The 144,179-nt window shown below is 47.8% G+C and overlaps 1 protein-coding gene and 3 non-coding genes across 5 annotated transcripts; 2 read left to right on the top strand and 2 right to left on the bottom strand.

The window, feature by feature from the left end:
* Positions 1–5,639: 5,639 nt before the first annotated feature.
* Positions 5,640–69,472, bottom strand: LOC100073840 (Krueppel-like factor 5). 2 transcript variants are annotated; one of them, XM_007669893.4, is made up of 5 exons: positions 69,276–69,472; positions 21,084–21,128; positions 16,465–17,374; positions 12,708–12,767; positions 5,640–6,180 (listed from the first exon to the last, which is right to left on the bottom strand). In XM_007669893.4, the coding sequence occupies exons 1-5, from the start codon at positions 69,441–69,443 to the stop codon at positions 6,002–6,004; spliced, it is 1,362 nt and encodes a 453-aa protein (XP_007668083.2). In that variant the 5' UTR covers positions 69,444–69,472; the 3' UTR covers positions 5,640–6,001. The 2 variants fall into 2 exon arrangements, with proteins under 2 accessions (XP_007668083.2, XP_007668084.1); XM_007669894.4 differs by lacking the exon at positions 69,276–69,472 and adding an exon at positions 28,943–29,068.
* Positions 37,542–37,645, top strand: LOC114813100. The gene has a single exon (XR_003760711.1). It is a non-coding gene; the product is annotated as a U6 spliceosomal RNA (small nuclear RNA).
* Positions 40,941–41,078, top strand: LOC114812995. Its single transcript, XR_003760608.1, has one exon. It is a non-coding gene; the product is annotated as a small nucleolar RNA SNORA7 (small nucleolar RNA).
* A 68,555-nt stretch (positions 69,473–138,027) lies between the features above and the next one.
* On the bottom strand, positions 138,028–138,164 carry LOC114813098. Its single transcript, XR_003760709.1, has one exon. It is a non-coding gene; the product is annotated as a small nucleolar RNA SNORA7 (small nucleolar RNA).
* Between the last annotated feature and the right edge of the window lie 6,015 nt (positions 138,165–144,179).

Consider the following 144,179-nt stretch of genomic DNA (forward strand, 5'->3'; position numbering starts at 1 on the left):
TTCTTACAGAACAGGGGAGAGAGTTGGGATGAACAATTGCCTTAGCCGGGAATGGTAAACCACAGTCACAATAATAGTATTTGTGAAGCTTATTATGCGTTGTTCTAAGCACAGGGGCAGGTGAAAGGGGTATTTAATCTCCAATTTCCAGATGAGTAAAATGAGGCATAGAAAAGTTAAGCGACTTACCCAAGTTCACACAGTAGGTGTATAGTCCATTTCTATCTCAGAAGTACTGGTTCTCTCCTTAAAGGAGCTACAGATATCCAGAACAGGTTCCCTTTGAATCTCAACTCTTGTAGTTGAGTAGACTACCGTAGGCTAGTCTCTAAAAAAAGCTCTCACCATCTGTATCTTGCAGTGAATTCTACCTCCTCCCAAAACTGGGGGGGGGGGGGGGTGGATAAGCTAATTTCCACATAAGCCTCCATCTCAGTGCCCGATAACTGCATAATATGATGCCCGGATCTTATTAGCACAAACCATTAAAGAGGTGTCAATCCTACAGGGCTCCTAGTTCACCCACCCAAAACCGTGCTGAAAAAAAAACACCACCACCCGGAAATTGCATATAAACATTTGTTTATTTAATCCCTTTTGTAAAAAAAAAGTATATTTTTAGTATAACAACCACAAGAGATTCAAATATACATCCAGTGGAGAAATTTAACACTTTTTTCCTCTCACTCTCTCCTTTCCTCACACTCACTCCCATTTCTTTATTATTCTTTTTTGGCATAAGGGAAGGGTAGTCATCTTCAATTCTCCTCCACCCCACTCCCTCCTCTCACGCCCCGACAAAATCAGCTACATCCAACTAACTGAGAGATTTGGACAACTTATATACCCACAGAGTCTACCTGGGGCTGCAGGAGAGGGTGGTAGTGGATTTCCCAAAGAGTAGCTATACTTAACTCAAGAAATAGACCAATGAGATGTAATGATGTTTTCAGGGGGGCGTTGAGAAGAATGACACAAGGAAGCATTTTGAATTTCCCAGGGACGGGCAAGTCTGACTTAAAGCGTATTGGATTGTCACTGGGCTAGAGAATGCTCCAATGTAGGGATACAGAATACACAACTTTGAGCGAATGAATATTTTGGTCTTGCAATCACCTAATTTTTCAGTGGAACTAATTAAGGAAAATGAAAAGCTGGCCTGTTTGTCAAGTGTTGAACTACAGAAGCACAGACCCTTCCCATTAAAATCCTTCCCCCGTGTTCCTCTTTTCCCACTGCAGCCTTATGGCACCAGCTTTTGTCCCTGTCTTTCTCATTTAGATTGCCCCCTCTCCCACAGTTTGGAATAGGATTCGAGATTGATGGACCAATCATAACCAAGACCCTGGAAATGATGACCTTTTGGGGAGCCATGGACTTCCAGAACACGCTCTCACACACACACATACGAACCCAAGACAATCAAGGATAAATCAGAAAAGTCAAGATTGCCTGGTCAAAACATGGGGACAGCATTATCCTGAGAGCCCATTCTTGAGCCCGGTGACCATCTCCCTCCTCAGAAGTGTTGTATTATAAAACTCCAGATGCACAAAAATGAAACATAAACATAAACATAAATCCAAAAAGTAAAAACTATCACCCAACTGTTGTTGTTTTCGGTCTCAAATGATTCTTGTTCATAAAGTAAACATAGCTTTGAGTCCTCATCCAGGCATATTTACATCGTCAATTTTATATACAATACATGTTCTACTTGCAGTCCTTTCTGGGCTACATTTCTAACAGAACGCCCCATATCTCAAGATTTCCTTCGTGCCACTCTTTTAACAGGAGCTCAAGAGAAGGGAAGCAGAAGTGCTATTCCCAAAAGATCCCAGAGCTTTAAGTCTATAAGACTTGCCGGAGTCCTTCAGTTGTCTATACTCCTCCCTGAAATAACAATCCCCAAACAGTCTGGGCTTGTGAGAATCTAATGATCAGTGCCAGGGATGGCTCCTCTAGGGCCTCCTAACAGTGCAGGGGAGCAAAGGTAGAGGGAAAAGCAAGTAGCCCATCCCCCCCAAAGGCAGCGGATCCAAACGTGAGCTTCTAGACAAAGTGGATGGGGAATTTCTAAGTAGCTACAATTTCAGAGGTTCCCTAGAATGGAGCACCTTATTTCACCTTTCTTTTGTTATCTAGGGGCAACACTCCCTGACACAGATTTTCTCGGGCAACTCAAGTTCTGCAATAAGGAGCTCACCAGCTTTAACAGCTAACGTCATAAGTTTGAAAGAGCAATGAAATCCAAAATGGTGGCAGCCGGACCGGTGATCTCGCTCCCATTCTAGGGGCCTCCCTTGCCCCCCGTTCCATCACTGCCCACGTGACAGAATGGGGAAGCTAAAGATGGTGGCCTGGTGCATTTATAAACTTTTCATAGTGCATGGATGGGGCCCACCTCCTCAGTGAATAAGCCTGGTTCTCCTCTGCAAACCAGAGTGCCTATATGTCTTCCTTCTGGGGTCCATATATGGCTCTACTAGTTTTTCCCTTTTTGCCCAGCTCTGACCTCCTGGATCCTACCCATCAGAGGGAAGAGAGGCAGAGGGAGGGTGAACAACTCAAGTAATTCACTGCCTCTTAGTGGCCTCTCTTCCCAGTCTTGGAAACAGCTACCAGTGGGGAAAGCTGGGACCGAGCATGAATTCTCTGAATAACGGCAAGGCGGGTAGGCCTAGAAAGAAGGAGTTTAGTAGCCAGGTTTCCTGCAGCTCTCCAGATCCCCAAGGCAACTCAAAGGTTGAGAGGATGGGAAGAGCGAGAGGGCTTCTCTCCAAACTCAAATGCGTGGTCAAGACTTCCCGTGGGCAAGCGAATTTAGTCTCCATCTCTGAACGGGACCAACCACTTCACTGTTCTCCTTCCATCCCTCGACTCAGCACTTGGAGATTCCGGGAGACTGTGGAATGACCACATTAATAGCCGTTATCCTCCCGATCCCTGGCATCCGTGATGACTCAAAATAAGCCCCCCAAACAAGGACAGCTTTGAGCCGAGCCAAAACCACACCACTGCTCTGGCTTCGTTCTTTCCGGGAAAACTGAACTCCTAATCCACTGAGGAGAGAGAGGAGCTTTTGGGTGCTGCAGCAAGTGGTCCATGAGTACTGTGAACTTGGTTCGGTGAGCATCGTTCCTGCTGACTCAAGCTGCTCATATCTCCTTGACGTTAACTGGGGGCTTTAGAATAGTGCTCGTTCTCCCTCTCCCAGTCTCTCTCAAAGAAGTTCCTCCACGGGCCATATGGCAATCACTCTGCCTGTCAACGAGCTGACCATGAACCTGACCATCTGCCCTGAAAGCTCTCAACTCGGTGGGCTGAATGAAGTTGGGTTAATCCCAACCTTCCCTCCACCTAAATTTACAGTTTACGAAGGGCCCGCTTGCGTTCTGCGAATAATACTCTTAACCTCCACAGGAAAAGTTCCTGGACACCTCAATATGAGAACGAGGAAGATGATGCAAAAATGTGTGTGCTCATTCGAAGCGATGGGTCGATCGACACTCTGGCCTGCTAGGACTCCAAAAAGAGCCTACTTTTTAGGTCTGCGAGAACAAGAAGCAAATCCCCCCCAGTCCCTTCTGGGACTGTTCCTTGGAGAATCAGCAGCATCTCCTCACTGCAGGGCGTCAATTCCCACCGGCATTCGAGTCAACCAAGAGGACTTTCTGTTCCAGTCATTTAGTGTGTATCTAGGCACCGAGAGGCATTCACATCCAACACATTTGAAAAGACGCACGGATGGCATCTAAATGTTAGCCAAACCTAGAGGGATAACCTGGCCCTAGCGATTGCTCCATATCCTTTGTGTTTTCCTCCCAGGCCCCTGTGAAGTCTGAGCCATGGAACCTGGTGGCAGAAGCCACGGCACTGAAAATTTAGAAACAGACACAAAAGCATCCGGTACTGTCTAGGAACTGGACAGGGCACCACCCCTCTTCCCAGTCTCGATCCCGTCGAGATGAATATTGATGGCACTGAGTCATCTGAGTTGGAAAGTGTTCACGGCCTACACTTCTGCTTTCTCCCTATCCTCCCGCCTTGCCTCACCCACCTCATCGGCGGGACAGGTGAGTTGGGGTGCTACTGATACAAGTGCTTCAATGCGGGTCACCCAAACACCGCTGAAGGGAAGACCGTGCCTCGTCCACCCGTTCGCTTGACCCTCCAACCGGTAGCGCGTGCCCCTTTGTCTCGAAGAGTACCCGGGGCCGTCATCTTCACCGGTCAACGATGGCATCCAGTGTTTTAAGCCTCTAAAAGATCTGTTGTCCTAGCGCCTTGCTTTTCCAGAGTCCTTTGGAATTATATCACATATGTACATTACTTACACTGTTCGCCGGGGACATCCACATTGCCGTCACTCTACGGAAAACTGGCTAGATCGTTTACTGTGTCCCAGATGCGAACAGAACATAATTACACCTTGTTGGGGTTTTTTTACACAATAGCTGCTTAAGAAAGGATAACCTTTACTTGTCCTGGGGGTGGTTAACCCTTTATAGGCATCAGAAGAACAGCTAGGAGTACACTGAATGTTTCGCTGTTCTAAGGAAGACGAGACAGCTCCTAAAAGCCTTAAGGAATCAACCGGTGAGGTAGGTTTTGGGATTGCTAATTTGACATCTTAGACTACCATGACTGAGATACTGTGTCCGAAGCTGCTTTCATAAAAGGAAAAAGACAGCCGGGTCTTTGCGGGGGTTTGCCTAACTGGAGGAAGAATGGGGCTTCTGGGAAAACAAGTCTTTTCCTTTAAAGATGCCCCCCGCCATCCGATCCCTTGAAGCCCCTCAGAGAGTCACCTGGTTCTGATGGAATCCGGGGTGGTACACATTGTGGTCTCGCCATCTTAGCAAGAGAACCTCCATCTGCACCCCAGAAATGTGTGCCAAGAGAAACTGCAATCCATCCCCCCCAATCAATTCCAAGGAGCTTGATGTCACCAGCCACTTCCCCCATCCCTTTCCCACCAAAATCAAGAGAAGAGTCTCTGCTGGACTTTCTCCAGGTGGTCAGCTTGGGGGCGGGGGGGAGGGGGAGGGACCCTGCCAGTGTTGTCCTCTGGAATCAGTAGCAGCTTGGCCCGGCGCTGACTTTATCCAGTGGATTCCATCTGGGAAAAGGCTCGTGCTGTGACATCTTCTAGGCCCCTGGCCCTCCTAACCCACCCCAGATTTGCTTCTTCCCAAACTGGCAACTCGAGAGAAGCGGAAAAACCATTGGGGAGAGTCTCTAAGGGAGGAGGAGAGGAGGAGGATGAAAAAGCAGCCCGAACGGGAATTAATCACCTATCCCACGAGTGCAGAATCCTCCCCCTCCGGGGGGGGGGGGGCAGAGTAGCTCGAATCGGCCCAGCCAACGAGCCGTGGCAGAGGCAACCACGTCTCGGCTCCAACTTGGGGGCCGAGCCACGTCCCGAGTCCTGTGCCCGCTGCTTGGGCCGGGAGCCGGGACACAGCCGACGCCACACTGACAAGCCCCTCGCGTCGCCCCCAGATCACCGGTCTGCCCCTTCCCACCTTTCGACCAGTTCAGGGGCAGGGCAGTGGGTGGGTAGAGGCCAGAGACCTCTCTCCGGCCGCTTGCTTGACGACAACCCAAAAGTCGACCCGAGCGACAATAAATACCAGTTACTTGAAAACCAAGTGTTTTATAGTCCAAAGAAGGCCTCCCTCTGCGTGGACCCGGTCTTTGCTGCTAGATATTTCTTTTTTGTCTTGATTAGGGCATATGTCTAAGGAGGAAAATAAAAGGTGGGAGGAATTCAGGCTGGTCCAGTGGGTGTAAGTCAGCCTCTTCCCCTGTGTGTGGGAACAGGCGTTATTAGGTGGGCACACACGACCTGTGCTGTCGCATTTGGTCCCGGTTCACAGCTCAGCGAAGGTTTTGGGGTCTGAGAGGAGTTGTCCGCCGGCAGGGGAGGAAGGAAGGGGTCCCCCTCATGGGCTGGGGTCGGGACCGGGGCCGGGGGAGGTGGCCGGGGGCGTGACGTTTAGTTCTGATGCCTCTTCATGTGGAGGGCCAGGTGGTCGGAGCGGGAGAAGCAGCGCCCGCAAGCGGCGCACTTGAAGGGCTTGGCCCCCGTGTGCTTGCGGTAGTGCCGGGTGAGCTCGTCGGACCGGGCGAAGCGCCAGTCGCAGCCTTCCCAGGTGCATTTGTACGGCTTCTCTCCTGTGGGGAAATAGCGACAGAGTGAGTTTCGGGCTGAGAAAAAACCAGCCAACCCAACCCGGTGGCTACCCCTCCTCCACCCGACCCCCACCTAACGCCCAAGTCCTGGAGGCCTGTGGCTTTCTGAACTCTTTGGGGTGGAAGCTCCTTGGAGGGCAGGGATGGTGTCTACCAACTCTCCCAAGCGCTCAGTACAGTGCTCTGCACACGGTAAGGACTCAGTAAATAACGGCGTTTGAGAAGCATCATGGAGTAGCAGATAGAGCACGGGCCTGGGGGTCCGAAGATCACGGGTTCGAATCCCAGCTCCGTCACTTTGCTCCGAGACCTTGGCAAGTCACCTAATTTCTCTGGGCCTCGGTTACCTCATCTGTAAAAGGGGATTAAGAGAGTGAGCCCCGTTTGGGACAAGGTCTGTGTCCAACCTGATTAGGTTGTACCTACCCCGGCGCTTAGAACAGTGCTTGACACATAGTAAGCGCTTAACAAATACCATCATTACTTTGTCTGCTGTGTGACCTTGGGCAAGTCACTTAACTTCTCTGGGCCTCAGTTCCCTCATCTGAAAAATGGGGATTAAGACTGTGAGCCCCACGTGGGATAACCTGATTATCTCGTATACCCCACTGCTTAGAACAGTGCTTGGTACATAGCAAGTGCTTAACAAATACCTTCATTCTAATTATTATTATTATTGACTTACTGATTGATTTTGTGGAAGCCTGGAACAGGAGGGCACAGACAGAGTGAGTGGAGAAGGTAGGGAGCGTGTGCCTTTATTCTGCTGTACTCGGAGAAGCGCTCAGTCCAGTGTTCTACACACAGCGCTCAATAAATACCCTCCCCTCAGCCCCGCTCTGAGGGAGAGCAGGTTTTCAAAGGAAGGGGTGGGAAAAGAAGGGCTGCACTTAGGTCAGAGCCTCAGTCGCTCTGCCTAGTAGAAAGAGCACAGGCCTGGGAGTCAGAAAATCTAGATTCTAATCCCTCTCTGCCACTCGTCCGTTGTGTGACCATGGGCAAAGTCACCTAACTTCTCTGTACCTTTATTACCACGTGCATAAAAATGGGGATAAAATTCCTGTCCTCCCTTTCCCCTAGACGTACGTAGGGCAAGGACTGTGTTCGATCGACTTGTGAGCCCTACGTAGGGCAGGGACGGTGTCCGATCGACTTGCGTTGTAACTAACCTAGTGCTTAGTACGGTGCTTGGCACATAGTGAGTGCTTAAGACATGCCACAGTTAATAGTAGTAGCGGGAAAGTAGCAGGAGAGGTGGGGCTGCCAGGAAAGAGATGGTAAAAATAAAAATAAATTGTGGTATTTCTTAAGCGCTTACTATGTGCAAAGCACCGTTCCAAGCGCTGGGGGATACAAGGCGATCAGGTTGTCCCACGTGGGGCTCACGGTTTTAATCCCCATTTGACAGATGAGGTAACTGAGGCACAGAGAAGTGAAGTGACTCGCCCAAGGTCACACAGCTGACCGGCGGCAGAGCCGGGATTAGAACCCGTGACCTCTGACTCCCAAGCCCGCGCTCTTCCCACTGAGCCACGCTGCTTCTCCCGGTAGGAGACGGGAGCTGGGGCTGGGTGTCCCAGCCAGCCCCACCACCCGGCAACATCTGCCTTGAAACTCTTCCTTATTCCGAGCAGACCTCAGGCCCACCTCCAGCTTCCTTCCAGCACCGGTCCCAGATCAACCCGAGGGCAGGCCGCGTTTCACGCCAGCTTTCTCTCGCTGCCAAGATGGCTAAGAAACTAGAAGCGCTTAACTCGAGCCCTCTCTCCTCCCCGTCAGCGGCACTCAGAGAGAAAGAACCTTCCTGCCTGGGTTACGGAGAATATGTGCCCTCTGGCCATCGACCTGTACAATCGACCTGCGTCCGGGACTCCGGGGTTGTCCGGGGTGTAGACGAACTCCAGGCTGACCGGGTGGATCGGTCCAAACCTCTACCGAGGAATCTTCCCGAGGTGCAGAGGCTAAGCCCGTTGGATAGGAACAGGAGCCAGGAGAGAACTGAGAGGCTTTGATTCCGTCCCATCTGCCCCGGGGAAACCGAGCTGAACTCTGCACTACAAGCAGCGGCCCTTGCCGGAGTTGGGTGGGGCTCCCTCAAATATTAGCCCTCGCCGTTTAATAGCCTGAACAACCAGACAGAGTTCAGGGAATCTGCTGACTTTCCTGACCTCAAATATTTAACATTTCATAGGACAATTACAGGCAACTGAAAAAAAAAAAAAAAACCAACTCCGATGCACGTACACGCCAAGCATGTGTGCGCTGAAACACAAACACATGCGCTCAAGTGTCCCGGGCCGTGCACGCAAACATGCAGACACACGTTCACAGAAGGTATGTGCTTGTGCCCGCCGCCACGGCACCCCCTCCCCCGGCCTATAAGACGTGCGCACCGACAGCCGCGTTCCCCCGCCAGCGGATCCACACGGAAACACGGGGAGACCGGGGAGGACGCATGCCGGGGCCGAAAACCCAACCCCAGCCAACTGGGTGCAGTCAAAACACATGTGTGGGCAGGGATTTGGCTCACACATGTGCCAAACAACCTCCCCGGGCAACACGGGATACACGCGTGCAAACATACGATCTGCTCGGGGCTGCTTTTGGCCTCCGACCACCTGCGGGATGGCAACGCGTCAGAGGAGAATCGGTCAGAGAGGATGACGGGTCGGACAGAAACCAGAAGCACCATCACAACTCTAGGCATTTCTTGGGTGAACAACGGGATGGGGTTGGCGGCCAGGAGGCGAGGAAGGAATGGCATCTAGAGGCAGCTTCGCTTTCGCTCTCTAAAGCAAATCACCAAGGCCGGCTTCTACCCCTTTCGGCCGGAACCATTGTCTCCAGGAGGTCAGCCTCCGCTAGGTCAGCCCCCACCAGGGGAGGCCTCCAGTTCTCAGACAATAAAGGGCCGATCGGCCACATCTGAAAATAAAAACGTTTTCCATTGTCCCGGGAACTGGCTCTTTTTCCCGGGGACACCACGGCAGGGCAGCTTCAAACAATGGGGTTGACTGGCATCCTGCTCCCCGGGAGGTGGGCCAGTGGGGGTCTCGGTTAGATATTTAATCTCACAATGGTGCCCACGCGGCGGTTGGCGTCTATGGGCAACCTCGCCTCCTCCCCGTCCCCAGCCTCAAGGGGTCCTGGGCCAACAGACCAATCGCAAGGGATCGATTACAGAAGGCTGGAGCTCTACACCACTTTGCTCTGATCTAGGGATGATTGGCAAATGCCTATCTTAACCCCTCAAGCCCCGGGGAGAAAGCTCACCATTAGTCTTACAGATGGGCTAGGATATTATGGAGCTTGATAAATAATTTCCAGCTGGCTACTAGGGACCAAAAGAGATGCTATTAGCCCGGGGCCTTTCATTTTGAAAGGGTTGATGGCAAAGCGATGAGTTGTTGTTTGGGGGGGGGGGCGGGCCGGGAGAGGACTCAACGCCTGGTTTATACCAATTTGGGAAGCATCAGTAGAGCACTGGAGGAGGGCAAGGGGAGCAGAGTCAGAAACTGTCTCTGTTCTATTAGGATCCCAGGCTTCTGTGTTGAGCAACTTAAGTTTGGCAGGGGAATTCAATCAGTGGTGCATTTTTTGTGTTGCATGGCCTTCATTTTCAACTCTCTCTACAATGAATGAAGACATCATGTTTAGCCTGCTGAAACTGCCAGTTTCATCACCCATCCCTTTGCCTTGGTTTTCAGAGTTAGGTGGGCTGGAGAAGGAGAAGGAATAGTTAGAGAGCAGGAGGAGGAAGGAGGAAAGAAGAAGAGGAGAAGGAGGAAGAGGAGAAGGAGGAGAAGGAGGAGGAGAAGAAAAAGGAGAAGAAGCGGAGGTAGAGGAGGAGAAGGAGGAGGAGAAGAAAAAGGAGAAGAAGCGGAGGTAGAGGAGGAGAAGGAGAAGGAAAAGGAGGAGGAGGAGAAGAGGAGGAAGAGGACGAGGAGGAGAAAGGAGAGGAGAAGTGAGAGGACAATGAGAAAGAGAAGTAAAAAAAGGAGGAGGAGGAGAAAGAAGAGGAGAGCAGAAAGAGGAGGAGGAAGAGGAGAGGAGAAAGAGGAGGAGAAGTAAAAAGAGGAGGAGGAAAAGGAGAAATAAGAGGAAGAAGTGGGGAGAAGGAAGAGGAGAAGTGAGAGGAGAGGAACAAGAGTAGAGGAGGAGGAAGAAGAGGAGGAATATCTCCAGTTGTATTACAACCTAGAACCTAACACACAAGCACACACACACACACATGCATACACAAACACACACACTCTGCCTGGAACCTAACACACAAGCACACACACACACGCATACACACACAAACACACACACATTCTCTCTCTGCCTGGGCAATGCATCACCAGGAACAATAACACCACCTGAGCCGAAGAAAGCTCTTGCCAAAATCAATTCTCTTTTCTTTCTCCAGTGCAACGTCCATTGTGAAAAAGGGGAGCGGGAACCGACTGCCAGAAACCTACCCCTTCTGCTCCCTTCATTTCTCTGGAGTCGCGTTTCCATAGAGTCCTGCCAGAGAGCCAGGCCGCCTCTCTCTGAGCAGTCGGACAAAGTCAGTGACCGCTCGGGAAGGTGAGTCAGGGTCCCGTCCTCCCCTGCAGCTGCTTCAGCAACCCCATCTCTGCGTCCCTCTGGCTTAGGTTTCCAGACAGAGTTGGAAGACAAAGTCTTTCACGAGTTCTTGGAAACACCTGGGATTACGAAGAGGGCTCGGGCGGCCTTGGGGCCACTGGGCTCGGTGCCAAGAATGGCCACCGGCCAGTAGCCTTTGGCTCTCCTCAGCCTCAGTTTGGGCCATCTGTTGTAGAAAACCGCACTTTGGAATCTGGGGTTAAAACCTCACAGAGAGCACCGCTCCTGTGGCCATTATAATAAGAATAGTAATTGTGGTTTTTGTTAAGTGCTTATTAGGTGCTAAGCACTGTACTAAGCGCTGGGGTAGATACAAGGAAATCAGGTTGGACACAGTCCCACATAGGGCTCACAGTCTTAATCCCTCAGATGAGGTTGACTGAGGCACAGAGAAGTGAAGTGACTTGTCCAAGGAGACTGGGCCTGCCAGGAGACCAACTGCAGGAAGGGAAAGACAGGTTGATCTTCCTTTACCCTGGTGTGGGAGCTACCTAGAGGGAGGATCAGCATAGAGCTTCCAAACCGTATTCTCGTGTACCTCGGGGTCCCTGCTGCAACCCGGGACTGCCCTCGGCCTCTCCCCACTCCCCCTGGCACACCGTGAGGGGCAGAAATGCCCCCCGCCCTTCCCTCCCCACCCCAAATGACAGAGGGGTTGCGGCTAAGGGGGAATGGTTCACATTCTCAACTTTGGAAAATAATAATGACTTTGATTGCCTTTCAAAGGAACTGATAAGGTGTGATACCAGCAAGGCCAAGTGTGGAGAATATTCCCAGTCAGGATTCCAGTTAGTGGTCTTTCACTGCTATTAAAAAAGGGCAAGTGGAGCCAGGGATGTCTTAATTGCAGGCACTAAAGATCAACACTTCCATAAACAGGCTTTACCCAGGGAACAGTGAGTTCTATATAGGAGGGAGAGCTGATAAGCTCTCACAATTGATTCAAAGGGCTCTAGAGGCACATTTCTGCCTGGGTTGGGAATGTACGATATAGATATTTATAAGCCGGGGGATCTGGAACCCAGTTTGTGCTCTCCATTCATTCTTTGTCCCAGAAGTGAGCTGCCCTCTGGAATCAAGGGAAGCAGGGAACGGGAATTCCCCGCAATAGGAGAAGCAGCATGGCCTAGTGAAAAGAGCCCTGGCCTGGGTTCTCATCCCAGCTCCGCCACTTACGGCTGTGTGACCTTGGGACGGCAAATGGACTTCTCTGTGCCTCAATTCTCTCGTCTGCAAAGTGGGGATTCGACACCTGTCCTCCCACCCGATTATCTTGTGTCTATCCCAGCGCTTGGAATAGAGTAAGTGCTTAACAAAGACCGAAATTATTATAGTTGTTTTCACTGTTCCCTTCTGATGCCTTCCAGCAGAGAGTAGCTTCCCGGTAGCCGTAATGACTTCAAGGTCCAACCCGCTTTTAGGCCTTACAGGACTCTTTCTCAGCACTTTGTACGGTGCTTTGTACACAGGAAGAGCTCAATAATTATTACTCTTACCACTTCAACTAAGCTTAGATAGGGACTTCCAAATCTGGTCAGTACCACGCAGACCAGTGTATCTGATAACTTTTCACAGTTTGGAAATATATTATATTATTATATTTCACAGTTTGGAAATTATATATTAGTAATAGTAGTCACGGTAGTTTTGAGCACCTTCTAAGGGTAATGCATTAGTCTGGGCACTTAAAAGAAACAAGGGAAGCACAGACGCATTCCCTGCCCACAATGAGCTTACACATTTGGGAAGCCCCTCTTCCTGCAAGAGAACACTAAAGCCCAGACACATTCCCAGCCCACGAGGAACTTGCACTCTTGATATGAGCAATTTTTCACCCAATCTCCCAGAAACCACTCGTCCTGCAAGGGAACACTTACCTGTGTGGGTTCTCTGATGGGCTTTCAGGTGAGAGCTCTTGGTGTAAACTTTTGTACAACCTGCAAAAGAAAAGAAGGGTTACTTTCTTACACCTCTATTTTGAGAGAACCCCAGCCATTTATTTTTAATGGCATCTGTTAAGGGGTTTATGCCACTTGGCTGCGTGACCTTGGGCAAGTCACCTAACTTCTCTGCACCTCAGTTCCCTCATCTGCAAAATGAGGATTCAATGCCTGTTCTCTCCCCTACTTAGACTGTGAGCCTTATGTGGGATCTATCTTGTACCTACCCCAGGGCTTAATACAGTGCTTAGCACATAGTCAGCACTTAACAAATACCGCAATTAAAATTATTATGTGCAAGGCACTGTATTAAGACCTGGAGTAGATACGAGCTAATCAGGTTGGACCCAGTCCCTGTCTCCCATAGACCTCACAGTCTTGACCTCCATTTTACAGATTAGGTAACTGAGGCCCAGAGAATTGAAGTGACTTGCCCAAGGTCACACAGCGCACAAGTGACGGAGCTGGGATTAAAACCCAGATCCTTTTGACTCACAGGCCTCTGCTCTTTCCAATAGGCCACACTGCTTTTTCGATTCACTGCCCTGGAACGGGAATGAGTTTGACTGAGAAGCTAACCAGAGATAAGGGGAAGAGAGCTTCAGCCACCAACAGATGAAGCCATTGCCAAATCTGACTTCTCTGACAATAATTAATGATAATTACGGTATTTATTAAGCACTTACCCCGTGTCAAGCACTGTTCTAAGCACTGAGGTAGATATGGGTTAATCAGATTGATTACAGTCCCTGTCCCACATGGGGCTCACACGCTAAATAGGAGGGAGAAGTGGTATTTAATCCCCATTCTATAGATGAGGAAACTAAGGTATAGAGAGAATAAGGGACTTGCTCAAGGTCACTCAAGAGGTAAGAGGCAGAGTCGGTACTTGAACCCAACTCTTCTGACTCCCGGGCCCGTGTTCTTTCCACCGAGATATGCTGCTTCTCAACACTCCCACCCGTACAATTCAGAGTTCTCCTTCTGGTGGCAAAGGAGAAGCAGCATTTCCTCGTTGACTGTTTTTAAGGCCTTAACACACCTTAAGACCTTGAGGCCTTAAGACCAATCATCAAAAAGTTGACAAAACTCATAAACCTCAGAGCAAACCTAATCCTGAATGTGGAGTTGAGGGAGGATTCCCCAAAGTGGCAGGCTTCTGTCCGATCCAATTACCACATTTATCAGACTATAGGCTCCTCCTGGCTGTAAGACTGACATATTTTGAATGGAACCATCTAGGCATAAAGGTTTTTCCAATTTTTCCATTCAAAGGCCAGGCAAGGCTCCCAGATCTGAGTTCCTTCTCCTTACTAACACTCGCCTTGTTAAAAGTGTTCTTTCTCCTTGTGTCTCTTTAACGGTTTTTTCTCCTGTCTCAGTCAATCAATCAATCGCATTTATTGAGTGTTCACTACATGCAGAGCACTGTACTAAGTGCTTGGGAGAGTACAACACAACAGAATTAGCGGACACGTGCCCTGCCCTCCCTTAAGAGGAGCTTATAGCCTCCTCTTTTTCAATTCTCTGGAGCAGCAACCTAAATGGTAGCTGTTAACCACAGATTTTCCAACATTTTCTTCTCCTGAGGAATGCACTTTAGAGCCCAATAAAATGATTTTAAAAATAATAAATTCCACTGATTTCTCAGGCCCTAGTCAACTTTCTCTTCTCCTTCTTTAATGGTATTTGAAATTATTGGAGAAGCAGCGTGGCTTAGTGGACAGAACACGGGCCTGGGAGTCAGAAGGTCATGGGTTCTAATCCCGGCTCCACTACTTGTCTGCTGGGTGACCTTGGGCAAATCACTTTACTTGTCTAGGTCTCAATTATCTCATCTGTATAATGGGGATTAAGAGTGTGAGCCCTACGTGGGACAGGGACTGTGTCCAGTCTGACTATTGTGTATCTACCTCAGCACTTAGAACAGTGCATGGTACATAGTAAGCGCTTAAGCGAGCCCGTTGTTGGGTAGGGATTATGTCTGTTGCCGAATTGTACTTTCCAAGTGCTTAGTACAGCGTTCTGCACACAGTAAGTGTTCAATAAATACGATCGAATGAATAAACAAGTACCATAATCATTGTTATCATGTATTTTTTAAAGTGAAATATGCCCTTCATTGATCGACCTGAAGAGATGTTTGAACGGAACTCTGGCACCCGCAGCCCAACTTGGATCATTGGATCCCCCATGGGTGCACATTGGCCTTGGGCAAGTGTGTGGCAGATTGCCTCCATGGGCTCCCATTGCAATTTCCTGGGTTACACTCATTGGTAGAGAGACATGGGCTCTTGAAATAAAAAAAAATAAGAGGGGTCATCCCTTGTGCCTGGGCCTCTGGATTGAAAGTTCAATACGGTCAGTAGAGTCTGTTAACTCTACTGCGTTGTACTCCAAACGCTTAGTACAGTGCTCTCCACAAAGTAAGCACTTGATTGATTGATCTGTCACTACTGTGGTAAACTTGAATCTTGATTTCTTATAAAGAACACACACACACACACATACACACACATCTATTCTAGAAAACATTTAACCATAATATGTTTTAGGTTGAGAAGTAGTGTGACCTAATGGAAAGAGCATGGTGCTGGGAGTCCGAAGACCTGGGTTCTAATACTGGGCCAAAGGTTTGCTATGTGAACTGGTCCAAGGTAATCTTGGGCAATCAATCACATTTATTGAACATTTATTATGTGCAGAACACTATATTAAATACTTGGGAGAGGACAATAGAGTAGGAAGACATATTCCCTGCCCACAGTGAGTTTACGGTCTAGAGCGGGGGTTACTGATCGCTCACCTTCTCTTTGCCTCATTTTCCTCAACTGTAAAATGGGGATTCGATCCTACTTCCTCCTATTTGGACTGGGAAACTCCAGTGGGACAGGGACTGGGTTCAACCCGATTAACCTCTATCTACCCCAGCCCTAAGAAGAGTGTTTGAAACATAGTAAGCACTTCATAAATATACTAAAAATATCAGAAGATGTTCCATTTGGACCTAAGATGATTCTCATGGATATCAAAGGTGAAACTGGGAACCCATCCGCCTCCCTGTCTCACATAATCAATATTAGGAAGCATCATGGTCTAGCAGAAAGACCGTGGACCTGGGAGTCAGAGGAGCTGGGTTCTAATCCTGGCTCTGCCTGCTGTGTGATCTTGGGCCAGTCACTTAAATTCTCTGGGCCTCAGTTTCTTCTTCTGCAAAATGGGGATTAAATCCTACTCCCTTCTATTTAAACTGTGAGCCCCATCTGGACATCGCCCAACTGTTGAACTGCATCCAACCTGATTAACTTGTATCTACCCCAGCACTTAGTTACCTCGTCTGTAAAATGGGGATTGAGACCATGACCCCCACGTAGGACAGGGACTGTGTCCGATCTAATTAAGCACCTAATGCTCTTTCCACAAGGCAACACTGCTTATCATCCTAAAGCACGTTATGATTAAATGTTTTCTAGACTAAGCGTGTGCGTGTGTCCGCGTGTGATCTTTATAAAAAGACACAGATCAGTCTAACTTGTATCTACCCCAGCACTTAGTACAGGCCCATACTCAGCACTTAACATGTACCGTGACTGTTCATTCTTTATTACGGATTGCTTTAGAGGGAAAACTGGACACTGGACAGAACAATCTTGGGGATTCCAACTGTCCAACGTGAGGTGGGCCCGTGAGTTACCTGGATAATCACAGTGGTGAATCCTCCTCTTCTCGAGCTCGGGATTGTTCCGCCGGTTGAATTTCGGGGCCTGCATGATCACGTGACCCGGCGGGAGGGTCCCCAGGCCGTTGGGGATGGGGTGGATCTGGGCCGACTGCACGAGCTTCAGTCCGAAAGTGGCTTCGTAGGAGGGCGGAGGCGACAGGGTGTTGATGAGCTCGGGCTGATTCTCCGGGCTGCCGGGCTGGGAGTTTGGGGGCGAGGGGGGCAGAGAGACCCCCGGGGTGGGGTAGTACTGCCCAGAGAGCCCAAAGCTCCCCTGCCCCTGGGGGAGATGCTGAAAAGGCTTCACCGGCCCGCTGGGCCGGGGAGGTCGGTGGAGGGAGGCCCCGCTGCTCCCTGCTGTCATGGCGATGCCGTTGAGACTGTTAATGGCGGAAGTGCCCCCTGGGGAAGGCCCAGCCATGGCCACGTCCCCCGCCCCCAGGCCTCCCCCGCCCATGGGCAGCGGATAGAGCGGGGTGGGCTGGGGGCCGCCGGACAGGGCCATCTCCCCCGCCATCTCCTGCTTGATGAAGATGTTGTTCACCGCCACCGACTGCGGCATGCTGAAGACGCTGGTGAAGTCCGGCAGGGTCTGGGTGACGGAGGCCGCCGAGGGGCAGGGCTGGGCGAAGCCGGTGCCGGGCTCCGTCTTGATCTGCGGGAAGGCCGGGAGGGGCTTCGGGGGCCGGTAGAGGCCCGTGCGCAGGTGGGTGGTGTCCGGCAGGATCACGTTGATGTTGACGCTGTACGGCGTGGAGGGGCCCTTGTCCGTGGAGAAGAACTCGTCCACCACCGAGGCGCTCTCCCGGCGGTATTTCTTGTCGGCGAGCAACGACTCGGGGGGCAGCGGGCCAGACAGGTATTTGTCCATTTCGGCCTGGGCCTGGGAAGAGGACGGAGGGTTGGCGGGGAGAGGAGGGACGGCAACAAAAACACAACCTGAAACACCCTTGAGTTCGGCAGTTGGCGAGGGAGGCGTGACATGGGGTAAAGAACAATATCATGCCCACAACCACCAACCCCTCCCTCAGGAGAAGATCGACAAGAGGGTCAAGCCCCTTCCCTTTCCCACGTCCTGGGTCCTAATCCTGGCTCCGAAAACTGTCTACCGTGTGACCTTGGGCAAATCATTTCACTTCTCTGGGCCTCAGTTGCCTTATCTGGAAAACGGGGATTGAGAGTGGGAGCCCCACGTGGTACAGGGACTGTGTCCAAACCAATCTGTTTGTAATAATAATAATAATAATGTTGGTATTTGTTAAGCGCTTACTATGTGCAGAGCACTGTTCTAAGCGCTGGGGTAGACACAGGGGAATCAGGTTGTCCCATGTGGGGCTCACAGTCTTAATCCCCATTTTACAGATGAGGGAACTGAGGCCCAGAGAAGTGAAGTGACTTGCCCACAGTCACACAGCTGACAAGTGGCAGAGCTGGGATTCGAACTCATGACCTCTGACTCCAAAGCCCGTGCTCTTTCCATCGAGCCACGCTGCTTCTCTTTGTATCCACCCAAGCGCTTAGTACAGTGCCTGGCACATAGTAAGCAATTAACAAATACCTTATTAATAATAATAATAGCAATTATTATCATTCTCCAAGGGAACCTCCCAGCTTCTCCCACAGAACCAGGGTCATCAAGGGGGAGGTCCCTGCCTGGTCCTTGGCGATGCCCAGGCGGCTGGTGGATAGTCACTTCATGATCAGCCAGATTATCCCCATGTGAAAAGTACCTCCTTGAGTATGGTTAAGCTCTTTGGAAGCTTTAGAGATTACAAGCAGCACGGTGTAGTCGATAGAGTATGGGCCTGGCAATCAGAAGATCATGGGTTCTAATCCCACCTCCGCCCCCTGTCTGCTGGGTGACCTTGGGCAAGTCACTACACTTCTCTGTGCCTCAATTACCTCATCTGTAAAATGGCGATTGAGACTGTGAGTCCTAGGTGGGACAGGGACTGTGTCCAACCCGATTAAATCTTATCTACCTCAGTGCTTAGAACAGTGCTTGGTACATAGTAACAAAGTACTATTATCATCATTAGTAGTATTATTAGTATTATAAAACGGTCTTGAATCAGGGGCAGAGCCAGGGCTGGAATTCAAGAGCCTGTCATTTTTCAAGTCGCTACAAAAGGGGCAGGGGTGGAGAGGAGAGGAAGAACCCGTTTTAGATTCATAACGGCATGGTCTAGTGGAAAGTGCACCAGGCTGGGAGTCAGAGCACTGGGTTCTAATCCCGGCTCTGGCACTTGCCTGCTGTATGACCTCGGGAAGGTCAGTTAACTGCTCTGTGCCTCAGTTTTCTCATCTGTAAAATGGGGATTCAAGCCCTGTCCTCCCTCCTACTTAGACTATTAGTCTCAGGTGGGGCAGGGACCGCACCTAACATGATTATCTTGTATCTACCCCAGCACTTAGAACACATAGTTCTTGCCACATAGCAAACCCTTAACAAACACCACGATTATTATTATTATTTCCTTCCTTTCCTCCTAAGGAACAACGTGCCCGAGAAACTCCCAACAACTCTATGTTTATCGAGAGCTAAGTGAACAGAAGATCTTTGGACCCACTTAGCCATTTCCTGGTCTCCTCTAGGTTCCACGTAGATGGTATTTTTCGATTTGGGAATCAGGCTGTACCAGGGCTCTCCCCCTAACACTCCAAATTCCTCAAATAATTCAGCAGTGAAATGACCCATTCTCTGGACAAAGCAAAGAGCTGGAATGGGTCTAGTTTTCTGTGGGGTTTTTTGGTGGTGGGCCGGAGCGGGGGAAGAGGGGAAACTTCCCATCCCCTATCTAAACTCTTCTTAATCCTAGAAACTGGTTTTTTATCTTTGCTGCAGAGCAAAGGGATGACACTATTTCCTTTGGGCAATTGCTCCAAACAAAAGCAATTAGGCAGGACTTGTGGATTTTTCTCCACCTTCCTTTCCTTTCCCTTCTTCCCTGTTCCTCCACCTAATTTAACCGAACGATGACTGGAACTTCGATAACCCTCTGGCATCTCACACTTCAAGCCTCCAAATGACGCTTAGCCCAATCCATCAGTAGATCAGTCACTGAGCGCTTCCTGTGTGTGTGTGGATCACTGATCTAAGCACTTGGGAGAGTACAATATGACAATATTACAGAGTTGGTAGACACATGCCCTGTCCACAGCGAGCTTGGAGTCTAGAGGAGCATTCAGGAAAAGACAAGGAATTTAGCATTTAGTATGAATAGGTGGAGGAATGGAGGTGCAAAATAAATTCCTCCCATGACAACATGGATTTGTTCCTGGAGAAGACTGTGTTTCGGATAAAACCATCTTCTGAATTCGAGAAGACACGGCCATGGAGATGCCGGTCAATGGGAAGTAGAGGTGGTTTGATTCTTGAGGCCTTAGAGTTTCCGTATATTTAAAAACAACAGTTGGGATAGGTTTTTAAGGGCAGTACTTTGAATGAATTGGGGAGAGGATGGATTAGACACAGTCTTCCATCTTCTCTGCTTATCTCACTCTCCTTCTCCCGCTTCCCTCACCCTGTGATATCCATTTTTTCCCACAGTCTTTTCGCTGACGTGGAAGCCCCGGCAGCCCCGGCTTGCCCTTCCGTCAATCAGTCATATTTATCCAACACTTGCTGTGTACAGAACACTGTACTAAGCGCTTGGGAGAGTACTACATAACAATATACAGACACGTTCCCTGCCCACAGTGGGTTTACAGTCTAGAGATTGAGAGAGACATCGATATAAATAAATTCCTAGGAACGCTGATTTTAGGATGACCTGAATTTGGAGCTGCTTGAGAACTGCACTGCCCAGGACTCCAGCCAGGGGCCGAATCAATCAATCAGTGATATTTATTGAGAGCTTACTGTGTGCAGAGCTCTGTACTAAGCGCTTGGAAGAATACAAGGGGATTTTTGTTTACTGGGGCTAAGGGAAAGAGCTAGCAGTACAATTCCTTGAGTCTAGATGTAGTAAGTAGAGCATGGGCCTGGGAGTCAGAAGGTCATGGTTTCTAATCCCAGCTCTGTCACTTGTCTTCTGTGTGACCTTGGGCAAGTCACTTCAGTTTTCTGGGCCTCAGTTCCCTCATCTCTAAAATGGGGATTAAGACTCTGAGCCCTCTGTGGGACTGTGTCCAACCCTATTATCGTGTATCTACCCCAGAATTTAGCACAGCTTCTGGCACATATTCATTCCATCATATTTACTGAGCACATACTGTGTGTAAAGCACTGTATTAAACACTTAACAAATACCATTATTATTATTATTATTATTAAGCTCTTTATGGGCAAGGATTGGGACTGCTAATTCTGTTGTATTGTACTCTCTCAAGCGCTTAGTACAGTGTTCAGCACATAGTAGCTGCTCAATAAATGCCATTAATTGATTGATTGATTAGTGGGAAAGTCCATTTCCCAATCAGACCCAGAAAAAAACAAGACCGTTGCATCCAGGTCCTATCAATTCTTCCAAAATGCAGATAATTACATACAGTAATCCGTAATAAATTACATACAGTAATAATTACGGTAATAATCATTACATACAGTAAATAAATCATAATTTTTAAAAATATACATATATATATTTTACCTCCATAGCAAGCTGCAGCCGATGATCCATCCTTACTGGATCAAGCTGTGGAAGAAAGAGATTCTGTTACTAAGCAGTTAGGGGAATTGGTTAGACAACTAGGACATTTCCATCTGTAAAATGGGGATTAAGACTGTGAGCCCCATGTGGGTACGGGACTGTGTACCCATAGAAGCAGCGTGGCTCAGTGGAAAGAGCACGGGCTTTGGAGTCAGAGGTGATGGGTTCGAATCCCCGCTCCGCCACTTGTCAGCTGTGTGACTGTGGGCAAGTCACTTCACTTCTCTGTGCCTCAGTTACCTCATCTGTAAAACAGCGTGGCTCAGTGGAAAGAGCACGGGCTTTGGAGTCAGGGCTCATGAGTTCGAATCCCAGCTCTGCCACTTGTCGGCTGTGTGACTGTGGGCAAGTCACTTAACTTCTCTGTGCCTCAGTTCCCTCATCTGTAAAATGGGGATTAAGACTGTGAGCCCCACGTGGGACAACCTGATTCCCCTGTGTCTACCCCAGCGCTTAGAACAGTGCTCGGCACATAGTAAGCGCTTAATAAATACCAACATTAAAACGGGGATTAAGACTGTGAGCCCCACGTGGGACAACCTGATTCCCTTGTGTCTACCCCAGCGCTTAGAACAGTGCTCTGCACATAGTAAGCGCTTAACGAATACCAACATTATTATTAACCTCATTTGCTTGTATTCACCCCAGCGCTTAGTACAGTGCCTGGCACACAGTAAGCGCTTAACAAATACCACACTATTTCCATGGCTGTCTTCTCCATTCAGAGCAAAGTAATGGTGGTTTGCACTGGGGCTCGATGGCCTTCTTTGATACCATAAATCTGTAATAATAATAATTGTGGTATCTGTTAGTGTGTAGTATGTGACAAGCACCGCACTAAGCATTGGGGTTGATACAAGATCATCAAGTCGGATGTAATCTGGCACACCGCCGGATCATGGCATCTCCCAAGTCCTATAGGAAGTGACATGGACCCCAGAATTCAAGGGCCTATTGTTCGCCACGGCAATTTCCTGCTCCTTTTTTTAAGACTCCATCTTGTAACTTCCATGGTGCTTGGGGGGAATGTAATTCTGTCACAGGCCCCGGGAGGACTTGGAGAGATTAAAAATGACAAATAGCTAATTCTAAAGAAAGCAGGCCAGAAGACGGATGATTTTTCTGAGCTCAAGGATCTATAAAGGAACTCACTTTTACAGAAACCCAGGCATTCAGACTTTTCTAAACTTGTGATGTGCATCCTCCCAAATGAAGGGAGGAAAGGTAGTGTTGGACTCGTACTCTTGGGATACTTTCAGAGGGGTTAACATTGGCTTCTAGCTCCTTCTGCGTGACTGTGGGCAAGTCACTTCACTTCTCTGTGCCTCAGTTACCTCATCTGTAAAATGGGGATTAACTGTGAGCCTCACGTGGGGACAACCTGATTACCCTGTATCTCCCCCAGCGCTTAGAACAGTGCTCTGCACATAGTAAGCGCTTAACAAATACCAACATTATTATTATTCTGCGGGATGCTAAACTCCTCCCACTTGATTGTAAGCTTCTCCCATTTGGTTGTAAGCTCCTCCCACAGATGGTAAAGTCTTCCCCTGCCAGACTGTAACCTCCTTGAGCGCAGAGATCATGTCCACCAGCTCCACCACATTGTACTCTCCCATGAGCTTAGTATAGGTCTCAGCACATGGTAAGCACTCAATAAATACTACTGATCGATTGATTCTGAAGATGCCAGGCATTTGGGGCAATCCTTGACTGAATGACATTAACTAATATGCAACACACACACACCTCGACCAACCACTGAATCTTAAAAAAGAAGACCTCCTGGTCACATGTCCAGGACAAACAACTAAACCTAAACCTATTTTTCATGAGAAGAAGCAGCGTGGCCTAGTGGATAGAGCACGGGCCTGGGAGTCGGAAAAATCTGGACTCTAATCCCGGCGCTGCCACTTGTCGGCTGTGTGGCCTCGGGCAAGTCATTTCACTTCCTCTGTGACTCATTTCCCTCATTGATTGAGGTTGTGAGTCTCAGGGGAGACAGGGACTGTGTCCAACCTGATTACCTTATAGCTACCCCAGTACGTAGAACAGTGCTTGGCACAGAGTACGCACTTAACAAATACCATCATCGTTATTATTAGATGTAACACTGACATTCTCCAGACACCTTGGCACAATAAAGAGGTATTTGGTGGTGAGTTGGCACTGAATGCGGTGCATTCATTTTTGGCATTAAAAATAAAGGAGCCAAAGCTTATTAGGAAAAACCTCTCTAGTGGTTATTTTGTTTATTTTCTAACCACTCAACAACCTATTACATTAAACAAAAGGCATTTGTAAAGAGCATTTACCGTCTGTTCCTTAAAGAGTTACAAAATCACCTCTCGAGGAATACTAAATTACAGCACTTTTTTTCCCTGAACATTAGCAATATTCAAAAAAGCTGTTTTTCAAAGGAGCGTGTGGATTTCACTGGTTCAACTCAAAGGATGATGCCTCCTATTTCTGGCAGCACACCTCTGGCTTTTTTATGGTATTTGTTAAAACACTTGCTCTGTTTGCAGAGCACTGTACTAAGCGCTTGGGAATGTATAACGCAACAGAGTTGGTAGACAAGAGTCTTGCCCTCGAGGAGCTTACGTGCTAATTCTTTCTTAAAGTTATCCTGCTTGGATCCTTGTGGGTATGAATCAGTCCTTGAAATGGCTACATGACTCCCATTTTACCCTCAAGGAAGCTAAGTCACTGGGAAGAGAAGCTCACACTAATTGGTGACAAATCTGCGGAGAGGAGTCAGATCTGTGATCTCCAGATACTGACAGACTGTCAGCTCATTGTGGGCAGGGAACGTGTCTGTTTATTGTTACAGTGTACTCTCCCAAACGCTCAGTACAGTGCTCTGCGCACAGCGAGCCCTCAATAAATACGATGAACCGACAGACACTGTTGCCGTCCCAGCAGCCTCCTAGAACTAATGTTTATTTTCCTGATCTACCAGCTTCAGCACTCTTCTTTCTTTTCCATTTAATAACTGAAGAATCAGCCAACCAGTCTGACCAGTTAATGCACTCCCCTTCTGTTTGCATAACAGATCTCTGGTTTACTGCCTTTCCATGGTTTTATCCTTCCCTAGTAAGAGAAGAGGAGAGGAGAAAGGAGGAGGAAAGAGGAAAGGAAGAGGGGGAGGGAAAGGGAAACCAGAATTCCCTAGTCTCTGCCTTGTTTTGCCACCTGCAAAGACATTCCTTAAAGGTGGAGAAATCTAGGAGAAGCAGGCTGGTGGAAAAAGCAGGGGCCTGGGAGTCTGAAGACCTGAGTTCTAATCCCAGTTCCACCACTTATCTGTTGTGTGACCCTGGGCAAGTCATTTCACTTCTCTGGGCCTCAGTTACCTCATCTGCAAAATGGGGATTAAGACCGTGAGCCCCACGTGGGACAGGAACTGTGTGCAACCTGATTAGCCAGTGCTTGGCACATAGAAACACTAAACAAATGCCATCGGAAAAAAAAAATTTCTTTGGAAGTGGATTTCTTGACCTTTCTTTAACCAAAACAAATACAATTCTGTTTAAGGGAAAATGAATGGATGAGGGTTCCTAGAAGACCCTGAATAAAGGGGAAGAGATAAGGAGCATACGCCAGTCTATCTATAGATGTGAAAATAAGAAGAATAATGGCAATATTTACTTATTAAAAGATTTTGAACCAAATGCTAAGCTAGGTAAAAGATAATCAGACCAGACACAGTCCCTGGAGAACTGGTATTTTTTTTCCCTATTTTGCAGATGAGGAAGCTGAGGCCTAAGGAAGTGAAGTGACTTGCCCAAGGTCACACCACAGACAAGTGGAAGAGCTGGGACTAGAACCCTGGGTTTTCTGACATCCTGTCCCCTCTCTTTTCACTAGACCTTGCTGCCTCCCCAGCAAATCTCTCCTCAGCACTCTTCATCCACTATCTCTGCTATGTAATAATAATATCTGCGATATTTGCTAAGTATTTATTAGGGGCCAAGCCCTGTACTAACCACTGGGATAGATACAAGATAACTTAGTCAGACATGGAATCTATCCCATATGGGCCTAATAATGTAAGGAGAGGGGAGAACAGGTATCGAATCCCCATTCTACCGATACAGAGATGAGGCACAGAGAAGTTAGGTGACTTGCCCACGGTCACACTCCCGGCAAGTGGTGGATCTGGGATTAGAACCCAGGTTTTCTGACTCCCAGGCCCTGGTTCTTTCCACTAGACATCGCTTTTTGGGCTCCTTGACTGGTTTCCCAAAAGGGGGTTCTTGGCAAAGGAAACAAGGGGATAAGTCCCCGACCTCATGATGGTGTTCTAGTGACCAGTTAGGTCCATAATTAGACCGTGAGCCCATCATTGGGCAGGGATTGTCTCTATCTGTTGCCGAATTGTAGATTCCAAGCGCTTAGTACAGTGCTCTGCACATAGTGAGCGCTCAATAAATACTACATAAATGAATGAATGAATGAATTGATTAATAAATAAATATACATACTATTGACTGAATGAAAATAATTTCATCAGGCCAAATAAGCAGGACTCATCCACTGTGTCTCTTGTGTTGCAAAGCCTCCTAGGAACCAGGAGAACCCACAATTCCTTCTTGGCTCCTAAATTCATTATGGACAGGGAACGTCTGCTAATTCTGTTGTGTCGTCTCCCAAGAACTTAGTATGGTGCTCCGCCCAAGGTAAGTGTTCAATAAATACTATTGATTGACTGGCTTCTCCTTTATACTCCAGAAGAAAAATGACCTACCATCTCCGAACTACGAGGTATAGGCCTGCCTCCGTTTCATCATAAACCTCGGACAGGGAAGACCGCCAAGCCTCGAACCTTATGCCCTAGCTCTAAACATGAGTTCTCAGAAAGCCTCTCGAATAATCTTCCCAGCTCTTGGCTTCCAAATGACTCCTCAGACCCCCTCCCTCCCTTTCTCCGTGTTAGGCTACCCGTCGACAAGGAGCCCATCGTCAAAAGCACACTTTGGAAAACTCCTAGGTTTTCCTTGAATTGGAGCGAATGAGCTGTCTTCCGAGCGCAAAGAGAAACAGGGAGTTGGCAGTTAACCGGAAAATCGAGAATGGAGAGACAGCCACAATCAGACAAATTTTGGTGTCGTATCGTACGGTTCTATCAATCAGGGAGGCAGCACGGTGCAGTGGATAGAGCACGGGCCTGGGAGTCACAAGGTCAGGGGTTCTAATTCCGGTTCTGCCACTTGTCTGCCGTGTGGTCTTGGGCAAATCACTTCTTTATGCCTCAGTTATCTCATCTGTAAAATGGGGATTAAGACTGTGAGCTCCATGCGGGACAGGGACCGTGTCCCGCCCGGTTTGCTTGTATCCACCCCGGTGCTTAGTACAGTGCCTGGTATAGTAAACACTTGTTTCACTGGCAACCCAGCTTATGTCCTGCAGCTAATACCAACACCCCCTTAACTCTGTGCCATGTAGACTGGAAGCACACTGTGGGCAGGGAGCGTGTATATCAACTCTATTGTAAGCTTGTTGTGGGCAAGGAATGAATCTGTCTCCCAGATGCTTAGTGCTCTGCACACAGTAAACACTCAATAAATAGGACTGGCTGAATGAATGAATATTGTACTGTATTCTCCCAAGTCCTTAGTACAGTGTAAGCTCATCCTGTTAGACTGTAAGCTCATTGTGGGCAGGGAAAAAATAATGCTAATAACTATCATTATTATGGTATCTGTTAAGTCCTTACTACGTGCCGAGCACCGTTCTAAGTACTGGGGTAGATACGAGGTAATCAGGTTGTCCCACGTGGGGTTCACGGTCTTAATCCCCATTTTACAGATGAGGTAACTGAGGCACAGAGAAATTAAGTGGCTTCCCCAACTAACAAGTGGAAGAGCTGGGATTCGAACCCTTGACCTCTGACTCCCAAGCCCATGCTCTTTCCACTAAGATATTGTACTCTCCCAAGCTCTTAATACAGTGCTCTGCTCACAGCAAGCACTCAAAAGATACAATCGATCGACTGATTGCTCTGCACGCATTAAGCTCTCAATAAACACCACTGATCGATGGATTGGCGATGGAGACCGTATGTCAACGTGCCGGGGCCAAAACACATAAAACAACAGCAACTCTGGTTAACGTGGGAAAATAGTCCGTGACACACAAATCACACTGATCCCACTAACCACCTGCAACCCTCATTGTGCAACCCCAGTGTCATGTTAGTCTCCCAAACCACAGGCGATTTTAATTGCACAACCCCTGGAGAAGACCAAAATTAATCTCACAGCTCCCTCCCAACCCAGTCGATACGAATTCCACGGCCTGAATGCCCTCTCTATAGCAATAATGATAATAATAAGAATAATCATCCCCACGCTATACTCCCAGGAGCCCAGACACCAAATCCTGTCAGCAAAGGGGGAAGTCCTTGCCGTCAAAGGTCCAGACCCAGGCGGCCAATCTCTTGGTACTTGAGAGTCTGTCCGAGTTCTCCACTCCCGCTTCCTCTCCGTGGGTCAAAGGCCCTGGGAGCCTTTGGCCGAAAGAAAAAGAGAAAAAACCACCACCCCGTCTGCTGCTAATGAGTTCAGTGCTCCAACCTGACAGCTAGTAAAATGACTGAAGAGGTGCCTCCGGTCAACCTTCATCATCTCTCTTCTGAGCTCCCTTTGACTCCCTGAACTTCGGAGAAGCAGCGCGGCTTAGCGGAAAGAGCCCGGGCTTGGGGGTCAGAGGTCATGGGTTCCAATCCTGACTCCGCCACTCGTCGGCTGTGTGACTGGGCCAAGTCACTTCACTTCTCTGTGCTTCAGTTCCCTCATCTGTAAAATGGTGGATGAAGACTGTGAGCCCCACGTGGGACAACCTGATCACCTTGTATCTACCCCAGCGCTTAGAACAGTGCCTTAAGCACTTAACAAATACCATCATTGTTATTATTATTCAATTTCAGACTTAATAGTATCCGTGTTTACCGATGATTGAAGTAAAACTGAGGCTTGGCCTAAGATGTCTCCTGGCTCCTGATCAATCCATCATATTTACTGAGCGGTTACCCCATGCAGAGCACTGTACTAAGCGCCTGGGACAGTACACTGCAACAGACATATTCCCGGCCCACAAGGAGCTTATAGTCTAAAGGGGGAGGCAGACATTACTATAAATTAATAAATTATGGATAGGAACATAATAATAATGCTGGTATTTGTTAAGCGCTCACTACGTGCCGAGCACTGTTCTAAGCGCTGGGGTAGATACAGGGTCATCAGGTCGTCCCACGTGAGGCTCACGGTTAATCCCCATTTTACAGATGAGGTAACTGAGGCACAGAGAAGTGAAGTGACTCGCCCACCGTCACACAGCTGACAAGTGGCAGAGCCGGGAGTCGAACCCATGACCTCTGACTCCGAAGCCCAGGCTCTTTCCACTGAGCCACGCTGCTTCTCCGATAACAATAATAATGACGGGATTTGTTAAGCGCTTACTAGGTACGAAGCGCTATTCTAAATGCCGTCATGGTGCCGTGGCGCTGACGGAGGGGTTAATAAAGGATGCGAATCCAAGCGCAAGGATGACGGTGAAAAGAGTAGGAGAAAAGGAAATGTTAGCTGTAGGACGGGATGGTAACCCCAGAAATGAAACCCCCGCCCCAAACGGATCCAAGAGCATAGGGGTTTGACTCTCCTGTTCATTTCCATGAAATTGGGAGAACGAGTCCCAGATGGATTTCTAAGTTTCTCTTGAAGAGGAAAAGAGTGCCGAGAAGCTGAATTGGAAGGGTATCAGATAGGATCTTCTCCCCATTGCCCCCTTTATCTCACCCCAGATAAAACCCCGTTCAGAACCTTCTTTCTCCATTTTTCTATTCATCCCACTACGAGGGAGCCGCCGCTACGACGGACCACTCCATGGAATCTCCTGCCTTTCTCTAGCGACGAGAGGGGTCCGATGACGGTGAGAACTCGCGCCGTTATGACATCACTATCCTCCCTTGGCAACGGATTTTGCTGTGATGAAAGGCACAGGGTTTTTTCCCCATCTTTTCGGTGAGAAACTGGAGGTTGCACGGAGGAATTGCACAACGTAGGGTGAATGGGATTAGACGGATTAGGTGTGAAGTCAAAGAGCAGCCGTGAAAGGTTTACTTTGGCTCCCAACCCGCCAACCTTACCCACGCCAAACTCTCGCTGAAGTTAAAGCAGAGTCAGGTGGGTATATAGGCTGCATGGAGGACTAGATCTTTTACTACTCCCCAGCGAAGAAATGGCTTTTGGCAAAACGACGGTAGGAGAGAAGTATTGCGGCTGAGTGGAAAGAGCATCGCCTGGGAGTCAGACGACCTGGATTCTCATCTCAAGCCCGCCGTATACCTCCTGTGTGACCCAGGACAAGTCACCTAACTTTGTGCTTCAGTTCTCCAGTCTGCAAATCGGGGATTCAAAACCCGGCCTCCTCCTATTTAGATCGTCAGACCCGTGCGGGATCCGATTATCTTGTACCTAAACCAGTGCCCAGTACAGTGCTTGGCACAAATACAATGCTTAACAGATGTCATTATCATTAGGTATCCTGGCACCAGTTTGCCCCTTTCATTTCTCCCCACCACTTCAATCGGAAGCAGTGCGGTCTAGTGGATGGACCACGGCTTGGGAGTTAGAAGGACCTTAGTTCTAATCCCGGTTCGGCACTCGCCTGCTGTCTGACCTTGGGCAAGCCGCTTCACTTCTCCGTGCCTCAGTTGCCCCATCTCTAAAATGGGAATTAAGACTGGGAGCCCCACGTGGGACCGGGACTATGTCCAACCTGCTTTCCTTGAATCTACCCAGCACTTAGTACAGCACGTGACACGGAGCACTGAACAAATATCACTAAAAAAAAAAAATCAGAGGTTTATTGTACAATCAATTCCTAGTCTTTTTTACCCAATAGCACTTAAAAGAGCCTTGCGAAAGTCTATCGGTATTCAGAAAAGGAATGAATGGGAAGTGAGTGTATTGGACTGATCATCTTGCCCTGGGCGGGGAATAAAGAAAATGGCTTGAAAGGAAGTCAAGCTATTTTGCATTAGTTAATATTTACTGAGTGTCTCATATGGGCAAGGCTCCGTATGAGGTCTTCGGAAAAGATAAGACATTGGCATGAACATATGTAGAACAACATGGGTTTAACAAGTTGACTCGGGTACACTGTGGTCAAAAGCCAACACTTAGATTTGGCAATATTTCCAGTTAATGGGCAAGTGGAATAATAATAATAATAATTATGGGATTTCTGAAGTGCTTTCTGCGTGCCAGGCACTTTAATAATAATGTCGGTATCTGTTAAGTGCTCCCTACGTGCAGAGCACCGTTCTAAGCGCGGGGGTAGATAAAGGGCAATCAGGTTGCCCCACGTGAGGCTCACAGTCTTAATCCCCATTTTACAGATGAGGTCACTGAGGCACAGAGAAGTTCAATGATTGCCCACAGTCACACAGCTGACAAGTGGCAGAGCGGGGATTCGAACTCATGACCTCTGACTGCCAAGCCCGGGTTCTCTCCACTGAGCCACGCTGCTTCAAGCTGCTTCAAGTGCTTCAAGCTACTAAGCGCTGGAGTGGATACAAGGTAAAAGGGTTGGACACAGTCCCTGTCCCACATGGAGCTTACAGTCTCTATTCCTATTTAACAGATGAGGTAACTGCGTCACAGAGAAATTAAGTAACTTGCCCAAGGTCACACAGCAGACAAGGGGCAGAGGCAGGATTAAAACTCATGACCTTCTGACTGCCAGTGGAGCAGTTAAGAGGTGGGAAGTGTTCTGTTGAGTAACTGCTTTTCCGTATTAAAATAGAAACGGCTCCCCCAGTTTTCTTCACAATACAGTTTTGTGCCGGGGGTCTTTAATAATGATAATAATTGTGGTATTTGTTAAAGTGCTGTGTGCCAAGCACTGAACTAAGCACCGGGGTAGATGCAAAGATCATCAGGTGAGACACAGTCTGTCCCTCCCGGGGCTCGGGAGGAGACGGAACCATCACTGAATCCCCGGTTTGCAAATGACGGGACTGAAGCACAGAGAAGTTTAAGTGACTTTCCCAGGTCACACAGCAGGAGCTAGGATTAGAACCCAGGATCTCTGACTCCCTGGCATGCGCTCTTTCCAATAAGCCACACTGCCTCTCTCTGAAGGGGGAACTATCCTCAGGAGGAAGGGCTTGGGTAAATGGATAAATAGAGCGACACCTTGCAGGACTCAGCCGGTGACCCACTGGGAGAAAGTTCAACCTCCTGTAAGATTGGTGTAAACTCACTTTCACATCCCTCCATATTACAATAATAATAATAATAATTGTGGTATATATTAAGTGCTTACTATGTGCCAAGCACTGTACTAAGAGAGGACATAGACCCAAGCAAATCATATGTATATATTTGTACACATGCATATGAATATACATATATATGTATATATCCGTTATAATAATAATGTTGGCCTTTGTTAAGCGCTTACTATGTGCAGAGCACTGTTCTAAGCGCTGGGGTAGACACAGGCGAATCAGGTTGTCCCAAGTGGGGCTCACAGTCTTCATCCCCATTTTACAGATGAGGGAACTGAGGCACAGAGAAGCGAAGTGACTCGCCCACAGTCACACAGCCGACAAGTGGCAGAGCCGGGATTCGAACCCCTGACCTCTGACTCCAAAGCCCGTGCTCTTTCCACTGAGCCACGCTTATTAATGTCCCTCTCCCCTAATAGACTGTGAGCTCGCTGTGGGCGAGAATGTGTCTGTCGTTATATTGTACTCTCCCAAGCACTTAGTACAGTTCTTTGCACACGGTAAGCACTCAAAAACTACAATTGAGTGAAGGAATGAATGAAAATCGGGTTGGAACGCCGTCCCTGTTCCACATGGGCGCTCAGTCTTAATCTCCATTTTCCAGATGAGACCCAGAGAAGTGAAGTGACTTGCCCAAGGTCACCCATCGGACAAGCAGTGGAGCCGGGATTAGAACTCGGGTCCTCTGACTCCCGGGCCTGTGCTCTGTCCACTAGGCAGTCTGCCTTCGGTACTTACTTTTTACACTTAACCTTCTATTGGTTGAAGAACAATTCCTATCATCAAAGGTCCACGGTCCCCAGTTATAGTAATAATAATTGCGGTATTTGTGAAGCGCTTACTATGTGCCAGGCACTGTACTAAGTGCTGGGGTGGATACAGACAAATCGGGTTGACACATTCCTTGTCCCACATGGTGCTCACAGTCTTAATCCCCATTTTACCGATAAGGTAAAAGAGGCTCAGAGGAGTTAAGGGACTTTCCCCAGGTCACACAGCGGACAGGTGGCGGAGTCGGGATTAGAACCCAGGTCCTTCTGACTCCCAGGCCCGTGCCCTATCCACCGAGCCACGCTGTTTCTACTCGAGCTGGGCTGCGCTTGTTCTCCACTCCCTTTTCCCATCTTTTTTAACACTTGCCTGCTGAATTGAACATGGAGGGCAACAAAGTGTGGGGGGGTGGGGAGGACATTCCGAGCTCTCAGTACAGTGCTCTGCCCATAGTAAGCGCTCAATAAATACGACTGAATGAATGACACAGTCCACGGCTCCCAAGTTGGGCTGCACTATTATCCTCCACTCCCTTTTTATCATCTCCTGCTTGGGCTTGTTCATTCCAAGCGCTTAGTCCAGTGCTCTGCACCTAGTCAGCGCTCAATAAATACTATTGAATGAATGAATGAATGAATGGGCTCTATTTGACGTAGTGATCTCAGCAATAAAATTCTCTGTGACTTAGTCATAATTCCCCTTTGGCTTACTGCCTTACTCCAAACCTTAACTCATATGAAGGGAGGAAAAAGGAGTTGCTCCAGAAGATATCTACCCAAAGAAACAATCAGTCGCCCCGTGGTATTTACTGAACGATCACTATGTGCCGAGCACTGTATTAAGCGCTTGGGAGAGTACAGTAAAACAGAATTGGCAGGCACTTTCCCTGCCCATAATGACTTACAGTCTAGGTGGGGAGACAGACATTAATGCAAATACAAAAGCAATTTATTATAATTTAAATAATGTTGGCATTTGCTAAGCGCTTACTATGTGCAGAGCACTGTTCTAAGCGCTGGGGGAGATACAGGGTCATCAGGTCGTCCCACGTGAGGCTCACGGTTAATCCCCATTTTACAGACGAGGTAACTGAGGCACAGAGAAGTGAAGGGACTTGCCCACAGCCACACAGCTGACAAACGGCAGAGCCGGCATTCGAACCCATGACGTCAGACTCCCAAGCCCGGGCTCTTTCCACTGCGCCACGCTGCTTCCCACTGAGCCACGCTGGAGATGTACGTAAGTACCGTGGGGTTGGGGGTGGGGAGAATATCAAACGTCCAAAGGTCACGGATCCAACAGATGACGCAGAAGGGAGAGGGAGCCGGGGAAAAGAGGATTTAATCAGGGAAGGCGTCTTGGAGGAGACGTGTCCTTAATAATGCTTCGCAGGGGAGAGAGTGGTGATCCAGCATATAATAATGATGGTATTTGTTAAGCGTCTACTATGAACCAAGCACCGTTCTGAGCGCTGGGGTAGATACAAGGCAATCGGGTCGTCCCACGTGGGGCTCACGGTCTTAATCCCCATTTAACAAATGGGTAAGTGAGGCACAGAGAAGTGAAGTCGTTGCCCAAGGTCACACAGCGGACAAGTGGCGGAGCCGGGATTAGAACCCAGGGCCTTCGGACTCTCAGGCCCGGGCTCTAGCCACTGAGCCACGCTGCTTCTCTGAGGGACTTCCAGGCTAGATCCAGTGTTAGAAGCGTCACCAGTGGCCAATGTCTCATTCATTCATCCATTCAATAGTATTTATTGAGGGCTCACTATGCGCAGAGCACTGTACTAAGCGCTTGGAATGGACAAATGGGCAACAGATAGAGACGGACCCTGCCCGTTGATGGGCTTACGGTCTCCTATAGGACAACAGAGGAGATTTCGGGGCACTCGTCTCCCGGAACGACTTTTAGATGGAAAGGGAGGCATCCAGCAGTTGCCAGGGCAAACCAACTGGTCCTCCTCCTGCCAATCTCTTTCACCGTGGTCCCAGGAATCATGGAAGTCACCCCGCATCCACCGGACAACTCGATAAATACTCGCTGAACGTAGTACAGTGCTTTGCACGCTGTGAGCGCTCAGTAAATACCACTGAATGAATGAACTTTCCGAACAGAACTCAGCCGAATTGAGGTCCACGAGGCTCGTCGTCACACTCATCCCCTCGAGACCGGAAGTTCTTTGGGGGCAGGGAACACATAATAATGTCGGTATTTGTTAAGCGCTTACTATGTGCAGAGCACCCTTCTAAGCCCTGGGGGAGATACAGGGGAATCAGGTTGTCCCACGTGAGGCTCACAGTCTTAATCCCCATTTTCCAGAGGAGGGAACTGAGGCCCAGAGAAGTGAAGTGACTTGCCCACAGTCACACAGCTGCCAAGTGGCAGAGTCGGGATTCGAACCCATGACCTCCGACTCCCAAGCCCGGGCTCGTTCCACTGAGCCACGCTGCTTCACACCTGCTTACTCTGTTGTACTACCCTACACATAGTAAGCACTCAGTCACTATCATTAGGAAAGCAGCGTGGCTCAGTGGAAAGAGCCCGGGCTTGGGAGTCAGAAGTCATGAGTTCGAGTCCCGGCTCTGCCACTTGGCAGCTGTGTGATTGTGGGCAAGTCACTTCACTTCTCTGTGCCTCAGTTACCTCCTCTGTAAAATGGGGATTAACTGTGAGCGTCATGTGGGACAACCTGATGACCCTGTATCTATCCCAGCGCTTAGAACAGTGCTCTGCACATAGTAAGCGCTTAACAAATACCAACATTATTATTACCATTGATTGAATGACTGATCTAACTTTCTGAACAGAATTCAACTAAAATGGCATCCAAGAGGCTAGCCGTCGTACGGATCCGCTATAGACTGCGAGCTCGTCGTGGGCAGGGAACCCGTCTGCCCACTCTGTTGTGTCGTAAACCTCCCGAGAGCTTAGTACAGTATTCTGCACCCAGTAAGCGCTCAATAAATACGATTGATGGTGAGAATGATGATAATAATAATAATAATAATAACGTTGGTATTTGTTAAGCGCTTACTATGTGCCGAGCACCGTTCTAAGCGCTGGGGTAGACACAGGGGAATCAGGTTGTCCCCCGTGGGGCTCACGGTCTTAATTCCCATTTTACAGATGAGGGAACTGAGGCACCGAGAAGTTAAGTGACTTGCCCAAAGTCGCACAGCTGCCAAGTGGCCGAGCGGGGATTCGAACCCATGACCTCTGACTCCAAAGCCCGTGCTCTTTCCACTGAGCCACGCCGCTTCTCCGCGTGATCCTCCAAGGGTCCTCCGGTGCCACTGTGTGACCAAGGGATTCTGGGTCGAATGGAATGTCGATCTGAACCAGGATTGGGATTTGGTCATCCGGGGTTGACTGTACTGACATTCTGAACCGAACTGAATAATAACGTTGGTATTTGTTAAGCGCTCACTATGTGCCGAGCACTGTTCTAAGCGCGGGGGGAGATACAGGGTAATTAGGTTGTCCCACATGAGGCTCACAGTCTTAATCCCCCTTTTACAGATGAGGGAACCGAGAAGTGAAGTGACTTGCCCGAAGTCACACAGCTGACAAGTGGCGGAGCGGGGATTAGAACCCATGACCTCTGACTCCTAAGCCCGGGTTCTTTCCACTAAGCCACGCGAACTGACCTTGAGTTGAACCGACTAGACCTGGACTCCTGCTGGATTTCCAAATTGGAGTTGAGGAATTAAGAGCTCCGAAGGCCCGCTCACTCACTGCATTCTCCTCACTTCAGTTTAAGCCGCGTAAGGAAGCAGCGTGGCCCAGTGGAAAGAGCGCAGAACTGGGAGCCAGGAGAACTGGGTCCTAATCCCAGCTCTGTCACTTCATAATAATAATTATGGTATTTGTTAAGCGCTTAGTATGTGCCGGGCACTGTACTAAGCACTGGCGTGGATAGAAGCCGCGTAGCTCAGTGGAAAGAGCACGGGCTTGGGAGTCAGAGGTCAGGGGTTCGAATCCCCGCTCGGCCACTTGGCAGCTGTGTGACTTTGGGCAAGTCACTTAACTTCTCGGTGCCTCAGTGACCTCATCTGTAAAATGGGGATTAAGACTGTGAGCCCCAAGTGGGACAACCTGATTCCCCCGTGTCTACCCCAGCGCTTAGAACGGTGCTCGGCACATAGTGAGCGCTTAACAAATACCAACATTATTATTATTATTATTACGAGCAAATCGGGTTGGACATAGTAATAATTATGTTGGTATTTGTTAAGCGCTTACTATGTGCCGAGCACCGTTCTAAGCGCTGGGGGAGATACAGGGTCATCAGGTTGTCCCACGTGAGGCTCACGGTTAATCCCCATTTTACAGATGAGGGAACTGAGGCCCAGAGAAGTGAAGTGACTTGCCCACAGTCACACAGCTGACAGGTGGCAGAGCCGGGATTCGAACCCGTGACCTCTGACTCCCAAGCCCGTGCTCTTTCCACTGAGCCGCGCTGCTTACCCGTCCCACATACGGCTCATGGTCTCAAGCCTCATTTGACAGATGAGGTAACTGAGGCACAGGGAAGTGAAGTGACTTGCCCAGCTCTGTCACTTAATACTAATAATTACGGTATTTGTTCAGCGCTTAGTATGTGCCAGGCACTGTACTAAGCACTGACGTGGATACGAGCAAATCGGGTTGGACGTAGTACCCGTCCCACGTACGGCTCATGGTCTCAATCCTCATTTGACAGATGAGGTAACTGAGTCACAGAGAAGTGAAGTGCTCTGCCCAAGGCCACACAGCAGACAAGTGGCAGAGTCAGGATTAAAACTCATGACCTTCTCTAATGCAGATGGTGAAGCTGAGGCCCCGAAAAGGGACAGCACTGAAGCAGCGTGGCTCAGTGGAAAGTGCTCTGCACATAGTAAGCGCTCAATAAATACTAATGAATGAATGAATGAAAGAGCCCAGGCTTGGGAGTCAGAGGTCATGTGTTCTAATCCCGGCTCCGCCGCTTGCCAGCTGTGTGACTTTGGGCAAGTCACTTCACTTCTCTGTGCCTCAGTTACCTCATCTGTAAAATGGGGATTAAAACTACGAGCCCCACGTGGGACAACCTGATCATCGTGTATCCCCCCCAGCGCTTAGAACAGTGCTTTGCACATAGTAAGCGCTTAACAAATACCACTATTATTATTAATAGTGGATAAATAATAAATAATAATAATCGTCAAGCACTTACTATGTATCAAGCACTATTCTATGCTCTGGGGTTAGACTCCTCCAGCAGATGCAGAGGTCTACTGACCAATCAGTCGATTGATCAGTGGTATTTATTGATCAGGTACTAAGAGCTTGGGAGAGTACAGTCAATGCGCTTGTTTCGGCAGCAAATATACGAAAATCGCAACAATAAAGACAAGGTTAGCATGGCCACTGAGTAAGGATGACAAGGCAAGTTTGGGAATTGTTCCGTATTTTTCTACTCACTGCACCTCAGCCTCGTCTATCCTGCCGCCGACCCCTCGCCCGCGTCCTGCCTCTGGCCTGAAATGTCCTCCCTTTTCAAATCCGACAGACAGTCACTCTCCCCACCATCGAAGCCTTATTGAGTTCTGCGTCACCCTGACTCGCTCCCTTTATCCACCACCCACCCCATCCCCAGCCCCACGGCACTTTTCTACATATCCATAATTAATATATTTAAATTAACGCCTGACTCCCCTCTAGACCGCAAGCTCCTGGTGAGCAGGGGTTGTGTCTCTAATACTGTGTTGTCCTCTCCCCCGAGTTCTTAGTACAGTGCCCTGCAAGCATTAAGCACTCAATAAATACGACTGATTGATTACGACCGAATTAGCAGGTACATCCCCAGCCCATAACGAGCTTACAATTTAGAGGGTGAGCTGACAGTCTCGAGGGACAGGGAACACTCTGGAAAAGCGCTTTCCGCAAAGTATTGCGGGTTCTCCATTCCCTGGCTCCGTTTTATCGGGCTATTTGTGTGTGTGTGCATTCGACCAGTCCACCATGGCCTTTTAGATCGTGAGTCCACTGTAGGTCAGGGTCCGCGTCAGAAATATTCTCCTTGTACCTTTCTCCCAGCACTGTGGGCAGGGCTTTGCCCACAGTAAGCGCTCGACAAACACGGGAAATGACAGTAATGGTAACACGGACAAAAACTGGAATGCATTTCCGCAGAAAATGCGTCCTCCGGTTGTTACAGGTGGGCTGCAGCTGGAGCTTCCGGCCTTCATGCTCCAACGGGGAGGGACCCTGTTCTGGCAGAGGAGACCTGGGCCACATCGCCGCAGCTCTGGCTTCGGCCCACCCCCATCCCAGGGGCGGGACCTCACCCCCCACGATGGGACTGTGACCTTAGGCAAGTCACTCATCTTCTCTGTGCCTCAGTTTCCTCCTCTCTCAAAAGGGCAATAAATACCTGTTCTCCCTCCCCTTTAGACTGTGGGATATGGATGCGGCCGATCTGATTGGATTGGATCGTGGTCGGCATAATGCCTGGCCCATAGAAAGCACTTAACAAATACCGTGGCTTCTATTAATAATAATAATGGTGGTATTTGTTAAGCGCTCACTATGTGCAAAGCACTGTTCTAAGCGCTGGGAGGATACAAGGTGGGGCTCACAGTTTTAATCCCCATTTTATAGATGAGGCAACTGAGGCGCAGAGAAGTTAAATGACTTGCCCAAAGTCACACAACTGGCAAGCGGCGGAGCCGGGATTGGAACCCGTGACCTCTGACTCCCAAGCCCGGGCTCTTTCCACTGAGCCATGGTGTATTATTATCGGTGGCCTAAGCCGGGAATTGAAAATCACTTTAGAACTCTTAATAGATGCCTTGGCAGTGTCCCTTTAAGGGGACATTTATAAGAAAGGGCATTTCATACACCAGTCTGGGTCATATCAAAGTTTATTATCCCTAAAGTTAAATATTGACCTTGGTAAATATTTACCCTACCGATCATTCGGTCTTGATAATGAGCTCAACATAAGTCATTATCTGCCTTTTACCTAATTTCTTCTCTTCATGTCAGCACTTGGGGGAATTGTGGGAAGGGGTTGTTGAACATTCAGAGATTCAACTCAGATAGTAAGGGTAGAAGGAGACGTAATAATAGTAATAATAATAATGGTGGTGTTTGTTAAGCGCTTACTATGTGCAGAGCACTGTTCTAAGCGCTGGGGGAGATACAGGGTCATCGGGTTGTCCCACGGGAGGCTCACAGTCTTCATCCCCGTTTTACAGATGAGGGAACTGAGGCACAGAGAGGTTCAGTGACTTGCCCACAGTCACACAGCTGCCAAGCGGCAGTAGAGAAGCAGCGTGGCTTAGTGGAAAGAGCCCGGGCTCGGGAGCCAGAGGAGGCGGGTTCGAATCCTGACTCCGCCACTTGTCTGCTGCGTGACCTTGGGCAAGTCAATTCACTTCTCTGTGCCTCAGTTCCCTCATCTGTAAAAATGGGAATTAAAAAATGTAAGCCCCACGTGGGACAATCTGATTACCCTGTCTCTACCCCAGCTCTTAGAACAGTGCTCTGCACATAGTACGCGCTTAACAAATACCATAATTTTTATTAGTAGTAGTAGTAGTAGTAACAGCATCGCCGACTGGAAAGAGCACAGGCTTTGGAGTCCGAGGACAGGGGTTCTAATCCCAGCCCCTCCATGTATCTACCGTGTGACCTTAGGCAAGTCACTTCTCTTCTTGTGCCTCAGTAAACTCATCTGTAAAATGGCGATTAAGACTGCGAGCTTTATTTATTCATACATTCATTCGATAGTATTTATTAATAATAAAGGTATTTTGTTAAGCGCTTACTGTGTGCCAAGCACTATTCTAAGCCCTGGGGTAGATACAAGGTCACCTGGTTGTCCCACGTGGGGCTCACGGTCTTCATCCCCATTTTACAGAAAAGGTAACTGAGGCACAGAGAAGTTAAGGGACTTGCCCAAAGTCACACAGCTAAGTGGCAGAGCACTGTACTAAGCGCTTGGAAAGTACAATTCAGCAAAAAAGAGAGATAATCCCTGCCCGTCCTCTGTGGGATGGGGACTGTGACTGACCCGGTTATCTTGTATCTACCCCAGCGTTTAGTACAGTGCCTGGCACAGAGTAAGCACTTCAGAAATATCCGATTATAATTATCATTAGTAGTAAGAGTCTTAGTAATAATAATCATAATTATAGTACCCGTGAGACGTTACCCTATGCCGGGCACCCTACGAAGCGTTGCGTGGATACAAGCAAATCGGGTTGGACACAGTCCCTGTCCCACGTGGGGCTCACAGTTTCAATCCCCATTTTACAGATGAGGTAACTGAGGCCCAGAGAAGTGAAGTGATCTGCCCAAGGTCACTCAGCAGACAAGTGGCGGAGCCTGGATTAGCACCCACAACCTTCTGACTCCCAGGCCCGTGTTCTATCCACTACGCCATCCTGTTTCTCGTAAGTAGTAGTAATAATAATAACGTTGGTATTTGTTAAGCCCTTACTATGTGCCAGGCACTGTTCTAAGCACGGGATAGATACAAGGGAATTAGGTTGTTCCACGTGGGGCTCACATTCTTCATCCCCATTTTCTAGATGAGGCCCAGAGAAGTGAAGTGACTTGTCCAAGGTCACCCAGCTGACAAGTGGCGGAGCCGGGATTAGAACCCACGACCTCTGACTCCCAAGCCTGGGCTCTTTCCACTAAGCCGCGGAATAGTAGTAATAGCATAATTGTTGCATTCAGAGTAATAGTAGTCGGGGGTTTCCCTCTCAGGGTCACACCTGGAGAGTTTCCAGTCCTCTACCGGTCTCGGCTACGGGAGGGAGAGTCAAGCAGAGGCCTGGCCATTCCATTCCTGGCTTGGCCAGTGGCTAGCGAGTGGAAGGCCTTCTGCTCCAAGTCAAAACTCACCCGTGCTGGGCAGCGGCGGCACGGGTGAGGGTCGAGGGCGGAGACTCGAGTTTACTCTGCGGAAGGTGGCGTTGGTAAACCGCTCCCGGATTTTTACCAAGAAAACTCTCTGGATCCGCTGCCAGAACGATGGCAGACGGAGAGCGGGGCGTTCTGGGAGAGGTGCGTCCCTGGCGTCGCTGTGGGTCGGAAACGACTCGACGGCATAAGACAAGAAGTGTAGAAGTAGAAGTAATAATGGTATTTATGGAGCCCGCTGGGTGCAACGTAGTTTGGGAATGGAAGACACAAAGAAGGACACGTTCCCCGCTGACGACTTCTAGTTCCCTCTAGAATGGGTCAGGCTCTCGGATCGCCAATCCTGCTGAAATTGCTGCAGGTAGAGACTGGAGAAAACATCTTCCCTGTCAGGCGAGAAACATCAACCCCCCCGCCCGATCTTCTCCGCTACGTGCTCGGCTCTCCGGTTGGCAGACTAAACCAGGAAAGGTGATGAAGACGGGTAAAGGACGGGAAAAAGAAATCCCCATTTGAACTCAGAGTTCAATCGGAGCCTGGATCAGGCTGGATGTTCACAGTACCACGACTACCCTGACTGCTGTAGTGAAGCCGAGCGGGCTCATCCATTTTTAATAGCGCATTTCTGGAATCTCATTCTGCCTGGTGGCTAAACAAAATCTAATTAAAATCTCATCCTCCTACCTCCACTAGGTTTTGGGGCCATTCCAACCGAAACTAAGCTAAAATAATTATTTACGCTGAAACGGCGTCTTAAGTTACAAAGACACTTCTGCTTAGATATCTTGGTTCATTAGTGGTGGATGCTTTAAAAATAATAATCATAATTGTCCAATAATGATGATGACGATGATAATGTTGATTTTGTCATAGGATGTCTTTCTTCTTCCAAGTGGCCCATTAACATTATCTCACTTTAATAGTAGGGGAGAGGAATTAGGCCTATTATTATTTTTAATCAACTAGTATTTATTAAGCTTCCCCCATGCGGAGCTGTTAATGGACTGGGGACTGCAGGAGGAAACCTAAAGAAACCTGCTCCCTGCCTTCAAGGAGTTTATTTTCTACAATGCGGCAAGTATTATCTTCATTTTGTAATGAGAAACTTGGGGGGTGGGAATGATCCCAGCCAGATTTGACTGGTCAAGCAGCCTACGTTCTAGAGGATAGAGCCCGGGCCTGGAAATCAGAAGGACCTGGCTTCTAATTCATTCATTCATTGAATCGTATTTATTGAGCACTTACTGTGTGCAGAGCGCTGTACTAAGCGCTTGGAAAGTACAATTCGGCAAGAGATAGAGACAATCCCTACCCCACAACGGGCGAAGCAACGTGGCTTAATGGAAAGAGCCCGGGCTTCGGAGACAGAGGTCATGGGTTCGACTCCCGGCTCTGCCACTGTGTGAGTGTGTGTGTGAGTCTGTGTGAGCTGTGTGAGTGTGGGCAAGTCACTTAACTTCTCTGTGCCTCAGTTACCTCATCTGTAAATGGGGATTAACTCTGAGCCTCATGTGGGATAACCTGATTACCCTGTGTCTACCCCAGAGTTTAGAACAGTGCTCTGCACATAGTAAGCGCTTAACAAATACCAACGTTATTATTAATCCCAGTTCTGCCACTTGACTGCTGTGTGACCTTGGGCAAATCTCTTCACTTTTCTGTGTCTCGGTTCCCTCACCCGTCAAATGGGGATTAAGACTGTGAGCCCCATGCGGGACACGGACTGTGTCCAACCTGATGATCTTGTATCTACCCCAGCGCTTAGTATAGTGCCTGGTATATAGTGAGTGCTTAACCAGCACCAGTAGCAAAGCATTAATAACAAGAGAATAGTGAGTCTGCCCCACACTTCACTCCCTGACAGTGTCATAGAGGATCTCACCAAACCCCAGAATTCTACCCCCGCGGAAGCTACACCAGGGACCTAACTCGCAGAAATTGGGTGCCGGTAATCCCAAAATTGCACCGTGAGATCATGCGGCTAATCCGTGGAAGCCACGGTTGAACTTGCAACTGATGCCCTCCCTTAGAGATGAGCCTTGCTCCATAGATGGACGTAGGTACGAGAGATGATACGGACTGAGACAGAGGCACAGAAAAGACACTCACCCACGCACACACGCACACACAGCCTAAAAATCCACTTTCCATCCTTCTACCTGCAAATAATTTTAGTATCAGTTTCCACCACCATACTGTGCGCTCTTTCACGTATCGTATCTTCTCCCCTGATTGTTCTCTCCCAAGTGCTCAGTACAGTGCTTAATTGAGGAGCAGCGTGGCTCAGTGGAAAGAGCACGGGCTTTGGAGTCAGAGGTCATGAGTTCGAATCCCAGCTCTGCCACTTGTCAGCTGTGTGACTGTGGGCGAGTCACTTAACTTCTCTGGGCCTCAGTTACCTCATCTGTAAAATGGGGATGAAGACTGTGAGCCCCACGTGGGACAACCTGATTCCCCTGTGTCTACCCCAGTGCTTAGAACAGTTCTCTGCACATAGTAAGCGCTTAACAAATACCAACATTATTATTATTATTAGCGTGGCTTAGTGGAAAGAGCCAGAGCTTGGGAGTCGGAGGTCATGGGTTCTAATCCCAGCACTGCCACTTGTCAGTTGTGTGACTTTGGGCAAGTCACTTCACTTCTCTGGGCCTCAGTTCCCTCGACTGTAAAATGGGGATTAAGTCTGTGAGGCCAACGTGGGACAACCTGATTACCTTGTATCTACCCCAGCACTTAGAACAGAGTTTGGCACATAGTAAGTGCTTAACAAATACCATAATTATTATTAGTATCATTATGAATAAATAGTATTGATTGAATGACATATACCCTCTTCTAGGGTACGTTAGATTTCTTCTTGCCAGGATTTTAGCCCACAGGGACAAGTAATATTTCTAGGCTATATTTCTTATGGCAAAAGACGCATTCCACCCAGCAAAGAACTGTAAGTGACATCTTTGCTTTGGGTGTACCTCTGTTGCAGGGATAAAAGGTCGGGTTGTGGAAGCTTTCAAGAGATGCCGAAGGCTGTGTGGCGAAAGGGCCCGTGTTGATGGCAGCTTTGTTTTTGTTTTTATGTGATTCTTTAAGAGCTTCCTATGTGCAAGACGATGTTCTAAGTGCTGGAGTAGATACAAGGTAATCAGGTCGGACACAGTCCCTGTCCCCCATGGGGCTCACAGTCTTAATCCCCATTTTTTACAGATGAGGGAACTGAGGCCCAGAGAGGTTAAGCGTCTTTGCCAAGATCACACGGGAGACGAGTGGCCGAGCCGGGACTAGAACCCAGGCCCTTCTAGCTCCCAGGCCAGTGCTCTAACCACTAGGTCCTGCTGCTTCTGTTAAATTTTGACTCATTTTGACTCTTACTCCACCTAGCCCCAAGTCTCTTCCCTTCCCCCCAACCCCGTACATACACACAAACACACACACACACACACTGCACACTGTCAAGCACAGCAAAGTCGCTCTGTAGAGGAGCAACCTATCTGTGGACCCTTCGCAATGTAAACAGAGCAGTGAGGAGCCATGTAGCCTAGTGAAAAGACCCTGGCCTTGGGAGTCAGAGAACCTGCATTCTAAATAATTAATTAATTTATTCAATCAATCATATTTATTGAGCACTTCCTGTGCGCAGAGCACCGTACTAAGCACTTGAGAAAGTACACTGCAACAATAAACAGTGACATTCCCTGCCCACGATGAGCTACTGTCTAGAGGCGGGGAGACAGACATCAATACAAATAAATGAAATTAGATATGATCATAAAAAATAAAACATCACAAATAGATAAAAAACAGATACATACATCAGTGCCGTGGGGCTGGGAGAGAGGAAATTCTAATCCTCGCTCTGCCACTTGTCTGCTGAGTGACCTTGGACAAGTCGCTTCATTCCTCGGGGCCTCAGTTACCTTATCTGTAAAATAGGGATTCAATGCCTAGTCTCCCTCCTACTTGATTGCGAGCCCCATGTGGAACAGGGACTGTGACTAAACTGATTTACTTTTAGAAGCTCCAGTGCTTAGAACAGTGTCTGACAGGTAATAAGCTCTTAACAAATGCCTTTACTATTACAAGTAATTGTAGTAATAGTAATAATAATAATTATGATAGGTGTTTAGGGCTTACTATTTTCCAGGCACTGTACTAAGTGCTGGGGTGGGTACAAGCAGATCAGGTTGGACACAATCCCTGTCCCACATAGAGCTCATAGTCTTAAACCCCATTTGACAGATGAGGGAACTGAGGCACAAAGAGGTGGAGTGGAGTGACTTGAGCACCAAAGCATTTACGTATATATGTAGGTATCTATAATTCTATTTATTTATATTAATGCCTGTTTGTTTTGATGCGCAGATATCTATGATTCTATTTATGTTGATGCCTGTTTAGTTGTTTAGATGTCTGTCTCCCCTCTTCTAGACTGTAAGCCCGGTTTGGGCAGGGATTGTCTCTCTTTAATGCTGATTTGTACTTTCCAAGCGCTTAGTACAGTGCTCTGCACACAGTAAGCACTCAGTAAATACGATTGAATGAATGAATGACTAGCAGCAGAGCCAGGATTAGGACCCGGTCCTTCTGACTTCCAGGCCCGTGCTTTCTAATAATAATAATGTTGGTATTTGTTAAGCACTTACTACGTGCAGAGCACTGTTCTAAGCGCTGGGGTAGATCCAGGGTAATCAGGTTGTCCCACGTGAGGCTCACAGTTAATCCCCATTTTACAGATGAGGGAACTGAGGCACAGAGAAGTGAAGTGACTCGCCCACAGTCACACAGCTGACAAGTGACAGAGCCGGAAGTCGAACCCATGACCTCTGACTCCGAAGCCCAGGCTCTTTCCACTGATTCATTCATTCATTCATTCAATGTATTTATTGAGCGCTTACTATGTGCAGAGCACTGTACTAAGCGCTTGGAATGAACAAGTCGGCAACAGATAGAGACAGTCCCTGCCGTTTGACGGGCTTACGGTCTGATCGGGGGAGACGGACAGACAAGAGCAATGGCACTGAGCCACGCTGCTTCTCCTGAAGCAGCTTCATGCTGTTTTATCTGCTGATCTATTATGATTATAATTTCATTATTATTAAGAGAGGAATCTAGCTTAGTCCTGCTCACCCCAGTCTCTGCCAGACCCAGCTAAGGTGCAGTGGTTAAACTGCAGCTGAAGCGGGAGGGAGTAGGGCCAACCCCACCGTGACCCAGAATCCACTTCCTGGGGGTGCTTAATGCCAAATCATTTCTCAGTTTCACCCCTCTCATTTCAAGTTCATTCCACCAACGCTTAGTAATAATAATAATAATTATGGTATTTGTTAAGCACTTACTATGCGCCAAGCACTGCTCTAAGCTCTGAGGTAGATACAAGGTAATCAGGTTGTCCACGCAGGACCACAGTCTTAATCCCCATTTTACAGATGAGGTAACTGCGGCACAGAGAAGCTAAGTGACTTGTCCAAAGTCACACAGATGTCAAGTGGCGGAGCCGGTATTAGAACCCACGAACTCTGACTCCCAAGCCCATGTTCTTTCCACTAAGCCACACTGCTTCTCTGCTTGGTACAAGCGTTTAGTACAGTGATTTGTACACGGTAAGCAGTCAGTAAATGTGCTTGATTGAATGAATGAATGAACTAGAGCTGTAATAATAATAATAATGTTGGTATTTGTTAAGCGCTTCCTATGTGCCGAGCACTGTTCTAAGCGCTGGGGTAGACACAGGGGAATCAGGTCGTCCCACGTGAGGCTCACAGTTAATCCCCATTTTACAGATGAGGTAACCGAGGCACAGAGAAGCTAAGTGACTTGCCCACAGTCACACAGCTGACGAGCGGCAGAGCCGGGAGTCGAACCCATGACCTCTGACTCCGAAGCCCAGGCTCTTTCCACTGAGCCACGCGAGCACCCTCTCCCAAGTTATTGATCGTTATGTTATTGATTGTTGGATTGAAGATCAGAAATTTCTATCCTTGGGGTAGGAGAAGGACACCTTGACTAAAAACACAGCCAAAGACCCCTGTGCACAGAAGATGGATGCCCAAGAAACAAAGAGGGTCCTCACTTTAGGTCTTTAGCCCCAAAAGTGGCAGAGAGGGTTGGAAAATCCCTGTTCTTAAGAAATCATTTTACAACCTAAACTCTGACCCCTGCATTCTCATAAATGAAGTAATAAAAAAAACTGGGCATTGAGATTAGCGGTCCAGCCAACAGCACAACGGCACATATCTAGAAGAGAAGCTTCTTGTTCTGGGGCTTGAAATATTTTCATATTTACGACTCAGGCTCTTATCTCACTAAGCAGATAAGCTTTTTTTTTCCTGTAGAGTGTCAGGACATGTACTTCCCCCTCAGTTCTACTTGATATTAAACAACAGCCTTTAAGAAAAGTGCTTCAGACTTAATTCAAATACAAATACAAAATCCACTGGACAGTTATAAGAAAGCATATATTATTTATGTTCAAGGTCAAGACTGGTTTCCCAAAGACCTTAATGTCCTGGGCAAAGAAGAATGAGACACTGTCCCAAGATTTGGGAATATACACAATCTTTCCGCTGTGCAGAGGGGCAGTTTCGAGTGTCCTGGTGGATCGGAGCTTGTAGGCTCCCTTCTGGACCCATTCTTTTTTTTTTTTTAACTACTATCTGTTAAGCGTTTACTACGTGCCAGGCACTGTACTAAGCGCTGGCGTAAATACGAGCTAATCAGTTTGGAAACATTCCATGTTCCACGGAGGGCTCACAGTCCCCATTTTACAGATAAGGTAACTGGGGCAGCGAATTGAAATGACTTACTCAAGGTGACACATCAGATAAGGGGCCAAAAAGGGATTAGAACCCGGGTGCTCTGATCTTTCCACTAGGCCACCCTCCATTTTAATACGGATGAGAGGAGAATTCCTATGCATGGAAGGAGTATTCTCATTCGGACAGGGGGAGTGGCTTCAGGGATCCAGAGGGCGGGATTACGTTGGCATGAAGAAGGGCATCGTTTTGGAGACTGGGTGTCATGGACTTTGCATAAAGGGTGGAGACATACCTTCACGCAAGGCAGGTGCACAAACTGGATTTGGGAAACGCTGACTTGACTCTTAATTATATTACGCGGACCGTATTAATAAATCACTTTCATGAGGAAGAAAAACTGTTCACAGAATAAAACCATATTACATCAGACTCTCGTGGGATGAGTCTATAAAGGTTTTGAACACCTTGCTTTATTTTTCCCGATGAGCTATTTTATGTTCCCACATACTGAAATTTAGTCAGAAGCAAGAGTGCGATCTACATTCGCTCTTTTGAAGTATGCATTTCTCGGTATTAACATGGGCTGGAGGCTCAGGTAAGGAGGTGGAAAAGTAAGTGGAGGAAGGTGGTCTCTGGAGAAATAAACGGGCTCTGGAGAAAGCTCACCTCCTCCAGGAGGCCTTACCAGACTAAACCCCACCTTTGCTCTGCTCCTCCTCTCCTCCCCATCACCCCGACTCGCTCCCTCTGCTCTACCCTCCTCCCCGCCCCACAACTCTTGTGTATATATGTACATATTTACTATTCTATTTATTTTATTAATGATGTGTCCATATCTATAATTCTATTTATATTGATGCCACTGATACTTGTTTTGATGTCTGTCTCCCCCCTTCTAGACTGTGAGCGCGTTGCTGGTCAGGGATTGTCTCTGTTGCTGAAATGCACTTGCCAAGCGCTTAGTACAGTGCTCTGCACACAGTAAGCACTCAATAAATATAATCGAATGAATGAATGTCTGTTCCCCCTTCGATTGGTTGGCCCTGACCTAGAATCTCTCTTGGATATTTCATGGGCAATAAAAAAGACAATAAAAATTGAACTGGGAAAAACTGTGCAATCCACAAGGTGTTTTAAATCACAATAACATTGTATGCTCCAGTGGCATTTAATACCTCTTCACTAGGTGAAGGTGACAAGCAGACTCAAGAGTAGGTTAGCAGCCCACACGTCATCTCCTCGCCCCAAGCCATGAAACAAGTATACGTTGGTATTTATTAAGCGCTTACTATGTGCAGAGCACTGTTCTAAGCGCTGGGGGAGATACAGGTAATCAGGTCGTCCCACGTGAGGCTCCCAGTTAATCCCCATTTTACAGATGAGGTAACTGAGGCACAGAGAAGTTAAGTGACTTGCCCACAGTCACACAGCTGACAAGTGACAGAGCTGGGAGTCGAACCCGTGACCTCTGACTCCGAAGCCCAGGCTCTTTCCACTGAGCCACGCTGGTAACAAGTCAGGGCCAACACTCACCTTCCCCTCTTGGGGACTTGCTACCCCAACATCAATGTCCCCATTAATCCGGACACTCACTGAAGCCCTCGAACTTGCTGATGAGGGGTAGGTCTCAAGCCTCCTCAGCTAATCAACCGATCAATCACCCAAATTTATTGAGCGCCTACTGCGTGCTGAGCACTGTTCTAAGCTCGTAGATGACGGGGAATGTGTGTTTATTGTTGTATTGGAATAATGATAATGATGGTATTTGTGCCAGGCACTGTATTAAGCGCTGGGGTGGATACAAGTAATTCGAGATGGACACGGTCCCTGTCTCACGTGGGGCTCACAGTCTCAATCCCCATTTTACAGATGAGGTCACCGAGGCACAGAGAAGTGAAGTGACTTGCTCAAGGTCAAAGGCAGACAAGTCGGAATTAGAACCCATGATCTTCTGACTCCCGGGTCGGTGCTTTATCCACTACGCCATGCTGCTGCTCCCAAGCGCTTAGTACAGCACTCTGCACATAGTAAGTGCTCAATAAATATGACTGACCAAGCACTTGGGAGAGTACCGTGTAAGAGTTGGTATGCGTGATCCCTGCCTACAAGGAGTTTATAATCCACAGGGAGGATCTTACAACCAGTGCTTCTGTCTTTGGAGCCAGAACGCGCGAAGGAGCGAAGCTCTGTGCTAAATGTTGGCGCAGATTCCATCTATTCAGGTCAGATGTGGGGTTCCACTGTCTTAAGGGGCAGCTCAGAACCAATCAGTCATATTTACTGAGTGCCTAGCTGCGTGCAGAGGATCATATTAACCGCATGGAAGAGGGAATTTCCCCTATCTCTAATTTATTTTAATGTCTGCCTCCTGCCGTAGGCTGTAGGCTCTTTGTGGGCAGGGATCGTGACTACCAACTCTATCGTATTGTATTTCCCCAAGTGTCTGGTACAGTGGTTGGCACACAGTAAGCGCTCAATAAATACCCTTGTTGAATGCAACAGAGTTAGTAGACGTGAGACACAGGAGTTCCCAGCAAATGAATCAGGCACCAGCAGACCAAGCAGTAGACACTTCACATGCCCTCTGGCCAACCCACACCCAGAAAATGCTAAAGACCAGACCTGAGAGGAGGCGTTGAGAAGCGGCATGATGTATGGATAGAACCGCGGCCTGGGAGTCAGAAGGTCTTGGGTTCTGATCCCGGCTCTGCCACTTGTCTGCTGTGTGACCTTGGGCAAGACACTTTACTTCTCTGGGCCCCAGCTACCTCCTCTGTAAAATGGGGATTGAGACTGTGAGCCCTAAGTGGAACAGGGACTAGGTTCAACCCAATTTGCTTGTACCCACTCCAGTGTTTAGTACAGTCCTGGCATATACTAACAAATGCCACAATTGTTATTAGTATTATTATATTAAACAGCTCCCCAGAAAACATGACTCTGTTTCCTCTGTACCTAAATATAGGATCTTACACAAGGCCCATTTCACGTCGGTGACGGGATCACTAAGAAGCAGAGGTAGCAAGATTCTTGGTGAATATTTTTAAATTCCCCTTTAAAGTGTAAGCACCCTGTGGGTACGGAGTATGTCTTATGTTTCTGTTGGATTTTCCCAAGCACTTTGTAACCTCAATAAATGCCATTACGCTACTAATAAGATTGTGATAATAGTAATATTTAATGGATTTTTTAAAAATATGTCATCAGAGGTGAGCCCTCTGTGTCTCATGATGGCTGGAAGTTTTGCCCTGCTCCCCTAACCACCCCATCCTTGGACTCTACACAATTCCTAAACTGCAGTTCCCACAATGAGTCTTGCCTCACACCTTGGCCTCGACGCACGCCTCCCAAAACACTGGAACTGGCAGGACTCAGGCCTATCCGTCATTTTCTCCAAGAGACTCCTTCATGCAATAGTGTTGAAGGCCAAGAACAAGGATGGTGAGGAAAAGGAGAGCATTCATTCATCAAACATATTTATTGAGCACTTACTGTGTGCAGAGCCCTGTACTAAGCTCTTGGGACAGTATGATACAACAAAAACCAGACACAATCCCTGCCCCCATCCTCGGGAAGCAGCATGGCTTAGTGGAAAAAGCACGGGCTTGGGAGTTAGAGGTTGCGGGTTCTAATTCCAGCTCTGCCATTTGTCAGCTGTGTGACTTTGGGCAAGTCACTTAACTTCTCTGTGCCACAGTTGCCTCATCTGTAAAGTGAGGATTAAGACTGTGAGCCCGTGTGAGACAACATGATTATCTTGCATCTACCCCAGTGCTTAGACCAGTGCTTGGCACATAATAAGCGCTTAACAAATACCAGGATAGAGAACCAGCATTGCTCAGTGGAAAGAGCCCGGGCTTGGGAGTCAGAGGTCATGAGTTCAAATCCTGGCTCTGCCACTTGTCAGCTGTGTCACTGTGGGCATGTCACTTAATTTCTCTGTGCCTGTTGCCCCATCTGTAAAATGGGATTAAGACTGTGAGCCTCACGTGAGACAACCTGATTACCCTGTATCTACCCCAGTGCTTAGAACAGTGCTCTGCACATAGTAAGCATTTAACAAATACCAACATTATTATTAGAGGAGGGAGAGACAGACGTCAATAGAAATAAATAAAATGCAGATATGGACAAAAGTGCCGTGGGACCGACCGGGATGGGAGAAGAACAAAGGGAGCACGTCAGGGCGATGCAGAAGGGAGTGGGAAAAGAGGAAAGTGGGGGCTTGGTCTGGGAAGACCTCTTGGAGGAGATGTGTTGTCAATAAGACTTTGAAGGGGGTAACTGTCTGTCGGATTTGAGCAGCGTTTTAATGGGGTCTGAGGGAGAACTATCCTCTATCTGTTGCTGACTTGTTCATTCCAAGCGCTTATAGTAAGCGCTCAATAAATACTATTGAATGAATGAATGAATGAATGCATTTGCTGACACCCACTGAAATAATTCCATTAGTCAGAGGGCCCAGCGGGCTTCCACTGACGGGAAGAGACCACATCGAGTCTGCCCTGACACCGAGTCCCGTCTCCCTGACATTTCCCCTCAATCATCTCAATCACATGAGTGTCAGCAAAAACTTCTGGAACTCCAGGGAAGGTGACTCCACGTTCTCCCTCAAGAACTCATTCCATTGCTTCACAACCTTTTTTTATGGAAAAACCTTCCCCTCCCGTTTCTTTTCCTCTTCCTTGATTCCAAAGGATCATGATCACACTTTTGTACGCAGTCAAGCACCCTAGAGAGCCCCTCCTTGGGAAGTTTAGAATCATTATGGGCAGAGGGAGACCCTGGAAGAGCCCAGATATCACCCTCAGAGGCTTTCACAAATCACATTCCTTCTCTGAACCCCAGGCTGTCTTCACACCATGAAAAAAAGGCCTGAGGAGGACTGCTGTTGAGATCCACACAGTTCAATAGGATAGAGAATAATCTTAATAACAATCATCACCATCGCTATTATTATCATCATTATTGGTAGTAGTAGAGTTGCGTCAAACACTTAATTAATGCCAAGCACTGAGAAGTAGCATGGCGTAGAGGAAAAACCACCGGCCTGGGAGTCAGAAGACCCGTGTTCTAATAAGAATAATAATAATGATGGCATTTGTTAGGCACTTACTATATGGAAGGTACTCTTCTAAGCCCTGGGGTAGATACAAGATAATCGGGTTGATCACATCCCTGTCCCACATAGGGCTCACAGTCTTAACCCCCATTTTACAAATGAGGGAACTGAGGCACAGAGAAGCAAAGTGACTTGCCCAAAATCACACAGTAGACAAGTAGGTCATGGCTTCTAATCCCAGATCTGTGCTCTATCCACTAGGCCACGCTGCTTCTCCAGTGCCTCTCCCTAATTCTAATGCCCACTCCCCAATTTACTAAGTGCCAAGAACCGAGAAGCAGAGCACGGGCCTGGGAGTCAGAAGGATCTGGGTTCTAATCCTCGTTCCACCATTTGTCTGCTGGGTGACCTTGGGCCTCAATTGTTTCATCTGTTAAATTGGGATTAAGATGGTGAACTCCATGTGGGTCAGGGACCGTGTTCAACCCGATTTGCTTATAACCACCCCTGTGCTTAGAACAGTGCCTGGCACATACTAGGCACTTAACAAATACCACCCAAAAAAATTAAAAAAAACAACAAACAACTTTCTTACTGTGTGACTTTGGGTAAGTTACTTCACTTCCCTGGAGCTCAGTTTCTTCATCTATAAAGTGGGGATTCGATACTTGCTTTCCCTTCTACTTAACCTGTGAGCCCCATGTGGGATAGGAACTGTGTCCGCCCTGATAGATTAGACTGTAAGCCCGTCAGTGGGCAGGGATTGTCTCTATCTGTTGCCGGATTGTACATTCCAAGCATTTAGTACAGTGCTCTGCACATAGTAAGCGCTCAATAAATACTATTGAATGAATGAATGATCTTGAATCTACACCAGTGCTTGGCACCCAATAAATTCTTAACAAATACCACCATGATTGTTATTATTCCTAAACGCTGGGCTAGATACCAGATAATCCATTTGGGCACAACCCCTGTCCCACCTGAGGCTTCCGATCTAAGTAATTACATCTCACCCACGGATATGCCTACTTCTAAGTAACCAAGATACAAGGGTATTGAGGTTCACGGAGGGAAAAGAGAGAGCGGAATCACAGAGAGCCCAGGTGATCCAGTTGGTACAGCAGAGTTGACTACTGGATTCCTCTTCCCTGCTTCCCCTTCCCTAGGTGGAAGACATCCCTCTAGGCAGGACCCTCTAGACTAGAAGCTCCTTGTGGGCAGGGGACCTTTCTACCAACTAACTCTGTTGCACTGAACACTCTCGAGTGCATAGTACAGTGCTCTGCACACAGTAGGTGCTCAATAAATATCATCGATTGGCCCTCATTTCACGACTCCTCCCCTTCCCTCTCCTCTCACAACTGTTGACACCTCCCAACCCCACCAAGAATTACTTCCGCGGGGCACCCAGAAAGCGGGCGGAATAGGAAATGTTTTTTCCAGGATCCTTGCAGGGAGGAAAGAAACAGTTTTATTAATAAGGTGATTAGAGAAAAAGGCTCCAAAACCTGTGCCCTTTGGTAGCACAGAGGGTTCTAGAAGACTTTCATTCTAGAACAAAGAAGAAACCGGTTTGCCAGCCTGACTGAAGCAAACCAAAGCCCTTCTCCATTTGCTTTGGCAGAATTCCTTTCTCCTTCTTCATCGGCTTTTGTTCCCCTTCTAGGAAACCATAAGTTACTCCAACAGAAGAAGTGAAAGACATCTGAGCTCGCTGTGGGCAGGGATTGTTTCTCTTTCCTCTTGTACTGTACTTTCCCAAGTGCTTAGTATAGTGTCCTAAGTGCTCAATAAATACGACTGAATAAATGAAAGTGCCTGGTCTGCAGTTCCAGGATGCCACTTACCAATCTCCATGAATCCATCGATTATATATATCGAGTGTTTACGACGTGTTGTACTGAGCACTTGAGCGAGCTCAATATAACAGAATTAGCAGTCACGTTCCTTGCCCTTAATGAACTTACTTCCCAACTCAACATTTGAATGGGTAATCTGGGAAACAGGACCAGGAAAGTGATGGAGAAACCGATTTAGCCTTGCTGAGCTGAGAGAGCCGGCAGCAGGAAGAAAAGGGACTAATTGATTGGTATTAAGCTAAAAGCACCTCAGAGAAGGGTGTCTCCTTCCTAAATGGGGCATTTGGGTCAACGAGACCCCATGCCCCGTTGGAGATTGCAGTGTTCCCTAGCCACGGTTTAAGGACGCGGTGGATTTGCCCGGGAAAGTGACGAATGTTGTCTCGCCGTTTAAAAAATGACCTTAATCAGATTTATGCTCACTTCCCCGACAAGCACCCCGTCAGATTACATAGCATTGACAAACAAATAAATCAGTCACCAATCAATGCAAATCTCCAGTGCATACAGACAGTGCATTGTCTGGAATCTCATTTTTCATAATGTGGCGTTTGCCCCAAGAGTCACAGACAAACGTGATTGGCTCCAAGATTATTTGCGAAACTAACTTTCCTGGCAAAGACCCCCACCGTGCAGAAAGCACCACGCAGAAAACATCAAGTACTCCAGCATGGTGCGGTGGATAGAACACGGGCCTGGGAGTCAAATGGTCATGGGTTCTAATCCCGGCTCTGATCTTTGCCTGCTGTGTGACCTTGGGCGAGTCACTTCACTTCTCTGGGCCTCAATCGCCTCATCTGTAAAACGGGGATTGAGCCGGTGAGCTCCATGTGGGACAGGGGCTGGGTCCAACCTGATTTACTTGTATCTACCCCAGCGGTTAGAGCAGTACTTGGCACATAGGAAGCACTTAAGTTCCATAATTAATTTCATCATCCATTTAGCTTCCAAACAGTCACCACGGTCCTGGAAGCTGGGCCATCCAACAGAGATTAGGATGAGCCGGAAAGCGACTTGAGAAGCCATCAAAATATCCCTTTCCCAGTTCCTGTCACATAAGATCATCCTACCCCCTCACCGCAATCCTACCTTCCAAGCACCCCATTCCTGGTCAGCTGGCAGATAGTTAGCAATAAAGGAAGCAGGGAGGACTAGTGGATAGAGCACGGGACTCAGGTTCATTCATTCATTCATTCAATAGTATTTATTGAGCGCTTACTATGTGCAGAGCACTGTACTAAGCGCTTGGAATGAACAAGTCAGCAACAGATAGAGACAGTCCCTGCCGTTTGACGGGCTTACAGTCTACCTGCTCCACCGTTTGTCTATTCTGTGACCTTGGGCAAATGACTTCACTTCTCTGCACCTCAGTTACCTCATCTGTAAAACGGGGATTCATGCTGTGAACATGAATTGTGTCCAACCTGGTTAGCTTGCATTTACCCCAGAACTTAGTACAGTGCCTGGCACATAGTAAGCACTTAACAAGTACCATAAAAAATAAACAAAAATAAAAAAGCAGTGGGAAAGAACTAGCCTCCATCTTGCTACCATTCAAATTCACAGTAAGAAAAGGGACCACTAGGTGATTACGCTATTTGCTAGAGGATTCTAAATGTCACTGGTCTTTGAACCTGAATCTGACTATTTATTTCAGGCCGAATTGCTGGAGAATCAGCAAATGTGTTTCCTGGATTTTTCCCCTTGCAAATTGCAGGCCCAAGTTACAATTTCTGCTTGGTGGGGAGCAAATATGCTGATTTTATCTTTTTTCTACCTGAGTTCTCCGCCGAAGGGGAGGAGACGGCAGGGGGGAAGGTGAGGAGAGGACGGTTGGGCTGGTAATACGTGTGTCCTTATTTGCAAGGCTGATTCATATTCTAAGCAGGTTGTTTAGAGGGATACAGTAAATCCTCTCGAACAAATGTGGGCAACAGAATTTGAACCGGTGAAGCCTTTCCTCTGGGTGATTCCGAGATCAGTCTTGACCCGGAGTTCTAGGAAAATTGACTTCCCGCAGAGTCGTGGCAGAGTCTGAAGCCTCCTCTATGTCCCCCTCCCCCGAATCACTTCCTTGAATCCCTCCCCACCAACTTCGTACAATTCTGACCCACATTTTGCAATCTCTGAACTTTCTGTTCTGAGACTGGAGGTGAGGGCAGGAAGAAGAAAGTGGAGGACTTGGGTCCAGACGGAATCACCTCACGGTGGAATTGAAGACGGCACCGGGTTTTTGGTGATTGGGCCTTGGGCCTCTCACGCCATCCTGTTGGGCTCTGAGCACCCCGTCTCTTGGGCCAAGGTCTACGCCCCCGCCCCCGACCCGGCCCAGTTCATTCATTCAACTCAGTCGTATTTATCAAGCGCTAACTGTGTGCACGGCACTGTACTAAGCGCACGGGAAAGTACAATACGACAATAAACAGACACTCATTAATTCATTCAATCGTAGTTGTTGAGCCCTTACTGTGTGCAGAACACTGTACTAAGCGCTTGGGAAAGTACGATGCAACAATAAACATTTATTCATTAAGTCGATCGTTGCTGTTGAGCTCTTACTGTGTGCAGAACACCGTACTAAGCACTTGGGAAAGTACGTTACAACAATAAACAGATATTCATTCATTCCGTCGTATTTACTGAGTGCTTACCGTGCGCAGAGCACTGTACTAAGTGCTTGGGAAAGTACGATGCAACAATAAACAGACATTCGTTCATTCAGTCGATCGTTGCTGTTGAGCGCTTACTGTGTGCAGAGCACTGTATTAAGCACTTGAGAAAGTATGATGCAACGATGAACATTCCTTCATTCAATCGTATTTGTTGAGCACTTACCGTGTCCTGTACTAAGCCCTGGGGAAGGTACAATTCAACAATAATGGCTGCATTCCCTGTCCACAGCGAGCTTACAGTCTACACACTGGCTCCCTCCTGCATCTTGGGATGTTCACCCGGGGAGGTGGGGGGTTTTCCCGTCTCTTGGGCCCCCCAAGAGACTGAGCCCACATTCCCCAAGTGGAAAAAAATGTCGGGGGAGAGGAGGGATGGCTCGCAATTCAGGGTGTGCCACCCCAGCAGGCAAAGAGTTAAGTGGCCAGGCCTGCTTCTCTGACTAACTGCTCTGCCTGATTCCAACTTAAACCCATACATTGCCACCCACGTAAACCATTGACTCTGGTTTATGGCTCCCATAATCCTTGAAACTGTAGATTAGAGCCAGTTAACAACTGGTTTGCTAAACCCTTTACCACAGCGCCTGAACCTCAAGACATTAACCCTTTCACTGCTCCCAGGCCGGGCTTGGCATCCTCTCCCGGTGACCGTGTGCTCTCCCGGTGACCGGCTGAGCCTTCCCCTCCGAGATCCACGGAGACCAGCTCACAGTGCTGCCCTGACTCCAAACCAGGCCCCACGTCCCAAGGGATTTTCACACGCCGAACCGCACGGCCCCGGGGTCCAAACGCAGTCCTCGAATTAGACCTCTTCTGAAAATGGGGAAACTGAGTCATGGAGCATGGAGGTGGAGTCACTGAGGTCAATGGGGAAAGATGTGCTTGGGTCCATTGTAACATATCATACTCACTCCAGTCTCCATCCCCTTTTTCTTCTTCTTCCCTATCTGTACTTTGTATTTGTGGCTATCTCCCCTGCTGCATTTTAAACTCTCTGAGGGCAGAGGTGGTGTCTACTCTTCTCATCTCTCAAGCTTCTGCACTGGGTAGTTGCCCGATAAATACTATTGTTTGATTAAGCTGCAAATCCACTGGGAGTGGTTGACTTCGGGGAGGGAGGAGAGCAGACTGGGGAGCTGTTTCACTGTCCAACAGAGACTCATCTTCTATTATCTGCACACGGTTTAGGATCAAATAGAAAATTTCCAAAAAAAAAAGAACCTCCATTGGAAGGCAAAGTGGGCTAGTGGAAAGAGCAGAGGCCTGGAAATCAGAGGAACCGGGTTCTAATCCCAGCTCTGCCACTTGTCTGCTGTGGACCTTGGGCAAATCACTTCACTTCTCTACGTCTCAGTTATCTCATCTGCAAAATGGGGATTCAGTATCTCTTCTCCCTCCTACTTAGAATGCGATCCCCATTTAGAAGCTGATTATCTTGTATTTACCCAAGTGCTGATTATTATTAATAATGATAATGGTGGTATTTGTTGAGCGCTTTCTACGTGCAAAGCACCGTTCTAAGCGCTGGACGGGGACACAGGTGATCAGGTTGTCCCTCGTGGGGCTCACAGCTTTTAATCCCCATTTTACAGATGAGGTAACTGAGGCACAGAGAAGTGAAGTGACTGGCCCAAAGTCACACAGCCGGCAAGCAGCGGAGCCGGGATTAGAACCCATGATCTCCGACTCCCAAGCCCGGGCTCTTTCCATTGAGCCACGCTGCTTCTCATTATTTTTCTGATTATTATTATTGCCCTTCTCCGAGTGTTATTGCCCCCCCGAGTTTTAGATTGTGATATTTCAATCATCTAGAACTCATCCCTTTCACTTTGGTACACTGGTCTCTGCTTCCTGGGTCCCTACATGGTTTTCTGGCTCTTGCTGTAACAGGAAGAAGTGTTTTCTGTGGGAAGTGTACAGGCCTACGAGTCAGAAGGCATGGGTTCTAAACCAGACTCCACCACTTGCCTGCTGTGTGTCCTTGGGCAACTCACTTGACTTCTCTGTGTCTCAGTTTCCTCATCTGTAAAGATGGGAAAAAAACACCTGCTATCCTTCACTTTTAAGCTGTTCCATGTGGGACAGACACTATGTCTGATCTGATTTTTTTCTTCTTTTTTTTAAAATGCTATTTGTTAAGTGCTTACTTTGTGCCAGGCACTCTTCTTAGCTCTGGGGTAGATCCGAGCTAATCGGGTTGGACACAGTGCCTGTCCTACAAGGGGCTCACAGTCTTAATCCCCATTTTGCAGATGAGGAAACTGAGGAAATGCACCCAAGGTCACACAGCAGGCAAATGAAAGAGCCGGAATTAGAACCCAGGTCCTTCTGACTCCCAGGCCCAGGCTCTATGATCACAATGATTGGTTGGGATTGAGAAGCAGCGTGGCTCACTGGAAAGAGCCCTGGCTTGGGAGTCGGAGATCATGGGTTTGAATCCGGGCTCTGCCACTTGTCAGCTGTGTGACTGTGGGCAAGTGACTTAACTTCTCTGTGCATCAGTTACCTCATCTGTAAAATGGGGATTAACTGTGAGCCTCAGGTGGGACAACCTGATTACCCTGTATCTACCCCAGTGCTTAGAACAGTGCTCTGCACATAGTAAGCGCTTAACAAATGTCAACATTAGTATTATTATTATTATTACCTACTCCAGGATAGGCACCTGGTAAGTGCTTAAAAATTACCACGATCATTATAAATCCCAACAGAACGCCTTGGTTTTCCCTCAAGACACCCACCTCCTGCTTGTGCCCTTCTAGGGTTCAGGATATCTCAGAGAACCCAAAATTGCTTGGTTCTAAGAATAATAATAATAATGGTGATGATCTTATCTGTTAAGTGCTTACTTTGTGCCAAGCACTGTACCTTTTTGTGGCATAAGCTACCGTTACATCACCGCTTTATTCCCCCTGCAGCTCTCAGCTTCTCTTGATAGCTAAGGAGCCTCAAATAGGATGCTGTAATGGAGTTAGCTCCTATACACCAACCTTTGAAATGAGTACATGTCTGGGTGCCCTAGCCCTAGGAGAAATTTGGTTCGGCCTAAAAGAAAATGAGCCTAAGAAGAGTGGGCTGTAAAGGGGCTTAATGAATTCTAGGAGCCAGGAGTTTTCAGTTGGGCTCCGAAGACAAGGAGAGTGGCAGAAGTTGGTGAGACAGAGGAGACCGGAAGGGCGGAGAGAGGGAGCAGACGACGGGATCTCTGGCCTACCGTCTTTAATAGGCATAAGCCAACCTGGAAAATCAGGCCCAAGGAAGGAAACGTTGAAAGAGAGCAAGTCATAGCATTGCTATTATTCCGGTTGAATTATCGTTATTGCGGCCATTATGATTTCAGATCAAGCATTCCTCTGAAGAACCCTGCTTGGATGGCAAATGGAGCGACATTGTTTCAGAGTGGCTCATTTCAGCCAAAGTTACCCCACGTGACGCCTCATGAGCGTGGGTCTTCTAGTGAGGGTCACGATGAATACCTGGTGTCCCCATCCAGCAGACCCAGTGGGGTCTAGTTGACCTTCCGCTGGATATTCCCCCAACCCCAAGTATAACCCTTCCAAAGTGAGGGGAGAGACCTCCTGAGGTCATCGCCAAAGAGCTAGTTGACTCTTCAGCTGGACATTCCCTCAACCCCATCTATAACCCTTCCAAAGTGAGGGGAGAGACCTCCTGAGGTGATCGCCAAAAAGCCATTATCCCCTGACCTCTGCTTCTGAGGCTTTCCTGGCAGACACCTTTTTGGTGAATTCAATCACCTCCAGCCAGTGGAGCAGAGGCTGCTATCTAATCAAGGGGCCGCTTCCCCCATCTTTACAATCTCTTAACCATCAACAGTGGAAAAGGGAGAATACAAAACTACTTGCTTGTCTGAGATCAAAGAGCAAAGGAATCAAGAGACTTTTGTCTACTGCTATAGCCCCGGCTATATCTTCCTGTAAGGGACCCACTGATAACTTCTCTCACCATCTTCTCCCCTCACCCGCCACCAAAACGTTCTCCTTCCAACCAAACCGTTTCTTCCACCAGCCGGCAGATGGGTTCTAATCTGACCTGTCATCCTGCCTCCTTTCCCCTCTTTTCTCCTCCATCTCTTCCCATAGATCACTCCTCACCAAAGCCAATAATAATAATTATAGCACTTATTAAGCACTAACTATGTGCCAAGGACTGTTCTGTTCCCTCTGTTGACCACCAGTTGGTCAGGGGGCGAGAGAAGAGGCTGCTGTTAACTGTGCAGGTCTATGTGAACCTACTCCAGGGCTAGAGGACTGTCCAGACCTCCTGGCTTCCACACAGAGTTGGGCTACTTCCTTCAGGAATCTGGGCAAATTCCCAACACTCCAGGCCACTGGCTATAATTTTCAGGATGGAGAGACTTCTGAGGATCTGTAATATTCTTGTGACAACCCTGGGGAGCGGTGGGGAAATAAACCAGACCAGATATATGCTGCTGCCTCTTTCCACCCAGCTCGAGGACAGTGCAAAAAGGACGCCACTCCCCATAAGTTAATAGTAGTAATAACTGTGATATTTCTTAAGAATTTGTAGATGCCAAGCACTGCACTAAACGCTGGGGCAGATCTAAGATCATCAGGTCCCTTCATGGGGCTCACAGTCTAAGTAGGAGGGAGAACAGGTTTTGAATTCGCATTTTGTAGGTGAGGGAACTGAGGTACAGAGAAGTTAAATTACTTGCCCAAGGTCACACAGCAGATAAGAAACAGGATTAAAACTCAGGTCCTCTGATGCCTCATACTCTTTCTACTAAGCCACACTGCTTCCCACCTTACCTTCCCCATAAGCTTTCCCAAGGGAGACAGTAGAGATTAGAGATACTCTCTTCAGTGGCGAATTGGATACGGAATTGGGTTTCTGTGATGAATTAGAAACCTATTCTGCTATTTTTTTGGTATTACATCATACTATCCAGAAGAGGAGAGATCCTTTGGCTAGATTTGATCTCTCTCTCTCCAGAGAGATCAGATCACAGATGAGCACAGAAGATGAGTTGGTAGGAAGAGAGAAGCAGCAGGGCCTAGTGGACAGAGCACGGGCCTGGGAATTAAAAGAATTGGGTTCTAATCCCGGCTTCGCCACTGGTCTGCTGTGTGACCTTGGGCAACTCACTTCGCTTCTTTGTGTCTCAGTTACCTCAGCGGTAAAACGGGGATGAAGACTGTGAGCCCCATGTTGGACAGGGACTGTGTCCAACCCGATTAGCTTCTATCTACCCCAGTGCTCGGTAAGTACCTGGAACATAGTAAGCGCTTAACAAATACCATAAAAAAGTAAGTTCTTAGGCTCTCCCCTATTCCCTTCCAAGATAACATCCACAAATAAGATTCAGCCCCAGAAAATCTCTCCTCTTTTGGGTTTTTGGTTTTCATTCCACCCATAAAATTCCCAGCTGAGGTCACCCGAAACCCATATGTGCGGGTTGGCAATTCAATCTCATCTGAGTCTTTGGTCCTGCATTTCCCAAACCTGTAGGAAAGCGCTATTCCAGCTCACCAGATTGTAGCAGAGATGAGGATTTAATACACCGTAACACATAAAGCTTCTTTTATCCTTCAGAAGGCAGGTCTAATAGAGACGCCAAATGTTATTTCCATTGCGAAGAAATTCTCAAGTCTCCCTTGACCTGCAAGGCCCTTAATTGCCAGGAGGAGAAGGGGGAGAACAAGGTGAAAATTCAGTCAGGCAAACCACTACGGTTCCTGTTCGTGTGCTCAGATTGCACCTGCCTATGTACACGGGATCTCAAGCCCTTATCTTAAGGGCTGCTCAACCCAAATAAATCCTATCTAAAGCTTTAAGTGGATTTTGTTTTAAGAGAGCCACCCTAGAGGAAACTGAAAAATAATCATCCGGAGGCTTGCCGCCCTCGGATTCTAGACCAACCACGACAGGCTCATCATCTTTGCAGAGCAGGTTCTAATCCCGGGTCTACCACTTGTCTGATGTGAGACCTTGGGCAAATCACTTCACTTCCCAGTGCCTCAATCACCTCATCTGTAAAATGGGGATTAAGACCAGAGCCCCATGTGGGACAGGGGCTGCAACCAGCCTGATTAGTTTCTACCTACCCCAGAATTTAGGACAAAGCCTGGCACACAGTAAGTGCTTAACAAATACCATTAAAGAAATCTCCGGTGCAGAGGAGATTAGCTAACATGCTGGAGGTCAATAAGAGATTACGTGGCTTCAGGACCAGGGATTTGAACTCAGGGTCCCAAGACTCAGATCATGCAGGCTGATTTCCAGCAAAGCTCAATTTCTAATAAAGACGGATGACGTCTTGGGCTGGTTCGGTAACCGTGACAGTGACGCCGCCTTAAGTGACTCGCTGCTGGAGTGGCCTCAAATGTTCCAGCCCTCAGTGGCGTTCAGACTCCCCTGCTCTCCGAGTGACACCTGCTTTCCAACCCCCTGCCCTTTGCCCCATGCCCAACTCTTCTGTGTCCAATAAACCTGAGTAATGGTTCTTTTCCACTCCTTTGGTATTTCAGGTGTACCCATGAGCTATTATTAATAACAATAATAACTGTGGTATTTGCCAAGCGCTTACTATGAGCCAAGAACTGTTCTAAGTGTTCGGGCATATAGAAAATAATCAGGCCCCACGGGGGGTCTACAGTCTAAGTAAATAAATAAATGGTGGTATTTGTCAAACGCTTACTACGTGCAGAACACTGTTCTAAGCGATGGGGTAGATACAGGGGAATGAGGTTGCCCCACGGGAGGCTCACAGTCTTCATCCCCATTTTACAGATAGGAGATCCCCATTTTGAAGATAGGAGGACTGAGACCCGGAGAAGTAACTTGCCCAAGGTCACGCAGAAGGTAAGTGGTGGAGCCAGGTCCTCTGACTCCCAGACTCGAGCTCTTTCCACTAGGCCACATTGCTTCCTTCAAGGGAAACATTTTCACGGGGGAACATGATCCGGGAAGAGATAAGGACACCTTCTGAAACACTAATAATAATAACAGTAATTGTGGTATTTGTTAAGTGCTTACTATGAGAAGCTTACTTACAGAAGTAGCATGGCGTAGTGGATAGAGTAGGGGCCTGGGAGACAGAAGGTCATGGGCTTTAATCCCAGCTCCACCACTTGTCTTCTGGGTGACTTTGGGCATATCACTTTACTTCTCTGTGCCTCAGTTACCTTATCTGTAAAATGGGGATTGAAACTGGGCTCCCCACATGGGACAGGGACTGTGTCCAACCTGATTTGCCTGCATCCACCCCAGCGCTTAATACAGTTTCTGGCACATAGTAAGCACTTAACAAATACCATAATTATTACGTACTAAACACCGGGGCGGATACAAGAAAATCGGGTTGGACACAGTCCCTGTCCCCCATGGAGGTCACAGTCTTAATCCCCGTTTCATAGATGAGGGAACTGAGGCCCAGAGAAGTTATATCTTCATCACCCTATTTATTTTGTTTAATGAGATGTACATCACCCTGATTCTATTTACTTGCCATTGTTTTCATGAGATGTTCTTCCCCTTGACTCTATTTATTGCCATTGTTCTTGTCTGCCCGTCTCCCCCCGATTAGACTGTGCGCCCGTCAAAGGGCAGGGACTGTCTCTATCTGTTGCCGATTTGTACCTTCCAAGCGCTTAGTGCAGTGCTCTGCACATAGTAAGCGCTCGATAAATACTATTGAATGAATGAAGTGACTTGCTCAAGGCCAAACATCCGGATTAGAACCCATGACCTTCTGACTCTCAGGTCCGTGCTCTATCCACCACACCGTGCTGCTTCAGTGCACTAATGCAAATCAATCCACAATCCGCGTCGGCCCCTCCCAGATGCCATCCCTTTTGGCTTAATGGAGGTGTTCCCTTGGGAGGTGAGGACAAGGGAACATTCTCCCACGAAGCCCAAACCGACCCCAGCAGCTGGCCAGACTCAGGGCCCAGATGAGTGCCGAACAGATCATAACTGCTGTCCAAGAGGCAAAAGGGAAGTCAGGGCACATTGGAATGTCCTCTGAACCCGGCTTCCGAGGACACAGAGTTGATCACCTCGCTTCTGTTTCTTTGAAAGAACAGAGCCGGCCAATCGGGTAGGAGGCGAGAGAGAAGCCCTTCTCTCACCCTCCCAGGAGCCGGAGGCAGAACAAATAAGTACCTGGGCTGGCAGTTACACCCGAGAGAAAGACTTCGCTAAGTGATTCTAGGCATCGCTGATTTCCCTCCATCCTTTTTCCCCTTCTCCCTGCCCTGACGTGGCTCTAGCCCGATCTCCTGAAATCTGAAAAAGGGCCTAACACAGGGAATCTGGCCAAGGACAGCCCTCTAGATTGTAAACTCGTTGTGAGCAGGGAATGAGTCTGCCAACTCTGTTCTACTCTACTCTCTCCCGAGCTTAGTACAGTGCCCTGCACACAGTAAGCATTCAATAATTACCACTGATTGACAAAACAGCCTTCTCTATGGGAAGCCCTTTCCAACAATTCATGCTGTTCTTGCTTTTCCTTGCTAACCAGATGCTCTGAGGAATGGCAGTGACCCCGAATCGGTAGATCCACAGCCCAAGGGACTGGGCCAGCTGGGTGTTTTTTGTTTGGTTTTTTTTTATGGTATTTGTTAAGCATTTAGTATGTGCCAGGCACTGTTCGAAGTTCTGAGATAGAAACACACTAGTCAGGCTGGACTCAATCCCTGCCCCTCATGGGGTTCACAGGCACAGAGGAAGTGAAATGACTTCCCCAAGGTCACACAGCAGACAAGCGGCAGAGCCGGGATTAGAACTAGGGGGTCTTCTGACTCTCGGGCCCTTGCTCTATACGCAAGTCCACGCTGCCACATTCCCTCACACTACCCAGAGCTTAGATACTCTGGTGGACCTTCCCCCTTGGAGATGTCCAAAGAGTCAATGAGAAAGGTAGATGAGCAGGAAGAGAAGCAGGAGTGGACTGAAAGGGAGATTCTGCTGTTACACCCACTGAGACGCCTCAAGGAAAGTGTGTAGAGAGGCCAAGGAGTCAGGACAACTGATTCCCAGGAAGCTCATCTGTGTTCCACTGCTCAGGACACCGAAAAGAAGAGATTCCCCTTCTAGACTATAAGTCTGTTGCAGGCAGGGAATGTATCTGTTTATTTTTATAGTGTACTCTCCCTAGCACTTAGTGTGATGCTTTGCACACAGTAAGCCCTCAATAAATGCGATTGAATGAAGGAATGAAAAGCACCGCACTGAATGTCCTGTAAAGCGTCCAAGTTCACAAATTCCTATACAGAACAAGTCAAGGGCCAGGTCAAGCCAAGTAGGAATGGTGGGTCAGGGAAGGGGGAGAAGACAGTTGTCCTAGGCTGTAGATGATGATGTTGGTATTTGTTAAGCGCTTACTGTGTGCAGAGCACTGTTCTAAGCGCTGGGGTAGACACAGGGGAATCAGGTTGTCCCACGTGGGGTTCACAATCTCAATCCCCATTTTACAGATGAGGTAACTGAGGCACAGAGAAGTTAAGTGACTTGCCCACAGTCACACAGCTGACAAGTGGCAGAGCTGGGATTCGAACTCATGACCTCTGACTCCAAAGCCCGTGCTCCTTCCACTGAGCCATGCTGCTTCTCTCGACCCTCCCTCTCGGGGAAATCCTTCCCACCTGTGATCGCTCCAAGCTCACAGCCAACTTCACCACCAATTCTAGCCCCGACAATCAATCAACCAACCTTATTCATTGAGTGCTTATTGTTTGCAGAACAATGTATTAATCGAATGGGAGAATACAACATAACAGAGTTGGTAAACATGTTCCCTGCACAAAATCAATGTCTTGGGGGCTTTGCTATCACATCCCACTTGCTTCTCCCATGAATGCTAGCCCTCCGTCCACTTGACCAGGATGATCCATCTATCCCTAGGGATCTTTCAGTAGCCGTGAAATGAAACTCAAGAATAAGGTTAAATATTAGTCAATTTGCAACTTTGGTTTAAGAGGGTCTAATTTCAGCTCCCCGCTTTCCGAGGGTGGCAGAGATGGATCGGGGTGGGGGTAAGCGCTCAGTAAATACAACTGACCGGTAAGCGCTCAAGCAATACAATTGAATGAATGAATGGCTTGTTTTGATGTGTACATATCTTTAATTCTATTTATTTAGATTGATGCTCGTTTACTCGTTTTGATGTCTGTCTCCCCCTTCTAGACTGTAATCCTGGCCAGTGTGAGCAGGGATTGTCTCTCATTATTGCTGAATTGTACTTTCCAAGCGCTTAGTACAGTGTTCGGCACACAGCAAGTGCTCAATAAATACGATTGAATGAATTAATGAATGACGCAAATTCGTGAAGCGTTCCATATTTTTACTGTTGCCTCTTTACTTGTTTTGTTGTCTATCTCCCATCTTCTAGACTGTGAGCCCGCTGTGGGCAGGGATTGTCTCTATTTGTTGCTGAATTGTACTTCCCAAGCACTTAGCACAGTGCTCTGCACAAAGTAAGCACACCATAAATATTACTGAATGAATGAATGAAATCACTACACTTATGTGCCAGAGTACAACACGTTCGTTTGGGAAAAGGACCCCACCCTCATCTCCCAGCAAACTGGCCCCACTCAAAAAAAAGGACCCGGGCAACCCTCAAAACCTGACTTCTGTCTGCATCGAGACCACTTTTTCCTCAGAGAAACGTAACGTTTCAGATCCGCGGGGGAGCAGCTGTTTCCAAGTTCTTCCTCCCCAATTTTATCTTCTTTCTGAGATGCCTTCACTTATTCAGAGAGCCAAGTTCCCCGCATTCCACATCCTGTCTCTTCCACCCAAATGAAGAGGGAAAAAAAAAACAATCAAGAGTAACCTTGCTTAAGGGCGATTTATGAAATCACTCGCCAAATCCAGCCTCCTAAACATTAGCACGTCACTCCAGGGAGGACCGGGGAAGTTCCTTCTCAGGGCACCGGACCCAAATGGTTCCATTGAGTTTCTTTTTTTTTTTTTCATTCAAGAACCATTCCCCCCCCCCGGGACCCCCTCCGTCTCCCCGGCCCTCATCCGCTTCGCTCACTTTCCCAGGATCTCTGATAAATTGAACTCCCCAAACAGAAAGCTTCTTCCCCCTCTTTCTTGCTCTTCTCTGAGCGGAGGAATCTCGCTTAAGGCTGGGGAAGCAGAGAGAAAGAAAGACTCCGTCGACTTCTCCCAAAACAAGTCGCTCAACTTCCTACTGAAATTAAACAGCAAATTGTCATCTTTCTCCTGATATCAGTGTACCCCTGAACTCTCCCCCACCCACCGGCTTCCCTAATCTTCATCTGTGCCGCTGTAGCCCCTAAAGAAAGCAGAGGGGCCAGTCGACTCGGGAGAATTCCATACTTGTCTCCACTAGTACAACTCGATCACTGAGACTCCTGCACTAGTACAAATTCCCAGAATCATTTTTTCATCTCAGCAAGTACACACCCCACTCCCTGTCCGAAAGCCAATTCAGAGAAAACAGAGTTTTCTCGAACCCCAGTGGCGTCTTCCAATCACGCCAGGAAGAGTTAACAACAAAATAAGTTCTCCAAAGACTTCCAAGAAAATGCTCGTTTTTCCGTCCCCGCAAATGCTTTTGAAATCCATTCTCAAAAATCCATTATTTAGAGAGAAACAGATAGCCAGCGCGTGGATAAACTCTGAGAAATATTTTCCAGTTTTACTTCTGCTCTTTAAGAAAGTTTGGAAGGGACACATCCGATGGAAAAATCTGGAAAAACAAATCCACCCCTCGCCGGTTTTGCCCACTCCACCCTTCGCCCCGAAAACACGGTTCTGAAAGGGGTTCACGTCTGGGTCGGGAAAGCACCGGATCCCGGCTTACCTGGGTCAGGTCGTGCGGATTTTCCAAGATCCTTATGGCCGGTTTGATGTCCTCGAAGACGGAGGTGTCTTCCCCGGTCTCCCCGGACATAGCAACTGGTTTCAACTGGACAATTGCTGAGGTTTCGTCGGGAGTCGGTGTAGTTAGAATGAGCCCATTGCCACTCATCCTTCCACCTTCTCCTCCCCCCGGCACCCCACCTTACCCCTACCGCTTTCCCTCTCCTGACTTTCCAATCAAATCTGAGAAAGGGAAAAAACAGCGGGGAGGGGAAAAAAAAAATCTTTACCGAGTTGGAATAGATTCAAACATGCTAAAGTCTCATGGCTAATCCTTAGGAATCCAGGTGCGCTGCTGCCTTAAGAAGTCTGATCTGTTCGAGAAGGGAGCCTTACCTGCCCTACAGTAGGCGCTAACCCAGCCGGCTCCGATGACAGGTTCTCTCAACCAATCCGAGAGGAAGGTAGAGTTACTCCGGCCACTAAATCAGCAGACATCTCCTTAGGGCAAGAGAAGATAAAATAAGTTGCTGAGCTGCGGGCTCCGTGTCCATTTGCCAGGCAGTTTACCTGTGGCCGGGATTCCTCAAAGCGGAGAAAGGGGAAGGCCGACTACGGAGAGCTTAAGGAAAGTGGAACCCAAGTCGTTTTTGTGACCTCAATTTGAATGGAATGCTTCCTGTCTATGCTCCTGAGCTCGGGCAGGGAAGAATTATTGTGTCAAGGTAATAAGAGGAGTGAGGGATGGGGATCAGGGGGAGGAAGAAAAGGAGGAGAAAAGACACCTCCTGCCTCCTATTCTTCTGTAATCCTATCTCCATTTTCAGGCCCTTATCCTTTCTGATCCTTAATTTCTCCGGCCTCTTTGTGGGGCTAATAACAGGCACCGACCCCCACGGGCGTTGGATATTCAGTTACTTTAGTAAAATGCTGAGCAAATTCAGTAAAATGTGCACATTTGCAAAACCGGACTTTTTGAAAAGTGTACATGCTGGGCCTTTCGAGCCCTTGTTGGTCCCTTGGCTTTTCTTTTTGTGGCCCCCGTCACCTCCATCTGCCCAATCAATCGATGAACCCATGGTATTTATTAAGGGCTATGTACTTTACTGAGCGTTTGGGCGATCACTATACATTACAAATGGTAGAAACAGCCCTTACAACTCAGTCCCCACACTTCGCTTCTCCAACGCTAACCTTCTCACCGTACTTCCATTTCATTTATCTCGCTGCCGGCCTCTGGTCCACATCCTGCCTGTGGCCTGGAACGCCCTCCCTCCTCATACCCGAGAGGCAATGACTCTCCCCTCCCTTCAAAGCCTTACTGAGGGCACATCTCCTGCATTTATTCATCCATTCATTCAGTTGTATTTATTAAGCACTTACTCTGTTCAAAGCGCTGTACTAAGCGCTTGGGACAGTGCGATATAACAGTAAACGGACACATTCCCTGCCCGCAACGATCTTACAGTGTCCAAGAAGCCTTCCCTGACTAAGCCCTCCTTTCCTCTTCTCCCACTCCCTTCTGTGCCACCCGGACTTGCTCCCTTCTTTCATCCCCCCTCCCAGCCCCACAGCACTCATATTCATATCTGTAATTTATTTATATTCATGTCTGTCTCCCTCTCTAGACTGTAAGCTCATTCTGGGCAGGGAATGCGCTTGCTAGGTTATGTTGTACTCTCCCAAGCACTTAGTATAGTGCTCTGCACACAGTGAGCGCTCAATAAATACAATTGACTGACTGACCTTAATCCCCAAGGGGCTGACAGTCAGGTCAGAGCTGCTCTTTAATTGTCCAGAGAGAGTATTGTAAGATTAGATGTTAGCCTCCAGGAGAATGAAATTTGGGGCAGAGTTGGGACCCTCTCAACAGAACTGGTCCTTTGCCCAGGATCTCCAGGGCTGTGATCCAAGGATCCTGAGCTTCCAGACGGGGCCATGGAGTCCAAGAGGATCTAGAAAACATTCACCCAGAGAGACTTTGCCCTTCCTTCTCTAAGAAGGGAATGGGGGTTAATGGATGGTGCAACATTCTAATTTATCATCATCACATAGCCGTGGTGTCACTGTTGGTGATGATGGGGTTAATCAGTCGATCAATCGATGGTATTTATTAAGTGTCTGTTGTGTGCAGAGCACTGTACTAAACCCTTGGGAGGCAGCATAGGTTATTCATTCATTCATTTGTTCATTCAATCGGGTTTATTGAGGGCTTACTGTGGGCAGAACACTGTTCTAAGCACTTGGAAAGTGCAATTCAGCAATAAAGAGAGACAATCTCTGCCCTCAACAGGCTTGCAGTCTAGGAGGGGGGGGACAGACATCAAAACAAGCAAAAAGGTATCAATAGCATCAATATAAATAAATAGAATTATAGGTATATATACTCATCAAAATAAGTAAACAGTCATTAATATAAATAAATAGAATTATAGAGATGTATATACATACACAAAGTGCTGTGGGGTAGGGGGAGGGTAAAGCAAAGAGTTAGTGGAAAGGGCATGTGTAGGGGATTCGGGGAACCTGGATTCTAATCTTGCCACTTGCCTCCTGTGTGACCTTGAGCAAGTCACTTAAATTCCCTGGGCTTTACTTTCCTCCTATGTAAAATGGGGATGAGTCCCTCTTCTCCCTTTCCCTTAGGCTGCAAGCCCACTTGGGACAAGGACCGTGTTCAAACCAGTCATCGTCCTCCTTTCTCTCTTTTTCACTTTCCCTCTTTCCTCAACACTCAATTGGAATTTCATTTCAATGTCTATCTGAAAACAGTAAACTCTTTATGGTCAGGTAACGTGACTACTAATTCTCTTGAACTATAATAATAATGTTGGTATTTGTTAAGCGCTTACTATGTGCACCGCACTGTTCTAAGCGCTGGGGTAGACACAGGGTAATCAGGTTGTCCCACTTGAGGCTCACAATCTTAATCCTCATTTTACAGATGAGGTAACTGAGGCACAGAGAAGTTAAGTGACTTGCCCACAGTCACACAGTTGACAAGTGGCAGAGCCGGGATTCGAACCCATGACCTCTGCCTCCCAAGCCCGTGCTCTTTCCACTGAGCCACGCTGATCTCCCAAGCATTTAGAACAATTCTCTGCACACAGTAAGCACTCAGTAAATACCACTGATTGATTGATTAATTGATTGATTCCTCCCCCTTTTCCCAGGCTTAACCACTTGGTCCCTCCCTGAGAGATTCTTCCCTCATTCCACTTTAGATCTGAAAAGCTCTGGTCACTTTATCCCAGAAAGCATCACCCAAAATCTGGAATGAAAATCTAGCCAACCTTCTTTACAAACGATTGAAAGAAAGGCATTTTTCGAGCTCAGCCCTTCAGGATTCGGGGAGCGAGGAGTTGCGGTCTTAACCTCTCTCATGATCCTTTCTACCATGGAATGAGTGGCCTACGGGTCCAGAGTATTGTGTTAGGCCAGGTGTCACTTCCACAAGGGAACAGAAAAGCACCACACTAAAATCCCTGTCCCAAAGAGACTCCCAGCTAAAACTCGGGAATGAACAGCAAGAGCAAAATTTTCCCAATACTCCGTTTACCCTCAAGCAAATCCAGCACAACCATTCCATCGGGTGGTCTTAAGGGAAAGGAAAGACCACCCATCCCTTAATATCTCCCACCCTCAGACTCTCCAGACCCTATCAAATGTGAGAAGCAGCATGGTCTAATGGAAAGAACACGGGCCTGGGAGTCCGAAGACCTGGGTTCTAATCCCACCTCTGCCACTTGTCTGCTGGGTGACCTCGGGCACGTCACTTAACCTTCTCTGTGCCACAGTTTCCTCAGCTGTAAAATGAGTATTAAGACTATGAACGTTATATGGGACAGGGACAGAGTCCAACCTGATTATCTTGAATCTACTCCAGCTCTTGGTACAGTGCCTGGCACAGATTAAACACATAATACCATTTTAAAAAATCAATCAATGGTATTTATTGACCGCTTACTCTGTGCAGAGTACGATACTAAGGGCTTGAGAGAGTAATAGTAATAATAATGCTACTTGTTAAGCGCTAACTTCAAAGGGTCCCACAAAGGCTGGGGCCTCAGGGAACCTTTCCAAACTCCCATTTGGAGGCTTGCCCACCTAGTAAACCGGCAAGCAGGAGGCGATTTGGCATTGCCAAGGTCGGGCTCGTCAAGTGGACAATAACCGGGTGTAGATATTAGGCCTACTCAGCCGGATAGTCCTCTAGACTGTTAACTCCCCTAGGGCAGGGATCACATTTATTTATTATTATTATTTTCATTATATTGGTTAGCACTTCTAAGTGCCAGGCACTGTACTACTCTGGGTAGATAGAAGTTAATCGGGTTAACACGGTCTCTGTCCCACGTAGGGCCCACCGTCTTAATCCACATTTTACGATGTCTCTTTAATTTGAGAAATTCGATAAACCACAGATACAAAGAGTTAGATCAGATAGAAAGATTTGGAAACTGGAGATTGCTAGCAATTATTAAAGGAATTATGGACAAGGCTTTCCCCGTGACACAGAGACTGTAGCCTGTGAGCTCACTGTGTGCAAGGGAATGTGTCTCCCAAACGCTTAATACAGCACTCTGAATACAGTAAGTGCTTAATAAGTACCAACGACTGATGGAAGGAGGACTCTGAAAATGCAATCCAAGGCTGAGTTGGGGTAGGCAGATTATCCTTCTGTAATGGATGAAACTACTCTGCTCAGCTTCACTCGGAGCTCCATTTAGCATGGCAGTGACTGATTGTACAACCGCGGCTTTTCGTTTGTTTGGATCTGGGCTAAACCTGGATCCCTCATAAAATCTGATCGTCTCCCTGGCATGAGGCTGGGAAAGGAGTAAGGGGTGGAGTTTGGGGGAAAGAAGTGACTGGGATGTAAACTCATCCTCTAGACTGTCATACCAAATCTGTCGTATTGTCTCGTCTTATGCTGTCAAGTCGTCTCCGACCCACAGCAACACCATGGACATATCTCTCCCAGAACGCCTCTCCTCCATCTGCAATCATTCTGGTAGTGGATCCATAGAGTTTTCTCGGTAGAAATATGGAAGTGGTTTGCCATTGCCTTCTTCCGCTCAGTAAACTTGATTCTCTGCCCTTGACTCTCTCCCGTGCCGCTGCTGCCCAGCACAGGGGAGTCTTGACTTCCATTCATTCATTCAATAGTATTTATTGAGCGCAAACTATAATAATGTTGGTATTTGTTAAGTGCTTACTATGTGCAGATCACTGTTCTAAGCACTGGGGTAGATACAGGGTAATCAGGTTGTCCCACATGAGACTCACAGTTAATCCCCATTTTACAGATGAGGTAACTGAGGCACCGAGAAGTGAAGTGACTTGCCCACAGTCACACAGCTGATAAGTGGCAGAGCCGGGATTCGAACCCATGACCTCTGATTCCAAAGCCCGGGCTCTTTCCACTAAGCCACGCTGCTTCTCTGTGCAGAGCACTGTACTGACCGCCTGGAACGTACAGGTCGGCAACAGATAGAGACAGTCCCTGCCCAGTGACTGGCTTACAGTCTAATCGGGGGAGACAGATGGACAAAAACAAGACAACATAATCAGGATAAATAGAATCAAGACTTGTAGCAGGAAGGATTGTAGCCTTCCACTCGCTAGCCACTGCCCAAGCTAGGAATGGAATGGACAGGCCTCTGCTCGACTGTCCCTCCCATAGTCGAGACTGGTAGAGGCCTGGAAACTCTCCAGGTGTGATCTTGAGAGGGTTCTGCGGTATTGTACTGAACTCCCCCAAAAGCGTTCTACACACAGTAAGCACTCAATAAATACCATCGATTAATTGACTGATCGATTGACTACAAAGTAACTTCAGAATCCTGAATTTTATGTGTCCTGGAGCCAGTCTGTTTCTTGTTTCTCAGATACTTCCGTTTCATATTTGGAAACTCTGGGGGAGCTCTTTAGTTAATTGCATAGGCTCTTATCATGATGGTCTCTATAAAGTGCTTACTATGTGCCAAGCACTGTACTAAGCACTGGGGTAAATACAAGATAATCAGTTTAGACTGACTGGGGCTCACAGCCCAAGCGAGATTCAATCCCTATTTACAGATGAGGAAACTGAGGCCCAGAGGAGTTAAGCAACTTGCCCAAGGTCACACAGCAGGCAAGTGAATTTTCATTCTGTGCTATGGGTACAATTCCCCCTCAAACCATAATGACAGAAAGAAAAATGCCTTTCTAGAGGGTGACCGTCAATGCCTGTGGGGTACAAAACCTTCCACTTCGCTTCCCAATAATCCAATCATTTTTGCCGGTGGCATACTGGATAAAGCACTGGGTTAGGAGTCAGAAGGTCATGGGTTCTAATCCCAGCTCTGCCACTTGTCTGCTGTGTGACCTCGGGCAAATCGTTTCACTTCTCTGAGCCTCAGCTACCTTATCTGTAAAATGGGCATTGAGACTGTGAGCCTCACGAGAGACAGGAACTGTGACCAACCAGATTTGCTTGTACCCATCCCAGTGCTTAGTACAGTGTGTGGCACATATTAAGTGCTTAGCAAATGCCACAGTTTTTTTTTTTTCTTTGTCAGCTAGATTCTTCAGAAGGGACTTGGTTCTCAGGTTCACTTTCATTCCATCAATCATTTCATGGTATTTACTGAGTGCTTACTGGGTGCAGAGAGTTGTACTAAGCTGTTGGGAATATAAAACCCAATAGAGTCAGGGAAGCAGCATGGCCTATTGAATAGAGCATGGGCTTGGGCATCAAAATAATAATAATAATAATGTTGGTATTTGTTAAGCGCTTACTATGTGCCAAGCACCGTTCTAAGCGCTGGGGTAGACACAGGGGAATCAGGTAGTCCCACGTGGGGCTCACCGTCTTAATCCCCATTTTACAGATGAGGGAACTGAGGCACAGAGAAGTGAAGTGACTTGCCCACAGTCACACAGCTGACAGGTGGCAGAGCTGGGATTCGAACCCATGACCTCTGACTCCAGAGCCCGGGCTCTTTCCACTGAGCCACGCTGCTTCTCTACCAGCATCAGAAGGACCATCAGAAGGACCTGGGTTCTAATCCCAGCTCCATCTGTCTGACGTGTGAGCTTGGAAAAGTCACTAAACTTCTCTGTGCTTCAGTTACCTCATCAGTCAAATGGGGATTAAAGTGCCCCATGTGGGAAAGGGAATGTGTCCAAACTAATTAGTTTGTATCTACCCCAGCACTTAATTCAGTGCCAGGCACAGAGTAAGCACTTAACAAATACCCTTAAAAGCAAACAAACAAAAAATATTTATATAGGTGCTGTGGGGCATGGTTAAGTAAGGGATTCCCAGTGCATAGTCAGGGCAGAGGGGACAGAGATGAGATATTAGGGAAGGCTGGGGAAGATGTGATTTTAGTAGGGTTGGCAATATAATAATAATAATTCTGATATTTGTTAAACACTTACTATGTGCCCAGCACTGTACTATGCGCTGGGCTGGATACAAGCAAATTGGGTTGGACACAGTCCCTCTTCCAAGCAGGGATCTCAGTCTCAATCCCCCTATTATAGATGAGGTAACTGAGGCCCAGAGAAGCGAAGTGACTTGCCTAAGATCTCACAGCAGACAAGCACTGAAGTCGGAATTAGAACCCATGACCTTCTGACTCTCAGGCCTGTGCTAAGGTAGGAGGGATGGCGTGAGGAAAGGGCTGAGAGCGAGAGACAAGATTGAGCCCAAGAAAGCGGGTTTGTTTTAGAGGAGCAAAATGTGTATAATAATGTTGGTATTTGTTACGTGCTTACTATGTGCAGAGCACTGTTCTAAGCGCTGGGGTAGACACAAGGGAATCAGGTTGTCCCACGTGAGGCTCACAGTCTCAATCCCCATTTTACAGATGAGGTAACTGAGGCACGGAGAAGTTAAGTGACTTGCCCACAGTCACACAGCTGACAGGTGGCAGAGCTGGGATTTGAACCCATGACTTCTGACTCCAAAGCCCGTGCTCTTTCCACTGAGCCACGTTGCTTCTCTATCCTGTGTATTCTGGAATGTAGTGAGAGAGGAGCTAAGAGATGGTGGAGGGAGAGAGTTAAATGAGCACCTTAAAACCACCATCAATGAGTGATATTTATTGAGCGCTTACTTTGGGCAGAGCATTGTACTGTTTGGGAGAGTACAATACCACATAATCGGTAGACATTTTCCCCGACCACAAGAAGGTTACAGTCTAGCGGGCAAGGCAGACATTAATATAAATTACTTATGAATATGTAATTCATTCATTGAATCGTATTTATTGAGCGCTTACTATGTGCAGAGCACTGTACTAAGCGCTTAAAGAAATGTAATGTAATGATAACTATAATAATAGTGGTATTGGTTAAGCACTTACTGTGTGCCGAGCACTGTTCTAATCACTGGGGTAGGTGCAAGATAATCGGGTCAGACCCAATCCCTGTCCCACATGGGACTCACACTCCTAATCCCTATTTTCCAGATAAAATCACTGAGACCCAGAGAAGCGAGGTGACTTGCCCAAGATCCCACAACAGACAAGTGGCGGGACCGGGATTAGAACCCAGGTCCTTCTGACTCCCAGGTCCATGCTCTAACCACTAGCCCACAAAGTGCTGTGGAGCTGAGAATGGTATGCTTAATCAAGTGCTTAATAGATTCATTCAATAGGATTTATTGAGCACTTACTATGTGCAGAGCACTGTATTAAGCGCTTGGGATGTACAGATCGGGAACAGATAATAGATCCAAGTGCGTAGATGACTTAGAAAGGAGAGGAAGTAGGAGAAAACTGGACTTAATCGGGGAAGCCTTCTTAGAGGAGATACGATTTTAATAATGCTTTGTAGGTGGGGATAGTGGTGGTCCGGAGTATTTGGAGGAGAGGGAGTTCTGGTCAGAGGGAGGATGTGGGCAAGGGGTCGATAGTGAGATAGATGAGATCGAGAAAGGGTGAATAAGTTGGTGACTGGATTGTAGTGGAAAATCACTAGGTTAGATCGGAAGGGGTGATCTTATTGAGTGCTTTAGAGCCGATGGCTGGGAGTTTCTGTTTGATGTGGAGGTGGATGGGCAACCACCGGAGGTTCTTGAGGAGTGGGGAAACAAGCCCCATGTGGGACAGTGACTGTGTCTGTTCTGATTGTATTGCATCTACTTCCTTTTTCATATCTGACAATTCCTTTCCCCACCTTCAAAGTCTTACTGAGACACATCTCCTCCAAGAGGCCTTCCCTGACTAAGCCCTCATTTCCTCTTCTCCCACTCCCCTCTGCGTCACCCTCGCTCTTGGATTTGCTCCCTTTATTCACCCCTCCCTCGGCCCCACGGCACTTACGCGTCTGTTAATTCTGTTGTATCAACCTCTCCTACGGAGTTAGTACAGTGCTCTGCACATAGTAAGTGTTCAATACGACTGATTATGTTCATATCCATAATTTATTTATTTAAATTAGTGCCCGTCTCCCTCTCTAGATGGTAAGGTGGTTGTGGGCAGGGAATGTGTCTACCAACTCTGTTATATTATTATATTGTACTCTCCCCAGGCCTAGTACAGTGCTCTGCGCACAGAAAGCCCTCAATGAATGAATGAATGAATGAACAGTTGTTTAATCACCATTTTACAGATGGAGAGCTTGAGAAACAGAAGAAGCAAAGTCGTACAGCAGGAAAGTGACAGATCCAGAATTAGAATTCAGGTCTTTTGACTCCCAGGCCCAGGCTCTTTCCACTAGCCCATATTGCCTCTCTAGATCTCCTTTTGGGAAACAACTGCTGAGCGGGTCGATACAATAATCAGTCTTAAGTGGGAGGATAAAAGGCAGGAGGAAGAGTCTGTGACCCCTGAAGCCCCTTCCAAGAAAAGGACTTGTAATAGAGTTAAATGGATGCCGAGTAAACAACGGACTGTGCTAAGTGCTGTGGAAATACAAAGCGAACTAATCATACAGTCCCTGTCCACAAGGAGCATACGGTCAAATGAAGACGACATTCCAAAACGTATTTACGGACTGCCACTCTGAGAGTCAATATTTCACCAAAGAAGCTGCTTCCTAGTCTGCTAAAGCCTTTAATGTCATCCTCTAAGAGGGCTTTTGATTTTTAATGCTATCTGTAAGGCCCTTATTATGTGCTGAGCACTGTTCAAAGTTCTGGCAAAGAGACAAGTAAATCGGGTCAGACATAGTCCCTGTCCCACTTGGGGCTCACGGTCTAAATAGAAGGGGGAACAGGTATTTCTTCCCTATTTTACAGTTGAGGAAACTGAGGCCCAGAGAAGTTAAGTGACTTGCCCAAAGTCACAAAGCAGAAAAGTGATGAGGATGGGATTAGAACCCAGGTCCGTGCACTTCCCACTAGACCATACTGCTCCAAAGTTGGAAATAATAATAATAATAATAATAATAATAATAATAATAAACATGGCATTTGTTGAGCACTTACCCACCAGTGCAGCAGAGAATATTTTGACACCACAGTTCAATCAGATCTTACTCAAACCAAGCACTGATCCTGACAGATTTTTCAGCGGGGTCAAGTTCCACCATTCAGCCACCATACAGGTCTGTTCATAAAACTGGAAACTACCCTGCCATCTAGCTCCAATCTCCGGAAGTTGATTAAAAATGAAGCGTTCGTGGAACTGAATAGAATCAGAAAGAGAAAAGGGCAATAAACAGCTATCGGACAACTTGCTTGAAGTGTGCAGTAATGTTTTTATGTGTTCAATGATCGAGTCGCAATTAGTGGACTTTGAGAGGTGCTAGAGGTGAAACAGCTTTTTTCACACATACACAATGGACAAAGAGTTCCCTAAGCAAACTGCTTCTTATTTGTACAATTACCATTCCTCTATTGGTAATAAATGACTAATAAAAAGCCAAGCTAACACACACACCCTTCCACCAGCCAGGGTGTTCTTGAATTTGTCATGCAATCTCCCTCTTCCCCCTCACTTCTTCTTCTTCATCCGATATGATTTATCAGGACTTGAGCAAGCTCTAACTGGATAAGCTGTTTGAGGTAGTGTCTGGTTAACCAAAGATTACACAGCCCCTTAGAGACAAAAAGCACAGCTCTTAGATCACCGAGGATGTCACAACTTTCCATTTCATCATTTTTGAGGAAATAGGTTTGCTGAGTATACTGGGCATGTAGGGTAGGGAATATAATTTAGTACAAGGTTGCAAAACCATTACGTAGAGAGGACATAGTATATCGGTGAATGCTTCTTCCAACCCTTGTGTATACTTAGATAAAAAGGAATAAGGAGTGTCTGGAAGCTCTTTGGGGGCAGGAAATACGTCTTCCAACTCTGTTGTTTTCTAGTCTCCTGGGCACTTAGTACCTACACATAGAAAGCGCTCAATAAATATCGTTGATTGATTGATTGATGAGTGGGATGGCGCTCCTCTACACATAGAAAGCGCTCAATAGATATGGTTGATTGACTGATGAGTGGGATGGCTCTCCTCAAACAGAAGCTGCAGCAATTTCATGATTTCAGCAACGGTATTTGGAGGGCACCCACTAATAATAATAGTAGCAGTTGTGGTATTTGTTAAGCGCTAACTATGTACCAGGTACCGTATTAAGCACTGGGGTGGATACGAGCAAATTGGGTTGGACACGTGGAGCTGACAGTCTCACTGTGTTCGATTCACTGAACTAAGTGCTTAGGAAGCAGTACAGCGTAATGGAAAGGGCACAGTTCTGAAAGTCGGAAGACCTGGGTTTTGATCCCGGCACTGCTTCTTGACCACCGTGTGACCTTGGGCGAATCGCTTCCCTTCCCTGTGGCTCAGATTCCTCATCTGCAATATGGGGATTCAATACCTGTTTTCTCTTTTAACTGTGAGTCTCAGATGGAACAGGTACTATATTTAACCAGTTTATCTTGCATCTTTCCCAGAATTTAGTACAGTGCTTGGTGCATAGTAAGCACCTAACAATTACCACAATTATTATCATGATTGGGAAAACACAACTGATGCCCGCGGCACATTTTCTGTCTACAGTGAACTAACGAAGGAGACAGACATAAAAATATTTACAGAGTGATCGTCTAGAACTGAAAGATCCTTGTGGGCAGGCAACATGTCTACCAATGTTGTTTTATTGTACCCTCCCAATTGCCTAGTACACTCCTCTGCACACAGTAAGCATTTGATAATAATAATACTCCTGGTATTTGTTAAGCGCTTACTATATGACAAGCACTTTTCTAAGCATTGGGGTGGATTCGAGTTAATCGGGTAGGACGCAGTCCCCTTCCCATGAGAGGCTCACAATCTAAGTAGGTGAAGATGTAGGTGTATGTATGTATTTCATCCTACCATTGACTGATAGATTGATAATCAGAATAATCATATATACATACACAAGTGCTGGGGATGGGTATGAATAAATATTTACTTTCTAGAGATGGCTGATGAGTGGACAAAAGAACCACATACTCCAGTGAGCAAATTCCCAGCAAGGAAAATTCTATATGTTCACAGTGCGGATGACACCGTCGATCGATGAGTTAAGTATATTTATTGAGCACTTAGTGTGTGCAGAGTACGGTATTAAGCATCTGGGAGAGTACACTGTAAGCATTGGTAGACACGTCCCGCGGCCACAAGAACCTCACAATCATTTATCGTCCTTTCCTTCCAGACACTCTCTCATGAATCAAGCGCTTAGTACAGTGCTCTGCACATAGTAAGCACTCAATAAATACTATTGAGTGAATAACGTGCAGCGGCAGTGGACCAGTTACATTCAAACGTAGAGAACATTCAAACCTGAGTCTCTCTCTAAGTCTCCCTCTAGGTCAATAAATGGAAACTCCCTCTTAGACTGCCTAGAGTCTTTAAAGTATCTCCGGTTCCATAGTTGCATGCATCGCTGTGGTAACACGAGAACCGATGTCTTCTGCTACACTCCCCGTTGCTTCCATTATACAAAGATGCCCGAAGAGCTAATGTGGATGCCCCAACAGCATTTTCTAGGATGAGAACAGGGTCCACAGTTCAGCACTGTGTGTGGTTCACACAGTGAACCTGGAGAAGTAGCATGGCCTAGTGTAGAGCGCACGGCCTGTGAGTCAAAAGAACCTGGGTTCTAATCCCGGCTCTGCCAACTGCCTGCTCTGTGACCTGGCCAAGTCGCTTAACTTCTCCGTGTCTCGGTTTCCTCAACTGTAAAATGGGGATATCTACTGCTTTTCTCTGCTGTCTGTCTCCCCCGTTTAGACTGTGAGGCCGTTATTGGGCAGGGATTGTCTCTACCTGTTGCCAAATTGTACATCTCAAGCGCTTAGTACAGCACACAGTCAGCGCTAAGTAAATACTATTGAATGAATGAATAAATGAACGAATGTTCTCCCTCCTACTTAGACTGTGAGCTCCACGCGGGACAGGGACTGTGCCTGACTTAATTAACTGGCATTTACCCCAGTGCTTAGAAAAGTGCTTGTCACATGGTAAGCTATTAACAAATACCATTTAAAAAAAACAAACCTTAGCCTAGTTTGGCGGCGGCCGAGGGTGCGCCTGGGGAACCACAATCCAACAAATCAAACAAGACGAGGCCTCCTTAAGAGCCAAAGGTAAGGGCTAAAGATAATAATAATAATAATGGTGGTATTCGTTAAGTGCTTCTATGTGCAGAGCACCGTTCTAAGCGCTGGGGGAGGTGCAGGGCCATCAGGTTGCCCCACATGAGGTTCACAGTTAATCCCCATTTTACAGATGAGGGAACTGAGGCCCAGAGAAGTGAAGTGACTTGCCCACAGTCACACAGCTGACAAGTGGCAGAGCCCGGATTCAAACCCATGACCTCTGACTCCCAAGCCCGGGCTCTTTCCACTGAGCCACACTGCTTCTCTAATCAGGGCTCAGTGCTAGGCTTAAGAGAAGCAGCACGACCTAGTGGAAAGAGCACAGTCTTGGGAGTCCGAGGTAGTGGGTTCTAATCCCAGCTCCGCCACTTGTCCCCTGTGTGACTTTGGGCAACTCATTTAGCTTCTCTGTGCCTCGGTTGCCTCATCTGTAAAATGGGGATTAAGACTGTGAGCCCCACGAGGGACAAGCTGATTACCTTATATCTCCCCCAGCACTTAGAACAGTGCTTGGCACCTAGTAAGCGCTTAACAAATACCATCATTATTATTATTATTAAGATGAGTGTGTGGGAGAGAGTTGTCATTACCACTATGGCTGAGTTCAGTTAAAGGACGTAGGATTGGACTGAATCAATCAATCAGCGACATTTCCTGAGCGTTCACCACGTGCACAGCACCGTACTAAGCACTTGGGAGAGTACACTGCGACAGAATTAGCAAACACGTTCCCTGCTCATAAAGAGCTGCCAGCCTAGAGAAGGCCTCAGAGATTTCTTTTGAAATTCCAGACAAGTTCACCCTCTCTCACAACCGAGCCCTCCAAGGGGGTGGGACTGGGGAGTGAGGAATTCTCTGTACTGTATTATCCACACCAACCTAGCACCCCAACCCTACCTTTCAACGCTTTATCTTGGCAGTCCTCCGTGTTTAATTACCAACTTTGTTAGATTCCCGAAATGCCACTCTTGCATTTACCATGAGCAGAGCACCCCCACCCCAAACATGTACTTGACTGGTGTTAACACTACCCTCTCAGGGCTGCTGTGGCCTACGTACACGGGTTGGCACACAGCGATCGCTCAATAAATACCTCTGATCGATTGTTTCAGGAAGAGGATGTAGTTGAAGCCTGGGCTTCAGAGAAATCAGAACTTACTGTCCTTGGGTCTTGCCATTTTTGCTTCCAAGATTTCCTCCCTCTTCAGAATTTATAAAACCACAGGAGAGACAGAGTGACCCTCCAAAGGGAAAGTTTGCCAGGGTTTATTATCAATAATAATAGTATTTGTTAGGCGCTTACTAGGTGCCAGGCTCAGCACTGAGCACTGGGGTGGATACAAGCAAATGAGATTAAACACAGTTCCCGTCCCATGGGGGGCTTACAATCTCAATCCCCATTTTACAAATGAGGGAACTGAGGCACAGAGAAGTGAAGCGACTTGCCCAAGGTCACGCAGCAGACAAGTGGTGGAACCTGAACCAGAACCCATCACCTTCGGACTCCCAAACCCGTGCTCGATCCAATATGCCAGGCTTAATCCATAGTCTTTCTTGCCCTTTCTTGGGTTATCACAAGTGGAGAAGAGAAAAGTGAAAATTTTTCATTTCACTTTTCACTTTTCATTTCACAGGAAGCAGTTCCTCCTCGATCTGTAAGAGGTCCCAGGCTGAAAACAGAGAGTGGTGGGTATTGTCGTCTGGATTCCAGTCCAGTGCACGTCTTTTCCAGTCAGCTGGAAGACGTTTCTCTCCAGGTTTTCTCTGCAGCTCACTTGCCTCTCTGTTACTCTCAGAGACAAACTCCTGGAAGGACCCGGCTTGTCTGAGTGACCCTCGGATGAAGAAGAGGGACTTCTGCTAATGTCCGCCAAGCCATGGTATGTCAGGGTGGACAAGGCCAGCAGGTGCCAACCCTCTGAATCTTTGTTTTCATTTTCAATCGGCATTGGTCTGGGGCCTAGGTGAATTTAGAAGCCGCTGAGCTTCCAACGGGAGACTCCGTTCCCATCCAAACCGGCATCAGGGAGACCCGTAGAGCCTTTGCGAAGGTCAAGCAAAGCGGACCAGCTCAGGCCGAGCCCTGTCCTCAGACCGTTCTCACATTTCTGTGCTCTGCACTCGTCTTTCCTCATGCTCACCTCGGATCACCCACATTAGGGCAGTGCTTTCGATGGGTGCCCGCCCTCTTCTCAAGCTCTCCGTTCCCGGGTGCGGGACAAATTCTGAATGTGTCACTCGTGACCTGGGACCTCATCCGGACGGGATAAGATTGTATCCATACAGAACGCCGTGTCATCACGCCAGCCGAGAGGGCCACGGAGAGGTGCGCAAACCATGCTGTAGCTTCAGGTAGTGATAATTCAAACAGGATGGGAGGGAGAAGGCCGCACCGGAAAGGAAGCCAGGTCACTGAGCCAGCCCAGGGAGCTAGAGTTCACCCGTCCTCTTTTCGATCACGTCCTTCTATGTGAGGAACGGACCAGACGTTAATCTTGGGAACCAGTGAGTTGTTCTCTAAGCGGTCCTTTATCACCACAGCGGCCTCTTCAATGGCCCAGTTAACTATCATCATTTCATATGTTGAACGCGAAGCAGAGTGGCCTAGTGAATAGAGCACGGGCCTGGAAGTCAGATGACCTGGGTTCTAATCCCAGATTCGCCACTTGTCTGCTGTATGACCTTGGGCAAGTCACTTCACTTCTCTGGGCCTCAGTCACCTCAAATGGGGACTGAGACTGTGAGTCCCATGTGGGATAAGGACTTTGTCCAACCCCACTGGCTGGCACCCACCCCACCACTTAGTACAGTGTCTGGCACACGATAAGCGCTTAACAAATAACTCTAATATCATTATTATCGTTATTATTATATGTCAAGCACTGTTCTAAACGTTGAGCACTGTCCCATTTACAGTTGGAACTGTAGGCTCAGAGCACCTACGGATCCAGGACCCACCCTTGACCTCTCCTTCCTTACTCTGGGGTCAAAAGTAAATGTCACCGCCATGGCAATTCTACAACATCGACTTGCTGCTTTCTGAAGAGCTGTCTAAAGTGTCGTCTGAGGGCTGAGTACAATCTCAGAACAGAACAGCGTGGCTCAGTGGAAAGAGCACGGGCTTGGGAGTCAGAGGTTATGGGTTCAAATCCTACCCTGCCACTTGTCAGCTGTGTGACTATGGGCAAGTCACTTAACTTCTCTGTGCCTCAGTTCCCTCATCTCAAAATGGAGATGAAGACCGTGAGCCTCACGTGGGACAACCTGATTACCCTGTATCTCCCCCAGCGCTTAGAACAGTGCTCTGCACAGAGTAAGCGCTTAACAAATACCAACATTATTATTATTTGGCAATCCAAACTCTTCTCCCGCCAAGATCGATATCTGATCCATCTGAATCTCTGGGACTAGAATGTATGTGGATTTATGTACTTCTTTCTCATCTATCTCTGTAAGGGAAGACAGGGGAGAAAATTGAGCAAGAGGAGTCAGGAGTTCATCTCTTTTCGATCGCAAGGAAAAAATCACGGCGCAAGCCCTCAGCTGACAAGGAATGTGGTCGTTTGTGTACCAGACTATTCTCTGTACCCCAGTATGCGTTTGGGTAGTGAGACCTGCCAGCTCTCGGCCTGCTTTCGAGAGGAACAGTACAGAGTTGTGTTCTAGATCTAATGGAGGAAGGCAGGTCAATCACCGCTGGGCCTCGCTTACAAGTTCAAAAGTGTTTGTTTGGTAAACTCTGAAATGGAGCCCTGAAATTACTTCTATAAAATCGGTGTTTGCACAAGCAAACAGGTAACCGAACATGTAAATTGCCATTTGCTTGTAGGAACAGGTTCTTAAATGCACAAATATTTGTTCTGTATGTACAGAGGGTGTCTCTATGTCTGTTTACCTGTTTACACAAGCACTTGTATTCTGCAGGTGCAACAAGCTCCCAGTTTGATAGTAACTCGACCTGTCAATATATACGGTGCGCATGTTTGCTGCTTACACAACGGAGTGTGCAACACATATATTTGAGGGTGACTGGGCGTTTCATCCTCAGTTGGAAAAGGGTTTCCTTGAGTACCTCGTCTAAGAGTCGTTTAAGCGCTTACGAAAGCGGGAGAACAGGAGTGGAAAAATACCACATCTCCGGGCAAAGTTCCCCAGCATGGCAGCTGCTTGGATTTGGAAAAAGGCTGAACTCTGAAACGTTGAAAATCAGAGCGAGTTTTAAACGGTGGTGGAATCTTCCCTCTCCACGGTCTTGCCTTCCCCAACCCTCCACCCTTTCAGATTGCACAAAGCCAGGTATTTTCCCCTGACATTTGCCTACAAGTTCCTTACTGAGCGCCCTTAAAGGGGAAAAGACTGTTTTTCATTCCCGCCCTTGGCTCTTCCCGGCATCAGGCAGATATACCCACTTACCAAACCGGTTTGGCTGGCGGTGAACTTCCCTTGTGAAAGGGTTGGAGCGGGTTTTGGGGGTGGGGGGGTGGGTGCTGTAAACTTAGACACCTGAGATGGCTTGTGCAAGAAACCAGAGGGGAACAGAAGCTGAAGCAAATGGGATCAGAAATAAGGCCATCTCCCTGGCACAGTCTGCTTGGATAAAGAAGGCCAGGTGGCCCTGAGGTTTGGAACCAAAGGGCAGGTTCCCGCTGGTCGTTGCGTCCTGCTCTCCGGACCCGGATAATCGCATCACACACTGGTTGTGAAAAGAATTGGCTGGAGTTGATGCAGGTCCACTAGCCTCTTGGGGTTGTGAAGGCAGGGAAGCAGTGTGGCCTAGGGGAAAGTGGCCTGGGAGACAGAGGACCTGGGTCCTGATCCTGGCTTCGCCACTTGTAATAATAATAATAATAATGTTGGTATTTGTTAAGTGCTTACTATGTGCCGAGCACTGTTCTACGCGCTGGGGTAGATACAGGGTAATCGGGTTGTCCCACGTGAGGCTCACAGTTAATCCCCATTTTCCAGACGAGGTGACTGAGGCGCAGAGAAGTGAAGTGACTTGCCCACAGTCACACAGCTGACAAGTGGAAGAGCCGGGTTTCGAACTCATGACCTCTGACTCCCAAGCCCGTGCTCTTTCCACTGAGCCGCGCTGCTTCACTTGTCTGCTTTGGGTGACCTCCGGCAAGTCACTTAACTACTCTGGGTCAGTTTCCTCAACTGTAAAATGGGGATTCCCAGGCCTCTTTTCCCTCCTACTTAGACCGTGGGAATTGATTATCTTTTATCTACCCCAGCACTTAGCACACTTAGCACTCAATCCACTAGGTCACACTGACTCTCTGGATCTCAGGGGGTCTTCAGCACTTAGTACAATGTCTATTACTTAATAAGCACTTAACAAATAACACACTTAATTAACCAATGCAGCAGGGACTTGGAATGACAAAGGACTGGAAAAGAATCAACTTATTACAAATTAAACAAAAACACCAAAGCCCCCCTCCCCCCCCCCCCCCACACACACACACATATGAAACCCAATTAAAAGAGAAGATTCGGGAAATTCGAGACTGGTATCTTAACTCCCGCCCCAGAAAAATGCTGGAAGAAAGTGGTCACAGATTATATTTCCAAAAATTACAAAGAGATGAGATAGTGGGTAATAACGAAACTGTTTCAAAGAGTCAAAAACCTTCAGATGCCACTCAGTTCACCTTCTAGGTCAGAGGGGAAAGCTCAGTAGAAAGAGAGGATGAAGAAGGTGGCTCATATCGAGAAGAAGCTGCCTGGTGGAAAACAGTAGCAGCAGCAGCTAGTAATAGTAGGATTAATAGTATTTATTAAGCACTTACTATGTGCAGAACTCTGTACTGAGGGCTGAGAAAAACTATACAGATGGGAAATACACACAAGGGACTCATATCTATGGATAGAGCAAAGGAGTGGATGTCAGAAGATGTGGGTTCTAATCCCGACCCTGCTGCGTGCCTGCCGTGTGACCTTGGGTAAGTCGTATAACTTCTCCGTGCCTCAGCTTCCTCACCTGTAAAATGGGAGTTAAATGCCTGTTCTCTCTCCCCCTCAGTCCACGAGTCTTGTGGGGGGCAGGGGTGGTGACTGACGTGATGGTATTTTAGCTACCTCAACACCTGGCATAGAGTAAACCCTTAACCAGTACCACAGTGGTGACTATTATAAGTCACTTGTGTCGACTTCAGTGAGGTTTTTGAACCTATCCCATGTCATATGCTCTCCAGTAAGCTGGGGAAATTTGGTCAAGACCTCAGTCGGCTGAAGGGACAGCCCTAGAAGACAGAAATGATCAGGCAGGGTCGGTGGGCAAAACTCAGGAGTGAAGCCTTATGGAGGATGGTCCTGGGGCTACAGGTGACGCAGAGGATCAGGCAGGGGCTGTGGGGAAAGCTCGAGAACTTAGTTCAGCGCTCTGTGAAAAGTAAGCTCTCAATCGATACCATTGATTGAGCGATCGATGGATAGAATATCGTGGGGAAGGTTAGAGGAGAGGAGATGAGCAAGGAGCTGCTTCTTACTGATCCTGTCGTGAGGAGATAAGGGCAGTGGCTGAAGGAACAGAGAGGAGGTGTAAGACCCGCGCGTAGAACATGAAGAGGAATCATCTCTATTTGGTACAAGTCTTGGGACAGAGTAACTCCAAGATTATGATCACGGAGGACAGAGAGGATGTTGGGGTGATTGAAAATGTGACAGATTCCCCGGGGGAGAGAATACTAAGTCCAACGCAGTCAGCCACGTCACTGGACTGTGAGCTCCTCCTCTAGACCTCTAAGCTCCTTGTGGGCAGGGAATATGTCTACCAACTCTGTTGGATTGTACTCTCCCAAGTGCTTATTACAGTGCTCTGCACACTCATTAAGCGTTCAATAAATACCACTGATTGACTGGATTTCAACAACCCCACCTCTCCACTTCCTGGAAATCCTTACACAGCCTCATTCCTAGTAAAGAGAAGATGAGATGCAAAGAGTTACCTTTGACTTCCACGGTCTTCCAGATGTATTTTCGGCTACTTCCCTCCCTCCACACATGGAGGGAGGGAAATTCTAAGGTTAGGATAATAATAAGAAGAAGCATTAAGGTGCTTGTTAAGTGCTTATTGTGGGCCAAGCACTGTTCTAAGCTCTGGGGTAGATACAAGTTAATCAGGTTGGACAAAATCCCTGACCTACCTGGGGCTCTCAGACTTTACCCCCGTTTTACAGATGAGGTAAACCGAGGCCCAGAGAAGTGAAGTTGACTTGCCCGAGGTCGCACGGCAGACACGTGGAGGAGCGGGGATTAGAACCCACATCCTTCTGCCTTGGGTAGGGAAGGCAGCTTGGGGAAAGGGTTATTCCCATCTATCTTGGAGCTGGTCTTTCCCGGGAGATTTTTCTCCCAGGATCAATCCCCGTACGTAGGTGATGCCTCCGGGGACGGCCATCTACGTGTCCCGACCGGCCCGCCCTGGGTTAGTTTGAACTGGCAGGGCTACCATCTCATGCTTACTAGCATCGGTAGTATCGTCCTTTGTTGTAACACGAGCTGTTGGCAAACACCTCACTCGGTGGCCGGGATCCAGTAGACATAATGGTTGTTACCATGTATATAGCTCATAGCTCAACTCTTCTGACAACGAACACCTCCCGGCTACGATAGGAATGAAACCCCAAACGCGCAGAATTTTTAACCCAGCGATGCCTGGATCGCTCTCCTTTTCCAAGATCGACCTAGAACTGATCACGAGGCTCCCGCCAGGGCAGGCAAGCGTGGCCTAGTGCAAAAAACACGGGCCCGGGAGGCAGAGGGTTTGGGTTCTTGATTCTGGTTCTGCTGTCTGCCCGCCGTGTGATCGTGGGAGAGTCATTTCATCTCTCGGAGCCTCAGTTTCCTCATCTGTATATTGGGGATTCAATTCCGGCTCTCCCTCTTAGACTGTGAGCCTAAATGAGGGGCAGGGATAAAATGGGATCTAATGTAGGAAGAAACGGTGGAGCACCTTCAGGTGGCTTCCATCGAGGCTACGGCGCCAGTCCGTAAAGAACGCTGCCTCCTCACTATTGGAGAACTGACCGTACCAGCTCTCTCCTCCTTATAGTGAGAGACTTGGGGGAAAGTGCCACTTTCCATCCTTTGCTTTCCTGGCTATTTCATTCTCTGCAGCTAAAGCCCCCACCGTCCAATTCCTCCTTTCCCCTTTATTATTTTTACGGTATTTATTAAGCACTTACTATGTGCCAACCACTGGTCTGAGCGCTAGAGTAGACACAGGGTTATCAGGTTGGACTCATTCCTTGTCCCGCATGGGGCTCACAGTCTAGGTAGGAGGGAGTAGAATTTAAATCCCCATTTTACAGATGAGAAGTGAAGTGACTTGCCTAAGGTCACACAGCAGACAAGTGGCAGACCCGGGATTAGAACCCAGGTCCTCTGACTTCCAGGCCCCTGCTATTTCACTAGACCACACTGCTACTCATCTTGTTAGTTGAAAACCCTTCCCGATCCCTTTTCACTGGGCCCCAAAAAAAGCTCTTCCCGCCACTCTAGTAATAATAACGATAATAATTACGGTTTCTAGGTGCCAAGCACCTTTCTAAGCACTGAGGTAGATCCACGACTTAGAGAAGCAGCGTGGCTCAGCGGAAAGAGCCCGGGCCTGGGAGTCGGAGGTCATGAGTTCGAATCCCGGCCCTGCCACTTGTCAGCTGTGTGACTTTGGGCAAGTCACTTAACTTCTCTGTGCCTCAGTTACCTCATCTGGAAAATGGGGATTAACTGTGAGCCTCACGTGGGACAACCCGATTACCCTGTATCTACCCCAGTGCTTAGAACAGTGCTCTGTACATAGCAAGCGCTTGACAAATGCCAACATTATTATTGTTATTATGTTAGTCAGGTTGGGCAAAATCCCTGTCCCACATGGGGCTCACCCTTTCAGTATGCTCAACATTATTTATTAAGTGCCATCGACTCATTTCCGATTCATAGCGACTCCACGGATATACTTTCTCCAGAGCGTCCTGTCCTCTGCCATAAGCCACAACCTTTCTAATGGTTCTTCGGTAATCGTTGTTATGGTCTCTATCCATCTAGCTGCCCGTCTGCCTCCCCCACATTTTCCCTAGACTTTTCCTGGCATTAGTGTCTTCTCCAGAGAATTAGTCCTCCTGATTCTGTGTCCGAAATATGCTAATTTAAGTGGAGTCATTTGGTCTTCCAAGGATCACTCTGGTTTAATTTGCTCCAAAATCCATTTGTTTCTCGGGCAGTCCACGGTATTCACTCAACATTACTCCTTCACCAACCCCATGTCATCAGGACTCAGTTTCCTCTCCATCTCCTCTGTGTTTCTTGGGCACTAAAGACTGCTCGTTATAATGCTCTGCACACGGTAAGCATGCAATATCCTTGACTGATCGATGCGAAACTACAACCATTTCCATGCCATCTCCCTCTCTTCCTCCCTCATAGTTTCTCTCCATCTTCCCTTCTTCCTACTTTTCTCACTAACAAATCCCCCTGGCATTCCTCCTAAACTTTCCCAGGTGCTTCTATCACCGATCTGCCGAGATACCACTAACGGTCTTGAAGAGAAACAGTCCTGCAAATGTCTTCTGCTCTGCAAGAGAACAATACTAATAATAATGGTACTTGTTAAGTGCTCACTATTTGCCAAGCACATAACTCCCGGGGTAGATGCAAGTTAATCAGGTTGGACACAGTCCCTGTCCCTCATGGGGATCGCACTCCTCATCCCCATTTTACGGATGAGGTAACTGAGGCCCAGAGAAGTGAAGTGGCTTGCCCAAGGTCACACAGCAGACATGTGGCAGATCCAGGATTAGTATCCAGGTCCTTCTGACACCCAGACCCGAGGTCTATCCAACTAGCACACTTCCTCCTTTCAAAGCCCTGTTGAAAGCTCTCCTTCTCCAGGAGGCCTTCCGGGAATAAGCGCCCCCTTTTCCTCTTCTCCCCATCTGTCTCCCCCCTTCTAGACTGTGAGCCCGTTGTGGGCAGGGATTGTCTCTGTTGCTAAATTGTACTTTCCAAGCGTTTAGTACAGTGCTCTGCACACAGGAAGCGCTCAATAAATACGACAATAAATGAATGAACGAAGCCATGCCGCTTCAGAACGCTGAAGCACAGAGAGGCAGAATGGCTTGTCGATCCATCAGCCATATTGATTGAACACCTTCTTTTGAAGAGCTCTGTGCGAAGGGCTGGGGCAGGGGCGATAGAATTTGAAGACATTGATACCCTTGTCCTGAAGGAGCTTAGAGCCTGGTGGAGGGAAGGGTGATGTCACTTAATTAACCGGCAGAAGGAGAGAAAGGAAAAGTGGATTCTAGATGAGCAAGTGCTTAAATGGTAGGGTTCGTAAGTATGTGCTGCAGTGCCGCGGATGGGTTTGGTGCATAAGTGCGTAATTGATTTAGGAGTGCTGAAGCCTCAGTTGGTTGTAGTGGCTGGGTGAGGTCAGAAGCAGCGGGACTCTGCGGAAAAAACACAAGAATGGCATTGAGACCTGGGTTCTAATCCCAGCTCTGCCGCTTCCCTGCTGGGCGCCTTTAGGCAAGTCACGTATCCCCCGTGCCTCAGTTTTCTCATCTATAAAATGGGGATAAAAATCCCTTCTCCCTCAACCCCCCCCACCCCCAGTATTTGAGTCCCATGTGGGACAGGGACTGTGTCCTGTTTGTTCATCTTGAGTGGACGCTGGGTCCGTATTAAGAGCTTAACAGATGCCACGATTATGATGCTGGTTCCCATTCTTGGAGTCACATCTTCCCCATATTCATTCAGTAGTATTTATGGAGCCCTTACTATGTGCAGGGCACTGTACTAAGCGCTTGGAATGTACAAATCGGCAACAGATACAGTCCCTGCCCATTGACGGGCTTACAGCCTAATCGACCCCGTTTGGACTCCGTATTCATCTGTCTTTCTAATGGTGGAATGATTTTTTTTTTGGTATTTATTAAGTGCTTATTATGTGCCAAGCACTGTACCAAGCACCGAAGTAGTTAATAATAATGATGGCATTTGTTAAGCGCTTACTATGTGCAAAGCATTGTTCTAAGTGTTCTAAGTGCTGGGGGGGGATACAAGGTAATCAGGTAGTTCCACGTGGGGCTCACAGTCTTCATCCCCCATTTTACAGATGAGGGAACTGAGGCACAGAGAAGCGAAGTGACTTGCCCAATCACACAGCCGACGAGTGGCCGAGTCAGGATTGGAACCCATGACCTCTGACTCTCAAGCCAGGGCTCTTTCCGCCTAACCACGCTGCTTCTAACTGGATTGGACAAAGTCCACGTTCCACATGGGGCTCACAGCATGAATCCCCTGTTTTCAAATGAGGCAACTGAGGCCCAGACAAGTGAATAGACTTGCCCAAGTTCACACAGAAGACAAGTGTCAGAGCTGGGATTAGAACCCAGGTCTCAAGCCCGAGTTCTATCCACTGCGTCACACCGACTCTCTCTGGATCTCAGGGGGGTCTTTGCACCTCAGGCCCGACCGGAGCTGAGTTTCTTGAAAAGGTTTCCGGGCTCCGCATGAGGCTGAGGAGACGCAACAAACTTGCACGAAAGACCACACGTTCCAGTTTAAACCAGCATTCCCCACCCTGGAAGAGCTCAACCTGGAGAACAACTGAGCCCGCTCCCGCCGGGAGTGGAAAGCCTGTTGCTTCACAGCCGTCTTTCGGTGGAGAAACGGTTAACTCCTAGACTTGTCTCATGCCGGTGGAATGCGCCTGTTATTCCTTTCATCCAGCACCTTGTGTGTGGCGTAGGTTAAGAGACTCGGTTTCCCGGGGGAAACCATTATTTAAGTGTTGAAGCCGAGAAGAAACGAGGTGATGACAATCGTATCGGCCGAATCATCTCCCCGTGTGCGTCCTTCTCCTTAGACGGGGGGTCCCTTTAAACGTTCCCCTTCTGGGCACCCTGTGGGAGATGCTCAGAGCCTCTCTGAGTAATAATAATAATTGTGGTATTTTCATTCGATCATATTTATTGTTTACTGTGTGCAGAGCACTGTACTAAGCGCTTGGGAGAGTAAGCTATAACAATAAACAGACACATTCCCTGCTGACAACGAGCTTACAGTCTAAAGGGAGCGGTTGTTAGGCGCTTACTATGTGCCAGGCACTGTTCTAAGCGCTGGAGAAGCTACAGGATAATCGGGTTGGAAAGGGTCCCTGTCCTATATAGGGCTCACAGTCTCAATCCCCATTTTACAGATGAGGGAACTGAGGCCCAGAGAAATGAAGTGACTCGCCCAAGGTCACCCAGCAGGCAAGCGGCAGAGCCGGGATTAGAACCCACGTCCTTCTGACTCGTAGGCCTATGCTCCGTCCACTAAGCCATTGATTTGAGGCGGGGAATGTGTCTAACGACTTGGTTTTATTGTATTCTTCAGGGCCTCAGTACTGTGCACCACACATGGAAAGCACTCAGTAAATTCACTGAGCGTTTATCGAGCGCTTACTGAGTGCAGAGGACTGTACTAAGTGCTGTACTAAGCGTAATAAAGATCACTGCTTGATCGAAACGGAGACGGGTTGACTTGACCACACCACCCCCTTACCCGCAGGCATTACCGAAGGGCCAGGGACTGCGTCTCCCCGAGGAAATTCCCGGGCCTGGAAATTCCTGGGCCTCTTTCACCAGTCTGGGGGAGAGATTCGAGTAGGCGATAAGGGTCCATCCAACGGCTCTGTGCCTCTCAAATGGGGTCTTCCTGAATGTGTCTTGTGTGAGGGAACGGGATTATTGTCCCATTCAAAACCTTGAAGATAAGGATCAGAGGTGTAAACCGAATTGGCTATTAAATGAGTAGCCAGAGCAGAGAGTACCCAGACTTGAGTACTGGGAGGTCGGGCCCAGTCTCTTCCTACTTTGGACAATCGTCCTCTGCACATATGAGTCCAGGTTCCCTCGGACTCCATATCAGGATATCCTTCCATTCACAGAAAAGGCCCCAGAACAGTTGAATTCCGGGGAATGACGCGAGGGATGGAAACTCCCCAGCGGCTGGGTTATTTTAGGTGAGCGCCAGAGCAGGATGGGAGAGTAGGTGACGGGCTGCTTCTCGTGCAATGAGAAATAGCAGTGGAAAGAGCACAGGCCGGGAGTCAGGGAAACTGGGTTCTAATCAGGTTTTTACCATTTGCCTGCTGGGTGACCTTGAGCAAGTCACTTAACTTCTCCGGGCCTCGGTTTCCTCCTCTGTGAAATAGGGATTCAACATCTTTTCTCCCCTCTACTTAGACCTCGAACCCCATGTGGGACAGGGATGGCGCCTGAGCTGAAAATCTTGTACCGGTCCCAGCGCTTAGTCAAGGGCATGGTCTAGCACAGGCCTGAGCAGGACCTGGGTTCTAATCCTGGCTCTGCCACTTGTCTGCTGTATGACCTTGGGCAAGTCGCTTACTGGACAAGTCAGCTTCTCTGTCCCTCAGTTTTCTTATCTGTAAAATGGGGTTTAAGTCTTTGAGCCCCATGTGGGACAAGTCTGTGACCAACCCAGTTGGTTTGTATCCACTCTGGCACTTAAACCAATGCTTGACACATAGTAAGCGCGTAACAGATACCACCGTTATTATTATTATTACAGAGTAACTCCTTAAAAAATACCTGAGCTATTATTATTATTAATGGAGCTTAGAGGGTAGACATCTCTCCACCAGGTCAGAGAAAACCAAGCCTGACCTTCTCATGATGCCGCTGGGTGAAACTTCTCAATCCCTAAGTGAATCTGGTCAGGGACCACTTGGACACTGAGGACTTCCCCAGAGCTCCCCTAGCACACAGGGCACAGGCCTGGGAATCAGAAGGATCTGGGTTCTAATTCCAGCTCCGCCACTTGTCTACCGTGTGACCTTAGGCAAGTCACTTCACTCCTTAATCATCTGCAAAATGGGGAGTGACTGTGAGCCCCATGTGGGACATGGTCTGTGTTCAACCTGATTAGTTTGTCTCTACCCCGGCGCTTAGTACAGTGCCTGGCAGATGGTAAGCACTTAACAAATACCATATGAAAAAAAAAATCATGGCCACATGGAGCAGGGTCACAGCTGGAAGCAGGAGAAATCCCAGAAACTGTTTTTCAACAGGGGGATGAACTGGGCTCTTAAGGGATGTGGTTCTTGGCTCAATCCATCACTAAGTGCTATTTTGGGAGCCCCAACTGCATGCAGAGCCCTTGATAACACCATTCCTACCCTCAAGGAGCTTCCAACCCAACTGGGAAGACAGAAAGTCACTATTTACCAACGGTGGCGGCAGGAGAAAATGACACTGCAGTTGTTGATTCCCCCCGAATTAAATAGAAAAGTGAATGTAAATTAATATTAAGGCTATGAACGTATGGTTTAAGTGGGGGGTCTTTGGATTGCTGTGATCTGGGAAGGAAGAAGTTCAACAGAGAAGGCCTCCTGGAGGCCTTGAACATTGGGAAGGATGTGGACTGGTGGATTTGAAGTGGGAGGGAGTTCCAGGCAGGAATAAAGGTAGAGGGTTGGTGCCTAGAAAGATCGGTTCTAGAGTATTAAAATTAAGGTTGGCTCTGGGAAGATTCATGGGAAAAAAGATATTATCCATGTGAAAATTCCTTTTGAAAGCTTGTTTCTCTATAGGCCTGGCCACTGATTCCACCAGGCCCACCCCTGTCCTGGCCATAATCCAAATATCTTCCTCAGGTGGAGGGCTCAGGTGGAGGGGCCAGAGAGGCTGACGTTGGTTCAGCAACCCAGAAGATCCTTCCAGAAGCCTCCTGGGCTTCTAGCGGAAGAGCTAATCCAGGAATGCGATGAGCAAGTACCGATCCCAGGGTTTGGATCCCTTTGAATGTCCTTCACCCCATCCCTTTCACCCCTTCGATTCCCCATCGCCTGGTCTTCTCCCCTTTCCCCTGCCTCCTCTTCCTTGGCTCCCCGCAGTGTGTCGAGGCAGCTGCCGCTCTTGGGTTGCCAAGGAGACATAGCCAAGAAAGAAACTTGGGACATTGTGAAATCCCGGCACCAGTAGTCAAAGCCCAAAGAAGAAACCTGAGGAAAGAAACAAGAAACCAGTGTTTTCATCCCTCTCATTTCAGAGAAAATTGGAGCCAAGCGCGTTATGGATAGGGAACGTATCTGCTAATTCTGTTGCATTGTACTCTCCCAAGTGCTTACTACAGTGCTCTGCACTCAATGAATGCTCAATAAATACGATTGATTGATGTGTGTCAAGCACTGTTCTAAGCACCCGGGTGGATACAGATTAATCAGGTTGGACACAGTCCCTGTTCCACAGTGGAGGAGGGGAAGCAGGCATTAAATTCCCATTTTAGAATTGAAGAAACTGAGGCACAGAGAGTGACTTGTCCAAGGTCACAAAGCAAACAATTGGTAAAGCAGGGGTTAGGATCCAGACCCACGCTCTTTCTACTAGGCCATGCTGCCTGTCTATTTATTGAATGCTCACTGTACTGTGCGCAGCATAATGCATTCATTCATTCAATAGTATTTATTGAGCGCTTACTATGTGCAGAGCACTATACTAAGCGCTTGGAATGAACAAGTCGGGGACAGATAGAGACAGTCCCTGCCGTTTGACGGGCTTACGGTCTAATCGGGGGAGACGGACAGACGAGAACGATGGCGATAAATAGAGTCGAGGGGAAGAACGTCTCGTAAAAACAATGGCGACTAAATAGAATGGAGGCGATGTACATTTCATTAACAAAATAAATAGGGTAATAAATATATACAGTTGAGCAGACCAGTACAGTGCTGAGGGGATGGGAAGGGAGAGGGGGAGGAGCAGAGGGAGATGGGGGAAAAGAGGGTTAAGCTGCGGAGAGGTGAAGGGGTGGTGGTAGAGGGAGAAGGGGAGCTCAGTCTGGGAAGGCCTCTTGGAGGAGGTGAGTTTAAAGTAGGGTTTCGAAGAGGGGAAGAGAATCAGTTTGGCGGAGGTGAGGAGGGAGGGCGTTCCGGGACCGCGGGAGGACGCGGCCCGGGGGTCGACGGCGGGATGGGCGAGACCGAGGGACGGTGAGGAGGTGGGCGGCGGAGGAGCGGAGCGTGCGGGGTGGGCGGTAGAAAGAGAGAAGGGAGGAGAGGTAGGAAGGGGCGAGGTGATGTAGAGCCTCGAAGCCTAGAGTGAGGAGTTTTTGTTTGGAGCGGAGGTCGATAGGCGACCACTGGAGGTGTTTAAGAAGGGGAGTGACATGCCCAGATCGTTTCTGCGGGAAGATGAGCCGGGCAGCGGAGTGAAGAATGTATTTAATTCTAGCGTATTAAACAAAGTAGGTAGTCCCAATTTCCAGTCCCAAGGAGTTTATAGACTCATCATCATCGTCACTGGCATTTATCGAGTGCTAACTATGTGCAGAGCACTGTACGAAGAATTTGGGAGAGTGCAAGGCAACAGAGTTGGCAGACACGTTCTCTGCCACACTGAGCTTACAGTCTAGAGGGGAAGACAGACATTAATAGAGAAAATTTATAAGATATACTGTATAGATATGTACGTAAGTGCTTTGTGGTTCATTCTTAGACTGTGAGCCCTCTGGAGGGCCGAACACTATGTCTGTACTTCATCTATTCTAGACAGTAAGCTTGTTGTGGGCAGGGAATGTGTTTATTGTTATATTGTACTCTCCTAAGTGCTTAGTACAGTGTTTTGCACACAGTAAGTGCTCAATAAATACGACTGAACAAATGAAGGAATCCACATCTTCCTTTCCTAGCTCAGTGGTATGTACATAGTAAGCACTAGATACAATTACTACAACTCTCTTCTGGTTAACTGGCTGGGGTAGATCCTTTCGAGGGCAGAATTTCCAGTCTGGCCCCTCTCCCTCCTCCGTCAGGGGAAGTTGGGGCGGGGGGTGTCATATAGGACAACACTTTTATCAAAGTATTCCTGGCCACCCTAAGCATTTGGATTTCCAAAGCACAGTCTTCCTCACTGGTGTGATAAAGCACTCCAGTGTCCCCATGCTTTCTTGGAAACCCACTTTCTCACTCCCTTCTGCATCATCCTGACTTGCTCCCTTCATTCTTCCCCCCCTCCCAGTTCCACAACACTTATGTACACATCTGTCATTTTTTAATTTGTATTGATGTCTGTCTCCCCGCCTGCCCCACCTGTAAGCTCATTGTGGGCACAGAATGTTTCTGTTGAATGTTGTATTGTACTTTCCCAAGCGCTTACTACAGTGCTCTGTACACAGTAAGCGCTCAGTAAATACGACTGACTGAATGAAGGTCCTCCCCTGACTCTGCCATGGAGAGAGGCCAGAGGAAACACCAGTCACTCAATGGAATTTATTGAGCAGCATGGCCTAGTGGATAGAGCACAGACCTGGGAGTCAGAAGGTCATGGGTTCTAATCCCAGTTCTGCCACTTTTCTCCTGCGTGGTCTTGGGCAATTCATTTCACTTCTCTTGGCTGCAATTATCTCATCGGTAAAATGGGGGTGAAGAGTGTGATCCCCATGAGGGACAGGGACTGTGCCCAAACCGATTTCCTCATACCCACCCAGCACTTAGTACAGTGCTTGATAATTAGTAAGGGCTCAATCAATCATAATAATAATAATTATTATTAAGGGCTTATAATAATAGTGCAGAGCATTGTTCTAAGAGCTTGGGAGAGTACCATACAACAGAAATGGCAGACCCAAAGAGAACCGGGAGAAGCAGAATGAGGACTATCCTCAGCAGGGCTCTCCCCGGGCCTGGCCGGAGCCCGGGCTGGGGTCTGACTGGATGGGCATCAGGAGAACCGGAAAAGAGGCTTTCTGAAGCCCAGTTCCACGGAGCAGAAGAACAAGCCCCGGGCCCAGGATCACATTCATTTATTCGACCTTATTTATTGAGCACTTACTGTGTGCAGAGCCCAGTACTAAGTGCTTGGGAGAGTACAGTATAACAATAAACGGACCCACACGGCCATTGTCCATCTGAAGGGAGGCTGGATCTGAACTCAGGTCTCAATCCAGGCTTGGATCACATTCACTCACTCGACCTTATTTATTGAGCACCTACTGTGTGCAGAGCCCAGTACTAAGTGCTTGGGAGAGACTACAGTATAACAATAAACGGACCCACATGGCCACTGTCCGTCTGAAAGGAGGCTGGTTCTGAACTCAGGTCTCAATCCAGGCTTTTTCAAATCTCGGAGCCATCCTTCCGGCGGGGCGGGCCCGGACGTTTGGTGCGGACCGGAGCTGAGCCTCCGGTGCCCGGCCAATCCCCATGAATCACCTCGGCTCCCAGGTGGGGTCACTGAGGTGACATTCCTCAAACCCGCTTGGGTTTGCCCAGTGAGGAGGGGAGTGACTAAAGCAGCATGGCTTAGTGGATAGAGCAAGGGGCTGGGAGGCAGAAGGACCTGCGATCTAATCCCGGCTCTGCCACATGTCTGCTGTGTGACCTTGGGCAAGTCACAAAAGCAGCAGGGCGTAGTAGAAGCAGCGTGGCGTAGTGGAAGGAGCAGAGGCCTGGGAGTCAGAAGGTAATGGGTTCCAATTCTGGCTCCCCCACTTGTCTGCTGTGTGACCTTGAGCAAGTCACTTCACTTCTCTGTGCCTCAGTTACCTCATCTGTAAAATGGGGATCGAGACCGTGACGGGGACGGGGACTGGGCCCAACCCCATTTGCTTGTAGCCACCCCAACACTTAGTACGGTGCCTGGCACCTAGTAAGCGCTTAACGAATACCATAATTATCATTATTATTCTTATTATTCTCTGGGCCTCAGTTCCCTCATCTGGCAAATGGAGGTAAGACTGTGAGCTCCAGGTGGGACCAGGATTGTATTCTGTCCCTACTAACTTGTATCTACTCCAGTGCTTAGAAGAGTGTTTGGCACATACTAAGCGCTCAGCAAGTACTATTAGTATTCCTATTTATCATAATGATATTGCACTCCGGGGCGGTGCTAGGCTCAACCTGGCAAGTGGTCCACCGCCCCCACGGCTCTCCCACCTACCCACCATCCTCTGCCTCACCCAGTTCCCACCCCTCCCCGCTCCCATCCCTCCGCGCTGTACTCCGAAAGCAGAAGGGCGGCGAACCCTTCCGTCTCCAGATGCCCCCACGGGGGAGAATGGGCCAATGAGCTGGCAGGAAGCGCGTCATGATGAGCCCTTGTGCAATTTTAGCCGGCCTCACCTAGCCCCCTGGGCCTGAAAGCTCAGCTTCTTCTTAAAAACCCAGGCCTGGTTAGCAGCGAAGACTGTTTCAGAACGGGAACCCCTGAATTAGTTAGATTCTTCCTGTGCATAACCTCTTTACGGCCTTTAAGGAGGACAAGTCGCTTAACCTCTTTGCGTCTTAGTCTCCTCATCTGTAGGATGGGGATAAGATGATAATGATAATAGTGATGGTATTTGTGAAGTGCTTACTATGTGCCGGGCACTGTAATGAGCGAGGGGTGGATACGAGCAAGTCGAGTTGGACACAGCCAGTGTCCCGTGTGGGGTTCGTAGTCTCAATCTCCATTACACAGATGAGGTAACTGAAATCAGAGAAGTGAAATGATTTGCCCAAGGTCACACACAGGGCAAGTGGCAAAGCCGGCATTAGAACTCATGACCTCCTGACTCCTGGGCCCGTGCTCTGTCCACTACGCCATGCAGGAGGGTGCAGGATGTCAGTTATTTCTCCATCTAACTGAAACCCCATGAGGGACAGGGACTGTGTCCCATCTGATGATCTTTCATCTGCCTCAGTGCTTAGCACAGGGCTTGGTCCATAGGAATGGCTTAATAATAATAATATTAATAACATTGGTATTTGTTAAGCCCTTACTATGTGCACAGTGCACAACACTGTTCTAAGCACTGGGATAATACAGGGTAATCAGGTTGTCCCACATGAGGCTCACAGTCTTAATCCCCATTTTACAGATGAGGTAACTGAAGCACAGAGAAGTGAAGTGACTTGCCCACAGTCACACGGCTGACGAGTGGCAGAGCCGGGGTTCGAACCCATGACCTCTGACTCCCAAGCCCGGGCTCTTTCCACTGAGCCACGCTGCTTCTCTAGCAAATCGGGTTGGACCCGATCCATGTCCCACGTGGGGCTCACTGTCTCAATCCCCATTTTACAGATGGAGTCGCCCAACAGACAAGTGGCAGAGCCGAGTTTAGAACCCATGTCCTTCTGACTCCCGGGCCCGTGCCCTGTGCGCTATGCCATGAATAAATACTGTTATTCTTATTATTAGAGAAAAGGGGAGAAGATTCTGTTCAGTTTCAGTGACCGCTTTATCCTCTCTACTCTTCCTCCCAATGTAGGTCCTGAAAACAAGTTTTCAAGGATGATGAAGAGCTTTCTGCTTCCATTCTGTTCACTCACTGCAAACGTTAAGCCGGATGGAATCCAGGAGCTGGGCCGAAATTGCCCGAAATGGAGGAGGAGGCTTTTTTTCCCCCCATAAAGGGGGGTGGTTACAAAAGGGCCTTTCTCCCGGCTCAGCACAATGAAAAGCAACTAATGAAAAGCTCTAAAAATAAACAGGCAGGAATGGAAGCTGCCATTTGTTCAGTGACGCAAGAAGAGGTCAAGGAATGAAACTGAGCGTGAGTCAATAAATGCCCTCATACCCGGAGGACAATGGCCCATCTCCTTCCCTCCTCTCACCTTACTACGCTTGGCACTCCGAGGCTCCGCCAATCAACTGTTGGCAACAAGGTCCTTTCCGAGGGTTATCCAGCTGATTCCCGGGCCCGGGATCTCCAGATTGGCCATCCAGAGTCTGATCACCAATTCTCCACAGAAGCCGAAGCTAAACACGGCACATTTTCATTTCGGACGGTGAAACTGCTGTAGAGGGAGACTAAGTCAAACAGCAGGGTGCATGGCAGAAGGATGGAGCCAAAGGGGAAGGCATATCACGTAGGAGGAAGGGAAGGCAAAGAGATAGAGGAAAGGAGGGAGGGAAGAGGGAAGGAATGGAGAAAAGAAGAACAAGGAGGAAGTAGAAACTACCCTTTCTGATTTGTTTTTACCATGAGGCCTTGTCTTCCCTGAGAGGATGTCTCAGCCTGAGAAACAAATCCAGAAAGTCATTAACTGTCACTAGCTGCCCTCACTGTCAGCCACGCTCCTCTGTCACTGAAGCCTAAGAACAGAAAGCAGGTGTCTTGGGTCAGTGGGCGGGTGTGAGGCAGCTCAGGAGGGGCAGCCAGCAGGCAGGACACAGAAGACTGCCTTGGGTTTACACTCCTTGCCTGATTTGCTTCCTGAGCCACCTTGCATAGGCACTTAATGTCTCTGAGCCTCAGGGGCCTCATTTGTGAAAGGGGAATAATCACGCCTCAGGGGTTTGTTGGAAGATTAATTAAATAAAGCCCATAAAAATCTTGGAGATTCCCAGAGAAAGACACTCTATAAACCCAAGACGGGATTATTAATCCTGCTGTCCTTGGAAACCAACTCTGAAGCCCTGAAAGTTCAGCCCTCAGGAAAGGGAGAAGCCTTGGTTGCCGATAGCAGTCACTAGCTGAAGAACTAGAGATGTGTCCCCGATTAGGGCAGCAGCCTGTCGGGGTGAAAAGAGCACCGGACTGGGAGTCAGAAGATCCGAGTTCTAGTTCCGGCTCTAGCACCTACCTGCTGTGTGACCTTGGGCAAGTCACGTACCTATACTTGAGTTCCCTCATCTTTAAAAAGGAGATTAAATACCCGTTCTCCCACCCCCTTGAACTATGAACCCCATGTGGGACGGGGACTGAGCCTGAGCATTTAGTACAATGTTTGACAAGTAGCAATTGCTCAAATACAACAGTTGTTACGACTGAGAATTATTTCCACTTGTCTGGGATGTTTGCACTGTTTTAAAAAGGGATGATTAAAGAATAGTCATAGCTGATAATTCCATGCCCCCCAGTCACTGGTATTTATTGAGAACCGTATACTGTAGGCAGTATACTCACTGTTTGCAGAGGACTGTACTAAACGCTTGGGAGATTACAATGCAATAGAGTAGACTCCTCCCCTGCCTAAATGAACTTAAATTCTAGAAGGGATGTTGCCCATTTCGACAGTGGCTGGCACATACAAAGCACTTAAAAGCCATTACAAATGCCATTAGACTTTTTTAATGGTATTTGTTTAGCACTTACTATGTGCCAGGCCCTTCATTAAGCACTGGAGTGGGTTCAAGCAAATCAGATTGGACACAGTCCCTGTCCCACGTGGGGCTCACAGTCTTCATCCCCACTGTACAGATGAGGGACCAGAGAAGTGAAGGGAGTGTCTCAAGGTTACACAGCAGACAAGTGGCAGAGCGGGGGTTAGAACCCAGGTCCTTCTGACTCCCAGGCCCGTGCTCTATCCATTAGGCCACGCTGCTTCTTTCTGAAGTTAACTGAAACAATCTCTGCAGGCACTCAAGGGCGGGCATAAAGACGCCTCAAAGTAAGGGCTCTCTGATCACCCGTGGTTTCTGGACTCCCATTTTGACCGCATGTGAAAGTGGGATCAAGGCATATGCTCAAAATACCGTCATAAATTTTATTAGGGCTTCCAATACTTCTATCACTCTCCCTATGAGATTTTCATCTCAGTGGTTCTCCCAGAGGGAGAACCAATGTTGCCTAGCGGATAGCGCCCGGACTTGAGTCAGAAGCACCAGGTTTCTAACTCCCCCGGCTCCACCACTTGTCTGCTGTGTGACCTCGGGCAAGATGCTTCACTTCTCAGGGCCTCAGTTACCTCATCTGTAACATGGGGATTAAGGCCGAGAGCCCCGTGTGGGACCTGGATTGGGTCCAATCTTGTACCCACCTCATCGCTCAGTACAGTGCCTGGCCCATAGTAAGCGCTTAACAAATACCATAAAAAAACAAACAGAAAAAAGAAAACAAAACTATGCAGCAAGAAGCAGAGAGAGGCCTGGGCCAAGAAAGCTGGGAACAGCTCAGAAAGCCCCAGGACAAGGAAGGGCTCTCAAATTAGCAAACACCCTGGGGTAGGTGAATACACTGAGCAAGCAGGAAATGCAGCCAAGCAGGGGAAATCCTTCATGACCTGGTCCTGACAGACAGCTCGGGTGGCAAATGGGAGAATTCCGGGCAAACAGTGCTGGGCTTTTCCTCTTCCACAGTTTAGGAGAGGAGTCTCTGGTCCCGGAGCACATTTCTGTGTCCAAAGAGACATTTTATGGAGACACTGGTCACCTCCAAGACAGCAATCAACGTTCCTCGTCCGGAAGGAGACGGCCCTGTCACTAGTCGATTAGGAACTTGGCCTAGAGGAAAGGGCACGGGCCTGGGAGTCAGAAGGTATGGGTTCTAAACCCAGCTCCACCACTTGTCTGCTGGGTGACGTTGGGCAAATCACTTCAGTTTTCTGGGCCTCTCTTCCCTCATGTGCAAAATGGGAATTCGATATCTGTTCCCCCTCCGGCTTGGACTGTCTCAAGTCGACCCTGATAATTTTGTACTAACCCCAGTGCTTAGTACCACGCTCGGCCTACTGCGGTTATTATCCACACTCCTTCCAGGCCCCAGGGACTGGGATTTCCATTCTTCTAAGGTGAGGCCTCCTTTGGCCACCCTCCTCTTCAGGACAGCGAAGTGAGTGGTGGCTCAATAATAATAATAATTATGATATATGTTAAGCGCTTACTATATGCCAGGCACTGTACTAAGCTCTGGGGTGGATACAAGCATATCGGGTTGGACACAGGCCCCGTCCACATAATAATAATAATTTTGGTATTTGTTAAGCGCTTACTATGTGCAGAACACTGTTCTAAGCGCTGGGGTAGATACAGGGTAATCAGGCTGTCCCACGTAAGGCTCACAGTTAATCCCCATTTGGCAGAAGAGGTAACTGAGGCACAGAGAAGCTAAGTGACTTGCCCACAGTCACACAGCTGACAAGTGGCAGAGCTGGGATTCGAACTCACGACCTTCCGACTCCCAGGCCCATGCTCTATCCACTCTACCTTGCCCACGTCAATTCATCGAACATTCAGTGGTATTCACTGAGCATTTACTGGGTGCAGAGGACTGTACTAAGCACTTGGGAGAGTACAGCATAGTGGAGTTGGAAGACATGTACCCTGACCACGTGGAGCTTACAGGGTCAGCTTACTTTAATGTTGGTATCTGTTAAGCGCTTACTATATGCAGAGCACTGTTCTAAGCGCTGGGGTAGATTTACAGGGTAATGAGGTTGTCCCATGTGAGGCTCACAGTCTTAATCCCCATTTTCCAGATGAGGTAACTGAGGCCCAGAGAAGTGAAGTGACTTGCCCACAGTCGCACAGCTGACAAGTGGCAGAGCTGGGATTTGAACCCATGACCAAGGGCTTTCTCAAGGACAGTCTCAGTTTATGCCCAGGAAGTAATGCCTGACAAGATAGTCAGGTTGGACACAATCCCTGTCCCACTTGGGGCTCACAGGCTAAGTAGGCGGGAGGATATGGATTCATCCCCATTTTATAGAGGAGGAAACTGAGGCACAGAGCAGTTAAAACAGGGGGACCTAATGGATTAACAACAATTAACATACATAGTCCCTGCCCATAACGAGTTTAACTAACCAATATACTCTTTTTTATGGTATTTGTTAAGCGCTTACTATGTGCCAGTCACTGTACTTAGCTCTGGGGTAGGTGCAAGCTAATCAGATTGGGCACAGTCCATGTCCCACATGGGGCTCGCAGTCTTAATCCCCATTTTACAGATGAGGTAACTGAGGCCTAGAGAAGTGAAGCGACTTGCCCATGGTCACCCAGCAGACAGAGGGCAGAGCAGGGATTAGAACCCAGGTCCTTCCGACTCCCAGATCTGGTGAATCTCCGCTAAGCCTTGTCCAAACAGGCCACTGGATCATGAAATCAGAAGTGCAGGCAGGGTTGGCCTGGCGACCTCTTGCCTTGGTGGAATGTGGGGGGGAATGGGGGAGACGCTTTTGGAACGTCCCTTCTAAAGAGGCATTTTGGGGCCCTTTTCTTCCACCACTCTCCTTCTCCCACAGTCCATCCAGAGAAGCCGCATGGCCTAGTAGAGAGAGCACAGGCCTGGGAGTCAGAAGGCCCCGGGCTCTCCAATGTCAGCTCCTCCACTTATCTGCTGAGTGACCTTGGGCAAATCACTTCCCGTCTCTAGGTCTCAGTGACCTCATCTGTAAAATGGGGATCAAGACTGGGAGCCCCGTATGGGACAGGGAATGTGTCCAACCTGATTAGCTTGTATTTACTCCAGTGTTTAGTACAGTGCCTGGAACATAGAAAGCGCTTAATACTACAAAAAAAAATCCATTAGTCAGTGATCTTTACTGAGTGCTTACCGTGTGAGGAACACTGAACACCCTGACCATTTTTGATTGGATGAAATAAAATAATATATGTATTTTAACATCTGTCTCCCCAACTAGATTGTCATCTCCTTGTGGGCAGTGATCATCAGTTTACCCCCGCCTTCACCGCCCCTCAGCTATGCCCCCTTTTCCCCCCCTTTCCCTCTGCTCCTCCCCCTCTGCTTTCCCCTCCCCTCGCACTGTGCTCGTCCGCTCATTTGTATATATATTTTTATTATCCTATTTATTCTGTTAATGAGATGTACCTCACCTTGATTCTGTTTATTGCTATTGTTTTAATGAGATGTACATCCCTTTGATTCTATTTACTGCTATTGTTTTTGTCTGTCCGTCTCCCCCGATTAGACTGTAAGTCCGGCAATGGGCAGGGACCGTCTCTATCTGTTCCCGATTTGTACATTCCAAGCGCTTAGTACAGTGCTCTGCACATAGTAAGCGCTCAATAAATACTATTGAATGAATGAATGAATGAGTACCTTCTCTACTGTACTCTCCCGAGTGCTTAGTCCAGTTTTCTTTTGTCCAGAGTAAACGATAACTACAATTGACCGATTTTCAAACAAGCCCCATTTAAAGCTGCCTTGCTTTAAACTGGCCACGGGCTCCTCTAGAATGACGCCTAATTCATTCTCCGTTTTTTAAAAAAAGGCGCAGTGCCCAGATGAAGAAAAACATCAGAATCAACAGTCTGAGACAAGAGAAGACACATCTTCAGCAGCCTGGGATACCAGGAGCGGCGCGAGAGAGGCACACTAAGGGGTATCTTCGGTTGGACAGTTGTTTCCTTTAGATCCCGGATCCAAGAAGCTGAAGACGACAAGGGTGAAACCATTTAAGCAATTAAAGCAGCCTGCGCACATTTCATCTGATAGGTGTCCAAACCCGCAGCTCTAAACCTAAGCTGCAGGGAAACTCATTGTTCAGCAATGCGAGGAATGTGAATGAATAATCCTCAAAATAGATGTGGTCCATATATGGCCTCATCCAGTCCCATTGTACAGACAAGGACGTCCACAGAAATTAATTGACAAACCCTGCGAACTCATTTCTGGTTCTGCCTCAGGGGTGATCTCTCTGTTCTCCGGGTAACTGTCCTAGCTCCAGAAAGGGAATGCAATTATCAGCGAAAAGCAACAAGATTTGTCTTCGGTGTCACCTTGGGCATGTCACTTAACTTCTCTGGGCCTCAGTTACCTCAACGGTAAAATGGGGATTAAGACTGTGGGCCCCATGGGGGTTACGTGGACCGTGTCCAACTGATTAACTTGTATCTTCCTCAGTGCTTACAGCAGCGCTAGGCACAGAGTAAGCGCTTAGTACCGTAGTTGTAATTATCATAAACTGACCCCTGACAGCTGAAGGACAAGCCTCATTTTTCCACCTGGGGGAAAATAGATTCATTCAGTAGTATTTATTGAGCGCTTACTATGTGCAGAGCACTGTACTAAGCGCTTGGAATGGACAAATCGGTAACAGATAGAGACGGTCCCTGCCCTTTGACGGGCGCACGGTCTAATCGGGGGATAGCAGATGGGTTTTCCCATCAGGAATGAAGATGAGCTTCCATCTTTATGTCTTGGGATCGAGAAGAAGGGCAAAGGGAATGATTTCAATACTGACAGTTTGCACGGCGCCTCTCACCCTCTCTTGTCCCTGCCCGATTCCCCTAGGCATGCCAACCCCCAGACACCTTGTCTCTGGCTGGGCTACTGGGGAAAACAACTTTATTGTATTTGTTAAGCACTTACCGTGTTCCAAGCACTAATCTAAGTGCCGGGGTAGACACTGTGTGACCTTGGGCAAGTAACTTCACTTCCCTGGGCCTCAGTTAGAGAAACCGTGTGGCTCAGTGGAAAGAGCACGGGCTTGGGAGTCAGAGGTCATGAGTTCGACTCCCGGCTCTGCCACTTGTCAGCTGGGTGGCTGTGGGCAAGTCACTTCACTGCTCTGGGCCTCAGTTACCTCATCTGTTAAATGGGGATTAACTGTGAGCCTCACGTGGGACAACCTGATTCCCCTGTATCTACCCCAGCGCTTAGAACAGTGCTCGGCACATAGTAAGCGCTTAACAAATACCAACATTATTATTATTATGATTACCCCAGCGCTTAGAGCAGTGTTCGGCACATAGTGAGCGCTTAACAAATACCAATACTATCTGTAAAATGGGGATTGAGACGGAGAGCCCCATGTGGGACAGGGACTGTGTCTAACCTGATTTGCTTGTATCCACCCCAGCATTTAGCACAGTGCCTGGCACATAGTAAGAACTTATACCATAATTATTATTTTTAATTATTATTATCAGCTTGGAAACAGTCCATGTCCCACATGGTGCTCCCAGTCTTCATCCCCATTTTACAGACGAGGTCACGGAGGCACAGAGAAATGAAGTGACTTACCCAAAATCACACAGCAGATAAGTGGCGGTTCCGGGACTAGAACCCAGGTCTTCCTGACTCCCAGGCCCGTGCTCTGACCACTAGACCATGCTGCTTCTCACTTCCCACTTCTAGACCGTGAGCCCGTTGTTGGGTAGGGATTGTCTTCTATCTGTTGCCGAATTGTACTTTCCAAGCTCTTAGTACAGTGCTCTGCACCCAGTAAGCGCTCAATAAATACGATTGAATGAATGAAAGATGGATCTTCACCCAAGAGGCTGGTATATCTGGCCAGAGCATTTACTTACTGCTCAATATTTGCCTAATGCAAAAGGTTGTTTGGGGGGAAGCAAACATGGCTTAGTGGAAAGAGCCCGGGCTTGGGAGTCAGAGGTCATGAGTTCGAATCCCGGCTCTGCCACTTATCAGCTGTGTGTCTGTGGGCAAGTCACTCCACTTCTCTGTGACTCAGTTACCTCATCTGTAAAATGGGGATGAAGACTGTGAGCCTCACGTGGGAAAATCTGATGACCCTCTATCTACCCCAGCGCTTAGAACAGTGCTCTGCACATAGTAAGCGCTTAACAAATACCAACATTATTATGAAACTCTTGGCCTCCCTACCCCCACCCCTACCTCAGGGCCGCCTGCTGAACCCAACTCCTGCCCATTTCCCATTCCCTTCGCTCGAACGTGGCCAAGACTAGAGAAGCAGCGTGGCTCGGTGGAAAGAGCCTGGGCTTGGGAGTCAGAGTCATGGGTTCGATTCCCGGATCTGCCACTTGTCACCTGGGTGACTGTGGGCAAGTCGCTTCGCTTCTCTGTGCCTCAGGTGCCTCATCTGTATAATGGGGATGAAGACTGGGAGCCTCACGTGGGACAACCTGATTATTCTGTATCTACCCCAGCGCTTGGAACAGTGCTCTGCACGGAGTAAGCGCTTAACAAATGCTAACGTCAAGATTCCATCTTGTCGGGGAAGTAGTGAGGTGTAGAGGAAAGAGCACAAGCCTAGGAGTCAGAGGACCTGGGTTCTAATCCCGAATCTGCTGCCTGTCAGCTTTGTGACCTTGGGCAAGTTGCTTAATAATTATTATTATTAATAATAATGATGATGGTATTTGTTAAGTGCTTACTGTGTGCCAAGCACTTTTCTAAGCAGTGTGGTAGATATAAGGTAATCACGTTGTCCCACGTGGGGCTCACGGTCTTAATCCCCATTTTACAGATGAGGTAACTGAGGCACGGAGAAGTGAAGTGGCTTAGTGGAGGAGTGGGGATTAGAACCCACAACCTCCGACTCCCAAAACCTTGCTCTTTCTACTAAGCCACGCTGCTTAATGTACATCGCCTCGATTCTATTTAGTCGCCATCGGTTTTTACGAGACGTTCTTCCCCTCGACTCTATTTATCGCCATCGTTCTCGTCTGTCCGTCTCCCCCGATCAGACCGTAAGCCCGCCAAACGGCAGGGACCGTCTCTATCTGTTGCTGACTTGTTCATTCCAAGCGCTTAGTACAGTGCTCTGCACATAGTAAGCACTCAACAAATACTATTGAATGAATGAATGCTTCTCTTTGTGTCTCAGTTTCCTCATCTGTAAAATAGGGATTAAATCCCACTCCCTCTTACAAGATTGTGAGCCCCATTTGGGCAAGAATTTACAGTCTAGAGGGGGAGGCAGACATTAATATAAATAAATTACAGAAATGTACACAGTGCTACGGGGCTGAGAGAGGGAGAAAGAAAGGGAAAAAGTCAGGGTGTCGCGGAGGGAGTGGGAGAAGAAGGAAGGCTTTTGGAGGAGACGTGCCTTCTATAAGACTTTGAAGAGGGGAAGAGTAATTGTCTGTCAGATGTGAAGAGGAAGGGCTTTCCAGGCCAGAGGCGGGATGTGGGCAAGAGGTTGGTGGCGAGATAGAGGAGATTGAGGTACAGTGAAATGGACAACAATAGAGGAACGAAGCCTGTGAGCTGGATTAATAATAATGTTGGTATTTGTTAAGCGCTTACTATGTGCAGAGCACTGTTCTAAGCGCTGGGGTAGACGCAGGGGAATCAGGTTGTCCCACTTGGGGCTCACAGTCTTAATCCCCATTTTACACATGAGGGAACTGGGGCAAGTGGCAGAGCCGGGATTTGAACTCATGACCTCTGACTCCAAAGCCCGTGCTCTTTCCACTGTGCCACACTGAAGTAGGAGAGTAGTGAGGTGAGGTAGGAGGGGGCACGGCGATTGACTGCTTGAGTGACTGAGTTTCTGTGAAGGTAGATGGGCAACCACTGGAGGTTCTTGGTGGAGAGGGGAAACATGGCCTGAATGTTTTTGTAGAAAATTGATCTGGGCAGCAGAGTGAAGTATGGACTGGAGTGGGGAGAGACAGGAGGCGCGGAGGTCAGCAAGGAAGGCCGATACAGTAGTCAAGGTGGGATAGGATAAGTGATTGGTTTAATTGGATTCATTGAGAAATTAATAATACTGATGTCGTTTGTTAAGCTCTTACTATGTGCCGAGCACTGTTCTAAACGCTAGATTAGATACAAGGGAATCAGGTTGGCCCACGTGGAGCTCACAGGCGTAACCCCCATTTTACAGATGAGGTAACTGAGGCCAGAGAAGTTAAGTGACTTGCCCAAAGTCACACAGCCGACAAGTGGCGGAACCGGGATTAGAACCATTGTTGTGCGGAGCACTGTACTACAGCGCTTGAGGGAGTAGTTCACTGTGGGCAGGGCACGTGTCTACCAACTCTGTTATATTGTACTCTCCCAAGCACTTAGTTATGTGCTCTGCACATAGTAAGCGCTCGATAGATACCATTAATTGATTACAGTAGAACAGAGTTGATAGATACATTCCATGCCCACAAGGAGCTTCCGGTTTAAAGACGCTCCCTGCGGCACCCGGGTTTACAGCTGGGAAGGAAGGCAGAGAGGTATTTTTCTGCTCCTAGCCTACCCTGCCCCAGCCAAAACCTGCACCCCGTGTCCACTGGAGAAACCACACGCCCGCCCACCCCTAAGCAGAGTTGCCCCGAGCCGGTGGCCTAATGTCTACCTGGAGAATGTGGGGCCGCTGACGCCTACGCCCTCCCTCACAGGGGAATCTCATCTGCCCGTGGAATGCTGACATCAGTGGAAAACAATGAATCGCACAGAGCTGCAACTCCCAGGCTGTCCTGACTTAATCACAGCTTGGGAAAAGAAGGCTTTGATGTGATGGTGAGGCAGGGCCAGGGAGAATGCCCCTGTGGAAGGACCCCTTGCTTCGGCAGCAACAGTGACAGCGACAACAACCAACAAACGGCCTCGTGTGTCCCTCTCTTTTCTGGGCCCGGCCTCAGACACGCGTGTGGAGACCTCGGGAAGGTGGAAGAGAAGAGTTGGAGGGACGCATGTACACACACAAACACACACACACCCTGCGTGGACACATAATGTCCCACGTCCACCGAGAAACTTCTCCTCCCGTTGGCTCCTGAATTACAAACAACCTGGTGGAGGAAAGCGGCCCCTCCCTCCCCGAACTCTAATTACTCTTAATAATAATTATGGTATTTGTTAAGCACTCACTTTGTGCCAGGCACCGTATTAAGTGCTGGGGTAGATACGAGCAGATTAAGTTGGACACAGTCCCTGTCCCACATGGGGCTCATAGTCTCAATCCCCATTTTACAGATGAGGTAACTGAGGTCCAGAGAAATGAAGCGGCTTGCCCAAGGTCACACGGCAGACAAGTGTATTATTGAGTGCTTACTGTGTGCAGAGCATCTGTGGCTCCTTAGGGCCCCTCGATGCTACCTACGCTGAGCAGGGATACGGGTGGAGAGGCACACAGGTCGCGGAACCCAAGGTCAACAAGCAGACAAGCGGCAGAAGCGGGATAGTGCTTGGGAGAGTCCGGTAGAGTAGGTAGCCTGGGTCCCTGCCCCTCCAGGAGCTCTACGGACTAGGGAGGAAAAGAGACCGTAAAGAAATTACAGGAAGGGGAAGTGGGCAAGTGTAATGAATGTGCCGCAGAAGAGCTGCGGGGAAAGTCTGGGAAGGCTGGACTTGTGGAGGAAAGCTTGGCAAAACGATGCGGCCGAAAACCCAAACTCTTAGAATTAGATCGCCTATTTTGACTCGAGACGCATGGAATTATGTCAGCTCGCGGGTGCCGCGAAAACTACTGGTGAACCTTGTCAGCAGTGATGGGTCTCTATATATTGTCAATAGTAGTTATGATTCATTCAAATGTTCACGTAAATGCTTAGTACTCATTCAATTCACGATCAGTTGCAATTTATTGAGCACTTACTCGTGTGCAGAGCACCGTACTAAGTGCTCGGAGAGGACAATATAACGACAACCGACACATTCCTGCCCACAACTAGCTCACGGGCTAGAGGCGGAGAGAGACATAAATATAATAGATAATAATACTAATGTGCCAATCGTCCTCAGGGTCGCACCTGGAGGAGTTTCCAGTCCTCTACCAGTCTCGACTAAGGGAGGGAGAGTCAAGCGGAACGCCTACTCATTCCATTTCTAGCTTGGCCAGTGGCTTGCGAGTGGAAGGCAATCTGCATACAAGTCAAAATTCGCTCCGTGCCGGACAGCAGCGCACGGGAGAGAGTCGCGGCTGGAGATTCAGGTTTACTACTTGGAAGAAGGTAATGGTAACCATTTTTAACAAGAAAACTCTATGGATCCACTACCCGGAACGATTGCAGATGGAGGTGGGGCATTCTGGGAGAGATGCGTACATGGCGCTGCTATGAGTCGGACACGGATTCGACAGCCTAAGATCAACAACAACAACATGTACCAAAACACCTTACTAAGCACTGAAGTAGATTCCAGATAATCAGGTTGGACACAAGGGTCCCTGGTCCCAAGGGGCTCAAGTCTAACTGGAGGGAGTAGGACTTAATCCTTATTTTACGAGTGAGGAAAATGAGGCACAGAGAAGTTACTCGAGCAGTCATTTTCACTGAGTAATTCCTATGTGCAGAACACTGTACTAAATGCTTGGGAGAGCGTAATATAACATTTGATAGACCTGTTCCCTGTCCACGAGGAGCTTAAAATCTAGAAGACTGTCCCCGGTCACAAAGCAGACAAGTGATAGAGACAGAATTAGAACCCAAGTCCTCTGACTACAAGCCATGCCTCCTTTCCATTAGGCCACACTGCTTCACTAATGGTGTTTCATTCATTCAATCATATTTACTGAGTGCTTACTATGTACAAAGCACTGTACTAAGTGCTTGGGAGAGTACAATATAGCAACAAACAGACATATTCCTGCCCATAACGAGCTCATATTCTACAGGGAGAGACAGACATTAATATAAACAAATAAATAAATAGAAAAAGGAAGGAAGGAAGGAAAGAAGGAAGGAAGGAAGGAAGGAAGGGAAGGAAGGAAGGAAGGGAAGGAAGGAAGGAAGGAAGGAAGGAAGGAAGGAAGGAAGGAAGGAAGGAAGGAAGGAAGGAAGGAAGGAAGGAAGGAAGGAAGGAAGGAAGGAAGGGAAAGGAAAGGAAGGAGGGAAGGAGGGAGGGAAGGAAGGAGGGAGGGAGGGAAGGAGGGAAGGAAGGAGGGAAGGAAGGAGGGAAGGAAGGAGGGGAAAGGAGGGAAAGAAAGAAAGGAAAGAAAGAAAGAAAGAAAAGAAAGAAAGAAAGAAAGAAAAGAAAGAAAGAAGAAAGAAAGAAAGAAAGAAAGAAAGAGAGAAAGAAAGAGAGAAAGAAAGAAAGAAAGAAGAGAGAAAGAAAGAGAGAAAGAAAGAAAGAGAGAAAGAGAGAAGAGAGAAAGAGAGAAAGAGAAAGAGAGAAAGAGAGAGAGAGAGAGAAGAGAGAGAAAGAAAGAGAGAGAAAGAAAGAAAGAAAGAAAGAAAGAAAGAAAGAAAGAAAGAAAGAAAGAAAGAAAGAAAGAAAGAAAGAAAGAAAGAAAGAAAGAAGAAAGAAAGAAAGAAGAAAGAAAGAAAGAAAGAAAGAAAGAAAGAAAGAAAGAAAGAAAAGAAATAGCAGATGTATATTTGAGTGCTTACTGTGAGCAGAGCACTATATTGAGCACTTGGAGAATACAATAGTGCTAGTAGACATGATCCCGACCCTCAGAGAGCTTATAATGTGTCAGGGGAGACCGACAACTTTAAGCTCAACAGAGAGAGCAAGACAGAGCCAGAGAATAAGAACTGCCCTGTGTACTGGAAGAAGACAGTACAAGTTAAGATCTTATCCACACACCTGTGTGGGGCCAAAACAATAGCTAAGTAACCGCAAATCGACTCCACACAGGTGCTCCGTGAGCCAGGCTGATGTGCCTGCCATTTGTGGAACTGTCCTTGCCTTCAAATGTGCCCCTTGCCAATCTTACCCAACCACCCCAGTCGTGCCACAGCTGCCGCTAGAGGAGAGTAACTCCGCTCCCGATTCTGGAAAGAGCCCAGGCCTGGGAGTCAGAGGATCTGATTTTCAATCTCAGCTCTGCCAGTTACCTACTATATGACCTTGAGAGAGTCCCATAATCTCTGTGACTCAGTTTCCTCCTCTGTAAAATGATCATTGAATACTTGTTCTCCCTCCTACTAAATAGTAATGATGGCTTTTATTAGGCACTTACTAGGTGCCAAGCACTGTTCTAAGCACTGGGGTAGATACAAGGTAATCAGGTTGTCCCACATGGGGCTCACAGCCTTAATCTTAATTCCCATTTTACAAATGAGGTAACTGAATCACAGAAAAGTTAAGTGACTTGCCCAAAGTCACATAGCTGATAAGTGGAGGAGCTGGGATTAGAACCCATGACCTCTGACTCTCAAGCCCATGCTCTTTCCACCACTTCATGCTTCCTATTTAGACTGTGAACCCCATGTGGGAGAGGAACTATATCTGACCTGATTAACTTATACCTATTCCAGCGCTTAGAACGGGCTTGATGCATAATAAGCGTTTAACAAATATCATAATAATAATAACTATGGTATTTGTTAAGCACCTACTATGTGACAGGCACTGTACTAGGCACTGGTGAGAAGCAGCGTGGCTCAGTGGAAAGAGCCCGGGCTTTGGAGTCAGAGGTCATGGGTTCGAATCCCGGCTCGGCCACTTGTCAGCTGTGTGACTGTGGGCGAGTCACTTAACTTTTCGGTGCCTCAGTGACCTCATCTGTAAAATGGGGATTAAGACTGTGAGCCCCACGTGGGACAATCTGATTCCCCTCTGTCTACCCCAGCGCTTAGAACAGGGCTCGGCCCATAGTAAGCGCTTAACAAATACCAACATTATTATTATTATTATTATCACAAGCAAATCGGATTGGACACAGTCCCTGTCTCACGTGGGGCTCACTGTCTCAATCCCCATTTTACAGATGAGGTAACTGAGGCCCAGAGAAGTGAAGTGACTTGCCCAAAGCCACACAGCAGACAAGTGGCAGAGCCGGGATTAGAACCCATGACTTCTGACTCCCAGGCCCGTACTCTATCCACTAGGCCATCACTTATTGAGCACCCTCTTGGTGCAGCACACTGTACCAGACACTTGAGCGGTACAGAAGGAAAGAGGGGTGTTTTCCCTGCTCACAAGGCGCTTACATCGTAACGGGAGAGACAGAAAAATATTTACACCTGTGTCTGCCACTTGCTTGTTAAGAAGAAAACCAACCTTTGAGGAAAATGTATGCAAACAGCTAAAAGAATCCCCGCTTGTGCTAGAGAAGCTGGAGTCTGGGAGGGGCCCAGGAAGCCATACCCTTGGCCTCATCCTGCACTCTGTTGGCTCCTTCCGCCCAAGTATTCAATCTGTCACCAAATCCAGCCAGTTCTCGGGTCACGACATCGCTAAAATCCGCCCACTCCTCTCCATCCAAATTGCTACCATGCTGATTCAAGCACTTTTCTTATCCTACGGTAACTACTGTATCCGCCTTCCTGCCGACCTCCCCTGCCTCCTGTCTCTCACCATTCCAGTCCGTACTTCACTCTGCCGCCCGGAACATTTTTCTTCAAAAATGTCCACATCTCGCCACTCCTCAAGAACCTCCGCTGGCTGCCCTTCCACCTCCCCATCAAACAGAAACTCCTTCCCATCGGCATTAAAGCACTCAGTCAGCTTGCTCTCGTCACCTTACCTCACTGCTCCCCTACTACAGTCCAGCCCACACACTTCACTCTAACGCCAACCTACTCACTGTACCTCAATCTCGTCCATCTCTCCGCTGACCTCTCGCTGACATCCTCCCTGGGGCCTTGCTCACATCCTACCCCCTTCACACCTTCAGAACCTTATTAAAATCACGTCTCCCCCGGGAGACTTTCCCCAACCAAGCCTTCCTTTCTCCTACCCCGTCTCCCTTCTGCGTCACAGAAAAGCACTTCATTCATTCATTAAATTGTATTATTGAGTGCTTACTGTGTGCAGAGCGCCGTGGTAAGCATTTGGGAGAGTACAACGATAAACAGGCAAATTCCCTGCCCACAGCGAGCTTTCACATTCACCCCACTATCAACCCCACAGCATTTATGGCTCCTTAGGGCTCCTCGGTGCTACCTAGGCTGAGCGGGGATACGGGTTGAAAGGCAGCATGGACTAATGGGAAGAGCACAGGCCTAAGCGTCAGAGGAAATGGTTTCAAATCCCGGCTCTGCCAACTGCCTGTGTGACCTTGGAAAAGTCACTCGACTCCATTACGTCCCAATTTCCTCAACTCTAAAATGAGGATTCAATATCCTTTCCCTTAATTTTGTTGTATTGTTTACTTCCAAGTGCTCAGTACAGTGCTCTGCACAATTTAGGAGTCAGAGGTCGCGGATTCTAATCCCGGCTCCGCCGCTTCTCAGCTCTGTGACTTCGGACAAGTCACTTAACTTCTCTGTGCCTCAGTGACCTCATCTGTAAAACGGGAATTGAGACTGTGAGCCCCACGTGGGACAACCTGATAATCTTGTATCTATCCCAGCGCTTAGAACAGTGCTTGGCACATAGTAAGCACTTAGCAAATGCGATTATTATTATTATTACGGTAAACGAGCGCTCGATAAATACCAACGATTGATTCTGTATCATCTATGCAGCTAAATCTGTACTCTTTGAGCACTTGGTATTCACCCCCCAGCTGTAATTACCTGTAATTTATTTCATTCGATCGTATTTATCGAGCACTTACTAGGTGCAGAGGACTGTACTGAGCACCGGGAAAGTACAATTCAGCAACAGATTGAGACAATCCCCGCCCACAACGGGCTTACGGTCTAGAAGGGGGAGTCAGACAGCAAAACAAGTAAACAGGAGCAGCCCGGGGGAAAGAAAAGACCATCTAATGAATGAAGTAGGGAAATATCGTCAGGAAAACCACCGGAATGTTTTCAGAGGTGCCTCTCCTACCCTGTTATCTAGTTGTCTCTAGTTCTCTTTCACCCGAATGCCGTTCCATGCCAGAGAGTCGGAAATCCTCCCGAAAAGGTTACTTCAGGACACTCGAAAAAGCTCTGCCCTGCACCGGCACCTGGGTGATATAATCACTTTTCCCAGGCTCTACTTCATTTTCAATTCCTGACTTGTCCTGCTATCACCCGAATATCTGCCTCGTAATAAGCTACCTGAACCCAGCTATGGCTTTGTACCCCTTCGCAGTCAGAGGTGACATGGACAGTGTCCAACCTGATTGTATCTACCTCAAAGCTTAGAACAGCGCCTGGTACATAGTAAGTGCTTAACGGATACCATTAAAAAAAAAGAGAGAGATTCAATACCAAGAGTCTGGAGAGCTCAGAGATTAAGGAGGCTCCGTTTAGATCCTAGCCCAGACATCTGAGTATTCAAGTATTTGAACACGTCTTGCAAAAGAACCAATATCTGTCTTTTGGTTTTTGTGGAGATCCCTCTAGACTGTGGGCAGGGAATGTCAGTCAATCGGATTTACTGAGCGCTTACCTCCGCCAAACTCATTCTCTTCCCCTCTTCAAATCCCTACTTAAAGCTCACCTCCTCCAAGAGGCCTTCCCAGACTGAGCTCCCCTTCTCCCTCTCCTCCCTCTACCGTCCCCCCTTCACCTCTCCGCAGCTTAACCCTCTTCTCCCCCCATTTCCCTCTGCTCCTCCCCCTCTCCCTTCCCATCCCCTCGGCACCGTACTCGTCCGCTCGACTGTATATATTTTCATCACCCTATTTATTTTGTTAATGAAATGTACATCGCCTCGATTCTATTTAGTCGCCATCGTTTTTACGAGACGTTCTTCCCCTCGACTCTATTTATCGCCATCGTTCTCGTCTGTCCGTCTCCCCCGATCAGACCGTAAGCCCGTCAGACGGCAGGGACCGTCTCTATCTGTTGCCGACTTGTTCGTTCCAAGCGCTTAGTACAGTGCTCTGCACATAGTAAGCGCTCAATAAATACTATTGAATGAATGAATGAAAGAGCACTGTACAAAGCGCTTGGAGAGTACACTGAAGAGTACAGTGGAGAACACACTGCTCAAGGGAAGCAGTGTGGCTTAGAGGTAAGAGCGCGGGCTTGGGAGTCAGAGGTCGTGGGTTCTAATCCCGGCTCTGCCTTTGTCAGCTGTGTGACTTTGGGCAAGTCATTTCACTTCTCTGAGCCTCAGTTACCTCATCTGGAAAACGGGGATTAAGACCGTGAGTCCCACGTGGGACAACCTGATGACCTTGTATCTACTCCAGGGCTTAGAACAGTGCTTGGCACATAGTAAGTGCTTAACAAATAGCATCATTATTATTACACTGTAACAATAACCACACTCATTCCCTACCTACAGCGAGCTTACAGACTAGCGGGAACTTACAGACGAGAGAGAACGTGTCTTTTGTATTGTGTCGTACTCTCCCAAGGGGTTAGCACAGTGCCCTGCACACAGTAAGCACGCAATAAATAGGATGGATCGATTGATTGATGTGTGAGCTGTGTCTTTGTTTCTGTCTCCGCATGTCCAAGGGCACGGCTCCAACATGTAGCCGTTGTGGAAAGCCAGCCCATTGTCATGGTTGGGTTGGGAGAAGCCAACGGATCCATGACAATGGATCTGAGAGAATTCCCCCAACTGGGCACGAAACCGAAAATGATTTTGTCCCTCTGGTAGTGTCGCTGTAACATGCTTTCCTTTCTTTCTTTTTTTTTATGGTATTTGTTGAGCACTTACTATGTGCCAGGCACTTTACTAAGCTCTGGGGAAAATATAAGCTAATCAGGTTGGACACAGTCCCCGTCCCACATGGGGCTCACAGCTTTAAGCCCCATTTTACAGATGAGGTAAATGAGGCACAGAGAAGTTAAGTGACTTGTCCAAGGTTCCACAGCAGACAAGCGGCAGAGCCAGGAGTAGAATCCAGGTCCTTCTGACTCCCGGGCCTGTGCTCTATCCGCTACGCCATGCTGGTTTATTAAGTACTTACTATGTACTAAGCACTGGGAGCATACAATATATCAGGGTCGGTAGACATTCATTCATTCAATCATATTTATTGAGTGCTTACTGTATGCAGAGCACTGTACTAAGCGCTTGCAAGGTACAATTGGGCAACAAATAGAGACAATCCCTACCCAACAGTGGGTTCACAGTCTAGAAGCCGGGGGACAGACAAAAAAACAAAACAAGTAATAAATAAATAAATAATGATAATGTTGGTATGTGTTAAGAGCTTACTATGTGCAGAGCACCGTTCTAAGCGCTGGGGTAGATACAGGGTCATCAGGTTGTCCCACGTGAGGCTCACGGTTAATCCCCATTTTACAGATGAGGTAACTGAGGCCCAGAGAAGTGAAGTTGGTATTTGTTAAGCGCTTACTATGTGCCGAGCACTGTTCTAAGCGCTGGGGTAGACATAGGGGAATCAGGTTGTCCCACGTGGGGCTCACAGTCTTAATCCCCATTTTACAGATGAGGGAACTGAGGCACAGAGAAGTTAAGTGACTTGCCCACAGTCACACAGCCGACAAGTGGCAGAGCTGGGATTCGAACTCATGAGCCCTGACTCCAAAGTCCGTGCTCTTTCCACTGAGCCACGCTGCTTCTCCAAGAAGTGAAGTGAAGTGGCTTGCCCACACTCACACAGCTGGCAAGTGGCAGAGCAGGGATTCGAACCCATGACCTCTGACTCCGAAGCCCAGGCTCTTTCCACTGAGCCACGCTGCTTCCGGCATCAATGGCATCAATATAAATGAATAGAATTATAGATATATACATATCATTAATAAAATAAGTAGAATAATAAATGCGTATATTCATACACAAGTGACGTGTTCCCTGCCCACATCAAGCTTACCGTCGAGAGGTCCTCTCACTCCCGGGCCCAGGCTCTTTCCACTAAGCCACACTTTCTCATTAAGGCTCCGCTTAGTACAGTGCTCTGCACTTATTAAATTCTCAGTAAAAATAAGTGACTGTGGGCAAGTCACTTCACTTCTCTGTGCCCCAGTTACCTCATCTGTAAAATGGGGATTAACTGTGAGCCTCACGTGGGACGACCCGATCGCCCTGTATCTACCCCAGCGCTTAGAACAGCGCTCAACAAATACCAACATTATTAATCGATTGCCCACTCAGGGATGATCAAAGTTGACCCTACAAAGGAGCAGGTTGAAAATTTGCATCTCACCTATCCCACCCTCCTCCAATCCTCCAAGAATTCCATCATTCTTTACTTCATCCCCCGATTAAATGGGCCCGTCCTTGCTTCACCCACTCTTCGATTTCCTGCCGGGTTTAGTTTCCAATTTCTTGCATCACCCGCGCCCGAGATGCTGAGACACTGGGTAATCCCAAGGTATCCACACGCCACACTCTTTTCCCAGTTCTCCCAGACACTCCCGCCTTATCGGATTAATTCCTTAAGGCCTTCACAAGCCGCGGGTTCATCTGTTCCGGAAAGCGTTTCACCCACGGACGCTCTGAAACTAAGCGTTCCCGTACTTCCATTGTTTCCCGGAAAGGGGCCCTGGGGCCTCAAGCTCGCTAATACATGAAACCCCACTGCTGAATCATCCCCAAGATGCCTGTGCAGATCCCGAGTAGTAAAATGATTCCTTTAATTCTCAGTGACTCTTTAACCTCTGATTCATCCCACCTTCTACGGTCTCTCTCCCATGCCCCAATTTAGCTCTCAAAGCATCTCTCAGTGTTTTGTCCTTTACCATGAATAATAATTACTGCGGTATCTGTTAAGCGACGTGCCGAGCGCTGTACTAAGCGCTGGGGTAGAGATGAGATAATCACGTCCCCGACCCACCCGGGATGCAAGGTCTAAGCAGAAGGGAGGATGGTATTCAAATGTATTTTACTTGCTAAGGAAATGGGCACAGAGAAGCGACTTGCCCAAGGTCACACAGCAGGCACGTGATAGGGCCGGGATTAGAACCCAGGTCCTCTGACTCCCAGGCTGGTGCTCTTTCCACTAGGCCACACTGCTTCTTATTTTAGAATTTACCTCTCTTTGATACCAAAATACATAGTGGCCACTTTTTCATCATCTGGAGTAAATCATTCACTCAACCGTATTTATTGAACGCTTTCTGTGTGCAGAGCACTGTACTAAGCACTTGGGAGAGTACAATATAGTAGAGTTGGTAGACATGTTCCCTGTTCTTAGTGAGCTTACAGTCTTGAGGGGGAGACAGACATTAAATAAATTATGGATGTGTATATGAATGCTGGAGGTCGAGGGGAGGGGATATAATAATGTTGGTATTTGTTAAGCGCTTACTATGTGCAGTGCACTGTTCTAAGCGCTGGGGTAGATACAGGGGAATCAGGTTGTCCCACATGAGGCTCACAGTTAATCCCCATTTTACAGATGAGGTAACTGAGGCCCAGAGAAGTGAAGTGACTTGCCCACAGTCACCCAGCCGACAAGCGGCAGAGCTGGGATTCGAACCCATGACCTCTGACTCCCAGGCCCGGTCTCTTTCCACTGAGCCACAGATAACCAAATACAAGGATTATACGTGCGTATCGACCGTCCATCCCTGAAAAACGATAGCGAAGAAGGTCCCTGGACCTGAAAGCTCTAGTATCGGAGTCTCCGCCGCGGAGGTTCGGCTGCCGCTGCAGCAAAAAATCTCTCAGCGTCACTCTTCTGTTCTCTCTAAAATGTAAGCTCCTCGTTGGGAAGGGAACGTTCCCACTAACTCTGTTGTAGTGTATTCACCCAAGTGGGTTCAGTGCTCTGCACACAGAAAGCGTTCAGTAAATCCGATTGATCGAGTCTGTGCCTCTCCCGAGAAGCAAAATGGTCGCTGCATGTTTTAAAAAGCAACTAACGCTAATAATAATAATGGTGTCTGTTCAGAGCTTACTATGGGCTAAGCACTGTTCTAAGTGCTGGGGTAGATACAAGGTAATCAGGCTATCCCACGTGGGGTTCACAGTCTTCATCACCATTTCACAGATGAGGTAACTGAGGCCCAGAGAAGTGACTTGCCCAAAGTCACACGGCTGACAAGTGGCGGAGCCGGGATTAATGACCTCTTAATCCCAAAGCCATGCAAGCCACGCTGCTTCTTCTAAACTGGACTGTAAGCCTGCTGTGGACAGGGAACTTGTGTACCGACTCTGTTCCACTGTACTCTCCCAAGTGCTTAGTACAGTGTCCTGCACACGGGAGAGGGACATCACCCTGATTCTATTTAGTTGCCATTGTTTTTATGAGATGTTCTTCCCCTTGACTCTATTTATTGCCATTGTTCTCGTCTGCCCGTCTCCCCCGATTAGACTGCGAGCCCGTCAAAGGGCAGGGACTGTATCTGTTGCCGATTTGTACATTCCAAGCGCTTAGTACAGTGCTCTGCACATAGTAAGCGCTCAATAAATACTATTGAATGAACGAATGAATGAATAAATAAGTACAACCGATTGATTCAAATGCTCTTCTGACAAGCTCTGATCTGCTGCTTCCCTGTAAGCAGTGAGGCCTAAAAGTGAGAGACTCTAGGTTAAGTAATTAATGATTGCATTTGTTAAGCGCTTACTATGTGCCAAGCACTGTTCTAAGCTCTGGGGGGGGGTAAAAAGTAATTAGGTTGTCCCGCGTGGGGCTCGCAGTCTTAATCCCCATTTTCCAGATGAGGTAACTGAGGCCCAGAGAAGTGAAGTGACTTGCCCAAAGTCACACAGCTGACAAGTGGCAGGGCCGGGATTCAAACCCATGACCTCTGACTCCCAAGCCTGGGCTCCTTCCACTGAACCAAGCTGCTTCTCTGAATTCTAATCCAGTCTCTAACACTTGCCTGCTGCGTGACCTTGGACAAATCCCTTAACTTCTCTGGGGCTCAGTTTCCTCATCTGTAAAATGGGGGAGTAAATACATCTTTTCCCTCCCCGCTAGAGCTCCCCACCGTGGGACCGGACCTGTAGACTGTAAGCTCCTCGTGGGCAAGGGATAGCATCTCCCGGCTCTGTTCTACTGTACTTTCCCAAGCGCTCAGTCCAGTAGCCTGCACATAGGAAGCGCCCAGTAAATATCACGAATTGATTCTCGAAAGATCCGAGCCCCTCACCCGGGCCCTTTGTGAGGCACTCAATCACTGTCGCCTGTCCTCTGACTTCCCCCCTCCCTGCCAGGCTGGTGAAGCGAATTGTACTGCGTGGCTCAGTGGAAAGAGCCCGGGCTTTGGACTTAGAGGTCATGGGTTCGAATCCCGGCTCTGCCACTTGGCAGCTGGGTGACTGTGGGCAAGTCACTTCACTGCTCTGTGCCTCAGTTACCTCATCTGTAAAATGGGGATTAACTGTGAGCCTCACATGGGACAATCTGATTACTCTGTATCTCCCCCAGCGCTTAGAACAGTGCTCTGCACATAGTAAGCGCTTATCAAATACCAACATTATTATTATTACCCCAGCGCTTAGAACAGTGCTCTGCACATAGTAAGCGCTTAACAAATACCAACATTATTATTACCCCGGCGCTTAGAACAGTGCTCTGCACATAGTAAGCGCTTAACAAATACCAACATTATTATTATTACCCCGGCGCTTAGAACAGTGCTCTGCACATAGTAAGCGCTTCACAAATACCAACATTGTTACTTTCCCAAGCGCTTAGTACAGTGCTCTGCACACAGTAACGGCTCAATAAACACGATGGAATGAATGAAGTCGCACCTCATAGGATACAAGCAGCTTCTCCCTCACAATTCCCAGCTCCAGATGGAGTCCCCGAGGAGGCGGCGGGCATGTGAGACATCTGCGAGGGGAGAGCTGTCTTCCAAATGGATACTTTTTAGTCACTAATGACAGTCGTTGAGAACAAAGTTGATTATCACCCCAGAAATGACAGGCTTTCCTCTCCCCCCAGAAGGTAGCATCCGCATCCTGCAGACCCACCGCTGAGAAGCGCCCATCTCTCTCCCCCCACCCCTGATTAGCCGTGTCAAGAAATGCTGGGGGGGGGGGGGGGGGGGGGGGGAGGATGGGGAGACGCAGCATGGCTCAGTGGAAAGAGCCCGGGCTTTGGAGTCAGAGGTCATGGGTTCGAATCCCCGCTCCGCCACTTGTCAGCTGTGTGACTGTGGGCAAGTCACTTCACGTCTCGGTGCCTCAGTTACCTCGTCTGTAAAATGGGGATTAAGACCGGGAGCCCCACGTGGGACAACCTGATTCCCCTGTGTCTACCCCAGCGCTTAGAACGGTGCTGGCACATAGTAAGCGCTTAACAGATACTAACATTATTATTATTGTATTTCAGGGATGGGGGGATTGCTTCAAGCAGGGTCCACCGCAGCCTGTCCTTGTGGAAAGAGCCCGGTTCTAGGAGTCAGGGGACCCGGGTTCTAGTCCCAGCTTTAACATCTGCCATGTAATTTGGGGGGAGTTGCTTAACCACTCTGTGCCTCAGTTCCCTGATCTGTAAATTGAGGTTTATATATATATCTGTTTTCCCTCCCCCTTAAATGATGAACCCCATACCTGACTGAGTCTGATCTGATTGTACTGGATGCACACAGCACTTCACACAAAGCACTTAGATTGTAAACTTTTTTCTTTTAAATGGTATTTGTTAATCACTTATTATGTGCCACCCACCGTACTGGGGTAAATACAAGCTAATCGGGTTGGACATAGTTCACGTCGATTAGACTGTAAGCCCGTCAAAGGGCAGGGACTGTCTCTATCTGTTACTGATTTGTACATTCCAAGCGCTTAGTACAGTGCTCTGCACATAGGAAGCGCTCAATAAATACTATTGAATGTCCCTCTTCACATTCTTAATCCCATTTTACAGAAGAGGTGACTGAGGCAAAGAGAAGTGAAGAGAATGTATCTACTGACTGTTGAATCATACTCTCCCAAGTGCTTAATACAGTGCTCTGCACATAGTAAGCATTCAATAAATATCACCGATGGATTAGCAGGTATCACAGTGCCTACTATTTATTAATCTAATCTCACATACTGGTGAGGGAAACCACATCTTACATTTTACAGATGAGGTGACTGAGGCAAAGAGAAGTGAAGAGAACGTATCTACTGACTGTTGTATCATACTCTCCCAAGTGCTTAATACAGTGCTCTGCACATAGCAAGCGTTCAATAAATATCGCCGATGGATTAACAAGTATCACAATGCCTACTATTTATTAATCTAATTTCACATGCCAGCGAGGGAACCCACATCTCTTGAACCCCTCCCGCGGATTCCGGCATTTCCAGATGCTTTCCTTAAGATACAATAAGGAGGTGACCCTCTTCTTCCAATGTCAGGAACCTTTCAGAAAAAGCTGAAAATGAGGAAACGGAGGCAAAGACTCACGTGAGCCTGCTTACTGATTCTAGCGATACTACAGGGGTCCTTCACTGGTTTAATTAAGGTAATAATAATAATGGTGATATTTGTTAAGCGCTTACTATGGGCCAAGCACTGTTCTAAGTGGTAGAGTAGATCAGGTCCCACAGGGGGCTCACAATCTAAATAGGAAGAACAGGTTTTGAATCCCGATTTTGCCGATGAAGGAATGGAGGCACAGAGAAGTGGACTTGCCCGAGGTCACACAGCAGACACGCGGCAGAGTCAGGATGAGAAAACACAACCTTGTGACTCCCAGGCCCGTGCTCTATATGTCCTGGGCCAAGAGGTGCTGTCCCAGGACAGACTGAGTTAGCGGAGGGGTCTCTAACCCCATCCCTCACCCCCCATGGGTGACCGGTAGGGCTGGACCCGGTCCCCTGAGGCAGCCATGTTACCCACAGCCCCTCTGAGGCCTAACATTCCACCTTCCCACCTCTCCTTGTTTGGCCGACCTTACCTATGGCCAGAGTGACCTCGCAACTCTACCACAGTCCCGGCCAAACGGCAGACTCCTCCCAGTAGCCTCTCTGCAACTCCCTTTCACTCTTCCTCCTCTCCTTTGGGCTAAGGGGAGGGACAGCGCAACAAAGCAGCCGTCCCCCCGCCCACACTCAACCACCACCATCCCCACCTCCAACGGGTGGTGACGACGTTCCAGCTCCAGTCACATATGTGCTGGTGTTTTCTAGCCGGGAGGCAGTGCGGCCTAGTGGAAAGAGCACAGGGCTGAGAGTCGGAGGACGTGGGTTCCAATCCCGGCTCTGCCACATGTCTGCCTTGGGACGTTGGACAAGTCACCTCACTTCTCTGGGCCTCAGTTCCCTCTTCTGGAAAATGGGGATTAAAACTGGAAGCCCCCTGTGGGAAAAAGACCGTGTCCCACCCGATTATCCATTCATTCAATAGTATTTATTGAGCGCTTACTATGTGCAGAGCACTGTACTAAGCGCTTGGAATGGACATATCGGTAACAGATACAGTTCCTGCCCTTTGACGGGCTTACGGTCTAATCGGGGGAGACGGACGGACGAGAACAATGGCAATAGAATCGAGGGGAAGAACATCTCATTAAAACAATAGCAAATAAATAGAATCAAGGCAAATAAATAGAATCAAGCATACCTCAGCGCTTAGAACAGTACTTGACATATAGTAAGCGTTTAACAAATGCCACAATTATTACTATCATTCTTTCACATGCGTGTGCGTGCGTGTATACACACACAAACACACAAACACACAAGAGAAGCAGCGTGGCTCAGTGGAAAGAGCATGGGCTTTGGAGTCAGAGGACATGAGTTTGAATCCCAGCTCTGCCACTTGTCAGCTGTGTGACTGTGGGCAAGTCACTTAACTTCTCTGGGCCTCAGTTACCCCATCTGTAAAATGGGGATTAAGACTGTGAGCCCCCTGTGGGACAACCTGATTCCCCCGTGCCTCCCCCAGCGCTTAGAACAGTGCTCTGCACATAGTAAGCGCTTAACGAATACCAACATTATCATTATTATCAATCAGGTGCAGAGAACCTCCAGTGCAGTGCAGGGGGAACAGGTTTGTTCGGACGTGTCTGGTAGCAGGTTAACCATTATGCAAAGCAGGTGCACTCCCCGTCTTCTGAGGCTCCACGCTTCCTGCTCTCCCTCATACCGTACCGTCATGGGACCCGGAACCGTTTCCAGCTAATATTAGGGAAGCCTATTTATCCGGAGACCTGAGACAGGCAAATGGAGCTTGAGAGTTGATGCAATCCAGCCCGTAGAAGCCGCGTATTCAAATGTTACAACAGAAATGGAGCAATATGCTTTTATTGGTTTGGATGACGGTGTTAGCCCTCTTAGATGAGCTCTGGGCCCAGTGGGAAAAGCTTCTTGGGGGGACAGAGTCTGAAGAGACTTTCTCAACTCCCATTACCGAACACACAGTGTACTGGGCCAAGAATGGTCTGGAGGAGCAGCGTGGCATAGAGGAAAGAGCACTGGCTTGGGAGTCAGAGGACATAGGTTCTAATTCTGGCTCCACCACTTGTCTGCTGTGTGACCTTGGACAAGTCACTCAAGTGCTCTGTGCCTCAGTTACCTTATCGGTAAAATGGGGATTTAAAGTGTGAGCCCCACGTGGGACAACCTGATTATCCTGTATCTACCCCAGCGATTAGAACAGTGCTTGGCACATAGTAAGCACTTAACAAATACCATTATTATTATTAATAAATCCCACTGATGGGTAACATAAGCCCTCGCTGCGTGCCAATCTCTTTGCTAAATCCAGGGGTCAATACACCACAAACAGGTCCATAGTTCTGGTAAATCGATAGATCTCAGTTCCAAAGTGATGAGTTTTCATTCGTTCATTCATTCAATCATATTTATTGAGCACTTACTGTGTGCAAAGCTCTGTATTAAGCACTGGGGAGAGTAAAATATAACAAACAGGCATATTCCCCACCCACAGTGAGTTCACGGACTAGAGTTTTCAGTCCATTTTATCACATTCCTGAGCTGCTCTATTGTTACAGTGCACTCTCCCAAGCACTTAGTACAGAGGTCCGCACAGAGTAAGCACTCAATAAATACGATTGACTGACTGAATGAGGTTTAGAGCAGTTTATACCGTTGCGTGCATTTCTCTCATTCGCTCTGCAGAGTTCCCTCCGTTTCAGACCTGGTACTGCCAGACCATCAACAAACTGATTTTCCTGGGTCCAGTGCTCCAGTGTGCTTACTTCTGACCCAGCTGGGCTGAAGGTAGGCAATGAGCCAAAGGTGAGGGAATAATTGGAGTCTAGAAAAGAGAGGATTTTTAATAGACTTTCTAAATGGAGACTGCCCCCGTTTCCTGAGAACCGAGAGCAGTGGCCCACCTGTATCTTCCCAGCGTGGCTCACTGGAAAGAGCACGGGCTTTGGAGTCAGAGGTCATGGGTTCGAACCCCGGCTCTGCCACTTGTCAGCTGTGTGACTGTGGGCAAGTCACTTCACTTCTCGGTGCCTCAGTTACCTCATCTGTAAAATGGGGATTAAGACTGTGAGCCCCACGTGGGACAACCTGATTCCCCTGTGTCTACCCCAGCGCTTAGAACAGTGCTCGGCACATAGTAAGCGCTTAACAAATACCAACATTAATTAATTAATTATTTCCCCACGTCGGGGTGGCGAGGAGAAGGCAAACATTTGGAGGAATCAGAGGAAGAATCCCAGCCCGATTTCTGTGCTTCCCCTCACCAGTTCGAACCACCTCCTTCCTTTCTTCCCACCCCTGGGACTTTTCAAGACATTCAGAACCCCCGGTAATAGAAGAATTATTCAGATGCTTTCAAAATGCCATAAAATAAAAAAAGGCAGCTAATCTGTTAGACTCCTTTTTGGTTCTCTTTCAAGCCTGTCACTCTGCTTTTTATAAAGGCTAAACCAAGCCCAATTTAAGGAATGATTCAGCCAGCCTCGCTCACAGCGTGGAGGGAGCCCCCCGTGACCCAGACCCTCGGTTCTTGATGATACTTGATGACGGGCATCTTCATCTCCTTCCACTCCTCCCTCACTCTGGGTGACAACTGCAGCCCTCACCTGAGCGGGGGTTGAGGGGAGGAGAAGTTGGAAACAGTCTGAGGAACCGGAGCCAGGGCAAGTTGTTGAACCCCTTTTATGGGAGAGAATGGTTCTACCAACTCTGTTGAAACGTAGCCTCCCAAGCTCTTACTATACACACAGTAGAAGCATAATAAATACTACTGACTTGCCCCCAATAATAATAATTATAATGATGATGGTACTTGTTAAGCGCTTGCTATGTGCCAAGCACTGTTCTAAGCACTAGGGTAGATACAAGCTAGGCAAGTTGGACCAAGTCCCTATCCCACATAGAGCTCATATTCCTAATCCCCATTTTACAGATGAGGTAACTGAGGCCCAGAAAAGACAAGTGACTTGCTCGAGGTCACGCAGCAGCAATGTGACAGAGCTAGGATTAAAACCCTTGAACCTCTGATTCCCAGGCCAGTGCTCTGTCCACTAAGCCACCCTGCTTCTCATCCCCTGCCCCTCTCACACTTAGGTATATATCTGCAATTGATTTATTTCTATTAATGTCTGTCTCCCCCTCTAGACATGTAAGTACATGTGGGCAGGGAATGTGTCTGTTATATTGTTATATTGTACTCTCCCAACTGCTCAGTACAGTGCTCTAGCCACAGTGCCCTATTACTTTATTGCATTTACCACTGTCCATATATATATATATTCTGTGTTATTTCATCCATTCCTCCTCTCTCTCCCCGCTCCAATCTATTCTTCACTCCGCTGCCCGGCTCATCTTCCTGCAGAAACGCTCTCAGCATGTCACTCCCCTTCTTAAAAACCTCCAGTGGTTCCCTATCGACCTCCGCACAAAACAAAAACTTCTCACTCTAGGCTTCGAGACTTTCCATCACCTTGCCCCTTCCTACCTCTCCTCCCTTCTCTCTTTCCACTGCCCACCCTGCACGCTCCGCTCCTCTGCCGCCCACCTCCTCACCGTCCCCCGTTCTCGCCTGTCCCGCCGTCGACCCCCGGGCCACGTCCTTCCGCGGTCCCGGAACGCCCTCCCTCCTCACCTCCGCCAAACTGATTCTCTTCCCCTCTTCAAATCCCTACTTAAAGCTCACCTCCTCCAAGAGGCCTTCCCAGACTGAGCTCCCCTTTTCCCTCTGCTCCCTCTACCCACCCCCACCTCTCCGCAGCTAAACCCTCTTCTCCCCCCTTTCCCTCTGCTCCTCCCCCTCTTCTGTCCCATCCCCTCAGCACTGTACTCGTCCGTTCAACTGTATATATCTTCATTACCCTATTTATTTTGTAATGAGATGTACATCACCTTGACTCTATTTATTTGCTATTGTTTTAGTGAGATGTTCTTCCCCTCGATTCTATTTATTGCCATTATTCTTGTCTGTCCGTCTCCCCCGATTAGACTGTGCGCCCGTCAAAGGGCAAGGACTGTCTCTGTTACCGATCTGTACATACCAAGCGCTTAGTTCAGTGCTCTGCACATAGTAAGCGCTCAATAAATACTATTGAATGAATGAATCTCTCTCTCCTTATATATCTATACCAACTCCCCTCTCTTCTTTTTTCTTAGACTGTGAACCTTATGGGGACGAGGAATTTCAGCTGCATATTTTTTCCCCAGCACTTGGAGCACTCGGCATACAGTAGGGACTTGAAAAATCTTGTTTATTCCCACTGCCAAGGAAAGCAACAGAGGGGGCAGACTGCTACCAGACATTGACAGTGCCAGACACAAAGACACTCGTGGTGACATCGTATGCCTTTTGTAGGATACTCAGGGTAACATGGTGTCGTTCTCTCTCCGGGGGAGGGGAGAGATGGATTCCTGAACTCCCACATTTGCTTCAGAGTCTTTGAGTTTACTTCCCAAATCCCTGTGAAGTCTTGTCACAGCATCCGGGCTATAGAAGTCAGGGACATAAGCCACAGAAGGGAAAAACCGAGGACGTAAAAATAGGGGACACAGATTATATATCTGTATAGGACGGGGGCAGATCAGCTGAAACCAGGCTGCGGTAGAGAAACAGATGAATTACTAATGAGGGAATCATGATTCCTCAGGTGAGAGATATGAGGGGTACCACATTAGGAGTGGATTTCTCCTCTCCTCTCCTTTGAGTATCAAGGAAAGCACCAGGCCTGGGAGTCAGAAGGACCTGGGCTCTAATCCTGACTCCGTCACTTGTCTGCTGGGTGACCTTGGGCAAGTCAATTCATTTCTCTAGACCTCAGATACCTCATCCGCAATATGGGGATTAAGACTGTGAGCTCCATGTGGGATAGGGACTGTGTCCAACCTGATTAACTTGTATCTACCTCAGCACTTCGAACAGTGCCTGGTACATAGCGCTTAAAAACTGCCATTAAAACAAAAAAAAAAATATCGGGTCATAAGGACTGCCTGCAGCTCTTGTCACCTCCCTACAAAACTTTAGGCCTGAAGCCTCTGGAGAGGCTGGCCGGATCTGCGGCCACTCTGAATTAAGTTTACGTTCTCTGGATCAATGATCATTAACCTCGGGGTTCAGATTTAACCCAGGATAGGGGTGCAGTTGAGCCCAATCTCCCTGGAGTCTTTCTGGGTAGGGAAAAACTAGACTAGCCCTTTTTCATTCCTTTCAATCATATTTATTGAGGGCTTACTATGTACAGAGCTTTGTATTAAATGCTTGGGAGAGTACACTATAACAATATAACAGACACATTCCCTGCCCACAACGAGTTTACAGTCTAGAGGATTAACCTTTCCTTAGCCGGGCACAACCCTGGCACCCAGAAAGCCATTTCCCTCCTCCCAAGAGTGAGGGTAGGAAAACCCCACTCTACGGAGGCTTAGTCTGAGAGATACTGCCCAGAAACCTTCAGAGGGAACTGGAACAAACCGGTGAAAGCATCTGATATTCGGGAAATCAGATCAAATCTCTGGCCCCACCCCTGCTCTATCTGCGAGACAGGGTACGATCCGGTTATGTTTTAGCCTGACATCATCGTCCTTAGCCGGCCAAGGAAGAGGCACGAGGCACCGTGCCCTAAGCATTGTGCTAGTCAAGGGTTACTCACTCAGAACTGGCAGTTAGATCATAATAGACATTGGAAAAACTGATTGTGTGTGTGTTTGTCTCTCAGGAGACAGTTCCATAGACCCAGAGCTTGGAATAACGTTCTATATCCCGGCTCCGACACTTGTTTGCCGTTTGACCTCGGGCAGTTCACTTCACTTCTCTGGGCCTCAGATAACTCATCCATAAAAGATGAGAGAAGCAGCGTAACTCAGTGGAAAGAGCCCGGGCTTGGGAGTCAGAGGTCATGGTTCGAATCCCCGTTCTGCCACTTGTCGGCTGTGTGCCTGTGGGCAAGTCACTTATCTGTGCCCCAGTTACCTCATCTGTAAAATGGGGATTAAGACTGTGAGCCTCACGTGGGACAACTTGATTACCCTGTATCTACACCAGCGCTTAGAACAGTGCTCTGTACATAGTAAGCGCTTAACAAATACCAGCATTTTTATTATGAAAATAGGGATTGAGACTCTGAGCCCTACGTGGGACAGGAATTGTGTCCAACTCGATTTGCTTGAATCCACCCCAGTGCTTAGTACAGAGTCTTAAGAAATACCATTATCATTATTACACAGTAAGTGCTTAATAAATACTGCTACTATTACTAGTAATACTATTCAAAATGAATCCCCAGACCCCATTTTCCTTTGAGGATCCGAGGCTTCATTAAAAACCGCCAAAGCTCAGGGAACATTTAACAACATGTAAGGCATTTTGCATTTGGATCTGTGACCTTTGGACAGTTGGTACTCGCCCTTCCCCCATCCCCTCAGCATTTATGTCCATATCTTTAAATTCTATATTATAAACTTCTTATTCATTCATATCAATGTCTGGCTCCCCCTCTAGATTGTAAGCTCATTATGGGCAGGGAACATGTCGGCTAATTCTGTTGTACCTTCCCAAGTGTTTAGTACAGTGCTCTGCACACTTGTCTGCTGTGTGATCTTGAGCAAGTCACTTCACTTCTCTGGGCCTCAGTTCCCTCCTCTGTAAAATGGAGGTTGAGACTGTGAGGCCCAGGTGGGACAGGAACTGTGTCTAACCCGATCTGCTTGTATCCACCCCAGCACTTAGTACAGTGCCTGGCACATAGTTAAGCGCTTAACAAATACCATAATTATTATTATTATAGTAAGTGCTCAATAAATACGATTCACTGATTCCGACTCGATTTGCTTGTATCCAGCCCATCGCTTAATACAGTGCCTGGCCCGTAGGAAGTGCTTAACAAATACCATCATCATCATTATTATTATTGATTGATTAAATTCATCTGATCAGCTGGAAGACCGTGCCCTGCACTCACTTCTCCAAAACTCTTATCTGTCCCCCAGTCCCTTCCTAGCGACTGTTCATACTGTTGACCGACCGACCCTGAGTGGAAAGAGAAGGCTGAGCTCCCGACCTACTGCCTGCAGCAACATGTAGACCGATTTCCTCATGGGTTGCCATGTAAATATTTACAAACCGTTGCCACGCACTGTCACACACATACACGCACATCGCTGCCCCGTACACACGCTATCCAGACCCGCCTGGGAGACCCAAGGCGGCGAAACTCGAAATGGTCGCTTTTCCGGAAGGACGGGGCCATGCGGAGCCGTTTCAGGGAGCAGAAATTCAAACAAAACAAATCCGCGATTGAGCAAAGATTACCTCCGACCTAGCGCGGAGTCTAAAAATGTCTAGAACCCTGGCGAATTGGCTGTGGGGCGTGAGGTGAAAGAAACAAAACTGAGTTGGAGGAAATGTACGTACCTAATCGCCCTAGAGTAACTGAAGATCACTTAATAAGTCAAACTTATTTATCGAGTGCTCACTGTACTAAACGTTTGGGAGAGTACAACACAACAATATAACAGACACATTCCCTGCCTACAACGAGTTTATAGTCTAGAGGGGAAAGAGCAGGAAAGACACAGCCCAATAATTTTATTCTTTGATGGAGGACAGGGACCATCTCTCTTGTTTCTGCTGTATTGTATAACGGTACAAAGCACCGGCCTAGGAGTTAGAAGGACCTGGGTTCTAATCGGTCACTTGTCTGCTGCGTGACCCTGGGCAAGTCACTTCTCTGGGCCTCAGTTCCCTCATCTGTAAAATGGGGATTAAGACCGTGAGCCCTCTGTGGGACAGGGACTGTGTCCAACTGAATTGCTGTGTTTTACTCCAGCACTTAGTACCGTACTTGACACTAAGCGCTTCAGTACCACAATCATTATTATTTTTATTAGCAATAAAATGATTGTGGCATTTATCAAGCTGTAATGTTGCACATACCCAAGAGATTTGTAACGATGATCGGCACAGTGTAGATGCTCTTTAACGCTGCACTATCCCGCCAACGCCTCCAGGTTAGGAACAGATTAGGCCTCGGGGAACAAGCGTCTTACCCTTCAGCGATAAACTCGGTCAAAGAGTTTTCGATTTCCCAAGCCACGGTCGGTACCCAGTTCTGGAGGCAAGTTCTTCAGGGGCTTCGAAATCAATCAATCAATCAATCGACGGTATTTATTGAGCCCTGTCTTACTCTCCCAAGTGCAAACAGTGTGGCCTAGTGGATAGAGCACAGACCAGGGAGTCAAAAGAATCAAGGTTCTAGTCCTGGCTCCTCTGCTTGCCTGCTGTGTGACCTTGGGCAAATCACTTAACTTCTCTGGGACTCAGATCCCTCATCAGTAAAAAATGGGGATGAAAACTGTGAGCCCCAAATGGGACATGGACTGGGTCCAACCTGATTACCTTATATCTACTCCAGTGCTTAAAACAGTGCTTGGCACATAATAAGTGCTTAAAAAATAACATAAAAAAATTAATTCCATTGATGATGATGATTGAGTGCTTACTGTGTGCAGAGCACTGTACTAAAAGCTTGTCTTGTCTTATGCCATCTTGTCGTCTCCAACCCGTAGCGACGCCACGGACACATCTCTCCCAGAACGCCCCACTCTCCATCTGCAATCATTCCGGTAGTGGATCCAGAGAGTTTTCTTGGTAAAAATCCAGAAGTGGTTTACCACTGCCTCCTTCCGTGCAGTCAACTTGAGTCTCCACCCTGGAGTCTCTCCCACGCCGCTGCTGCCCAGCAGAGGGGAATTTTAACTTGTAGCAGATTCTTCCACTCGCTAGCCACTGCCCAAGCTAGGAATGGAATGGGTTGACTCTCTGCTTGACTCTCCTTCCCGTAGTCGAGACTGGTAGAGGACTGGAAACTCTCCAGGTGCGATCCCGAGAAGGGCACTAAGAGCTTGGGAGAGTGCAGTGCAACGGAGCTGGAAGACACAATCCCTGCCTACATTGAGCTTATGGTTTAGAGCTGGGGACAGATGATATAAATAAGTCATGGATATGTCCATAAGTGCTGTGAAGGTAAGAGGGTGGGGGTGAAGAGCAAGTGTTTAAAGGACATAGATCCAAGTGGACAGATGGAATAGGGGAAAAGAGGACTTAAGAGAAGGCCTCTTGGAAGAAATGTGACCCAAATAAGGCTTTGAAGGTGGAGAAAATGGTGGTCTGGCGTAAATGGAGGGGGAGGGAATTCCAGGTCGGGAGGATGTAGGAAAGGGATTGGCGGTGAGATAGATGAGAATGGGGCACAGTGAGCAAACTGGAACTAATAATAATAATAATGATAATTATGGTATCTGTTAAACACTTACTATGTGCCAGGCACTGTACTAAGCACTGGGGTAGGTACAAGCAAATCGTGTTGGACACAGTCCCTGTCCCACGTGGGGCTCACAGTCTCAATCCCCATTTTACAGATGAGGTAACTGAGGCCCAGAGAAGTGAAGTGACTTGCCCAAGATAATAATAATGATGCTATTTGTTAAGCACTTTTCTAAGTGCTGGGGTAGATACAAGGTAATCAGGTTCTCCCACGTGGGGCTCGCAGTCTTAATCCCCCTTTTACAGATGAGGTAACTGAGGCACGGAGAAGTTCACACAGCAGACATGTGGTGGAGCCGGAATTAGAACCCATGACCTTCTGACTGCCAGGCCCATGCTCTAGCCACTACTCCATGTTGCTTCTCTAGAGAAGAAAAATGTGCAAGCTGGGCTATAGTAGGAGATCAGCAAGGTAAGGTAAGGGGGCAAGGTGACTGAGTGCTTTAAAGCTAATGGTTAGGAGTTTTTGTTTTATGCGGAAGTGGATGGGAAACCACTGGAGGTTCTTGAGGCGTGGGGAAAAATTGACGGAACTTTTTTTAAAAAAATGATCTGGGAGGCAGAGGGAAGTACAGACTGGATTTGAGACAGACAGCAAGCAGGGAGGTCAGCAAGGAGGCATATGCAGTAAAGGTGGGTTAAAATAAGAGCTTGGATGGGCAAAGTAGCAGTTTAGATGGAGAGGAAAGGGAGGATTTTAGCAATTCTATGCAGGTTGAAACGACAGGATTTGGTGGCAGATTGAATATATGGATTGAATGAGTGAGATGAGTCGAGGATAATACCAAGGTTAAGGGCTTGTGAGATAGGGGAGATGTTGGTGCTGTCTACAGTGATGGGAACATCAGAGAAAGGCAGAATTTGGGTGAGAGGAGCCCATACAATTGTAGTAAGATTTTACCAATGGATTCTCTGCTCCTTGTAAACAGGACTCTCTCTCCCATGGCATAGGGCTATGTTAATTCAACATTTAAATTATCATCACGATTTCACTTCTCCAAAAGCCAGGGGAATGAGATTTTTCCCCAAAGCCTTATCTCTCTGCCTCTGTGGGTGACACAAGACTCTTCCTTTGTATGAACACACAACTCATCTTAGCACTCTTCAACAAATGCAAATAATGGGTGAGTAAGTTCACCTGGGCAGGATTGCATGAGGTGTAAAAAAAAACCCAAATCTCTTCTAGAATCTAGTTTGGGACACACCTCCCCAGCCCTGGCTTGACTCTTCAGAATAATAGGACAAATTTCCATAATTTTGAAATTTGTGCTTTTCTTGGAAGAAAGTCACGATGTTGTAAATTCAATCTATTGTTGCTATTCTCGTTGTCTTCCGGGGTACAGAGGGCATATTCCCCAAAAGTGAAAAAGAATGTACCCAACTCTCCCTCTGCCATTTGCCCTTTCCTCAGGGCCATTGGCCTAACCCATGTTACCAGCTTCCTGGGTGACCCTGGGCAAATCACTTAACTTCTCTGTGCCTCAGTTCCCTCATCTACAAAATGGGGATTCAGTACCTGTTCTCCTCCTACTGTGAGCCCCATGTGGGGTCTGCTAATCTTGTATCTGACCCAATGCTTGGTACATAGTAAGTGTTTAACAAATACCAGAATTATTATTATTATCATTCGGTAGAGGCCTGCAAGAATACCACTATTTTATAATAATTGTAATAATAATAAGTACCATGTGTCAACCACTGTTCTAAGCATGGGATAGATTCAAGATAATCAGACTGTATTCAGTCTCTGTTCCATGTGATGCTCCCATCCTAAATAGAAGGAAGAATAGATATTTTACAGATGACCTGTAAAATCTACTCTAGGGCTTAATACGGTTCCTGGAACATAGTAAGCACTTAAATACTACAATTATTATTATCATGAGGAAACTGAGGCATAGAGAAGTTAAGAGATTTGTCTGAGGTTCATTCATTCAATCGTATTTATTGAGTGCTTACTGTGTACAAAACTCACTGTGTGATCACTCAGCTGGCAAGTGGCAGAGGCTGGATTAGAACCCAGGTCCTCTATCTCCCAGTCCTGTGCCCTTTCCAGTGGGCCACGATGTTTCTCTGCCATGGCTGGGATTACAACTGAGAAATGGGACATTATTTATTCATTCATTCATTCATCTTTATTGAGCACTTACTGTGGGCAGAGCACTGTATTATGTGCTTGAAAAGTAAAATTCAGCAATAAAAAGAGACAATCCCTGTCCACACCAGGCTTACAGTCTACGGGGGGGGGGGGGGGGTGGGGGGAGACAGACATCAAAACAAGTAAATGGGCTTCAATATAAATAAATAGAATTATAGATATAAACACATCTCCCTCCCCTCCTCATGATCTAGAGGTTGTGTACACCTGATGACCCTGTATCTATCCCAGCGCTTAGAACAGTGGTCTGCACATAGTAAGCGCTTAACAAATACCAACATAATTACACTCACACCCACAATTAGGCCAAGTGTGACAACAACACGATTTTGTGTCCCCTTGCCCCCAATCCCGTGAAAATGCACGCTGGGTTCAGCTATTGGCAAGATACAACGTATATCTCCATTAGGAGATGTCCAGCTGTGTGACCTACTGGAAAGAGCGCAGACCTGGAAGTTAGTGGCCCTGGCTTCCAGTCCCATCTCTGCCACTCAGCAGCTGACCTGGGCAAATCATTTAACTTCTTTGTGCCTCAATTTCCCATCTGTAAAATGGAGATTAAATTTTACTCCCTCCCACTTAGACCGTAAGTACCTGTGGAACAGGGGCCGTGTCCAACCTGATTATCTTAGATCTATCCCAAAGCTTAGTACAGTGCCTGACACATAGTAAGTGCTTAAATACCATTACAAAAATAAAATAAAAATGCCATTAATTCATTAACTGATTGATACTCTTGGTTGAATCTCCAAAATCACCCTCCCAATAAACTGCCAGGTCTCTCTCCAAGGCCCATGAACTCTGAAAATTAAGTTACAACAGAACTCTCCAAAAAATCTGCTTTACCAAACAACTTCAGCTGGGCAGGTGTCAGTAGCAACAACAGAGGAAAAAAAAAATCCCAGTGTGCCTTACCTGCCACAACAAGTGTCTCTCCTTGCCATTTGTGCCAACCTGGGTTTGTTTCCAAACTAAAGACTTTATTTCAACAAGGCTGTGTGTTTGTGTTTTTTTTCCTCTAGACCTGGTGGGTAGATTCTAAGATCTCCCTCCGCAGTGGGTTGGGGTGAATTTCAGGAGTGATGTCGAGAAGTGTTAATTTCAGGGTGACCAGCAAATGCTGGAGAGGCTCTGTTCCTATGGATTCGTCTTTGTCCAAATTCTGCTTTGCTTCATAAATGTATTAAAATTGAGGTCAAGGGAGGAATGGAGATTTCAGTCAGGCTCCAGTTGAGATATCTGTTCATGTCAAGCAAGATAGCACGAATAAATAAAAGTAGTAATAAAGGTAGAATTTGCTAATCACTTTCTTTAAAATGGTATCTGTTAAGCACTTACTATGTTCCAGACACTGGACTGAACTCTGAGGTAGATACAAGCTAATCAGGTTGAGCAGTCCATGTTCCTCCTGGGGCCTCATTTTACACCTGGGGTCTTAAGCCTCATTTTACAGATGAGATAACTGAGGCACAGAGAAGTGAAGTGACTTGCCTGAGTTCACCTGGCAGACGTGTGGTGACGCTAAGATTAGAACCCAGGTCCTCTGACCCTCAAGCCCATCACTAGACCACACTGCTTCTACCAGCTATCAGCCCTTATGGTAGCTATACTACAATCAAGCCAGGCACAATCCCTGCGCTCTGTGGAGATTCCAGTCTAAAAGTGAAGAAAATAGGTATCCCGTCCCTATTTTGCAGGGGGAAACTGAGGCACAGAATAGTCCCCTGCTCAAGGTCACCCAACAGGCAGACAAACGAGCCAAGCTTGGAACCCAGGCCTCCTGGCTTCCAGTCCTCTGTTGGAAATCCCACTGCTCCTCAAGATCTCATCATAATTTGGAAAAATTAAAAGTTTTCTGCCAGAGGGACCAGGCAGGCCCAACCAGTGTTTCATATTCTTGTCTGAACTAGCAGGAAACATCATCCCCAAAGGGATTTCCAATAGGAACTTATGGTATTTGTCAAGCACTTACTATGTGCCAGGCACTGTACTAAGCACTTTATTATTATTTATTATGGAGCACAGGCCTGGGTATTGAAGGATCTGGATTCTGATTCCAGCTCCTCCTTTTCTGCTGTGTGACCTTGGGCAAATCACTTTACTTCTCTGTGGCTCCGTTATCCCTCCGTTAGAAGGGTGTTTGTACTCTTCTTTTAGTAAAATCGTATGCCTTTGCTGGGGATGGGAAACGAAAGGAGACTGGTAGAAAAGGAGGGAAGAAAGGCAATATATTCAGGAGGAGATGGATGCTCAATCAATCCACGGTATTTATTGAGCGCTTAGTTTGCGCAGATCACTGTACTAAGGGTTTGCTCAAGGAGGGAATGAAGCATACAGAGCCTGGAAGAGACTGGGGGATACTTCACAGACTAAAAGATAAGTCAGGGATGGAGAGAATGAGGAATAAGGGCTACCCAACCTATCTAAAAATGTACATTTGCATCACTAATTCTCTGTAACTCCATCAATCCAGCACCAACGGTGCCTTCTCTGCCACCTGCCTGCTGTGTGACCTTGGACAAGTCACTTCTTCCCTTCTCTGTGCCTCAGTTACTTCATCTGTAAAATGGGGATTAGGACTGTGAGCCCCTTGTGGGACGAGGACCGTGTTCAATCAGATTAGCCTGTAATCCCCCAGTGCTTGGTACGGATAAATTCATAGTAAGTGCCTAACAATTATCATGAAGCAAGCACTCCACAGAGGTGATGAAAGCGACTGAAGCCACTGCTTTATAAACTGGACTTCCGAACTAGTTCATTCCAGACTTGAGAGTTGACGATTCACGCGGAAGAGATGCAAAATGGGGGTTTGCTGGCCCATTAGCTTTCCAAAGCTTATCCTCTGCCTGTCCCCGGACACCCTAAAAACCTCACCCTCAAAAGTTGGCAGTCCCGATCAGAACCCCAGTGAGAAGGAACTGATTCAGAGTCAAACAAGGAAATAACGATAACTCACGATCAGTTCTCTAACTGCGTACGGGGAAAATGTCCTCTTAATTGGTGCCAAGCAGAGGATGACCGAAGTTGGATGAAATGAGTTTTACTCTATGACAAGGGACCTTGGAATGAAAACCCAAATTGATTTTCTTTCTGTAAATAACTTGGAAGTATTGAACATCTTAAACTTTCTAATCATTAACACAAAAATGTCAATAGCTTTTAGGGAGGTATGGAACATTCAGGTCCCAGTGGATTCTTAGGATTTATTACTTCCTGGGGGAGGGAGGGGCAGGGAGGATTGAAGAGCGATGAGAATTTTGTAGATTACAGTAGAATCCAAAATTTTGCCTGCCCTAGGAATTTTACCTGTCTGCTGTGCTTTGCACAGGCTAAAATTGAAAGGGTGCGTCCGATTCCAAGGACTTGTCTTTCGGCCTTGAACTACTTTGCAAAGTTGCTAACTTCTAAAAGGGAATGTTAATGACC

Source organism: Ornithorhynchus anatinus, chromosome 6, assembly GCF_004115215.2.
Source record: "Ornithorhynchus anatinus isolate Pmale09 chromosome 6, mOrnAna1.pri.v4, whole genome shotgun sequence".
Taxonomy (NCBI): Eukaryota; Metazoa; Chordata; class Mammalia; order Monotremata; family Ornithorhynchidae; genus Ornithorhynchus; species Ornithorhynchus anatinus.

What these genes read in the sequence shown, in the direction of transcription:
- LOC100073840 (XM_007669893.4), bottom strand. Translation starts at nt 69,443, where the DNA reads ATGAGTGGCAATGGGCTCATTCTAACTACACCGACTCCCGACGAAACC. An exon ending in GGCTGCAGCTTGCTATGGAG is followed by an intron (nt 17,375 to 21,083) that starts GTAAAATATATA and finishes TCCTCTTCCCAG; the next exon opens with GCCCAGGCCGAAATGGACAA. An exon ending in TCACCACTGTGATTATCCAG is followed by an intron (nt 12,768 to 16,464) that starts GTAACTCACGGG and finishes TTTCTTTTGCAG; the next exon opens with GTTGTACAAAAGTTTACACC.